Raw genomic sequence first — 144179 nt, forward strand, 5'->3', positions numbered from 1 at the left:
CTATGTGGAGCAAATGTAAAAAAATGTAATATCTAATAAATTTTAATAATATGTCGATGAAATCCTCAGCACGGGAGATCCCACTGAGGATATCATAATAATAAATCTATTTTTTAATAAAAGGAAGATAATAAAACAATTATTATTTATTGTTCATGAATGTGTATCTTTTGATAACTTTCTTAAATTCGACCGCTTGAAATGTTGTGATTTTGACAGTTTTTTCTGTAATATTATTTGGGGAATAAAATTTGAAGAATCACAATACTTTCAGAATTGCATGCGGAAATGTTGACCTTCAGTCAACATGAGTCTCTTGCGTGCATTTTTAATTGCCTTAGAAAAAATCATGTGAATAATCTTTTCTACTGAGAATATCGATTACAAAAATTCAGATGTCATTTTACTATCTGGTAACATTTTTCATGTAAAATAAATAATTCTATTATATGTCACCATTGGATACAACCTAACTCGATCACACTTATCTAGTAGATCTTACAGACGAGGCGGAGCGCGTACCATGTGGTGAGTTAGGTTGTATTCAGTGGCGAAACGTGATAGAACATACCATTTGATAGTTGGATAAATCCAAGGACATCAAATAAATCATGATACTGTTTACATCTGATTACAAAGTTAACCGTTAATGAATTACCGGCCTCTGTGTTTCCTCCCAACATCCCTCCTACAACATGAGACTCTTCAAGACCCAGATTCACTCCTTTCTCCCCTTAAAAGACCCTTCACACAGTATCCTCAAAGATGAAAGAGGCCCTGAGGTAAATTATTTTTTAGGGCCTCCTGTTAAATTAAGTACTTGCCGCAATCAAAAATTAAAGATAACAAAATCATTACCTATCTCACAGGAAATGGCGAATTAAATTGATACAAATATAATTTGGAAATCTCAGCAAGATAAAATCAGTCAGATGAAAGACTTTGTACTAATCAATTAACTATTATTTCAAATTATTATTGCTTAATGTTTAATGTATTGAAAAACATTGCAAAAATATTAAACGTTATAAATCGATAAAACTTGTTAATATATATACTGTATAAATAAAAACATTGGGGCCCTAGCGTAGTAAGTAAAAATAATTGGAGATGATGTGAGATTTTTAGGTTAAGATTTTGGCCCTGATGATGTTGGACACTGTAACTCTGTCTGAAACGAAGGAAGGAAGAAAACGGAGGAAGCCCAACACGGCGTAATAACCCAAAAAAATATCACGATAGCAAAAATATTTGTACAAATTGACAAATTTTGCAAGACAATTCAATCATATCTCAAAATTTAAGTCAGGAAGAGATAGCATTGTTTAATGCTGATACGTATATCAAAATAATGTGCCGTGATTAGACTAATCTCCCATTGATAACATGTGTACATGTGAGTCTAATTAATATAATAAACTATATTTGTTAATTAGACAAAACATTTATAATACAAAGTTGCAATCGCTAGCTTCGGTTGAATTGCTGCCGGCAAAACAAATAACTTTGATTTTGAGTCATAACTTTTAAAATTATAACTTAATTAATTATATTGTAGATAGGTACTAATCAATATTCTTTACCAAGCCTTTTGTTCGGGAACTCCACAACTCGCCATTAAAGTGATATATATATATATATATAAGTCATCCAAGTATGTGTTATTATTTATAGACTGAAAAATGCAATGAACAATTTGTTTGCACTCAAACAAGATTTCAACCTATCTTTAGAATGAAAGTGGATAATTAATTACATTAATCACTAAACTGTGGAGGTTTTCATGATTATTATTGATGATTTGTTATTAGTTGGTTCGAAAGTAAAGATAACAATTTTACAATAAAAGGGTTAATAAAAAAAATTGGGTAGGTACCTACATACTTTCTAGCAAAGTTTTTTCAATATATAATATTTGAATGTGTTCCTTTTTTAGGGTACTACTAAAAAGTTAAGAAGTTTTTGACAGCATTTTAAGCGGGAAAGCTGACAGTGAAAGAGTGGGGTTATGTGCCTACCTTGATAGCTCCATTGCAACTACTCCCCCTTTCCTCAACATAGCTTATTTAAGCGCAGAATGTCCACAATTATGTTAATATGGTGTCTGCGATAACATAAGAACTAGAACAAATAATAATAAATTGTATTTAGTTGCTAGTTACTGACATTATACATCATATTAAATCATAAACATTACCTACAAATAAAGTGTAGTTTTTATCAGTTATAAATTTTAATCGGCTTCAATAATTATTGCAATATTGATTGCCGATCTAGTCAGATCATCTCATCGATCTATCAGAAGCACGAATTCTTTTGCGCAGCAAGTTGTGTTATTATTTCAACTGTTCAAACAATTCTTATATGTATTATGTTCTATTGTGTGCAAAGAACAAGAGAGGGAGATGCTTCCATATCATCATGGCTCCAGATCACCACTCAAAAATAGAATGTGATTCAAAACAAAGTGTGGATCAAAGCAACCAGGTCCTTTGAACATTACTCCCTCCTTCTGTACATTATTATCTATAATGGAGTGTGGTCAATACAAGTCTTTTGTGGTGTAAAATAAATACTGTAGTTTAGAATCTATAAATACTGTAATTGTAGATATCTGGCAATCAAACAAGTCATTTAAGCTGGTCTCATACAAGCTTTATACTCTCATAATATATGTGGGCTTGGCCTATTTTACCATACCACTCGTGTGAGAGTAGCTTGATAATTTTTCAAGATTGCAAGTACATAATGTGAAAAGAAATCCAAAATAAAATAGGTTGTAAGTGCTGAAATGGTTTATTACAATATAATATTATGTAAATTCTCAATACATATTTGAAATCTGTATAGCTAAATAAAGTATGTTACAGATCAATTGATATATACGTCAACTCAGATTTTTATATACACACATGGTTTTAGTTCACTTCGTACATGACATAGGAAAAAACCAACATTTCTTAATTTCAGGGTTCAAATTTCGAAATTAATAAGAAATACATAATAATAAGACTAATGTAAATAATAGATTAATGTAAATAAGTAGAATAAATATAAATATATTCTGTAATATAATATACAATAAGGAAAACAAGAAATAGACGATATGTAAATAATAATATATATAATACAATCATAATAAGTTAGAAGAGAAAATTGTGTAGAATGATTGATGATTCTGTTCAATTAGATAGGAGAGAAATAGCAACAAGAATAAGATATGATATAGGTAAGATAAAAATACTTAATATAAAAAAAGGATAATTAATTAAGCAGGATAATAGAGATAATGTAAGATATAATATATAAATTTAAAAGGTTTGTTTTATCTAGGCAAATAGCAGTCGCCTACTTAATAAATTAAAATCTTTACTATAAACATGACTGAGATCTTATCAAGTCCCAAGCAAAGTCTATAAGTAACATTCTTGAGTCTAATATAACTGATTAGTAAAAATCTATTTTAAAATATCTGAACCTTTAGGTTGTTACACCGAGATGCGGCCTTGTCTGGATAACAACATTATCATAACCGATCTGCACAAAAACTAAACTTGATTTTATAATTTAAACTATGTATATCCGTCAAGGAAGGTTATATGTAAATTAACTTGGCTGTCGCCAACTGCTGAAAAGTGTTCCCATGAAATAACGAGCAAGCTTAAATCTAATATTTCAATTGATCCGTAAAATCAAATTTTCTATTAAAAAATTCTGCACTTAAATGCGACAAGTTTGTATATTTTGCTATGAAACTTTTTCACATAAAATCTGGCACAGACGGTATTTTACAGTAAAAATTTTGAATCTACAATTGTGATGAAATAATACTATTTTTTTTTTTTTTATAAACATTAAAATAAAATAACTTTGGAATGGATCAACGCATTTAATGCGATGATCCTATCTTTGAAACAAATCTATTGAGTTTAAGTTTTACATCTTACAAGATGGCTAAAACAAATGTTCCAAGACAGAAAAAGTTTAGCAAAGAATACATTAAAATTATTTAAGTTACTTGAATATAAAATAATATACTCTCTAGAGAGGTTTCGCAGTCAATGTGACCGCTTTAAAAGAAGAAAAAAAAAGAATTATAAAAACATTTATATCGAGAACAATATAAAAAAATATATTATAATACCTTAAATTAAGAGATGCAAAACGTTGCTACAATATGGAATTCTAGATGATGAAAGAAAATTCAAAGTTTCTTCATCAGAAATAATATGTATTTATTGCGAAACTTTCTATTTCTGCTGAATTTTGAAAACAAAACAGGAAAATAAATGCTTCTCTTGCGCAACGTTCCCCAACTCGCAAATATCTATTCCATTAAAACATAAATAAAATCTATTGTCAAAATTTGGAAAGGTAGATCTATCGATTAATTAATATTAAAAAGTACATGATAGAAATAAGTATGTAGGCACTGAAGCAAAGAAGTAGAGAAACTTAACGTTAAAGGAAATTAGTATTACACGAGCCCGGGTGTGACAAGTGGTATTGGCAGCGGGTAGCAGAAGCAGAATCAAATACATACCCAGCGGTAGCATTCAAGGATAACCTGTTTGGGCCGAGGCCTTGGCGGGCCTAGCTAGGAGGCTTATTATATAAATAAGGAATCACAACTGTCCTCCCTGTACTACGCTGTAAGTACCCACTCTCCACATTCGACAAAAACTGAATTATTTCAGAGATAGATTCAACTTTCTTCGAGTCCTCGTTCACAAACTCTACAGTACAAACTTAATGACATTCTACGCAACGACTTAAATGTAACGATTACACACTGTGGCTCATTCGACGGTCACGGACTTGGCCAGGTTTCTGGGGCAGTCCACGTTGCAGCCGCGGAGCACGGCTAGGTGGTAGGCCAGCAGCTGCATGGGGATCACAGTGAGAACGCCTTGTAGGCAGTCCTCGGTGCGGGGGATGGCCAGGGTCTTGCTGGACATGGAGGCCGTCTCTTCATCACCCTCCTCGCAGATCAGGATGGGGCGGCCCTGTCTGGCCGTCACCTGCTGCAGGGCGTTCATGCACTTGGTATACACGGGATCTCTCATCAGGATCATCATCACGGGCATGGAGTCGTCGATCAGAGCCAGGGGGCCGTGCTTCAGCTCTCCCGCCATGATGCCTTCACTGTGCATGTAGGTCAACTCCTTCACTTTCAGGGCTCCCTCCAGGCAGGTGGCGAAGTTGTAACCTCTTCCCATGATTAGGAATGACTTCTGCTGGTACAGATCTTGCGCGAGAGCCAGGACTTGCTTGTCGAGATCCAACACTTGTCTGATCTGATCAGGCAGGTTTTGCAGACCGAGGATGATGTCCTCACGCCTCTTCTGCTGCGAGATACGATCCTCGCTCATGACCAGGGCGAACATGACCAGAGAGATAAACTGGGATGTGTAGGCCTTGGTGGAGGCCACTCCGATTTCAGGGCCGGCGTTGATATGAACTCCGCAGTTGGACTCGCGGCAGATGGAGCTACCCACAGTGTTGGTGATGCCCACGATGAGGGCTCCGTGCTGCTTGCAGTAGCGCAGGGCCATCAGCGTATCGGCGGTCTCTCCGGACTGGGAAATGAAGAAACAGACGTCGTCCCTGAAGATAGGAGTGTTCCTGTCGAGGAAGTCGGAAGCGAGCTCCACCATGACGGGGAGTTCAGTGAGCTCTTCCAGTAGCTGGCGAGTGGCCACGGCGCTGTGGTAGCTAGTTCCGCAGCCGATGAGCATGAGTCTGCGGCAACGCTTAATCTCAGGAATATAATCCTTGATTCCTCCCAAAGTGACGGTCTTGGTCTGGAAGTTGAGGCGACCGCGCATGGTGTTGACCACCGACTCGGGCTGCTCGAAGATTTCCTTCTGCATGAAGTACTTGTAGTTGCCTTTCATGATCTGCTGGATCTCCATCTTCAGGGTGGTGATCTCGCGAGCGTGCGGGTCATCGTTGCTGCAAGACAGACGGTGGATGGAGAGGACTCCGCCCTTCACTGCGGCCACATCATCATCCTCGAAGTACAGCACCTTGTTGGTGTGCTCGATGACAGCTGCAGCGTCGGAGGCAAAGAAGTATTCCACTTCCTTGTCCTCATCGGGCTCGAACTCGGTGTGTGTGGGGGTGCGGGGCACAGGGGGCAGGAGGGTACGAGCCGCTTTGTTGTTGTTGTAGAGGATGGGGATGTGGTCGGAAGACAGACGACGCTTGGTCTTAATGCCCACCAGCAGCGGGGAGCCGCGCCGGGCTGCTACACACTCATCAGGGAAGTGGCGCGACTTGAAGCACAGAGCGAAGGCTCCCTCCAGTTGCTGGATGGCCTGCTCGATCAACTCCTGGAAGGTGTAGTCGGGATGTTGCTGGTAAAGGTGGTATACCAGCTTCACGATGATCTCCGTATCGGTCTGGGACTCGAAGACGTGTCCCTTCTTCTCTAGGAAGGTCTTCAACTCCTTGTAATTGGTGATGATACCGTTGTGGATGACCACGAAGGAGCTGTTGACATCGGAGCGCTGAGGGTGGGAGTTGACCGCGCTGGGTTCTCCGTGTGTGGCCCAACGGGTGTGAGCGATCCCGCAGTGGGAGTTGAGCACCTGGTCCAAGTCAAGAGAGGGCGCGAGTTCGGCGATCTCATCTTCCAAAGCCTGCACTTTGCCGCTCTTCTTCACGATGATGATTTCCTTGTTCCCGGGAGAGTCCACCGCCACTCCGGCGGAGTCATAGCCGCGGTACTCCTGGCGCTTGAGGCCGGCCACCAAGAACTCGAGGATCTCTCGCCTAGTCTTGGGCTCGAGATGGTTGATGTATGCGAATATACCGCACATTGTAACTAACAGTTGGGTCGGCACTAGGGAAACTTTAAACGCGACTTGTCGAATACGCGGCCCGCTACTAACTGACCGGACTGCTGGCTGGTGAACGATCCTACACTGTCACTGTGACATTACGATAAAACACGGTGGCAATTCAAAATGCCACGATAAAACAGGTTTACTTTCACTTCCCACTTCGCACACGTCACCATATTCTGTTATCTAGTGTCTTACGGCAAACGGGCGGATTATTAGCTAATTATTCATGGAACGAATCAATTAAGATCCCGCCTTATATTTTTGACGTGTAAATAAACTAAATTCCTCGAAACGTACGTGGAAAAACGAGATTCGATTTTGAGACTTGAGTTTTTTGACAGATGGCTTTGGCAGCTAAAAGAAGATTCTGTTTCTCTCTAACGGCACCGAATTGCGCAATTAGAGCGAGATAGCGCCACCCTATACTCTCCTTCCAGATAGCTATGGAATACCGATTAGGGCGGGAAATACAAAACTACAGTACCTATTTAGAGGGGGTACAGTTTTCGTAATCGATGGCTGTCTAAAACATTTATTAATATTAATTACATACTTACTACGAGGTTGGTGCAAAATGACATCCATTAAAACAAATAATGTACCTTCAATTAGAAATGCCCTAAGCAGAACAAAGCAGTTTTACTTGAGTGAGAGGTGTAGCAGGAAGTGTTTTTATGAATCTGTTGGCCTTGAGGAACTAAAGCACGGACTACTGGTAATATCATTGCACTTCAATTTGAATTCCTGCACATATTATTATAAAAATGACCTTAAATTAGATTATTCTGTAGGAAGAAATAAAAGCAGTCACTTTTACTTATCTGGCATGAAGTAATTACAAAAAGTGATATTTCAAGGCAATCTCTAACTTGAGGACACGCAACTTTTAAGAGCTGTATTTTTTTAGTTTCACACCACCCACAAGCCATTTCTGGAGGTCTTGCCTGCTCATAGAAGAACACAATTATTTAAAAAATATATAATAACTTAGAATATGATATGCAATTTGTGAATGTAAATGAACTGAGAGTAGAGTGTTTGGTAAATACTCCGATCATTGAAAATATTCTGTGATCTGAGGGTAAATAATGCTATTTCTCATTAGTTTGGAAGAATAATAAATTACCCCTGTATAAATAATCGAAATTCTTTTTAAATTTTACCTGCAGAAAACAACTCTTGGTAAAAATCTAGAGGCACACATAAATAAACCACTCACTAGGCACAATAAAAATGTAATTGTGATGAATGGTAATAAAGTTGAGTATTTAAGCGATAGATGGCGCTAGTCATAAAGCTTACGCCAGAGTCCGACAGATATCGCTAGAGTGTAACAATTACTAGTGAGATGAGATTGACAGGGAACAAGCTTCTCGAACCAGAGAATTACCAACAATCGGGTAATGAACAAATGAGATCAAAGAAAAAATATTAGTTGTTTTTTGTGGGGATAATCTATTAAATAGTAATATAATACACGAAAATATTACGTTTTTAATTTCGCAACTTTGCTTAGATTTTTTTTAAATTTCTGTTGGTGTTTGGTTTAAAACAATAAATAATATAATTATTTTGGTAATAAATAATTATACTATTCACTGGCAGAAGAAAAGTAGGTACCTTACACCTACAACATGGAACTACCTAACAAAATTTAAAAATAAACAGTAAATGATTCTATTAGTAGACAAAATCAACAGATGGCATTAACATTATTATATTTTATTATTTATAATATTCTAAAATTATTGTGCAATTTTATTTATTATCCTCTTCTAGAAGTGCCTCTATGGGTATATTGAAATGGAATTATGAAATAATTTGTCCATAATTGACCACACTAGACTTAGCCTTACCACTCAGACGCACTCTGAGTTCCAAGGAATCCAAAGATTTAATACAAGACAAATAATCAACATCTATTTTTTCAACACCATTGAGAACTAATCATGAACTAACTTTTCTCTTCAAGTTTTATACTTCACTGTTCTCATTAGCTTGAAGCCTACCACTACAGGTCTGAGAGTTGTACAAAATTAGGAGCACACATGGAAATTAAAAATAAAACAAAATAAAACCTTGATGAACAAAAATTATTTATCAAGAACACCTAGATGAATTAATGGAGAAGATAGCGCCCTTCGTGGCAGCAGGACGCGTCCTACCGCTTCCTCCAACCGCTTTGTGTTTTTTTTAGTATTTTCAAGGGAAATGAGGCAACATCCCTTTGAAATTATTTTAAAAATCAATCAATCAACATTTGAACTTAAGTAAAAATAAACTTAATAATTATTAGAACTTTATAATATGTGATTTGAGTGCAGTGTTTTAAAAGTGAATATTCGGAAATTTGCTCAAAAATATTGGACATTCGAAACAAACGGCGATCGGTAAATGCACTCCAGATGTTTTCAACTAAATTCTCGGAAACTGGGCAAGCTTGGACACTGGCAAGTTTTTTACTAAGCCCAGGGTAATTTATTACCCAACCATCGCTTTTTATTGCGGACAGAATGCACCACTTCAACAATTACCAGGAACAGGATTACATGGAGATAAATGATGGACTTGCTGAACGTCACAGCGGTGCTGCCAAGGTCTGGTATCTGTGAGAGGATAGTGTGTCAGCGCTTTATTAGCAGCAGACACATACCTGGACGGATGACGAACCTCGTGCTGGCGCTGTTGGTGGACGCGGTGGACTCTTTCGCTGCAGCAGCTGGCCCAGTTTCTTCACCACCTAGGATTCTGGCTGCAGAGTCTCCATCTTCTATCTTCGTGTCACCTGTTCCTTTACTTCATTTTACTTAACTTAACTTCACTCTATTTTTGTAATATTTATATTTTCTGTAATACCTGCATCAACTGTAAAGCGCCCCTGAGGTGATATATCACAAAAGCGGCGCTATACAAATTATCCAATAATAAATAAATAAATAAATAGGTTACTGAGACAAGGCGCATGGTTTCACTGAACTAGGCCCAGTGGACATACTTGAGATTTACTGCGTTTAGTATGGCACATAAGTCCGTCGATCATATCGCATATAAGCTGTTACCGGCTGCCACAAAAACGTGACTCTAGGCTCGATAAAAATACCATCCCGTGCTTTTGAGATGTGGACAAATCATTCTCGAGCAAAAACCAATGATGGAGTTTCTTTCCATTTGTTTGTACTCAAAAATCTCTTATTATTTCAATAAATACAATTACTAAAATATAATGCTTTTTGCTACCCGAAAACATTAAACGTCGAATAAAATAAAGTGAGACAGCGAATGCAGAAACATATAAGTGTATGAAGGACAACCTAGCGACAGAACATCGCATTCTATCATTCTGCTCGTTCGTTTGTGCGTCGAGAAGTAGGGGAAAAGGGGCTTAAAGGGGCCCACTAACGGTGAGCAAATCCGCAGCGAGCAATCTGAGCATGATGTCACGCGATTTATCCTGCGGACATCCATACAAAATAGCTCATCGCTCGCCTGTGACGTCATGTTTGCCGTGGATATGCTCGCCTGTCAGTTGGCCTTTTAAGCTCGCAACTGGTGTCGCGAGGCACGCACAGAACGAGGAGCATTCATAATAATATAGCTGTTTCACCCGTACACATATTCTTTGAATGGCTGTCTTTTTCTAATGCGTTCCATTCTATTCGGCTATGAAGGATGTTATTTATAGCCATTTCATTCGTTTACACATATTCATTGTGTCTATTCTTTTCTTATGTGTTTCGTTATTCACTTTCAATCTGGAAACAGGAACGAGCATTATTTTTTGTTCGATTAGTATGAACATAATGCGTTTTTGTATTTATGTCAATGCATGAACATGACATAACTAAATAGTGCAAGCTTCTCGAGTCATTGCCTCGTTAGAGATTGTGAACCCCACTCAAACCAAGCTCCCACGGCCTACTCACGGCCCTGTGCTGCATGAAGAGCCAAGTTCACTGACACATTCCGTACACCTTATACTTGATCACTCCAACACATAGGTGGATGCCTAGGTATGTATTTTTATTTTTGTGTGGCGCCATTTTTATGAAAAATAATCTCAAGGGCGATGTTATAGGACTGTTAGGTGATGGGTATTATCAGCGCCAGATCCGGCCCTGATGAAGAGCTTCGGTAGGTTCGAGTTCTCAGTTTGGCGAGCAACACGTTTGAAGTATATTAGGATAAGTTGCACGCAGACAGTTGATAGCCTCTTTTGGATGCTTAAGGCCGAATTACACCTACCGAGTGCTCGGCCGAGTCACTCGCTTTGTTACTCGGCCATGCAATTTATTGGAGAGTGGAGACGGTCACATGTAGAAGAGACAGTGGGCTAGTCAGTTCATTGAGATTAGTTTGAAGCACTGTTAACACGGAAGAAAAAGAGACGGACTTTCACCGACTGACTCGGCTAATCACACTGACAGAGTAGAGAGCAAGTGAAGCGCCGAGTAGAGTATGAAGACGGAGGGGGTACTTACTCGACCGAGTCATTGAGCCTTGCTTCTATCCACTGTCTTGCCCGAACCGCTCGCCCGCTACTAGGTGGAGTACTGACTGACTCAGCTGATAGCACTGACCGAGTGGCTAGCAAGTGAAGCGCCGAGTTGAGTATGCAGGCGGAGGAGGTACTTACTCGACCGAGTCATTAAGCCTTGCTTCTATCCTCTGCCTCGCCCACCACCAGGCCTAGTACTGATTGTACTGATCACATCAGCCGAGCGCTCGGCCGAATGCAATGTCTCGGCAGACGTAATTCAGGCACAAGCTCAATAAATAAACACATTTTCATAAGTAGCATCTTTATTGATAGTATAATAGGCGGGATGATTGCGTCAAACGCTCCCTCGATACATTAATACCGTAATAATAACTAGAGAGTAATAGGTTTACACATTTAATGAGTATGTTAGGTTACACACAAATAATGTTGAAACGGGAATACAACAAACATTTATTAGCCAGTACAGATTACACTTCACTACATATTGAAAGGATGTACAACATGTTTTACTCAAATTAACTACATAAGATTATGTAGTTATGGATTTATTCATGAAATTTACTTTATTTTTCAACTTAGGCTAATGGTTCATGTAGGTTTTGAAAATGGATAATTTTTAAGAAGCTAATTAAAAAGGGGATTTAATAAATTTTTTATGACGATAAGAGCCAAGAAAAATACATCACTAACTAATCGAGTTTCTACAATTAATTGCATTTAAACTGCGCTTTTTTTAAAAATGTGATTGATTAAATTCAAATTTATAATATATGATGAGATTTTAATTTAATTGAATGATGAAAAATGACGATATAAACTATAAAAAAATACTTATTGATGGTGAGAGTTAAAAATATTAAAAGACCAATGATGCCAAAAGTATAAAAGATTATTTATTTTTGAACTTTCAGCAATCTTTTCTAATCACTCGGGACTATGCTCTCTGTATATATAGAATCAAATTCTATAAACATTTTGGATTATGAAGATTTTATTAAAATGTGAAATAAAGAAAAAGTTTGAATGAAATGCTATATCCAAATTATGAAAACATGACTAGTGTATTAAATATATCGGAGCGTGAATTCTGGTTCCATTTTCACTCCAAATCATGTCTAAGAATAAATAACAAAATTTTCCTTAAAAATATTCAATTAAGTAACTTAAACGTAACATTCACATAGTGTTTATTGCCAGGGTATATTGATATTTATATGATGCTTCTTCTATTCTTTAGAAACGCAATAGTAATTCATAATGAATATAATTAAAAATGAAAATAAAACAATTGCCAAAATGAAGTCATTGAAATAATAACATTGGCGAGAAATACATAAAGCTGTTTAAAATATAAAACAACCCATTAAAACTAAGTTTTTTTTACTGTAATATATCTATTTTAAAATGTCTGTTTGTTCGGATTTGAAACTTCCTACGAAACTCGAAACTTTACCAACCTCATCAAATGCCGATCGGGTAGGACTAACGGTCATTTTGTAATATTATTTGCTATAATGTCGTCCGATTTCAGAGAAATGCGCATATCACCGTGATTGCCACCAAAAGTTGGCAGAATGCATAGTCATCGACAACGAGTCTATTTGCCAAGTTTTAGCTCAAACGGATGTCGGCAAGTGGGTTAAGTTCTGCTTCCAAGATTTGCATTCATTCATTACCGAAAACAAAAGTGAAATTTAAATAGATGTATTTAAAAATGTCTTGAAGTCATTACTTATTTTAAAATGTTACAATTTGTCAAAACCGGATGATATTGTGGCCTCAATATATGGTGCAAAATTTTTTTTTTTATGGTTGTGTAATATTATTATTATTTGTCAATGCAATATAACATAATATGCAAAACAACAATGCAAACAATTAAACTCAAAAACCTTGTTCTATCCGCACAACTCATTTTCAATCACATGCTTTTAGGATAGAGTCACACCTCATCTAAAACACTCGACTCAACGAGTCTATAGTCTATGGACTGCGTAATATCCGCCGAGTAACACGGCATAGCATTATATAATATGAAAAGACAAACATAGATGGATGGAATCTGGCAACAACTACTGGCGATGGTGTATTGTACATAAAGTGTGACACTAGCCCTATAATCTAAAAATGATATCATGAAAACGCGTGTTAGACACGCCATGTTTTTGAAACATCCTAAAAATTAATAATAATTTTTTCTTGTGCACTTTTCCCGTAAAGTTCAAATACGATTAAATGGGACGATACTTTACAAATAAGTTAAACTCTTCTGCCAAAATGATTAATAGTGAACCAAATTTCTATACCACTTCATAAATAAACAAAATTAATCAATATTGTAATACAGTATTGATAAAAATGAACCACCAACAGTTTTAATCTCTCTTTGGCGTCTCAAACAGTTGAACCAATCAGTCAATGATTAATACATACACAAATGCTGCCTGTGTCTTTGAAAATAAACCCAACGAATCAGTCTGGAAAGTTTGATTTTAAACATACTATTTTCTTATTAGTACTTTAGTTCTGATGTCAAGCATTTGCGTGTAAGAACTCAAAACATCGGCATAATAAAGAGGAGGGTTCATCTGGTATAGTCAAAATCACGGATTGCCACCACATTGAAATGATGTCAGGTGCTCATCTGCAATCTGAGAAATTCATAAACTCTATCTAGTGATGACAACACCGGCCCTCTTGCCTCATTGTGTGCTCTGAATTGATTATAACTTGTGACAATACCATTTTGGCACTTGGAGCAACCTTTTTCTCGGTAACCGACCGGTTCTTCCTTTCGTACGCTTCCAACGGAATAAAAAACAATAACACGGGGAAAGTGAACCAAGAAGAAGAGCAAAAGGATTAGGTGAAGAGTGCATTCCAATAAATAATAGTGATGAAGAGAAAGGTGTTGGAAGTTCTCTGTGAGAGGAGATGCTGATACTTGGTCAGCGTGGCTCATACATCTTTTTCTCCGGAACTCTTTATGGTAGAAGAAGGGGTCCATTTGGGAGTGGGCGGTGGGCGGTGGAGAGGGGTAGGGGCTGGGGAAGAGGGGGGCCCGGCTGGGCCTAGTGTCGAGAGCAGAGCTCCCTAGTTATTTCTTCTTCTGCACCTTCTCCGCTGCCTTTGTTACCTTCCCGGCTGTCAGGTCCTTAAATATCACACTCTGGAATACACAAATATTTTAGTATTAATTAAGGAAATACTAGATACTGCTGAGATACTATTACAATTTTATAAGATACATGTGGAAAGATTAAAAATATAAATGCCAATAAATCAAGTGTCCACATTGTCAAAGATATATTGATGTACGGATAAAAACTATGTAAATAAGGTCTTTAACAGGTTAATTAAAGTTATGCTTTTGTATACTTTTGGTAATTCACTCGCTGTCCTAGAAAATGTAAGGTGCGTCCCCTAGTAAGGGCCAGTTGTTTCACAGAAGTTCAAATGTAATACCGTCATGAATTGGCCATTCAGTGCCATTTTGGTTTTTTCAACATTTAAAAGGTTCCCGTTAAATGCCTTGTGCGTTTTGTGATTGAAAACGATTGTGCGTTACAGCTTTCTCTAAAATTGTAATAAGCTAAAACGCTTAACCACATGATAGTCATCCTCATCTGCTGATCATAATTTGTTTAAAAGGTGAAAAAGCCTTGAAATCGGCATTCAACGAGGACCTTACAACTCTCAAAAAAAGAAAATGGCGCTTAATGGAAACAAATCCTAACTGTTGGTTGGTTACCTTGATGACTCCGACGGCGACAGTCTGCCGCATGTCCCTGACAGCGAATCGGCCCAGCGGAGGGAACTCCTGGAAGGACTCCACGCACAGTGGCTTGGTGGGCACCAGGTTCACAATGGCCGCGTCACCAGACTTTATCGCCTTGGGATTCTCCTCTGTCGTTTTACCTAGACAATTAATTTTTAAATTACTATTTACTAATATTACCCTCTTCTGCAGTTCGTCATGAACTTCAATTATCAGTATTATATTATTACTGGCTGTTTGGTATGTACAAATTCTTATAAGAAGACGGGTGGAATAATACAACAAAGTTGTATTAACCCCTCAGCAACGTAAGCAGATATATGCGTTAAAAATACGACAGCAGTCAAGTACAATAAGCGTGTTTACACGTCAACGCGTGTCTCTCCATAGAAATCGTTCTTACTCCGTTATTATTTTAGTTACATCCCTCAAACAAAAACTAAAAGGTCGATTATAGATCAAGCTACACATCACTACCAAGTTGTCTATGGAAATACAAAACAGGAATCTGCTGACAGTCGCATAATTGACACAAAATTTTTATCCGCGCAAAATGTCTGCCGGTAGCGCCGCGCGCTTCACATATTAAATTTTTATAAAATATTTTTATATGAAATGATAAAAAAATGAGGTGATAAAAGTGTTTATTACACATATATACAATAGAATAAATATTTTTGTTTACATAATCTGTGATTTTAGTACCATTTTCACCTAAAAACATGACGTGAGTCATTTTTAACCTATTTTTCATGTTTCCATTCTAAATTTAAATATTTACAAATGTTAATATTTATTTATGATACAACAATTTGAAAGCCTATTTTGTAACCTTTCTAAAACAGTTTTTACTATTCGGCTCCGTTCAGTAATGTTTCATTTATAGAGCTTTGATTGTGAGGCGGTAATAAGACAACGTTTTCGTGAAATTGACATTTCGGTTAAGACATCTTAGCTTCAAGTTCGCGAAATGTCGGAGGGGTTAAATCAAGTGTTAGGAAACTACAGTTACTTGAATGAATGTGAAGTCAAAAAATCAACCCGTAATAAACAAAGTTTTTTTACTATAATACATTTATTTAAAAATTAAAAACAAAAACCTTGTTTGACTGAGGATTGAACCTTTCTACCCAAGAACTGTAGACGACAACTCTATCAACCTCGCCAATGCCGATTGGTTACGACCGACATTTATTTAGTTTATCAACTGCCATAATGTCATACGATTTCAAAGTAATGCATAAATATCCGCATGTGATTGATACCAAAAGTTGATAGAATGCATTGTCATAGACAACGAGTCTTTCTGGCGAGTTTCAGCTCGATCAGATTTTGGCAAATGGTTAATTTTCGCTTCCAAAATTTGCATTCATTCATTACGGAAAACAAAAGTGAAATTCAAATAATTGTACGAGTATTAAAGGTGGACTTTGATATTATATTAACACAATTCGGTCGGGAAAGGTAATGCTACCCGTTCGGTCGATTGATGTTTAACAGGGGAAGGGTTGTTCTACCTTTTGCGTTGGCCTCATTTCAATGACAGAAAAGACAGAATTATTCAATGTTTTTAAGTGTATATTATATACCAATACCTTTGTAAAGGTCCCAACTATATGTACATAATTATCGAATCGTAATGCAAGTCTTTTTTTTATATTTATCTTCGTGCCTTTCGTGTACATCGGTATTTCAACAAAAGGATGGTATATTACTTGTTATTGTAATAATTCAATTCCTGGAATGAGGGTTTTTATGACAGTGAAACCCGTTCGAATTTAAATCTCTGCTTTTTACCTACTCAACTGTCGTGTGCAAGCGAGCGAGAGATGTCGGGCGTATTTAAAGAAAGCAGATATGGGCAAATACCGATAGGCGGACCGTAATAAACATATTACAAGGTGAATTGAGTTGCATTTCAAATAATATTCGATTTTCTTTTGGTACTTTTATAACTTGGGTATGCTGAGTTACTATGTAGAAATTTTTATTAAAATATTTTCGAAGATATAGCGATTTAAAAAAAATTAAAGAAATTCGCACAGGACCTTTATTTTCATTCGGAGACAGCATAACGCCCGCGCAAAAAATACTCGACCGAAATGTGTTAATTACTAAACAACAAAAAAAGTAAAAAGTTTTAAGTAATTGTAGGAGTCACTTGCAAATTAGAAGTCTCACTGAAATCGATTTTGAAAACCAAACTAAGATGCTATTAGTATCATTTTATAAAAAATTGCCAAAAACAATTACCCACAAAAATGTTGCATTATAATATTTATAAGATAATTTTTATCCTTCAATAAAACATAATACCGGTTTATGATTCTTATGTCTCAGCCAAATTACTTCTGTTGGGAGTAAATGCCAGTTAGAAAGTTAGCCACTGAGAACTCCCCTGTAACCTCTCCGTTTGTTACATACGTCTTTTATGAGAAAGAGGGAGAGGTTAATTTGGAGCTACCAGCCAAATCCGAATCAAACAATAAAACATGCAAAAAAATAATGACGTCGCCAATACTACAAAATGAATGGTGCGCGCTGCACGGTAAGGGAAACTCAGAAAGGAAGAAAGAAAATCTCGTTTAAAGTGAGAATGAGAGTTTACCTGTACGGCGATCGCACTTTTCTTTAATCTCAGCAAATTTGCAAGCAATGTGGGCCGTGTGGCAATCCAGTACAGGGGTGTAGCCATTAGAGATCTGGCCGGGATGGTTTAGCACAATTACCTGAAACCAAACCAGCCCCAAACAAATATTTCAATATCTGGGATCAATTATTATGATTGTGATTGCACAAGATCTTATCTGAATTGACCAAGTGAAGTCCATCCTCCAATACGAGGCACCTCGACTGGTAGCAGGTTGTAGAAGCAGCTGTTTGGGGTTGAAGGGGTTACTTGCTCGCTTACCTGTGCTATGAAGTCTTGCGCTCCTCGCGGTGGGTTATTTTTGGAATCACCAGCGACAAAGCCTCTTCGCAACTCTTTCACTGAGACGTTCTGAAATCAATAAACATCACCTTTATATATATATTAAGTGTCCCGGTGTAGCCTTATAGGTTTATTTTTAAACAAATCTACAGTTTTCTTCAGAGATGGATGAAATTTTGCACACTAGACGTTCAAAACAGGAGGAAGGTCACTTTCTACACAAGATGCGTTTAATCTTTGGAATATCAGACCATTTTTGAGGGAAATCAAAAATTAACTGTAAAGTGTTTCATGTGTGAACAATTCTGTTAAAAATTATACACTTTCTCATTAAATCGCATATCAAAAAATTCCAGCTAGGGCAAAATTCTAATGCCAGCAGCGCTTGAATGGTTTGTCGGCGGGAAAAATTTCTTGTATAGAGCACGAACAAGAAAATAGTGATTTTAAAAAAAAGTTCTTAAGGTGTTACAAATGGCTGGTCGGCTCAGATACTAACTGAAGCCGCAGATTTTAAAGGCACAGCCGTCCTTTCCTAAGTCTAGCCTTTTTAGAGAATTACAAAAAGGTGTAATTAAAAGTTGAAAATGCTCGCTCACCTTAACATTGAAGCCGACATTATCTCCAGGAACGGCCTCCTGCAGGGCTTCATGATGCATCTCCACCGACTTGACTTCAGTGGTCAGCGCGGCCGGGGCAAACACCACCAGCATTCCTGCATAAATCCATCACAGGTTATCATCACTTTATTGACTTCTAGTGTAGAATAATTAGCACACAAAACACACGCAGAAGGCAACAAAACGGCGTAAAAGGTCGAACTACCCTTCCCATAGGAAGTAGAAGTTAAGAAATCTATCAATTGTTTTTATTGGCAATATTTCATTGGCACTATTGTTAATTTTATGTCTTTATTAAGACTACCTTTAACCGTTTGAGTGCCAAAAAAATTCATACAGTTGCTTGTAAAATGCCACCAAAAAAACATTATTTTTTATGAAACTATATATTTTTTTAAAACCCCATAAATTCTTTGTTTTTCAAGGATTTCGATGATTTTTTCGGTGTTTTATTAAAGAATATTGGTTTAGAATCACGCGGAGGAGGATCCCGAAGTCCAGGCGTTTCAAAAAAATGAGAATTTTACGTACAGACGTACGCGCGAATCAGAACACGACTGACGCAATCGACGGAAATCGACGATCGGCAATCTTCGTTAAAACACGAATCGACGAAAATCGACGATTGGCACCCAAACGGTTAATCAAGGGGAAAGTATGTAGTATTTCATGCCATACAGCACTAATCCGCACACCTCTATACAAAACAAATGTAGCAGAAAATTCATCCTCTTCATACCTTATAATAATATGTATCTAAACTCAACATTGATATTTTTTGGATTCACTGCCTACATTTAAAAAGGAGCATCAACTTCAATGATATAAACTGTTTAAAGCATACTATTCCTTCACAGATCACCACTTCTCACACATAAAAACACACTCACGCATACACACACTAGTCAATTGTTTAACAGTATTTGAACAATGTATCAAATTTCAAAGATATTTTTCAAGTTCTGTGAAAGTTCAGTTCTATTTTTATATCATTAAGGTCAGTTGGTTCACAAAACTGAAATCGTGACAGAACTTGAATATAACTTCCACAGAACTTGAAAATTAACTGTGAAAAACCTGTCCTAAATGTGCCTACCACAAATAAGACATTACAATGAAACATATCAAAGGTACCCATTATGAAATATTTAATATCTGTAAATTGTGTAACTGTAAAACTGTGATCTGTAATTGTAAACCTGTAACCAGTGTACTGTTTTGCTTCTGTAATATAAATAAATAATGTCGGAGTTACCAGGCTTCAGGATCCCCGTCTCCACTCGGCCAACCGGCACTGTCCCGATGCCACCAATCTTATAGACGTCTTGCAGCGGCAGGCGCAGGGGCTTGTCCGTGGGGCGCGAGGGGGGGAGGATGGCATCCAGGGCCTGTAAATAATACATTTCAGTATTTTATTGTTTGTTACAGCGGCATTAAGGTGTGAATAATGTTGACCAATCGTTATTGAATGCTAATAAAACTTACCTCAATGAGGCACTTGCCCTCCACCTTGCCCTCCTTGCGCTCGACCAACCACCCCTTGAACCAGGGCATCTTCTCTGAGGGCTCCAGCATGTTGTCTCCGTGCCAGCCGGAGATGGGTACAAAGGCCACGGCAGCGGGGTTGTAACCTGACAACGACAACAAAAGAGTGGCTTTTATGAATTACTAGCTGACTTGTACCCAGCGTTGTTTGAGGTATGGAGAAAAGTTTAGAGCTTGTGAATTCAATTGTCCTAGAATGCATGAATCAGAATCAGAATTCCTCATTTATGTATGTTGATATTCTGCCTAGGCAACCAGAGGTACACTCACCAATCTTCTTGATATAGGAGGACACCTCCTTCTTGATCTCCTCGTAGCGCGCCTCGTGGTAGGGCGGCTCAGTGCTGTCCATCTTGTTGACGCCCACCACCAGCTGCTTGACACCCAGCGTGAAGGCCAGCAGTGCGTGTTCGCGTGTCTGCCCGTTCTTGCTGATGCCCGCCTCAAACTCGCCCGTGCCCGCCGCCACGATCAGCACCGCGCAATCAGCCTAGAATTAGGAGATATTCAACTCTAAGCATGAACATATCCTCACAACCATGTCCAACAATCACTCCAACTTGTCCGCTTCCTTATCCCACTCGTGTGGAAACAGGGTTAAATGGTACCGAAGTATCCCCTGTCATTTACGGGTCATTAATGCAGGTCATTGAGTGTTGATATTGGTAAAATTGAAGATTCAAATGATTTTAGCTTTTCGTGGCCAAAAGTATTATGTATTGTGATTAATTTTTGAGTTACATTGATGCGCTTCTTCCTTTACCAACATTTTGGACAGCATTACAGCGTCCATCATGAGCGGACGTGCACTTAATGGACTCCGTGGTCGAGGGGTAAGGCTCTCAACTAGCAAGCTGGAGGTCGTGGGTTCAAATCCCGGCGTGCACAAGTAAATTTTATTTGATTAATTTGTATTAATTCACAATTTATTCATTTAAAATTACATAAACATAGTATATTTGCGGCACGTTCCAAGTTGAAAGATCGAAAGAACTCTCAGTATCGCCCTGGTATAAAACCACCATTCATAATTGAAATCTCCTTCCTCTCTCTACTACCTTCAGCCTCACAATATACCCCGATTGGGGATAGTGTCACTGGCTCCAGATGGTTGGGAGCAGTTGGGACTCTTGTGCGGTATTCATATACATGAGTATATAGATACATGGTGTTGTGTTTGAATTAGTGATGAGTCAATGTTGAGTTGGATTGGCCATGTATGCCGAATCGAGGAGGACAGAGCCGTAAAAACTGCATACATAACCAATCCATCCAGAAGCTATGTAACGGCAGAGTCAAAGTAAGTATTTTTGTAAGAATGATTATTGTGTTTTATATTTACCTGTGATGTTCCTGTGATCATGTTCTTGATGAAATCTCTGTGACCGGGGGCATCAATGATGGTGACATAGTACTTGGCTGTCTCAAACTTCCAGAGGGCAATGTCGATGGTGATACCTCGTTCACGCTCGGCCTTCAACTTGTCCAATACCTGAACAGTATTATCATTATTATGACCATTGCAAAAGCTTTTAACAAATCATTTTGAGGTTTAGGTTGCTCAAAGAGAGGAATTCTTATATTCCCACTAACAAAAAGTGAAAGTGGGTAGTGTAGAGTTCTACTACAACATTAAGAGGAGTGATATCTGTTGACATTTTAGCAATTGAATTTAGTATCATGATCCGGTCAACTATCAATTTCATACATAAATATACAGGGTGTATCGGCACTAACCCGACAAACTTTAACCAGCTATTCCTTAGCACATTTGGAGTAAAAAATGTTATGGGCACTTTGCTGTCCGGTAGCATTTTTTTTTCAATTAAAAACAAAAAAATCTAAAATTTCCGCACTACATCACTGTCATTGGCATTGCGTTTCGTGTTAAACAGCTGTTATAAGCAAGTGTGTCAAAAAGCGTCTTCGCTCTTTCGCACACACTAAATAATAATAGTTAAAAATGAAACGAATGGTGCCGTGCTATTTCGTTGTGACTGTAAACGTGCGCCAATATAGGTACACACGTGCATTATTCAACGGAATTCGAATAAAATATTTGCCAGATGGGTTTTCAAACTTTATCAAAGGATAAAACAGTGGTGACATGTGGTGAAAATATGAATAATAATTTTTTTATTAAAAAAAAACGTTACCGGACAGCAAAGTGCACATAAGATTTTTTACTCCAAATATGCTAAGGAATAGCTGGTTAAAGTTTGTCGGGTACGTGCCGATACACCCTGTATATTGCGGGTTCTCTTACAGCTCAATGCTCTATAGTTTGTGTTCAAAGTAGCAAACAACTAAATAATTGTGTGAAAGTGACATCATTACCAATATATGTATTCTCACCTTTGCAGCCACAATAAAAACCCTCGACTCTTTGCGGTCCGTTTGATAGACTCTCTTATCTTAACAAACGAATTACAATCTTTAGAACACAGGCGTCAGATGGGAATTTCGTCATTGTTCTACCGGTATTTAAATGGAGGATGCTCGGAGGAACTGGTATCATTGATTCCAGCACCGGCGCACAATTGGGAAACATGCCAAACGTGCGCCCAGCATATGTATGAGAATGGGTCATTCTAGAACTCGTCCTTTGTGTTTCCTCCATCTTACAACAAGGGTTTCCTCAAGGCCCACGTTCACTTCTTCTTCTCCTCATAAAAAACATCCACACAGCATCCCTAAAGAACATCGGCCCTGGCGGAAATTATTTTCTTCAAGGCGTCCTGTTAGAGGTAATGTAAAATAAAAAAAGGATAAAAGGCTACCCTCATCGAGGAAGGGTAACTGCCATCCTCTATGAAGGGAGCTCACTATGACTGACATTCCACACAGTTATGATATTGTGTAGATTGCTCTGATGACAGCCAATCTCCGGTAGACGGAGATTGCGTGGTCGAGGGGTAAGACTCTCGAATAGCAATCCTAAGGTTGCGGGTTCAAATCGCGTTGTAAATTTTATTTGATGAATTTGTGTTATTCCACGATTTATTAATTACAAATAATATATAGTATACTTGTGGCACATTCTGGAGTGGAATTCTGAGTATCGCCCTGGTGTAAGACAGATATTTAGAATTGAAATGTTGCTTGAAATGAATTAAGCCGTGTTTAGTTGCCAGATTTGAATAGCCAGGTATCCCTATCCTCCTCTTATCCATCTCCCTCCCCTCCCTAATATATTCAGCCTCACAACATATCCCAATATGGGATGCTATAGTCTCACTTGCTCTAGATGGTTGGGAGCAGTCGAGACTCTTGTGCGGTATTCACATAAAAATAAATATAAAAAAGAGTTTGTCGTAAGGTTAGGTTAGGTTAGGTTAAGGTTAGGTACTCACCCAGGCGTACTTGAAGGAGCCCTTGCCCATCTCCTGCGCTTCCTTCTCGAACTTCTCAATGGTCCTCTTGTCGATGCCGCCGCACTTGTAGATGAGGTGTCCCGTGGTAGTGGACTTGCCAGAGTCCACGTGACCGATCACCACAATGTTAATATGAATCTTTTCCTTGCCCATGTCGGATGATGGATTCTTTTCTTACTGGCGATTAAATGTCTATTTGGTTTCTGCTCGTAGCTGAAACGTAAGAAAAAACTATTTTTTAGAGCTCTCTATTATCATAACCTATGAATTTCCCCCACCCCCCCCCCCCACTACATTGAATAATTCACAGTTCAAAAAAATCTTCATTATACTGACCTGTATTTTGATGTAAATCAAACTTTGATGCAAGCCACTTTCAAGGCTTAAATAAAAAGGTTATTTCTATTCCCATCAGCATAATGCTTCATTTACTTCTACCTTTTTACCTTTAGTTTCCCGTTATTCAATATTATAAACTAGTTATACCCCGCTCGCGTTGCCGTGACTCATTCTGTCTGTGCAGATAGAGAATTTTAGAAAATTTTACTTCCAACAGGTGGCGCTGTTTTAAAAAAAAAGGCGTGTTTGTCCAACAGATAGCGATGTTTTTTTTTAAAAAGCATGTTTTTACCTGTTACAGGTACACAGGTACAATACCCATATTATAAAGATGAATTAATAATCGAATGCAAGTTGTGTCAAAATTTCAAAGCAATCGATGAAAAACTTTTGGAGATTTAAAATTTTGAACAAACGAACATTAACATTTTTATTTATATAGATAGAAATACTACCTAAATATGACGCGAACTTCCGAGTCCAGTCAATTTAAGGGTACCTACTCGATATACTAGGTATAAGGACCTATTTCAATGTCACCAATTCACAAACAAATTATGAAATAACTCGCCAATTCCTCGCCTGCATAGAGTGCATAGTATAGCAAATAAATATACCAATTATATTGACATCTTATGTAACAAACTCGATGTTTAAAAATTATACTTAAACCCTTTTTTTACATCAAGATCAAGATATAATATATCTGATAAATTCAGTTAAAAATAACAAATAAATAAAAAATGTATTATGAAAGAAATATTTTTTTACAACCATTGTTTAATCCTTATTTAAAAAAATGTATGCATATCAATAATATACCAAATGTCCCATGGGAATATAAAAAGAATAAATAATTGATTACTACAGGGTTTTCCAATAAGAGGTGTTATTTTGAATAGCCCGCTACTTCGGTAGATGTTACTTTTGAAGCTGTCATTTTTTGACATTTGATAAGTAGAACTACGTCATTAATAAAAATGGAACGATACACGCTTCAACAACGCATTGAAATTATTAAAATTCACTTGAGTGAATCAAATGCAAATCATCTTGAGTGATGAGGCTCATTTCCACCTCGGTGGCTTCGTCAACAAGCAAAATTGTCGCATCTGGGGCTCGGAAAACCCAAGAGTTATTGTTGAAAAGCCTCTCTATCCTCAAAGTGTGACTGTTTGGTGCGGTTTATGGTCCGGCGGAGTCATTGGACCTTACTTTTTCGAAAAAAATGAGGCTGGAGCAACAGTTACGGTGAATGGATTGCGCTATCGAAAGATAATTAATGTTTTTTTTATGGCCGGAATTGGTTGGTATTGATCTGGACAGCGTTTACTTTCAACAAGACGGCGCTACGTGCCACACAAGCAACGAAACCGTTGATCTTTTACGATTGAATATCAAAATGACACCTCTTATTGGAAAACCCTGTATTAATAATAATTGATTACTATTTTTATTTATACATTGACACCTGCAAAAAGTAACATTATTTTATTTTTCTTAAAGAATCTGGGATGGTTTGAAAAATTGGAAAATTAGTCCATAGATGGTCCACTGTATTGCAACAATGCAATGGAATAATGTATGACGTAAAGTAGAATTACATAAATAAATATGTCTACGTTCGAGAATACGAAAAAACTGTTAGATTCTTACAAGAATTGTGGAAACGAATGCTCGCGAATCTAATATTATGATTTCAACGAATTAGTTTGCAAATGTTCAACAATTTTCTATAGAATCATTTTCGGTTTGCCACGTAATTTCCGCCATGAGCTATGAATCTTTGAATTATCTAGCCAGGAACCGTAGTCGGCCACGCCACCAACCTCGCCAAATGCCGAACGGGTAGGACCGAAATTTACATCGTATAATAACTGCTGTATGTCATTCGATTTCAGAGCAAAAGTTGATAGAATGCATTGTCATCGACATCGAGTCTATCTGCCGAGTTTCAGCTCGAACGGATATAAGGGATTGGGTTAATTTCCGCTGCCAAGATTTACATTAATTCATTCATTACCGAAAACAAAAGTGAAATAGATGTATGAATGTAGACAAGACGCCATATTTGTCAATTTACTATTCGATAAGAAAGAAAGATATTAAAAACCGAAGTGGGGCAGTGGTATTTCATTAAATCGCAATAATGCACATGGGGTCCGATAACTATTGGTGCAAGCGGGAAACCGGTTAATGTAGATGTAAAAAAAGTTTTTTTTTCAATCTGACAATTAATTTTTCAATCTGACAATTATTTTTTTCAATTTGACAATTAATTTTTTCAATCTGATAATTAATTTTTTCAATCTGATAATTATTTTTTTCAATTTGACAATTAATTTTTTCAATCTGACAATTAATTTTTTCAATCTGATAATTATTTTTTTCAATTTGACAATTAATTTTTTCAATCTGACAATTAATTTTTCAATCTGACAATTAGTTTTTCAATCCGAGTTTTTTTTCCTTTTTTCGGCAATTAAATAAAGGGATGATTTTTATCAAATTTGACTTTCAAACATTTTTTGAAAAATCAAACTTCGAACTCGATTTACTCAACCAAACTTCAAATCAAAAAAGTTATACCATTAAATTGACTCCAAATGTGATGTAGATTCACCAGTTTCCCTCTAGTATCGCCACTTTCCAAACACCAAGATATGTATAAATAGAGAGGACACGTTACAAAATATTGACGTGGGCGTGAATGTTGCTTGCATGCCCAAAGGGGAATCCTACGATATTTTTAAAACTTGATTCTAATCCGTATTATTCCGGTGTGGCAGACATAATTTAATATTATTTATGGCCATAATTCCGCCCCACCTCTCTGCCTAACCCCAGACAGACCGCGCAGACAGGTTGACTGGTAATATTCGTCGTAAATTCGGCATGAAAGAAGACTAATCAATACGGTAGTCAGGATTTCTTTATTGATGATACTTTTGGCTATGTGGGTTTTTAGCTTTTATGGAATAAATTGCAAATCACGCAATCCCAATTTAAGAACATTTGAACCATATTTGAACCTTTTAGCGAAAAGTACCTACCTATTGAATTTGTTAATAGTGTTGCCAGCGCACCGGTTTGATAATTTGATCAATATTAATTTTGCATGAACATGAAATACATTACAGACGTACAGCATTACTAAAAAAACGTGGTTTAAATATTACGCGGCGCGTAAGGTCAGAACAGTGAAAAATTTTACTTTTAGCATAACGTTTGTTTGGTTAAAATGGTCTTTGACAAGGCTCACGGCCGGCTTTATCACACCAACGTTTGAACTGGATGGACGAGATGTTTAGTTACTAAATGAAAATTCAACACATCTTTAAAAAGTGATTTAGAGTCATTAAAAGTGATGAAACAAAAACTAGGTTTAATAGTTACCTATGTAACCTATTTAACCTAGTTTTTGTTTCATCACTTTTCATGACTTTATATCACTTTTTTAGGTGTGTTGAACTGTCATTTTGATGACATACCCGGTCACCATTATAAAGATACATCGTTGCAGTTTCGTATTTAAGCTGATATTCCCTATCTAGTCATTTTAGTTATGGAATAACTGTAAACTTAAAATATTGACATTATAACGGTCACAAGCGTTGAAGACTCATCAAAAATACAAAAATGCATAATAAGATGTCTAATGGCGAGTATACATACCCACCTATACCTGTCAGCCGAAATAAAAATCATGGGAAACGAACAAAGGAAAAAAAATTACTACATCTAATTTTGAAATTTAAAAAAATAAAATTAATTGGTCTGACTGTGGATTGAACCTTCTCATCCAGGAACAGGAGTCGACAACCCTACCAACAATTACCAACCTCGCCAAATGTCGATCGGGTGGGACAGACATTTATCTCATATATTAACTGCTGTAATATCATCCGATGTCAGAGAAATATATGTGCGTATATGATTGCCACCAAAATTTGACGGAACGCATTGTCATCGACGACAAATTTGCTGAGTTTCAGCTCGATCGGATGTCGGGAAGTAGGTTAATCTACACTTCCAAGATTTGCATTCATTCATTACGGAAAACAAATTGAAATTTAAATAGAAGAATTTTAAAAACTACCGAATAAATTTTTGCAGAAAAATATAAGAAGTAATTAAATGGTTGGCCATATTAGCAAAACAAAACATCTATTAAATCATTTGGACATCATACTATGTTTTTGTTGGCAGATAAAAAAATATCAGAATCAATACGTGGTTAGGTTAGGTTAGGGGTTGACATTATTAGCTGATCAATCTTGTTCTACTTGCTGACCACAAGTGGCTACCCAACTGGCTATATTTGCCGACAGAAAATATTTTATAGCCGATTAAAACCGCAATATTATGCTAACCATATAAATGGTTGCATTTCAAAATTTCCTGCATTACCAATTTAGTTAGTATGGGATTTATGGATGAATTTTTCATTAGAGATTTAAATAATTCCGCCTACTATACGGGCATTTGAGGTATTTTGTGTCAAGAAAAATTTATTTAAAACATTTCAAAAATCAGACTAGAGTAATAGCACCCAATTGCAAGTGTTATGGATATAATGATGATATACTACTGACACGTAGAGAAAATGATACGAGTATGACCAAGGTGTTATTTTTGTATATCAATCTATCTTTAATTGCATTTTAAGCGCCAACCACGCGACGCTCACTGCTTAGAGCAAACATCCGATCATACAAAAGCGTTTTTAAAATTTATTTAATGTTGTAGGTAAGTACCCATAATATTGTTTAGGTGCCTACCAAACTCCAGTTTTTTTTAAACTTCTGGCAACGTTTTCATAAGCAGCTTTTTTCGAAATTCAAAAAATAGTTCGATGGATAAAAATATACATTTTCTTACCAGGTAAAAAAATGGACGAAAAAGCTGAGCTAATCGTACGTTTATTATTGTAAATACGTAATGACAATTATCTGGGAGATCTCGACGAATGTGAAAATAAATATTATGTGTATAATAATATTATCTTGTATATATTGTAAAAATCTTTAGTTGCGTCAAACTGAGAGAAATAAGTTGAAATGCTGCGACAGATGTGATTGCCGTGATGAAACAATGCCAAAAAAATAAACAAGTCGCAATGTGATGCATCTGAGAAATGTGCAACTCTACGCGAATCTAATTATAGTTGGGTACTTACTTCTTTTGCGTAGGCATTTGAATTGCTAGTTTATTTTTGCTAGACTACACGCCGGCAGCATCCATTTTAAGACGCAATATAAAATTGTGTATTTTATGTAAATTTTAAATGATAAAATGCAATGAATGACTATGAAAAATCGATTTACTAATAAGGGTTGCTCTGATTGTGGCCTTGAAATAGGAACAATAATGAATAAGAGCTGTAGAAAAGAAGCAATAAGTAGGTTTTTAACGTCGAATTAACTCGTCAAAATAAAGCGGGTGGGTATGAGTAATAAAATTGAATTTAATTGTGTTATGACGGAAGAAAATTAATAATTTGAAAACTGACAAATAATGGCGGCATGGCCTTAGATATGCAAGCCGCCAACATTATAATAAAAGAAAATGCTACATTTAAAATTGTGTATACATAATAATAAAGCTTTCCTTATAAAATAAACTATGTAGGTATTGGAACATCGCCGGTTAATTGCGTAATGCAATGTGTACCGGCGAATGTACTGACGAAATGCACTGGAATAAATTACCGCGTAATTAAACGCAAATATTTTTAAAACGCAAGCGAAATGTTGTAAATATACATTAATGGGTAATGAAATAGCGGTAAATCAGACAATATAAATTGAATAACACGGGATAATGTTAAAAGAGAGTGCTCACCCTCGGCAGCAGCTGAAGTCTTAAGTTTTTCCGGGCATGCGCGACAAGCTCATGTCCATCCGGGTGGTACTTCGATCAATACATACAAATAATTATAAAATTTTGCATATATACACTAATTTGTGCACGTCAATAATAACCAAATAATATAATGTTAAATTTGAAACAAAAAAATCGTTTATTTATCGGGATTTTCGGCGATGATAGACCTGTATTTGACAGCGAAAAACAACATCGGAAGTTGGGAAAAAGGGTTCGCTAGCTTCCGCTGGGGGTGGATTTTTTGTTGTTCTTTTAGCGATTCAAATTATTATTTTTAAACGTTATTATTTAAATAGTTCCTACCTGGGTAATTTGTCATACTTTTTACACCTACAGCGTTTTTTAAAATTATCGTATAATTTTAATTAATTTTTGTGTTCACTATATTTTATTCTTTCTAGCACCAAACTTTGGCAACTTTGTTCAAATTTGTTAACCGGAATCTACCCTATTTCTAATAGGAATTCTTATAGGATTATTTTTTTGTGATAATTAATGCTGATACCCTTTTGAAAAGAAAACATTGATGCATTTGCCGAAACGGCGACATACGGATGACTGTGGCTTGGTTCTGAACACAGAGCTTGCAGGTTCGAATTCCGCCCATGCCGGGAAAAGATAGGCCACATCCTCTCTCCAGAGTGGTGGATTCTTTTAGTATCGCCCTGATTTAGAAACGAAAGTTTGCTTGAAGTGACATTAGCTATGTTTGGTGAGCAGATCTGAAAAGCCATTAAATCATATAAAAAGTTATATACCTATAAAGTTATACGCGGTGTCCGGAAACTCGTTGTATAACTGGTGAATTTACATTACATTTGGAGAAATTTACATTAGTTTTCGAGTAAATCAAGTCCGAAGTTGGAATTTTTTTAGATAAAATTTGTAAAAAAAAATGCTAGGGGGGGGGGGAAATATCAGCTGTATGTCTTTTCAAGTGTGTAATATAGACCTGGCTCCTAAAGTTCATTTAACCCTTTAGTTGCCGAAAACAATGGAGAAAGGTTCTCTGTTACTTAGATTCCCCAAGGTTCCACTATAACCCAACACAATGACAATTCAATTCACACTTGAAACACCACAAAAAGTTATATAAAGTCATTAAAAGCGATGAAAAAAGCTAACCTATAAACCTAACCTATTTAACCTAGTTCTTGTTTCATCACTTTTCATGAATTTATATCACTTTTCAAGAGTGTGTTGATTTGTCACTGTGTTGAGTTGTCCGGTTACTGTTCCCAAATATCTCACTTGTGCCACTAGTTTCCAAACACCGTGTACATGCTTTTTCCAAATTAAATATTTTGTAATATGATTTTCACATATTTTTATGAAAGCTAATTGAAATTACCGCTGGTTTTTTCTTTTGAGTTAACTGAGAGTATTATAATAAAAGAAATCTTTGTATTCATTTCATATTTTATTTATTTAAATTAGCAGAATCAAGTTTATCAGAAGCAAAAATACAAATTACACAAAGTAAAAATAAATAACATAATCATTTCTTATACTAACCACACCAAATAAAATAGAATAAATGGAACAAACAATGTATGAAAACAAATAATTCGTGCATAAAATACATATTATAAGTGTTCGAAGAGTGGTGGTGAATTGACAACCCATTTTTATAAAAACATGACAAAAACAGACTATATTGTATTATTTATCCAATCATAACTACAATACTGTGACAAGGTTTGCATTTGTTCCTGAAGTTGAACAGTAGTAGATGAAAAGCTGATAAGAAAATTGAACAACAAAGGTAATATCTTAAGGCAAAAGTAATGTAAAAGATCGACACTGCAGTTGCAGTGCTTCATACCATGCATGATTCTCCAACACTGCAATTGCAGGGGTCTGCCCCTTAGGGGTTAAATATCATCAGATTAGCTAAGATACACCATTCATTGTATGAAAACATGTTCAATTAACGCAAAATGAGTTGCCGAGAATTCACCACTTTATTAAAAGAATTTATTGCACACCAGAAAAAAATATTATTGTCCAGTTACTAAGAGAATTATTTCAGTCTGTGTCATGCTGAAAGGGGAAATTGTTTAATTAAGTCATTAATTAACTCAGGCTAATTTTTTCCATTTTGGGGACAAACAGCTATTTGCCCTTATTGGTCTTAGAAAGAAAAAACACCAATATTCAAATATATAAGTTAACCACAGAATAATGAAAAATGTACACCTCTATAAAACCAAAGGTTCCAGCCGAAATTTGAGAAAAATTTATGAAACTTTGTAAATTTTGAACGACAAAAGTAAAGTGGCAGTTTACAATCAATACATTTATCTAATAAAATTTGTGTTTTTTTAATTTAATTATCAGTAATTTTAGTTCAGAGCTTAGATGAAAAAATGTAAGGTGAGCAATTTTTAAAACTTTTTATATGTTTACTAGCTGTACCCCGCCATACGCTGATGTGGCTCTGTCTGTGCAGATAGAAAAACAATAGAGCGTGTTGTTTTTACATCCAACAGATAGCAGTTTTTCTTTTTAAATGTCACAGGTGATATCTATGTAATAAAAAACACGCATATCCGAATGCAACCTTGTGTCAAAATTTCAAAGCAATTGGTGAAGAAATTTCAGACATTTAAGATTTTGAACAAACAAACATTCATTCATCGCTCTTCAAAAACAGTTTTTAAGTTCAGAAATATTACGTTTATTTGAATTTTATTGAGAAGCGAAAATACACAGATATTCTACGATTGCCATTATACGACTGATGGGTTAATATGGTTAATAGTGACTGGACTGAAATGGTTCTCTCTAGAACTGGAGGCTACACACACATTGTATGATTATTCATATATATTTTTATTAATATCACAGCTCAACAAATGCCATCTCACTATGGAATAATGCTATATAATCAATATTATCCCTAAAGCCATGCAAAAAACTATATCTCCTCCAGTAGAAATCGAAATTTATAAAATGTACATTACAATAGCCATTTTATATTGTAAGGTACATCACAACACTCTTAACAACTGGCAGTGCCCCTATATGCACAACAGAAAATCCATTTCAATAATGTCTTTTATACAACCCACAAACGACATATTATCAAGTGGATAAACCATTTGTCTGGGCAGTCAGAAGGTCTAGCACGGACGATCGATAAAGCCCTTAGGTCAATGCGATATTGATGAAATCGGTCATCTATGGTCAGTTAGATTAGCTCGATATTTGCGAGCATGGTCAGAATATGATGTCGACAGTCGGTAGACAAAAGCCTCTGCGTTTAGCGCGGCCTCCAAGGTGTCAGATAAGCTGTCAGTATGCACAACTTTTTGGATAATGTCATTCGTTATGCAAAATAACTGGCTTATTAATGCATGGAGGTGATCTAACTAAGCTCTTAGAATTGAAAGAAATCTTTTAACCTTTCCTTATCTGTGGTGTGTATTTACTACACATTGCTTCTAATAACTTTAATAACTCTATAAATATAATAAATTCTGGGTTCAGATTTTAGGTATTCCTCCGTTATACATTTATGCACTGAATTAAAAAATAATATTTTACATAGTTTTCAAATTCAATTAAAAATCAGAGATTTTTGTTAAAAATCGGGAACAAATACACCAATACAATCAACCATGTGATACTAATACGCGAAGAGTGCGAGGAAATGACACGCTATTGATGTCCCGCTTTAATTCGCTATGCGGGAACATGAGACATCCACACGTCTGCAGTTGTATTTTGATTTAGACCATCGATACCTACGACCGCACAGCTGTGTTTGTGTCAGCCGCCAGCCGCTAGCCAGTCGCCCGCGAACCGTCGTTAGATGTGGACCCTTCGCACGTTTCTTTAGCATGGTTTTAAATTAAATTACAATTGTTATCACATTTGATATAAAATATAATAAACATAATCGATTAGCTATGAATATTCATATTTTTCCGATATTAAATCGCTTATTTTGAGATGTGTATTGACTACACAGCACCGGAACGCGTGGATTTTTTTACCACAGTAAGGGAAAGGTTAATGTCAAAAATTACATGCAGGCTGCCAATGTTATCAAAGTTAATATTTCAATTTGATACTGTCAATCTATTAGTATTTTTAACTTTTACATAGCCGTTTGACATTTAGGACTGTCAATTCATAGACAGATGCGCCAGTGTTGCCAGCATATATCAATTTGCATTATCAATATTGATCTGGTTATCAACAGAGCGACCATGCTCTGGAAATCGGAATAAAATCATCGGTAGTTGATCGATCCGATATTGTAAAGTTATCGATTTCACTGTGCTAGACTCTCTGGTGTTTTCAGATTAATAATCGAATAAAGAAAAAGTGTTATTTTCAGTTTTATTTATTACTAGCTTTATTTATACCCAGCCACGCGTTGCTGTGATTCAATCTGTCTGTGCAGTTAGAGAAACAATAGCGCATGTTGTTTTATGTCCAAAGTGTTTTTACCGGTCACAGATGACATCTATATAATGTAGGTATATAAAAACACACGCGTATTCGAATGCAACGTTGTGTCAAAATTTAAAAGCAATCGGTGAAGAAATTTCGGAGATTTATGATTTTGAACGAACGAACATTTACATTTGTATTTAGGTATATAGATTTATTAAAAATTCTGCATTTATATTTAGTTCAGTAGTGTTTGATTATAAATGCATCTTTCTATGCGTAGAGTGATGAATATCTTCATCATACTTTTTTCATAGACATAAAATTCAGTAAACAAACTCCACAAAATGATTCATCTCAACCAGTCCAGGAATAAAGACAAGACTAATTAAATTTAATTATGAATGGAAAACTTTATACACCACTGTTTAGTGATTCAATTATCTCATTAGATAAATATTACTGTATAATCGCAGAATGAAGAAGAAAACAAGGAATGAGATGTGGGTGTTTTTCGTGATGCAAAAGTCTGACCATTCTTTGCTTGAATTTCATACACAGAACTGTGTTTCACTATCATTATGAAATTCATAAGGGATGGCGATACATCAATGGCGTTACAGCGAGTGGTAAGATTGAAAAAAATCAACCCGTAATTTTATTTTTATTTTTATTATTAATACTCTATTACATCTATTTTAAAATGTCTTTTAAAACATAAAAAAAAAATATTTAAAAAAAAATATTTTGAATGAGGATTGTACCTTCCTTCCCAGTGACTGGAGTACACCGCGCTAACAACCTCGCCAAATGCCGATCGGGTAGAACCGACATTTATTTTGTATATTAAATGCTGTAATGTCATCTAATTTCAGAGAAATGCATTTATGTATGCGTGTGTGTGCGTGATTGCCACCAAAAGTTGATAGAATGCATTGTCAACGACAGCGAGATATCTGCCGAGTTTCAGCTCGATCGGATGTCGGGAATTACGTTAATTTCCAGATCTAAGATTTGCATTCATTCATTCCCGAAAACAAAAGTGAACTTCAAATAGATGTACAGGGTTTTCCAATAAGGTGAATAGCCCAGTATTTCGGTAGATGTTACTTTTGAAGCTGTCATTTTTTGACATTTGCAAATAGAAACTACGCCATTAATAAAAATGGAACCATACACGCTTCAACAACGCATTGAAATTATTAAAATTCACTTGAGTGAATCAAATGCAAATCATCTTGAGGTATGAGGCCCATTTCCACCTCGGTGGCTTCGACAACAAGCAAAATTGCTGCATCTGGGGCTAGGAAAACCCAAGAGTTATTGTTGAAAAGCCTCTCTATCCTCAATGTGTGACTGTTTGGTGCGGTTTATGGTCCGGCGGAGTCATTGGACCTTACTTTTTCGAAAATGAGGCTGGAGCAACAGTTACGGTGAATGGATTGCGCTATCGAGAGATGATTAATGATTTTCTATGGCCGGAATTGGATGGTATTGATCTGGACAACGTTTACTTTCAACAAGACGGCGCTACGTGCCACACAAGCAACGAAACCATTGATCTTATACGATTGAATATCAAAATAACACCTCTTATTGGAAAACCCTGTATTTAAAATCACAACAACATAACTTTGTATTTTTTCAATCTTATCACCTGAAGAAAGGTCTAGAACCGCCCTGTGATATACGATTTCAGGCAAGTGTAATAGAGACAGAACGCATGCTAAATAGGTTAGAACCAAAAGGTATTAAGTCATTGGCAACATTGATTTCCTTTCAAATCTATACAGAAAGCGTTTCCAGTGTTCTTCTTTATTCTATGTTAATAATAATTAATTTCCCACCAAGTCTACAGTGTAAGATCAATAATTATTGATCAAAAGAGTCTCCTCACAGCATTCCCAAAGACAACACAGTCCCTTAGGGAAATAATTTCCCATAGGCCTCCTAAATAATATAAAAATAAATCAGCATTGCAAAAATTTTTTAAAATTTTAATTTCAATGAAATTAATGGCCACAATTTTATTTGATATCTTTTGAAAGGGCTCATTACTGCATTCTACGTTTATGATCCAAAATTATATTCATAATAAAATATTTCTGACATTGTTATCTAACAAATCATAGACAGAACACCAGTAAATAGACAATTTAAATCTATCTATGCATTTAATATTTAAACATGGCTTAGCAGTCAATTAGTTCTCTCTAAGGTGTGTGGGGTGTGTGGCCGCAAAACTGTCAAGCATTGTCCGCACACATCTTGAAGAATCTCCAGGAATATGAAGGAACATTATCGGACAAGAAAGTAGTTTTTTGTAATGTAATTTTAAAAATCGAATTTATTATTTTGTGGTACCTACATTTAACTAGATTACTTAATTTTATTTGCGCACTAGCCTCTTTCTTCATTTCATATCTTGCATGGATAAGTTGATAAGCCACACACACAATGAAAAAATTATCAGGAACGATGACCACGACTTTATTTCACATTAAAGTGAGTGCACGCCTTCATACATGTATGTAAAGAGTTTTGTTAAAACTTGCCGTTTGATTCAGAGACAGATGTAAGCACTTAAGCCATAGGCCAATTGTGTTACCTCCCATGTTTGACCTTAATCCTTTGATAGTAGAGGTCTAGCACGGACAATCGATAAAGACCTATGTCAATACGATATTGACTAAATTCGTCATCTATGGTCAGTTATATTTTTACCGATATTTGCGAGCGCGGTCAATGATTGATCAGAAATGTTCCGACGGCCGATAGTATCAGATAAGCTTCGGGTAACTGTCAATATACACACCTTTTTTAATAATGTTGTTTGATATGCCAAAATACTGGCTTATTAACGGATGGAGTTGAACTAACGAAGCTCTTAGAATTGAATTTGTTCGGGCCAATGATACTACTACATTGATTCGGTCTTGGAGATACGAAAGTTGTTCACGTTGTGAATAAAGACCTCATTAACTAATTAACTACTTTTTTAGTGTCAAAAATAAAATGCGGACTGCCAATGCATGTTTAGGTTAGTATTTCAATTCAACATTATCAATTTATTAATATTTTTATGTAGCTGTTTTGACGTTTGACTCTTCTGAATGTCATTTCATGGACAATACCTCGAATGTTACCAATGTATGTCAATTTCTTATTCATTGCACTATCAATATCGGTCTAGCTATCGACAGCGCGACCACGCTCGGGTGGCAGTGTCCTGTTAATAGAGCTACTAATTCCCTCAGTGGGTTAATACCCATATTGAGAAGTTGCTTGGCTTGCTTAGGGTTCAGGCTATCTATGAAAATTTTAGATTTTAAGTACGAATATCAAATTGTTACTGGTCCAACACATTCATAAAATTTCACATCTTATTTAGTAAATTAATATCTATGGCAACATTTTCGAATACATAGAATAATATTTTAAGTATGTGATTTTTTAAGTGATTATCATAACTTTCAAAGTTTTTTTTTATAACATAGTATGTAAACGTTTAATACTACTATTGTTATCATTTTTAATAATCATTGGTGTTATGTAGAAAGGTTAAATATTTCTTAGATATAGTTCAACCCTTAGGGACCGACAAGAAACTTCAATAAATAAAAAAAACATTTTTGTTAATGCCAGCACGTAAACAACATCATACTTGATCTTTGTCAATTGAGTGACGTTTTTTTTTGTTTTTGTCTTCAGTCAACATAGTTGAAATAATATCAGAAGGCTACATTAATGTGTAAGGTTGACACTGCAATTGCAGTGCTTCGTACCGTGCGTGGGCACGATTTGTCGACACTGCAAATGCAGGGGTCTGGCCTTTAAGGGTTAAAAAGTTTCTTCTGTAAAATAATCATTTTTAACATTATCGTCAATTCTACAAAACACCAACGACAAAAAAACATGTATGTACATATATACCTTTGTCGATAAACTTCAAATTTTTCCAATAATTTACAAACATCTAAAATTATAATTAATGTAAAAAAAATTATATATAGTTTCAATAATTAGGAAGTTCCGACATTAAATTAATTCTTGTTAGTATTAGATTATATTTGAGGAGTAGTAAGGTAGTATGTATTGGCGCTTTCTCATCTGATCTATCCAATGACACTCTATGGTCAGTTTAATGAACGAAACTTTGATTTTCTATTCCATAGAAAAACCTGTTTTCACGGATCTATTTATGAAATAGATCAAGTGAGATCTGCGCTGATGTAACTATAAAAAAATAAAATAACTATGATCCATTGATATTGCTTTAACCACTAGAGCAATTTTTGGCATATTATGGCCAGTTTGGAAAACGCTTGTGCGATCACTTGCCATAATATGCCAAATTTATAGAGTTAATAAAAATGTGCGATAAACGGTGGAATCTAGGTGGATTCATTGGCTTTAAGCTACAGTATGCAGTTCATATGTTTCCACGTTAATATTTTGAGGAATAATATTAACTAAATCGAAAACCGAACACAAATCGCGCAACCAGTTTGTTTAACCACACAAAGTGGTTAAACAAACTGTGCGTAAAAATAAAATATTTGGCTAGGATATCGTCTAAAAGGGTTTATTTAACCGTTTGGGTGCCAATCGTCGATTTTCGTCAATTCGTGTTTTAACGATGATTGCCGATCGTCGATTTCCGTCGATTGCGTCAGTCGTGTTCTGATTCGCGCGTACGTCTGTACGTAAAATTCTCATTTTTTCGAAACGCCTGGACTTCGGGATCCTCCTCCGCGTGATTCTAAACCAATATTCTTTAATAAAACACCGAAAAAATCATCGAAATCCTTGAAAATTCAAAGAATTTATGGGGTTTTAAAAAAATATATAGTTTCATAAAAAATAATGTTTTTTTGGTGGCATTTTACAAGCAACTGTATGAATTTTTTTAGCACTCAAACGGTTAATCACCAATCAATGATAATGAAAGATTTAAGGCTAAAAAAAACATTTTCAAACCAGTCAAATGTATTTTCTATACTTACACAAAACACAAATCATTTCACAATAAAAATGTGAGTTTTTAAAGGTTAGGAGTGTGTTTACTTTACACTGTACCATATTATCATCCTCAACCAATCTTAAAATATTTCTCAAACCGTTCAGTCTTTCACATATCATTGCTGACGGATTAAAGGATGTGGCAGGACATACTCGACAGAATTTATTTAATCAGCGATTCTGAGCTTATTTCGAGCATTTTTTGGTCTCCGGTAACATCTTTATTCAATAAAAAAACATATATATATATTATTTCACATGTCGCCACTGGCTAGGAAACTAACTAACTGTTCCTAGCAAAGTCCCATTCCACCCTTGTGTTTCGACAGTATTGACGGTATTGGGCTGTCCTAATCTCCTAGCCAGTGTCCAGAAAGTTAATATTAAATTTACAAGCAAATTATTTAAATAACACTTTGTCTTAACTTAATTACTACAAGAAACTATTGTTGAAGAAGAAGATAATACTAATAAATATAAACGAAATATGAAACAGAACAAGACACAGAAAATTTAAAAAAAGGTAATGGTCTATAAATCCAGAATCTCTGTCTTACTGGGACAACGCCTCTAACCACTTGAACATTGGGACCTAATTATATTGTGTCATTTTTGTCAATCTCATATTTCAAATTCATAATTAACATTATTACCCTCAACTGATTTTTCCCATTTTTTGCAGCATCTTTTTGAATGATTACAAAGTTCTAAAAAATTTGTTTGTAACCTACATAGATAGTGTCTCGGATAAACACATCCGATTTTTATTTATATGGGATACCTAAAGTACAAGAAACAATTATTTACAACAGGGGAGATAGTAAAAGATGCATTAAAGATCCATTTTGGTTTTTGCAATCAAAGCTCAAAATTTTCTAAATTTTTATGCCATGTTTTTTTGTGTTAGTAAGATGTGACGTTTGCCAAAAGTTCAACTTCAATTTAAATAAGTACAATTTATTCAAATAACCCAAACTAAGAACCTAATAACTTATTTCATGCATGTTTTTCCATTTCCTCAATGTAAATAGTTGTTTCTTGTACTAATTAAGTTGAAACAAAGTGTTATTTCAATAATAACAAATTTAGGAGTACATAATGGAAATTTTACAAAAAAAAATGTCATCAGAGATCAAAATGTACATTTTTTCACCAAATAAGTTCAGGAATCATTGGTTGGGCACGTCTCGTTACACGTCTCGTTACACCTTGTATACACCCCGTTCGTCTATAATGTGGCAGTGTCGCTTCGCCACAGCAATATTTAATTACATATTATTATTCCAGTGCAATCTTTCCCCCAGGTACACCAGCCATCCCGCACGGGGTAAATGAACAGTGATGCCAACGAAGAGTGCTCACTAATAACGAATGATGACTAACAAAGATAGGATTGTTTAGCAGTAAGGAACGGAAGTTGATATCTTCAACTTTTTCCCGACCACGGGAGGTAGCTGTCCCAGCCACGGCTTGCATTGGGATCAACACCTGCAAAAAAAAAACTCATACTTAGATTATGTTGTAATTCTCGAAATATTCAAATGAAACTCTGGGAATACACAAAAAAAGTATAGACTTTTATTGACGTAAATTATAATGAAACTGGAAGACAAACAGTAGTAGGCCAATGTTCTTATCATATGATGGTAGGAATCTTCCTCTGTGCACTTGACCTTGATGAGCAGTGGTGTTTATGACGATCATGTAGTTCTCTGTAATATCGGTAGCTCCGAAATAATCCTACTAGTGCCATCTGTGTTTAGCACAGATAACTAACATCTATCATATCACAGATTATTATACTAAACTTATATTCTTAGATTTCTGAAGAAAAGGATTTATGCAACAGACTGGTCGGAGTAACAATCAGCGCCCCATCATATTATCATTCCATTGGGAAAATCAGTTGTTAAAATTGCTAAGGAACACTTAACCTACCTTTGGCAACGGCAGTAAGTGTCTGCTTCTCGTCAGGACTCAGGGTAAGTATAGTGTGCAGCACTGGAACTAGACGGCAGCGTTCATCACCAGCTCCCAAGGTAAGGAACTGTAATCAAATCAAGAGTGTTCAGTCACTGACTTTTAGAAAGCTATGTCGGACATGCTGCTATGGATTCGGCCACTGCTGTCTGGCGTAAAGCGAGTCCCAAAACAAACAAGGCGCGGCCGTCCGCGACCGCTGCCCTATGACTAAAGTCGCCTTGCGGTAACTAGTCCCGCTCGGCCCATTGCATCTCGTATTTTCTCTCCTTGTAACTTATCTTAAAAATGTCTAACTGTATCTAATCCTAATAGAATAAAAATGTTTAATGTATCGATTTAATTGAAAGCTGTATATCTAATATGACAATAAATAAAACGTCGGAGTGTGGCTGGAGGCAAGTAGACAGAGAGGTTATAGAGAAACGGCCGTACGCTGTCATCACGTGAAAGGACAACCGGCCATGCGCCGTCATGGCGTGACAGAACGAACGTCGGTCATCACATTTCACGCGGGCACGATTCTGAGAATCTGCCTAAACACAGGGGCAGTGGTAGTGGACGACCCTTTAAAACAGGCACAAGGCCATGATAAAGGCAGATCATCATCAACCTTCATCAGCTCTACAACACTCTCTGCTCTGCCCTCTACCTCGCTCCGACGTCTGCCTCTGCTCGCCTTCTTTCTCTTCTGACCCTCGCGTTATCCTGGACCACGGACTACCTTTTGGACCAGACCCGGAATCATCAACAAGAAAGAACCCTGCAAGAGATTGGACCAGCTTTACGGCGGCTACAGAGACTGCTCGTTCTCCTTCATATTTTTGGCACCAGGACTTTGCTTTAAATACACCAAGACATCAATATTACGTTGACCGCCAAAGATTACAGATTCAAATAACCAGACGCAGAAAAGCAAAGCTCGCTGAAGTAGGGCAACAGTTTGCAGCGCAGTCCACTGTGGGACTTTTCTGCGCAGGATCTGAATGATCATTTTTAAGACCCTAGCGTAGCGGTGCTAAAAATGAGTGAGGTGGGTAAATTTTAACACATTTGTAAAAGTGTCTAATTAAATAGCATAATAAAATATCCATTTTGGGAAACAAGCCTAAACTTTTTTTTACCCAATTTGGGATTTTTAGAAGAGATTTTTATGCAGCCAGCAATTTATGCGCCATTGTAAAAAGGACCAGTTATTCGTATTTTATAGTTATAGTTATCAGATTTTATTTTCGAGGACTAATTAGTGATATTACAATGTGAGTTGCCTGTATACTGTCAGATTGTTCCCCTTTCCCTGATGGGCTGGTCTATCAATTTGGATGTCTATGGCCGCAGCCTTAGGTATATGGAAAATGACTATGTTACAATTGCTAACCTTGATGATGACATTCTTGAGATACTCCTGGTTGTGCTGGTGCTGAGACCTGTCCTGCGCTCTCTGGCACCTTCTGACCTCCTCCTTCAGGACCTCGCCCAGTTGCGCGCGTCGAGCCACCTCCCTCTCCGCTTCGGCCACTATGTCCGTCATGTGCGCCAACCTGGACATTCAAAATAACAATTAACATGATTATTTGTGACGATTCAAAAAGCTAAAATTCATATTCAACTAAACATTAATGACATTTAGTAATGCAAATAAGCAATACTAAAATTGGAATCATGTACCAAGTTCATCAAAAGACGAAAAAAATCCACTTGAGGCAAGAATGTGTCAGGATTGGTGAACGGGTGGGCGACTTGAGAAGAAATGTACAGTAGCATATAAAAATGTGTCAGATTGATCCAGAAAAGAGAAGAGTGGCCAATGTGAGCAGGTTGATCAAGAGCCAGATAGATCAAGAGACGAGAAAAATGGTCAAAGTAAAAGAAGAATTAATAAGATTGAGTTGATGAAGATGAGAGAAGAGTGGCCAATACGAGACAAGAATGTGTATGAACGAGCTGGGTTGATGAAGGTGAGAGAAGAGTGGCCAAAATGAAACAGAAATTAACAAGTTTATCAAGAGAAGACAAAAGTGGCAATTGGGAAAACAATGAACAAGCGTAAATCAGGTTGATCAAGAGAAGAAAAGAGTAATGCACTTATATCAGGGTGGCCACAAAAAACGGATTTCAAAATTCCCTGATAATTCCAGGTTTTCCAGGGCAGTTTCTATATTTTTCCCTGATATGTTTTATTTGGTATAAGGACATATCGTTCAAAATTTTATTTTTGAAACACGATTTTCATCTACGCCAGAAAATTAGAACAGATACATAAATAAAGGGAATTCCGTCATCTAAAGCATTTATTATTTCCTTGCACCACAATGATCTATTCAAAACAAAATACACTTATTACAAATTTATGATATTTCGCCTGAAGACAATTTGTGTACAAATGAAAAGACCAGACAAAAATAGACAAATAAACAAAAGTAAGTAAAGTAGAACCCCGATAATTCAAAAAAACGCGTAATTCGAAATTTTCGCCAAAAAAATTTCCACAGAATAATTTAAAAAAAAATTAATTCGAAATTCGTTAATTCGTAACTTGAAATTTATTTTTGTCCGCGCGAAAAAATTTGATTTTTGCGAAAATAAATCATAATATTTCGTAAATCTGAATCTAAAAGTCAGCCGTGGCGGTAAAACGCCGAAAAATGTATTTTTACGTGGTTATACATCGTCCTAATTAGTATTATTATTTTGTAAATCTGAATCGATTTACACTGGAATGTTGTATTTTTTCAAATTTATTTCGAATATCCGAGTTTGAAGGGCCGAGAAAATACGTTTTACGCGGATATATGTCGTAGTTTTACGAGTTGACACCAAATATCTGTATTTAAAGGGTCGGCCGCGACGAAACTCGGCCGCGAAATTTCGATTTACGCGTAAATGTATCGTATATTTACGAATTTATTTCGAATATTTGAATTTAAATGGCCCGCTGCGACGGAAATCGGACGCAAAATTTCAATTTACGCGGAAATATATCGTATTTTTACTAACTTTACTTCGAATATCCGTATATATATATATAGTTAAAAAATACGGCGCGACGGAAATCGGCCGAAAAATTTCGATTCACGCCGAAATATGACATATTTTTACGAATTTACTTCAAGTATCTGAACTTAAAAGGCCGGCCGCGACGAAAAACTGCCGATAAAATTCGATTTACGCGGAAATATATCATATTTTTACGAATTTACATCAAATATCTTAATTTAAAGGGTCGGCCGCGACGGAAATCGGCCGCGCATTCTCGATTTACACGGAAATATATCGTATTTTTGCGAATTTATTTCGAATATCTGCATTTAAAGAGCCGGCCGCGACGGAATACGGCCGCGAATTCTCGTTTAACGCGGAAATATATCGTATTTTTACGAATTTAAATTTAGATATTTGAAATAAAGGGCCGGCCGCGACGGAAAAATTACCGCGAAATCTCGATTTACGAGGAAATATATCGTATTTTTACGAATATCTCAATTTAAAGAATAGGCTGCGGCCGAAATCGGCAGCGAAATCTCGATTAACGCGTAAATATATAGCATTTTTACGAATTTATTGCGAATATCTGAATTTAAAGGGCCCGCCGCTACGGTAATCGGCCGCGAATATAAAGAAATAATTGGTATTAATACGAATTTACAACTAAAATACCACCCGGATTTGAAGAGGCGGCCGAGAAAATCGATTTTCGGCGTATTTTTTTTTTCATAAAAATTCAAATTACGTGGGAATTCGTTAATTCGAAATTTGATTTTTGATGTCCCGTGGATTTCGAATTAACGAGGTTCTACTGTATTGACACTTTGTAAAAATGTTGATAATGATGATCTTTAAATTTTATTACGACCGTAATGGGTGTCCGACCCTTTTGACACTTTGTTGTAACTTTGCTAGCTTTTTCTTTACAGATTTCGCACCTACATAGTATAGGGGAAAAACCAAGGCGGGTGGTTTACGACATGATTGTGTTGCAAGAGCTATTTACGAAAATAATAATAAAAAAATACCTACTTATTTGGTTTGTCTTTGTCGGCATATCTTTTGTTACACACGCCGCAAGTAAAAGTAATAAAACACAACTTTGGGACTTCACAAATCGTAAATAACGAATTTCGTTTTATTTTTGGAATTCCCTGATATTTTAAGAATATTTTGAAATTCCCTGACATTTCCCTGATAATTCCCGGTTTTCCCGGTTTTCCAGGTCTGTGGCCACCCTGTATATAAGACAATTTTATGATCAATGAAAACCAATAAGTAATACAATTGAATTTAAAATAAAACATAATGAGTAACCTCTTATCCTGCATCTCAATCTGCCTCAAGGCTGCCTCCAGCCTGTGCTCCAGATCCCCCTCCTCCAGTCCGTGCTCCGGGATGTCCTCTCCCAGCAGCTGCTCCAGCGGGACAGGCTCGCGGCGCCCCCGGCCGGAGGGGGCCTTGCCCTGCCCGGAGGTGCGGGAAACGTAAGTTGGGGATGGTGATGGGGTGCTTTCGGAACCCTGAAAAGATAAATATGGACATTACCAACAACCCTTAAACACTGTAGATTTTTATGGTATTTCCTCTCTACTATTTAATCTGGCTTTACCATAGTGTGCACAGTAAATTGAAGATAAATGTACACAATAAAGAAGCATTGCATTACCGTATTTTTAAACTTTAACTAAATGACTTAACCTGCACACTGCTCAACAAATCAATGCTTGATTTTGACATTTTTCGTTCATCATTTCAAATTTAGAAAGCCGAATTACATAAATATAAAAAAGTAGGTATCAACTATACTAGTAGCAACAAAGCTTGCCTTTTTACCCCTTTGGGCCGAACCCCTGCATTTGCAGTGTTGAAGAATCGTGCCCACGCATAGTGCGAAGCACTACAATTGCTATGTCAACCTTATACATTCATTTTGTCTTGGGAGGTTAGTTGAAGACAAAATGAAAATGTCACCTTTTCAAGTATGGTATGGTATACGTCAGAGGTTCCCAAAGTGGTCTATATGGACCCCCAGGGGTCGATATCAACTTGCTGGGGGTCTATGTCAGCGAGAAAAAAATTTGGGGGTCCACGAGATTCAACTGGGGGTACATACGAGCGGACCCCCATTTACCTCAACTCAATATTTAGGAGTTCCGTAAATTACACAATACACCTAAGACAAATAACACAGTTTACGTAATACTAATAATAGGCTGAGAAATTACTTATTTGATATTTGTATGTTTATATATCTTAAAGTTATTTATTGAGGTATATAAATAGAGTCTATGTTCCTTTTCTCATCAGAATTAATATATTGGACCAAAACATTGCACATTGGAAGCCGCTTTTTTCCTAGTTCCCAACTTGCTTTTGAAAAACGTCCATGGTAATAATGACGTTCAACATTTAGATGTACTTCACACAGACTTCAAAACTAAGGACATTTTGACTGTGGAAATGGAATGTTGAATCGGATATCATATGACAAGAAGAACTGATCGGAATAAGCGCTAACAAAGAACTTACGGGGCAGTTCTGTAGGACCAGCTACAGAAAGAAATTCCCGTTGTCTAGGGAAAAAAAAAATATTTGGCAAGTGGTCTACGGGGCAAAAAAGTTTGGTAACCTCTGGTCTACGTGTTGGCTTTAATAAAAATATTAATGGGTTAAAGACTGCTTCATTGATGCTAAATATGTCGATATCCACATTGATTCTATTCAAGATTGCCTTCCCAACAGGCATGAGCATTGTAAGTTAGTCCTGAAGGCCGGGAGATAAACCAGTCTATGCTGTGGGTGACGGAGATAACAATCATGAACATATAAATTAATGCTCTCCACGATGTTATCATTTCATTTATGGCACCGTGGGCTTGTCTTTCCAGATGACACACGTGTGCGTCAGTCATGAGTAAAAAGTTAAATATTCTGATTCAAAACACATAATAATTGATAAATATTCAATTTTGTTTTTAATGATTTGCTGCTTCCTTTTCGAGTCGCATCTTTTTGAGTTTCTTTGCCAGCTCCAAAAGCTGGGGCACAAGTCATTCACGTTAATTATTATATTTTTTTATCACGCTTGAAGAATGTTTTGATTTTCGATTTTTGAAATCGATTTAAATAACCAAACATATATCTATTGTTAAACATAAGCATTCGATACTAATTTTGTATTTTAAGATTTTTTTTTTTTTTTCAACCATTTTCTCATGTCTCTTTTTATACGCCTACTCGAGATAAATACTAATATGTTATTACTTAACCTTTTAAATGCCAGTAGGTAGAAGTGTAGCTGTGCACAACAAGCCAAGAATGCGAGTTAACTCGCTCTTGGCACAGAAGCGGTTAACCACTCAGAACATTAGAACGTCAAAAGACGTAAATATGATAATAGAGGTCAAGACATTAGAACGTCTTTTCACGTAAACGCGCGAGATTTTACAAAAATCGATTTATTTCCATCACTAGTATACGGATTGCCATGATTTAAAAAACAGAGTATCGATAATGAATAACGCTACGCGTCTGTATTCAAGAATATCTATGGAACGTAGAGGTGCATTATCTAAGCCGATTGAATCTGTCATCTTGTTCGTTCATAATTTATTGCGTTTCTAAATAATTTATTAAAAATATTTTAGTTTGGACGGTTAATTTTTTGAGGTGACTAATAGTTTTATAATTATATTTCTAAATTATATTTCTTCAATATATAAAGTGTTATTTCTTTATGATACTCAGAAAAAAGTACATTTTTCACGGCTTTGAAATAATGGTAAGCGATTTTTACATATTTTTGACGTTTTCATAAAATGTATATTTAGAAACGCAAATATTTACGTATAACAACACAATGCGATAGTGGATTTCATAATCTTTCCAAAACATTTTTTAGAATGAGGCTACGTTTCCCAAAACGTGAGTTATGAAGCTTTTAGCAAAACTCGTAAATAACACAAAAATTATCACGTTTTGACAGTTCGCAAAGGAACACATAGTAAATAAAAGTCTTTGTCTGAGAGGTTGAGATAAATATCAATCTGTTATTAATCATTTACTGCTTTTTTTCGAGTAGCATCCTTTTGTGTTCCTTTGCCGGCTCTTAAAGCTGCAGGACACGTCATTCACTCTAAGTATAATATTTTATAATCACTCTTGAAGAATGTTTTGTTTTTCGATTTTTGCAAGCGATTTAAATAACCAAACATACTTATATTGTTAAACATAAACATTTGATACCAATTTTTGTATTTTAAGATATTATTTTTTTCTTTTCACTTATTCTTATAAGTACAAATTTCTATATTTAACTAAAGCTTCTAACAGGAATTCAATCTTAACACTTTTTTCCTTCTATAAAATAATATGTTCTATAATCAAACAATATAAATTGTATTATGATATGAACTAAATTTGTCAATTTGACTGGCCTAAAACCGGATTCATTCCTAGTTGGCTAGTCAAAGTTTTCGCATATGTTTTATTGTATAATTTTATGTGAAATATATTATTATTAACCCCTCCGACTTTTCGCGAACTTGAAGCTAAGATGTCTTTACCGAAATGTCAATTTCACGAAAACGTTGTGTTATTACCGCCTCACAATCAAAGCTCTATAAATGAAACATTACTGAACGGAGCCGAATAGTAAAAACTGTTTTAGAAAGGTTACAAAATAGGCTTTCAAATTGTTGTATCATAAATAAATATTAACATTTGTAAATATTTAAATTTAGAATGGAAACATGAAAAAATTGTAAAAATGACTCACCTGTAATGTTTTATGTAAAAACGATACTAAAATCACGGATAATGTAAAAAAAAAACACTTATTTCATCGTACAAATGTACAATAAACAATTCTGTCACTTCACTTTTTGACCATTTCATACAAAATATATTTTTAAAAAAATAATTAAACTTGCGAGGCGGGTCGGCACGTCAAACGGCTTTCTTGGCGTCGTTTTACGATTTGGCGGGTAAAATTTGCTTATACTGAGTAGGTCTTTTTACGGGTTTTTATGGATAACTTTGAATAGAGATGTGAAGCTTCATTCAATACGAATATTCTACTTTTTGTTTTAGGGATGTCACTAGAAGAATAACGGAGTTATGACGATTTTTGTGGAAACACACGCGTTGACGTGTAAACACGCTTATTGTACTTGACTGCTATCGTTATTTTATCGTGTATATCTGCTTACGTTGCTGACCGGTTAATTAAACTACAAACCTCTCCTTCTTCCCTTTGGGGCAGTGCCGAACTGATCTCCATAGAATCGTGTGAATCGTTGGAGCCGCTATCATTATTCTCTCTGTTGTTATTATTGCTGCTGCCGATAGCCACAAATTGTTGTTGGGCACGTTTCTTCTCCAGAGAAGACGCGTGGCCACCGCTATTTTTGCTGGTTTCCTTGGTCAGGGCTATAGCCTGCTCCAGCGAGGCCTTGGTGTACTCTAGCTCCTTGCGCAGGCTTGATATCTCATCGGAGGTGCGCTCTTCCAAGTCGGAGATTTGTTTCTTGTAGCACTGAGTCAATGTTGTCATCTGAAAGAGAGGCAAAATTAAATATATGTAAATAAATACAAAGGAATCGGGATGATGGAAGACATACTGATTGGAACTGTGAGGAGGCAGAAAGACATAACAAGCATATCCTGAGATTTCTGCATGCGAAAGGAAGAATCATAAAATAGAGTTATCCACATCCTCAAATGAAATATATATTTTTTAAATAAAATATAATGTGTTTGAGTATTTAAATAATGCGGCAATGACAAATGGTTGAGCGTACTAACTTTAAACAAGTTTATTGTGTCGTTTATTTTGACACACCTTTTGGTCCTCTAACACACACATTTTTTATTTACTTTATATATAAATTAATTTGAAAATAAAATATAACCTAAATATACTTCTTCAGTTATTATCACACTAACTTTAAAGAACCCTTGAAATTTATATATGAACATTAAAAAATATACATTGTATAAATGTATTCATAATATTAAGTAAGCATACGCACAAATTAAGAATACTCATTATTTACATTAACTAAAAAGTGTTTAACTAATTTGGCTTTGAATGTGTCAAAATTTAAATGGAAAATATCAGCGACATATATTTGTTCATCGCCCAGTCTATGTATTCTCTCCATAACAGAATTAATTGAACGCAAAGTTATTGTTGTGAAATAATATTTCCAGCTTAATTAGAGTCAGGGCAGTCAAATCTTGAATTAACAATTTTATACAATAAAAGGAGATCAAATATGTTTTGCCTTTCAGATAATTTCGATAACCAGATAATGCCCCACAATAATAAGATTGTGCGTTATTCTGCTTACCTGCAGTTTAATGTTCTTCTGTTCCTGTTGTTCGCGCTGGGTTTGATTGGCCGCCGCCTCGCGCTCGTTCTGCACGGCTGTCTGCAGGTCGGCCCAGCGGGTCGCCAGGCGGGAGCGCTCGGTCGATACCGCTTCTAATTCTTCCCTGAGAATCAAAATTGAAAATCTCTTCATCTCTTGTGGGTATTTTAGAACACAAGCATTGGCAACTCTGGTCCACATTCACATTTGAACCGGTGAAATCATTTTATGCAGGTGCTAACATTATGTTAGTACTGGTAGTGTTCTTTGATGTTAAAAGCGGGTAATCTTACAAATAAAAAACATATATACCAATATTGCAATCCCTCGTTCGCGCTGACACTCTCGTACTAACCGGAGCCAGTGGGACTATGGCATCTCCCAATCGGGGTATGTTGTGAGGCTGATGGAAGTGGGGAGGAGGTTGAAGATGAGGAAGTACTTACTTGGTAGAATTTAGTTCAGGTCGTAGGGCTTCTAGTTCTGCCTTCAGAGCTGCCATTTCTTCTTTCAGGTTCTCCTCCAAACTGAGATCCTTGGTTTGATTCTGTCTCAAGACTGATTGGGCTCTCACCTGAAATTTATTAAATAAAAGTTTCCAACCAAAAAACTATATTTTTTCTTGTTTCCAACCCAATATTATTTTGCGTGGACGACATCATCAGAATTGTCCTGGTTTGAAATCACTACCCAATATAAAATTTTGTGATCAGAATCATTTTAAAGATTTTCTTGCTCGTGTTAACTAGTCCCAGCGAGAGTTTGGATGGACGTCATTGAAGTTTGTCCTGTTCCTCCTCAAATGTCTTGTTTAAAAATGAAAAAGACATTAGATACTAGAACGATAATGTCGCATACAATCTATCGCTGGGACTAGTATATTGAATCGTTGGACTACTGTGGGATAAGAGGGGACTTCGGGCGGATGTTTCAAACTGATTTGAACAGTGTGCACAAATACATGCAAACATGAGTTGTTTAAAACGATTTACATATAGGTGCGTACAAATTTTTTAAATACATACCTTATATCCGGCAAATTCTGTTTTCAAGTCCTCCAATTCGATACTTTTAACTCGCAGTTTCTCTTCCATTTCGCTGCATCTATTTTCGGCCCTCTTTAATTTAGCGGTAAACTCCAGCCTGTCGTGTCCCATAGATAAAGCAGATTTCTCCTTTTCCCCCAGAGCCGACGCCAACTGAATATTGAGATCTTCGCTGTGCAGGTTTGCCTCCTCCAACTTCATTTCTAGTTCGGATATAAACTCAATCTTAGAATTGATGGCGGTTTCTTTATCTTTGAGGTTGTCAGCGGCCATGTTGTACAGGTCTTTAGTCTCTCTTGTTATTCTTTCCTCGGTGGCTAGCTGCTCCTCAAGCATTTTTATCTGTGTTCGAAGAGAGGTCATGGTGGCTTCTTGGGTGTCTATGGTAGATTCCATCTGGAAACAATTATTACAATATTATTTATCAACTAGCTATATCCCGCGACGCGTTGCTGTGGTTCAGTCTGTCTGTGCAGAAAGAGAAACAATAGCGGGTGTTGCTTTACGTCCAACAGATGGTGCTGTTTTTTAAAAAAAAGCATGTGATATCTATATAATATAGGTATATAAAAACACACACGTATTCTAATGCAACTTTGTGTCAAAATTTCAAAACAATCAGTGAAGAACTTTAGGAGATTTAAGATTTTGAACAAACAAACGTTAACAATTTTTATTTATATGGATAGATTACAATCTGGCTTAGTCCCTGTTCATGATGGAAATGACAATGAAAATTGAAAATATATAATTTCATTGTCCTAGATATTCTAGACAGATAAATCTGTGCAAATTTCACAATACCGGATCTCAGTTCCTATCAGCTTTACATAATTTTCTAAAATTGGGGACGCCATAGTCCTTCCGGCTCCAGGCAGTTGTAACTTTTCTGCAGTAAACCAATAAGACAAAAATAATAGTAGCCAGATAAAACAGAACACGATAAAATAATAGGTTAGGTTAGGTTAAGTTACTTTAGGTGTGTTATTAGTTTTAGTTTTTTTTCAATTTTCTTTTATTTAATTTAATTTTTTTTTTTTTTTTTAAAAAGAAAGACAAACATTCCCGGGTTACGAATAACCTGACAATATTTGAAAATCTCCTACTACCACCACAGTAAGCTGAAAATGTTGCTTGTGTTGTGATGGAGGACTTAGCCAGCCGAGGAATTGAACACACTACGCCCGAGTGAGACCCAAGCGCGATGTCAACTCGGCCACCGACCGGTCGTTATGTTCGGTTTTATCACTGTTCTATTCAGTCATGGATCCAAAAATAATACATGCGTAATTACTGCGTACACAGTGAAGTTCCCACTTAGAAAATTTCACGCTTAAGAAGTTTGTGTCTCACGGAGGTCGGAAAATCATTCCATAGCCGAGCTGTTGAACTCAAGAAAGAGTGGTAGAAATGACCCGTTCTGATGTGACTTTGTGTACAAAAAATGTTGGGCATATGTTGCGCCTTTCCCGACTACGCACCGGTGCCGAAGGGATCAATGACGTTAGTTCCTCCATTTTCATCTTCCAGCATCTTCCATTGAATTACCAGTATAACAATATGTGTATACCTGAATGATCTTCTTTTTATTATCCTCCATTTTGGTGGTGAGCTCCTTCATGGACCTCTCATAGTCGTCCATCTCCAAACTTAGCACACTCTTCTTCTTCACGTCCCGCCGTGCCCTCTCCAGCGCCTCCCGGCTCGTCTGGTGACTTGTAACCTCCACGGACAGCTGGGTCTCTTTTGCGGCCAGATCGGCTGGAATAAATAAATGCTAAAATTGATTACTTCAGTTAGACCGCATCAACGGAAGGTGCGAAGAAGCATGTCTCTTGCCAAGCGCAGAAAGAGTCTTACCAGAGTGGAAGATACTCTCAGTAAGACAAGTGCAAGACCAGATCTGAATAGCCAGGTACTTCCCCACCTTCCCCTTCCCCATCTCATTACCCTCAGCCTCACAACATGCCCCAACTGGGGATGCCATAGTTGCACTGGCTCTAGATGGTTGAGAGCAATTGTGACTCATTCTATAATAAATTAATAATAATTCAAATTTAATAATTCAAATTTAATAATTCAAATTTAATAATTCAAATTTATTACAATAAATTAATAATAATTCAAATTTATTACAATAAATTAATAATAATTCAAATTTATTACAATAAAGTAATAATAATTCAAGTTTATTGCAATAAATTTAATATTTTTGTGTCCATTTGAAGTCTTTAACTTGAAAGTGGTGAAGTCACAGATGTTTTTAGTTAGTTATTTAAGGTCGAAACTAGAATTTCGCTTGAAAATTATGCGAATAAAATAATTTTCAAAAAAAAAAACGAGTAAAAAGAACGACTGTTTGAGCTCGTTGCCAAAACGGATTTCAAATTTATTGCAATAAATTAATACTAATTCAAATTTATTACAATAAATTAATAAATAATTCAAATTTATTACAATAAATTAATAATAATTCAAATTTATTACAATAAATAATTCAAATTTATTACAATAAATAATTCAAATTTATTACAATAAATTAATAATAATTCAAATTTATTACAATAAATTAATAAATAATTCAAATTTATTACAATAAATTAATAAATAATTCAAATTTATTACATAAATTAATAAATAATTCAAATTTATTACATAAATTAATAAATATTTCAAATTTATTACAAATTTGAAATGTTTGAAAAAAATTGTTCTAGTCAATTTATTACTTGGAAATTATTTTTGAGGAATATTATTCCTGGAAAATTCCCAGGAGTATTCCCGAAATGGGGAATATTGCGAGTATTTTCATATAAATGGTGAAATCCCCTGACTAAACGAAACGGAATTTCATGTTATTTACAAATGTGTCATATTAGAGTGGGACGACGTGCTTAGTGCTGTTTAGGTCAACTGCGGAACCTATAAAGCAATTGAGTTTACCTTTAAGTTGCAAGATATCCGCATCCTTTCCTTTAAAAGATTCCAAATCTTTATTTAACTTGGCTATTTGCGACTGCAGCTCCTTCACAACCATATCCAAAACCGTCTTCTCCTTCTTAGCGCCATCCAAATCGTTCACCAACTTATTAGCCCTCTCATTACAAGCGGTCAAATCATCATTTAGTTTCTCTATGGTCGACTTAAGATTCTGACAAACTTTATCATTGTTTTTGATATCCGCATCTTTCTGTTCGAGTTTATCTATGACTTTATCGTATTCTGCTTGGATGCTTTGAATGTTTTTGTTGGTACTTCCGGACTGCTCCATTTTTGCTGTCAAATCTTTTTTCTCTTGTTCCAATTTGGACTTTTCTTCCTCGGATGTTTTGAGCTGTATGGTCAGTTCTCCTATCCTCTTTTTGAGTTTGAGCGCCAGCAATCTTAATTTCGCATATCTGAAATCAAAAATTTAACAAATATACTTCACTAAATATCGTAATTTTACACAACTATGATTCCACTCCACAACAAATGTGCACAAAATCACCGATATTTGAAACTTGAGATCACACTCTAAATGAAAGAACTTAAGACGAAGCTTAATGCTAAATCACTATTTTGATTAATCTTTAAAACAAATTGGTGTACATTATGAACACAAAAAAAACATGCTTTAGATAAATTGAAGGTTTTCCTATCGTTTGGCTTGAGTAGAATACAAATAAAAAAATAAATTACTGAATAAAAAACTAAATGTAAACTACTAAAAAAAAAATTCTTCCAATAGAAATGTATGAACGCGTAAATAATACTACTTTAAAAAAATACAGTATTATAGCTAAGATTATCTGTGACAGTTTCACTTGACTAACTTTTTTGCTTACTTATAAAATTATTTACAAAATAAGTAAAAACCAGTTTTGTGCTTGAAATTGAACGTTTCTAGACTACGTTTGTCAAGCGATTTTAATGCCTATTACCTACAATATAAGGTATACCAAGAATATGGACAGTTTTTGGATTGTAGTTTCCTCTTAAGGTATGTACCCATGCTCGTTCATGCTCAATGATTTTACACTCATTCGAACATGTGTCAACATGTTTACCTCTCGCTCCATGTTTTTTAGTTCGACATCGAGCAAACGGCTCGATGTGAATAAGCTTCGAGGGCCGTAATTCTTACTCGATGTTCGACATAACTTTACAATTTGACTGAGCATCTTGGTGATATATCTATGGCGTCTTTTGTCGAGCTGCTCAAGCATGTAGAGGCAACGACGAGCATGGTTTTTTTTTTTCAATTCACCGGTGCACATGCGCGAAACTCGGCGGACACGAGCTGAACACCCGTTCACGGTTGACGTTGGCTTCATGAGAACGGGCCGTTTTTACGACTCGTTTTTGTGTAAGTCGGCTCGTATGTGGAACGAGCTACCGGCATCTGTTTTTCCTCCCTCCTATAATCCGAGCCTCTTCAAGGCCCGCATTAACAAATCCCTTCCTACAGCCCCTACCTTATTCCGCCTCACAACGCCGCCCAACAGGGTGGTGACATAGTTTCCCTGTCTGTACACTGCACAGGCAGGGATGCTCTTGTGAGGTGTCACATAAAAAAAAATTAAAAAATGGTTTCAAGTCAACATGTTCGATCGAGCTAAACCGTCGAGCATTAATATAAGTGTGTACATAGCTATAGATTTTGATGATATTGTTATGGTTTGAGAACAACTTTTGTCTGCCATACTTGTTCACTTTTCAAAGGTCAGTGTGGATGACGTCTTGCACATTATTTCATCAGCTGCTAACTTAAATATTCTCTGAATTATGATTCTTTATTGATTTAAAAGGGAATAATTTTTTATAGACTACGGTTGGAGTAACCACACTCCAAAGTTGTGTACTTCATAACACAACTATAAACCAAAGTAAAATTTTAGATTTTATAGATTTCAACTATTATATGGAATAACAAAAGTAGAGAAAGCCGCCGTTTGTAAAGCCGTTTCATACGGCTACACTTTGTATTTAGTTTTTTTTTCCATAAGTATTGATAGATTTTAAAGTATCAGAAAATTTGACAATACTAAACATATTTTGGGCCGTGTGAAACATTATAAATGCACAATGACGTGATCACACGAGCAGGTGGAACTTTACAAGTGTGTTGGAATAACTGTCAAAGTACATTACTGGGTCATAACTTTGCTCATTTATAGATGTTTTGTTAAACTAATTATTTTATAGCCTTGTTAGACGATTGCAAAGATTTAAGTGGGTCGATATGCTCCTTTCTAGAACTATTACTTAGGCTTTACATGGAATTTTATGTTTATAGAGGCCATAAATCAAACAGCGCATAGCCCCACTCCGTAAGCCGCCGGATTTGATGACGGAATGAAGAAATCGAAGAAATGGCGAAGCGATTGTTGAAATTTTGGTACCGAACGAAGTATTTATTCGATTATTTATAGCAACAGATATCAATGACGATAAAAATATACGGCAATTCCACGGATTTGTGTATTATCTACATATTTTAATGGAAAAATATTGTCAAAAATCATTATTAATGCTATAAACTATAGATCGAAGTTGTAAATGTGGGTTTTATTGTGTACATATCAGTGTTTTATTTATTATGGTCAAATGTCTACATTAATTACAAAAAGAACTCAGCGGAGTGAAAAACAATAGTCCATTATATGGTAATAAAAAATATCAAGTCTGGGAATAGCATACGAAAGTTAGACGTGTTTGATAGCTGTTTTCCATCAAATCACACTTATTTTATTTATTTTTTATTAAAACCCCAAACTAGACAAATGCCCGTATTATGGTGGTAACATAAATAAGAAAATATAAAAACAATAATACAATGTTGTACATATATCGTAATGGTAATACAAAAACAAAAATAATAAATATATATACGATAAGTGAACAGTTCAGTCAGACAATAATTTCATTCAGGAAGCTTTCAGATTTCGTTCTGCCACTTTCTATCAGCCATACAGTCATTTGCTTATGAAGAGGGTCTGTTTTAACTTCACTGCATTGCTGCTTGAACCCATTACACCCCTTAGGAGCCAGGAATACATGGAAACGTTGTGCAAACGATGTATTCATTTTTGGTACTATCATCCTTCGTTCTGATCTTAGTATTGTTGTGTTACTGTGATCTACAGGACTATAAAGCTTGGGATTGTTCGTGTAGTACATTATGAGTGCATGTCTTACGTCTAATAATTTTGTTTCCTTAAATAAGGGTGTCGATGGATACATGCACATTTACTTTCTTTTGTATCTATAAATAAATAAAATATGTAAGGTTTTTTATCCATCACTCTTATTACAGCTTCTTGTGCCTTAATTTTTCAAACGAAGCAATCGCATTGTGACTTGACATTTTAAATAAATGAAATGAAAATACTTGGTTTTAAAGTGACTTAAAACCAAGGATCTAGTATGCCATACCTGATAATTGAATGGCACTAAGCATAGTACACAATTTTAATGGTTTTCTTATCAAAAATGTTGCATATATCTTTCAAGAAAAAAATTAGTTTTCATATTCGTTTGGCCGTATTTTCAATGTGAGCTCTCCAGGTTAAAGAGTCATTTATTAAAATACCCAGATATTTGACTAATTCCACCTTTTCAAGGTCTTGGCATGCGCATGGGTGAGGTATTTGTGTTCCTGGGGTAAACATGTCATTTAAATGGACTTATATTTATGTTACTATTAGGTTAGGATCTTTGGTTCATAGAAAAAAAACATTGAATTTGTTTTTTTGGCATTCAATGTCAAAAGGTTGCTTTCTAGCCATTTTGATACTTTTACTAGACCTGTTTCAGATTTTGATTTTATCTCCTCCCATGTCTCTCCTTTGAAAAGTAAAACTTTATCATCGGCAAATGATATAATTTTCCCATTTATCAAATCTATTTTGCATAGTTCGTTTATACACACAAGAAAAAGTATTGGTCCAAGGGTACTGCCCTGGGGTACTCCAAATAAACTTTTTTCAACGTTACTTAATTTACTAACGTTCTTTACCAATTGAGTTCTTTCCGAGAGGCAGTCATCAAACCATGCGAGTGGGATACCTCTCAGATATTGCTTAACATATTCCCTTAACTGATAGTCTGCGATCTCAACCTACATAATTATAAAACGTAGTATCATTGGGCAAAATCATATTTATGAAAGATAAATACGCATTATTCTAGCCACAGAATACGTTGATTATTTTAACATCTCCGCTGTTATCAAAAGTGTTGGCCATTGTTCCATATTCTGTTATGCATATGTATTAAGGATTCAGCATTGTAATTATGTATGTACATATTAAAACTAATCTCCAGCCTAAAGGAGTGGAAACTGGCATTGTTTCCAAGAAAGGATAGTAAAGATAAGATGCAACATTTAACGTGGGTATTCTTACCTGTCTTCAAACGATTCATCCAAATCCTTCAATCTAGAGGTCTCCTCTACGCGTGATACAGTTGATATCGACATGCTCTCACTTGGTGCATCTGAAAATGCATAAGTCAACATTTAATTAAACAACAATCATAAAAATTCTTGGTTGAACACAATGACGCCACAAAGAATGATAAAATAATATTATTTTACCACACGGAAAAGCAGAGATGATAACAATTTAACCCTCAAAGCCTCAGAAGGACAATACTAGCCACAAACATCACATTCCATTAAAGCCTCTGAAGGACAGATCTGACCGGGCCGTCCATACATTAACCTTTCCCTTACTGTGCTAAAAAAATACACGCGTTACGGTGCTGTGTAGTCAATACACATCTCAAAATAAGCGATTTCATATCGGAAAAATATGAATATTCATAGCTAATCGATTATGTTTGTTATATTTTATATCAAAAGTGATCAAAACCATCGGCAGATGCTAAAGAAACGTGCGAAGGGTCCACATCTAACGACGGTTCGCGGCCAACTGGCTAGCGGCGCGGCTGGCGGCTGGCACAAACACAGCTGTGCGGTCGTAGGTATCGATGGTCTAAATCAAAAACTACAACTGCAGAAGTGTGGATGTCTCATGTTCCCGCATAGCGAATTAAAGTGGGACATCAATAGCGTGTCATTTCCTCGCACACTCTTCGGGTATTTAGTATCACACGGTTGATTGTATTGGTGTATTTGTTCCCGATTTTTAACAAAAAATTCTGATTTTTAATTGAATTTGAAAACTATGTAATATATTATTTTTTAATTCAGTGCATAAATGTATAATGGAGAAATACCTAAAATCTGAACCCAGAATTTATTATATTTATAGAGTTATTAAAGTTATTAGAAGCAATGTGTAGTAAATACACACCACAGATGAGGAAAGGTTAAAAAGTATTTTTATCTTTTTTTCTATAAATAATGTGTAGATATGTAATTTGTTCGTCGTTGAAAAAAGGTAAATAATTATTCTTTTCAGTTAGTCTCACATATTTGATTACATGGATAAAATCCAAGAGAGTGGGGGGATTTTTTTCATTAATAGTTGAGAGTTAAAAAATTATTATAAGCAATAATTATTAGCCTGAAACACCCTTACAAATTGAAAAATTCTTTCGAGATAAAATAAATGCAGCTGATGGGAATTTAACCCGCAGATTGCCAGTCAGCTGGTCTAAAATTTAAAGAATTTAAAGATTGATATTTAGAAAGATAGATAGAAACAATAGCGCGTGTTGCTTTCACGTTCAACAGATGGCGCAGTTATTTTTTTTAAAGCATCTTTTTATCTTTCACGGGTGACATCCATATAATATAGGTACATAAAAACACACGTGAATTCGATTGCAACGTTGTGTCAAAACTTCAAAGCAATTGGTGAAGAACTTTCAGAGATATAAGATTTTGAACAAACGAACATTTACATTTTTATTTATATACATACTGACTATCTCACTTAGCTGAGAACAATCCAGTTATAAAAACACAGTTAAGGCGATGCACTACGTCGTGGAATATTTTGAATCGAGCCGCAATCAATAACACTCCTTAGGTAGATGGCGATAAGGCTTAAATTCCCGCTTAACACCATCCAGCTGTTTTGATTTATGCAAGAAAAAAACATGGCCAAAAAGTGCCTTTTATTTTATTTTGTGGATGTTCAGGCATAAATATTTAAATGTTTTCCGATCATTTTATAAATAACTTAATTTACCACATTATACAATAAAACCATAACCAAAAATGGGTTTGTAAGTAATAAATTTTGAACTTTAAAGCAGTTTTCATAAGCCTTATAAATTATTTTTTTCTGGGCTTATAAAAAGACTTATGTAAAAAATACTCGATTATTTCAAAGGCCAAGATGTATTATACTCGCGGAATTTAATTAAAGCATCTGAAACATTTCTAGGTGACCAAACTTTCAAACCAAAAACACATGATTTTGCATTTTTATTTTTTATTTATTTATCTATCAATATAAAGTTTTTTTATCGTGTATTTATCGACATCTGTCTCACTAGGGTACACCTGTGTCGAGACAGACGTATTCAGATACTTAAAGAATATTAAATGCATAACTAAATCAAAATACAAATTACAAGGTTGTATACACTTTAAACTATGAAGTCAATAGATACACAATAGAAAGAGTAGGTACAGGTACGACAATATTATAAATATATATGAAAAATAAATGCATTTTGTTGGAGGACGTAGTTACAAAGGGGTTTTGATAAAATTATTGATTCTAATATTTTATTTTGTATTTGAATTGTTGTTATTGATTACGTGTAATTTGGTTTACAGATGTTTGCGATAGTGGGGCGCCCCATACTTGTTATCCATTTCTTTATTTCATGTTTGAATTTGGTTATTGACTCTGTTTGTCTAATCGTGGCTGGTAGTGTATTGTATAGATTACAAGCTGTGTATTTAAAATGTCTTTGCCCAAAGGTGGTTCTAGCAAAAGGAGTTTGGAGAAGTTCTTTATTTTTGGCTCGGGTATTGTGTATCATTTGAGTTGGTTTGTATATAGTGTTTTGCTGTTTTGATGAAAATTAATCAAGATGGATCTTGCAAAGAGCTGTTTTATGTCCATAACGTTGATAGTATTGAAGATAGTATCAGTGTTGGTAGAAAGAGGAAGTTTGAGAATTATTTTTATGATTAATTTTTGTGCTTTAATAATGGGGTCGAGGGCATTCGAAGAAGTATTACCCCAAGCTAAAATTCCATATTCTATGTGTGATTGGCATAGTGAGAAATATACTGATTTTAAAAGTTTGAGGTCAAGGAAATTACGTGTTTGTTTGAAAAAGTAAATAGATTTACGAATTTTGTTTGAAATGTTATAGATATGTTGTTTCCAATTTAGGTGTGTGTCAAAGGTTAGTCCTAGATATATGATATTGATATTGTATAAGAAGGTGTTAGCCAACATTCTGTTAGGATAATTATGTCATATTTGATTTTCGTAATATCGAGTTGGATGAGAAATTGGTCAAAGTTTTTGTTTATTGATCTAATATTTTGATGGTAGATTGATAGGTTAGATTTGTTAGATATGTTAGATAATAATAATAATAATAAAAAAAAAATAATAATAATAATAATAATAATAAAAAATTTATATATAAAGATGCAAAAGTCGGTCATTTTGAATACATGTAGGATAACAAAAGATTTTTTAAATATTTATGTTGAGGGATCAGTAGGATTTATAGGCCCTGTTAGAAGTTCTACCGAGCCGAACCCTCTGATATGAAAATATCTGGAGACGGTGAATTTTTTTTTTCCCATTTGATATCTGGTGATTTGACATGTTGTTGTTCTTGTATTGTTTTGTATTTATTTTACTTATATAATGCACTTACATAGTGTTGATTGACTAGCTGATCATTTGTGGAAAAGTGAGTGGAAGGGTTAAGTTTTTCCTTTGGGGAAGACTTAACCCGGACAACTAAATCGGAAGTTTAAAAAAAAAAATTGGATAATTTGTAGAGCGCCGTTTTTGTGAAAAATCACCTCAAGGGCGCTGTACAATTTATTTCCTAGGATCTACATTTGTTATTTAGAAAAGATACCAAAACATACTTACCTGGCAAGTCACTTCCAACAAACACACTTATATTAAAAAGTTTATGCTTATAAAAGATAGAACTGCACGCAGAGGACACTATATCAAAAAACACTGGTCGTCGCATGATCTTAAGTCTGCTATAGTTTTTATTTTAATTTAAATGTATTTTAACTGTCTTAAAAGCCTACAAATTGTTTTTTTTTTTTTAAACTTCCGATTTAGTTGTCCGGGTTAAGTCTTCCCCAAAGGAAAAACTTAACCCTTCCACTCACTTTTCCACAAATGATCAGCTAGTCAATCAACACTATGTAAGTGCATTATATAAGTAAAATAAATACAAAACAATACAAGAACAACAACACGTCAAATCACCAGATATCAAATGGGAAAAAAAAATTCACCGTCTCCAGATATTTTCATATCAGAGGGTTCGGCTCGGTAGAACTTCTAACAGGGCCTATAAATCCTACTGATCCCTCAACATAAATATTTAAAAAATCTTTTGTTATCCTACATGTATTCAAAATGACCGACTTTTGCATCTTTATATATAAATTTTTTGATAGATCTAATACGCCTAAATTTTTAATTAGAGAGCTAGGTATAATGCCAGTAGCCGAAATAACGAATGGTAATATTTTTATAGTCTGAGAATGCCAAATTCTTTTTATTTCATTTCCTAAATCTGTGTATTTTCTTATTTTTTCACTAACAGATTTTTGAATATTACAGGAATTTGGAATAGCAACATCAATGATATAAGTTATTTTTTTAATTTTGTCATGTAAAACTATATCGGGTCTATTATGACTAATCGCTCGGTCTGTTAGTATAGTTGTTATCATTTTTATTTATTTATTTTTAATTATTATTTTTATTTATTCTATTTTATTTTTAGTATTTTTTACATTTTGTTAATTTAAATTTAAATTTAAATTGCCGTCAACTGTGAAAGTGGAGGTTTCTGAAATTATGGATACGACTGTCTGAAAAGGTGCGTTTTAAGTTTAGACCTAAATTCTGTCGAGTCTGCGATCATTCTCAAATCATGTGGCAGTCCATTCCAGGCTTTAGGTCCTGACACGGCAAAAGCACGCTCACCGAACTTAGTATCTGGTGTGCGCTTTGGTTCCTTCAACCTTCCGATAGCTGATGACGTTGCTGACCTAAGGGTTGACTGTCGGGAATTGGAATCTTCTGGAATACACAATTCTGATAAATAAGCCGGAGCCATTCCGTTAAGTGACTTAAATACCATCCAGCATACCTTGAACTGGATTCTTTCAGGACATTTGAGCCAGTGCAGATTTTTGAGATGCTCTGAAATGTGGGAGTATTTAGATACTCCGGTGATAAGCCTTGCCGCGGCGTTGAAAACGGATTGTAATTTGTTGATTTGACATTTAGGGAGACTTTCATATATTCCGTTGCAATAATCTAGACGTGAAACAACATAGGAATTGACTAGCAATTTAGTCGCCTCTGTTGGCAGGTTTCTCCGCACTGCTTTAATTTGCCTTAATTGAAAGAACCCCGTGCTTACAGTTCTGTTCACCTGAGTTTTAAGGGAAAAATTAGCATCCAGATTGACACCCAGTAATTTGATGCACGTTTTTGGAGTGATGTCACTTCCGGAAATAGTTATTGGGGAGTTTTCAATGATATGCTGACGTCTGCTTGTAGCAGTCCACAAAAACTCAGTCTTTGTGGGATTCAGTTTCAATCTATTTGAGGTCATCCAGCGAGTAATTGCTTCTATACACTCAGTTATACGAATTTTTAGACTGTTTATTTCTTCTGGTAAGCAGTAAAAATAAACTTGCTGGTCATCAGCGTAGCAGTGAGATAGAAGGCCGAATGATTCTATTATTTTAGCGACATCATTTGTGAAGAGGATGAAGAGTAGTGGGCCCAGAACGGACCCTTGGGGTACTCCAGATGAAAGGGTTGCATAATTTGATTGGTTTTTTCCTACTTTTACGGCTTGTAAACGGTTGGCCAGGTACGATGTCAGCCAGGTCTTAACATCACAGTTTAAACCAAATGATTCATCTAATCGTTTAATAAGAAAGTCATGGTCAATCGTGTCAAATGCAGCACTCATGTCCAAGACTGAAAGAAGTGCCAGTTTACCCGACTCAATGGCAGTAGTTATGTCCGACAAAACACGTAGTAACCCGGTTTCTGTGGAGTGGAACCGTCTATATGCAGATTGGTATTTAGTTAATAATTCATTTGAATTTAAGTGACATATGACCTGTGAGGCAGCGATTTTTTCTAATATTTTTGATATAAAAGGCAGATTTGAAACGGGTTGGTAATTTGAAAGATCTTCAGCGTCCAGTTGTGGTTTTTTTAATAATGGAGTTACGATAGCTGATTTAAGGGATTTTGGAAAGTCACCCGTGCTAAGTGACTTATTGAAAAGATGAACTAAAAAGGGAGCAATTTTTCAAACACTTTTTCAGTAGCCACGTTGGAATAGGGTCGAGCGAACACTGCTTGTTCGGTGAAGTAAGAATTAATTTCCTTACTTCTTCTAGGGATGTAGGTTTGAAGGCAGAAAGGTTTTCTCTATTGCATTTAATAAAATACGGTGGTGGAGCGTAGGTTGTTAGGGCTCGTATTGACTCAATTTTGTCAAGGAAAAACTTGGAGAAGATTTCCGGAGCTATGTCGATTGTATTTGGTGCATGGACATCAGCAATGACTATATCATATTATTGGTTACAGAGTCCAAGAAAGAGTTAGTTAAGTTAAAAAACTAACAAGAATGGTGATAAAATAAATAGGATAATAAAAACAGTTAGAAAAATAAAAATTGATGGTAAGATAATTAGAATAATTTGAGTGATAAAAATATTTAGAATCATAAATTTTGATGGTAACATAATTAAAATAATTTGGATAGTAAAAACGTCCAGAACAATAAAATCTGATGGAAAAATCATTAAAATTATGTGGGTAATAAAAACATTTAGAACAATAGAATTTGATGGAAGAATAATTCAAATATTTTGGGTAATAAAAAACATTTGGAATAATAAAATTTGATGGTAAAATCATAAAAATAATGTGGATAATAAAAACCTTTAGAACAGTAGAATTTTATGGTAGAATAATTGAAATAATTGGGGCAATAAAAACGCTTAGAACGATAAAATATGATGTTATTACTACGTAGTGCATCGCCTTAATATACAATATATAGATACTACAATTATTAAAACTACTCAGACATAGGATACATTAATTTTCATTTATCTAAAAAAGATTAAAATATAATATAATAATAATACAAATTTATAAAATTATGTGAAAGACAAATAGTAAACAAAAGTAAGACAAAAAGAGAGGGCCGGCTAGTAGCCAATTTCAAAGAAAAACTTTCACAAATTTGGCTTGGCTGAGGATTGAACCTTCCTCCCCAGGGACTGAAGTCAACTATGCCAAATCTCGATTGGGTAGGACCGACATTTATTTTTCGCATATTAATTTCTTCCGATTTCAGAGAAATGCGTACATGTCCGCGTGTATGTGATTGCCACCAAATGTTGATAGAATGCATTGTCATTGACAACGAGTCTTCAGCCCTAGTTTCAGCTCGATCAGATGTCGGAAAGTGAGATAATTTACGCTTCCAAGATTTGCATTAATTCATTCATTTCCGAAAACAAAAGTGAAATTCAAATAGACGTATTTAAGTCTTCACGCCGCAGCCACATTCTGTCAGACGGTCGGAGTATTCCTGCTTTGCAACAAAATCCAAATAATGGAATGTTTCTGTATCCAAAACCAAAAAACTGTTTTGTAAAGGTGATGAAATTGCCTCTCATGTTTTATTATTAGAATATATAAAAACCCGCTTATTTTATTAGACAAATGTATTACTAACGTTATTGTCACCTCACTTTGTCGTTTCGTATAAAAATAATTAGTAAAAAATTCACTTTAGCCTCAGAAGTTTTTTTCAAATTGCAGTCAGTACCTTTGGTTTCAGAAAGGAGAGCATTTGAATTGTTTTATGGTTAGTTTCTATTTGAATATAAAGTGTGGTGTTTTCTAGCATTTCGAGCATTTGATTGACACCGGGCATTACTTTGGATTTGTTCCTGAAGTCCTGGGGAGACCCAAAACTTATAGAGCACGGCTGATTACGGAGGCCATTGAAATTCATAAAAATCCCGTAAACATTAATAGAGACGATGGAGCTAAGCTCAATAGTTCTTGGTATCCGGTAATTGACGGCTACACCAGAGCTAAACGAAGAAAACAACTTTAAATTTTAAAAAAAATGATACGTTAATGTTAGCTCAGAGGGTTGGAGCTGGCAACACGGTATCACAACCTCATACATAAGCCCACATTTCACCACAACCTCCAATAACACATCTGCCCTGATGATGGACACTGCAATGCTGTCCGAAACGTTGGCTAAAGAAGGAGTTAGCGCAACACGGCATAACACCCCAAAAACAAATAACAAAAATGTGGTGTTTTCTCTTTCAACACTGTTTAAATCATATTTCTAACTACAACAGTAAGGAAGACAACGATTTCTGAGAGGCCATATGAGTTGTTCCCAAAAGCGAACAAATAAAGCCTGAAGAGATAAAAATTGGAATAAATGGTAATAAAAAACGAAATTAACTCACCGCTGGTAAAATTGCCTTGGTTCGATTTAAGTCTCTCAATATCTTCGTTAAGGGAAATAATGATTGAATCTCTTTCTTTCAGGAGTGCCTCCAAATCTTCCTTAGCGGCCTTCAGCGCCTTTAACTTCTCTTCACTTCCCGAGTCCACCAGCTTCAATCTGCTCTCCTTTTCGTGAAGACGATCTTGCATCTGTTTTATCTCTTCATCCTTGGAATCTTTCTCCTCTTTAGCTTTCTTAACTTCCTGTTCTAAGATTTTGATTCTGCGATTGAACTCTGATATCTCCATGTCCTGTTTGGAGATTGTCTCACCTCTTTCTTTCAAGACTTGGTTGATCTCTTTCATCTCATTTAACAGTTCTACATTCTCACTCTTGAAGTTGTTAAGTTTGGCTTTTGCCTCGGCTAATTCCTGCTGCTTTGCATCTAAATCCGCAAGCCTCGTCCTGGATTCTTTCATTTCTTGGAGCAAGGAAGAATTCTCCGATTTGTAAGCGCCCATTTTAGCTTCGAGCTTCGAGATGTCCGCTTGCAACATATTGTTGTGTTCAACAACAGAGTACATTTCGGGGTTAGGTTCATTCAGCGAAGTGGTTAGAGAATCCACTTTGTTTTTCAACATATCATTTGCTTCGCGCAAGAGTTCGTTTTGCTCCTCAACCGATACTAAAGAAATCTTCAGACTTGAAAGTTCATTGTTCAGACTCGAAATTAAAGCATCCTCGGTATCGGCTTGATCAGACTTTAAAACGTCCAACTCTTTGGCAATTGTTTGTTTCTCTTCTTCTAAAGAATTGGCACGCTCATTGACAGAACTAAGCTGGGATTTTAATGCAGAAATATTATTATTTAAATCTTCGCAGATATTCTGCAGGCTGGCTATATCAGATTCATTCTTTTGGATCAGATCTCTAGCGGCTTGTTTTTCGTTTATCAATATTAACTTCTCACTTTCTAAAGCTTCCGTTATTTGCAATTGTGCTTCTTTAGCAACCTGATATGCTCTTAAATCGTCTATAAGTTGAACATGTTTGATTTCGACCTCTTTTACCTGCGCGATTGAGCTTTGAAGTTGAGAATTTAACGCATCTCTTTCTGCTTTCAAATTATTAACTTCTTCCTGGTTATTTTCAGCAACCTGACTGTCTAGATTTGCGAGCCTCTCTTTAAGTTGATTATTTTCATTTTCAAGTGTCAACAACTGTTCACTGAGCAACTTAGAAGCATTCAATATGTCCTTTTGCCACTTGGGAACACTTTCTGAATACTCGCTAACAGTTTTTAACAAAATAAACTTGGAGTTTTTCAGTTGTGTGATACTAGAAGAACATTTGATGATCTTTTCTTTGTACAGCTTCAATTTGGCGTTCAGTTTTTCTTTTTTAATTTTGTCCAAATCATACAGTTTCTGCGTTTCTTCTAAGGATTTGGTATTCTCGGTCAACTTGGCGTCAGCATCAGAAAGAGCCTGAGATTTTTCATTTAAGAGCGATTTAATTTTTTCCATCTCTATTTCCACTTCCGAAAACAGTTTGGATTTGTCATCGATCGTAGCTTTCAGTATTTCAATATTATCCGACATCTTTGTATTTTCTTCTGTTAGTTGTTGAACACTTTGCTTGTAAGATTCTAATTCAATAGCCATTTGCTCAGAGTTCACAAGTAATTGAGAAGGATCCTTAGCACCCATTTCAGAACCTATAAAAATATTTAATATTTCAGATATATTCAGAACTAATAATTTGTTTTTGCTTCCATGCAGGGCTAAGAGGTTTTGAATATGTCAAAAAGGTCTGTATATCGTCTACGTGAGTTTTAACAAGTTTTACAGAAAAAACTTCCCATTTTTTTTATTCAAATGTTGAAAAAATGATTCATTGATTTTTTTAGAAATTTTTTGTGTAATTAAACGTTTTGCTGAAATTCGGCACATAATAATATATATTGGCAATTTGGTGAAACTTAGTGTTGATTGTATCATATAAGATGCACTACAAAAACTTAAAATGTCCCACAACCTACAAAATATATTTGTCCCAACTCGTTTTCATTGTACTACATACCACAAAAGGTTTTGTAAATACAAATCTGTCAATCGTACAAGACCGGTCAGTGGCTTGGTGGGCATCGCGTTTAGGTTCCACCCAGGCGTCATGTGTTCAATTCCTCGGCTGGCCAAGTCCTCCATCACAACACAAGCAACATTTTCAGCTAACTGTGGTGGTAGTAGATTTTCAAATATTGTCAGGTTATTCGTAACCCGGCAATGTTTAACATTCTTTTAAAAACTATATATATATTTCGTATTACTACAAATTTGTTGAGGTTTGGTGCATTGGCATTACATTATTACTTTCTGATTAATATTAATTTTAAGCTGTATAATCACAATACATAATCATTAAAATAATCTTTTACGATTATACAAATGAGAAAATGTTTATACACATTCAGTTTGTGTATATTTATAAACATACTGGACATAATCAATATTTGAGGTCAGAAACTGGAAATATTTTTAGAAAAGCCAACATAATACAATAATAACCAATGTAAAGGGAGGTGATTGAATAACTAAATGGAAATGTATAAAGTTATCCAATTATTCATTTTAATCATTAATAATAGTTCTCGGTTATCGCTTAAATATCAGCTCAGTATCAGATCAATACCGCCTCGCTCGATTCACTAGTTGGCCCGAAGCGAGGCAATGCCGTTACGATGAAGATTACTGTGCGTCGTATTAGGGAGTTTCATACAAAGAATTCTGAACAGCTCGAGCTGAGGCGATGGTGATCTGGTGCCGGGGTGATATGTGTGCGAGAACCTTTGATTAACAGACCTTTAGAGTTATGTTCCAATTCCAAAAGTTGACTTCTCTGCTCAAGTCCCAATTTATTTAAAGTTTCAATTTCTTTCTCCAGCTGGTCCAATTGGTTTATAAGACTTTCATTGTCTTTTTCTAACCTAACATTCTGTCGTTTAAGCGATGTAACATCCGTGTCCATATTTGATAAATTACTTTCCAATTTTGATAAGTCCTCCTTCAAGCTTTTCATTTGGTCTTCGTTTGAAGTAATAATGGCGTCCAGTTCATCTTGCTTTTGTTTCAGAATAGTTTTTTGTTGAGAATTAATTTTTTTCAACGAGTCTATTTCAGTGGTGTAGTTTAGTTTTTGTTCCGTCAGTGTGTCGACAAATTCCTGCATTGTTTTTAAGCATTCTTTGTCGGCGAGCTTTTGAGTTTCCAATTGTTGACATCTTTCTTTTACAGTGGCAAATTCAGATGCCAATTCTGAAAAATATATTAAACATTAATACAAGCAGGTAGGATAGACTGCGAGGAAGAGGATTGGAACAGAGCAGGACGGACTGAAGACTGGAGGCAAATCTCAGCTACGATTTGCATAAATTATTAAAATAACACTTTGTTTTTACTTAATTGGTATAAAAACAACTATTTACATTGGGGGAGATGGGAAAACATGCACAAAATAGGTTATTAGGTTCTTAGTTTGGGTTATTTCAATATTTTGTGCATATTCGGATTGATGCAGAACCTTCCGGCAAACATCAAATCATACTAATAAAATTAAAAATCGCGAATGTCATTTGTTTTGTATTGTAAATTTTGAAATTTGATTGAAAACAAAATGGAACTTTAATGCATTTTTACCATCTCTGCCATTAGGCCAAATAGCTCTGTTTGTAAATCAAATCTTTCAGATTAGCTGGACAAGCTTAATATGAATATTTTATTGAAATAATTTAATTACCATAAGACAACTATATATTAATGTCAGGGGAGATGGTAAAAGATGCATTAAACTTACATCTTTCGTTAATCAAAGTTTAATAATTTAATGTGTTTTGACAGTTTCGGTGGTGTTTTTTTTCTTTTTCGACGTATTCATAGAGCTTATCCAGCGATTCTAAAATGTTACCATCGTTTCTTGCTGCAATGAATCTGTGGGCTACATGTAAGTAGGTAACTACTTAGCCTACTAAATACCTACTGGCCATGACTGAATTCAAAATTCAAATTTGAACAGATCAACAAACAATAGTTTAAAAAAAAAAATAACAACGACGACGCACTGAGACACCACCTTTTGGATCTGCACCAATCTATTTATTGAATATAATATATCTTGTTTTATTTGTTATCTAAACCCACAACATTATTACCGATCATAATAAAGACACAGTGAATCAACATCTATTTTATACCAATGACCACAAATAGTGTTATTTAAAGTATTTGTGCGTATTAGGAAGTAACGGAAACTTTACCGAAAAGATTATGAAATTAATAGATACATAATAACATTGTACATACCCGTTTTCGCCTGTTTAGCTTTTTGTGCAATGCCTAATAATCCCTTGCACTTTTTTACAAGTTCCTCCTTTGACAGGTCGGCAAATGGACATTTTTTAGAAGTCTCCTCTGCGGACTACAAACAAAAATTATAAACATTTCAATATATAAAACCAACACATAGTTTATTACGATCCTTTTCCGCTTATTCGAGATAAAAATCTCCGATAAAATAATAATTAAACACACCCGATTTTTGTAAACAAATCATGCAAATCTATAGACAAGAAAAATCGGCTTACTTTATCCATTTGTGGATTTGGAGGCTCCATACTTGTTTCAGTAAATTATTTTAATTCGTTTAACTTTATGTTTGGCTTGTTTGGCATTACCTCATTCATATAAATAAATCCTACATAACCTTCCACACTACGTCTCGGGGACAAAAATTGACAACTAGTCAAGAAGTCAAGTGACAGACACGTAATTTTGTCTATTGGACAACGTTTACGAAAGGCTTGACAACTCTACGGTAAATAATTTGGTTAAAATGGACAAAATTTTCAAACATAGTTTTGTTCGATCTTTTATTACTAGCTAACACAAGATCCTCGACTACAACGAAACAGCTATGTGTCCACGTCACGGGTTCGAATCCCGGTGTGCACAAATAAATTTAATTTTGTAAATAAAATCCGTTTTAAATACTTTCAAAATCACCCTAGTGAGAGACCGCTGTTCAAAATCAAAATGTTGTTTGAAAAAAGGATCTCTTGTATCGTTTTGATTATTTTATCAATTGTAACTTTCTATACATGTATTTACCTCCAAAATGAAACAAAATTCTATAAATTCATGCTTTAAAAATAGACTTTTTTGAAAATGAAAACGAAAACGAAGTAAAGTGTGTTCTTACAATTATTTTAAATATTATTTTTCAATATGGTTGGATAGTCAAGAAATTAATGAATCACAAAAGAAAATTGAAAATCTCACAAATTCCCTGCAATCCGGGGAATTCTCCACGAATTGGCAACCTTGATGTGGTTATTATAGACCATAGATATATAACTCATGTAGACTGGTTGTGATGAATCAGCATTTCAGTAGTACCAGTCAAACGTTTGTTTAATTCGTTTTTAAATGATGACTTATAAATTCTGCGTATTCACTGATTCTAAATAATAAAACTTATTTTATATTTATTCAAAATCAGTAATCTGTATGAAATGCCATAATATTTCCCACCAAAGTTTTTTTATTGCATCTGCCGTTTTTGGTGACCATACCTGAATAGCCAGGTACTTAAACCACCGCTTTTAGAAAATGAACAACGTCTGAGGCAGGGAACATTGCGAACGAGCCGTGATTTGTACGAGATTTAGAAGTAACTGAAAAACTGTGCCTCAACAAAATATATCGAGCCTAATCTGGGAAGTTCTCGTATTTTTGATTATATGCTGGGAGTTTCTATTTTTTGATCTGGTAACACTGCCGCTGAGAAAAAAGTGAAAAATGTCCAGAAATTTTGACGGCTGGGAATAGTGGGAATGATTTTGTTGTTTATATTTTACTATCGCGCAAATAATTTCAATGTTCAGCAAAAAGGAGAAATTATTGAAAAGAACCCCTAAAAATGGTGTTGACAGAAAGCAATTTATAAATCTATTGGTCGAAGAGTTCCTTCACACCAAGTCTTTCGGTTTGTAAACGATCTATATTATTTATTATGACTGTCGTGAAGGTTAGGAGATGCAGTATTTCACAATAATGCCTTTAAATTTATCAAATCACCCATTTATTTACCTCAAAATGACACACTTATATTTGGTTTACCATTAAAATTCTTATTCGTAAAGATTCTGTACAAAATTCGTAATTTTCAGTCCTATTTTTCGTTTCTTTTAAGTGGGTGTGATCAGTCACAAAGTGTAAAAGAATTTATATATCAAAAGTAAACGAAACTACGTAAAGGCTTGACTAAATGAGAGCAATGAATTATTTTTTAATTGTCAAAGGAAATGTACACATGTAGATTCATTTTTAATTGGGTCTATTTTACCCACTAACTCTTTTAGCCTCAGATATTTTTCTTTTAAATGATTCAACAAAGTTTGCACCGATGCATCGGTGTTTTGGGGCTTTGTACCAATTCTGTTTAAGATTTTACTACTTATTATTTTCTCTTACTATTGATTAGAAAATTGTGCCTTTCTGGAGTTTTAATATCCTGCGTCTGAATGACTATAAAAGGTTTTTCAATGATATCATAGTTTCTGTCTTTTTGTTGCTTTTTCTAATTGTGTTGGGTAATATTAATGTCAATATTGTACTCTCAGTAATCCGCCACTTGATTATCTGAAAACTAGTATAATTCACCATTATTTTTACTAGTTGAAAGCACAAAATCAAATGCCATAATTCATCCAATTTAGTAGTCCGCAGCGAGGACAAATAACATATATTTATTTTCTTGGTGAGAGACAACTATTCAGAATTGAAACATTATTCAAAATAGTTAAAAAATTAATGAAAAAAGTTTTTTTTACTCTCATTTTCACTATTAATTATTTCCAGATGCCAAGCAGCAGGTCCTCGCCAACCTGGTCAACTTTGCGTATGATCCCCTCAACTACGAGTTCCTCAGAGAATCCTGTGCCATCGACCTCTTCCTGAATGAACTGGCCAAACCGACGCACCCCACTCTCACCCACTTTGCCTGCAGTGGCATTGTCAATCTGTGTTTGGGTAACTACCTAATTAAATTTTTATTTTATGCGGTGAAATCTTAATTGATCGTTCCTCGAATGATCGTTTTCCCGCATTTATCGTTTATTTCTTCCACTCCCGAATTTACGTCATACAAAACTTACCAAATTATTGTTTAAATCACGCAGTTTTTAACAACACATTTTAATCGATCGATCGTTATAAAAACATCAATGTACATTTTAAATTATTTACTACAGCTATTTTAAATTATCCATACCCATTGACGAAATTAATTATGTTAAATTAGTGAATTTAACTGTCTTATCTTGCAGAAGAACCATGAGCAATTTCGTATTTTTATTCAAATTAGTTAATGGCTTAATGGATGCACCTGACTTAACTAAGCTAATAATGTTCAGAGTACCAAATTGTAACATGAGACTTCCTGAGTTGTTCTTTGTTCATCCATCTAAAACCAACTATTTTAATTATTCCCCAGTCCAAAGGCTACATAGGCATGGAAATAAATTCAGTTTTGTTGATATTTTCATTTATTCCATACTAAATTTTAAATCAGATATTTCGCTAACATTTCAGTAACTTTTTTATGTAAATATTTAACATATATTTTAAAAAAAAAACATATTTCGTAGCTAAACGCTTGGTTTTTACTAACACTATCGTAAAAAATGAGCGAAACATTTGAAAAAGAAAGAAACAACGATTTATTTGCCTCTACCGGCGGCGGTCGCTCCTGGCACTAAGCGCAGAATTCACACTTAGATTTGCTCAGCAGATGGACTCGCCGAGCCTGTCTGGCGCAGAAATACAACGGAAACTAAACTACAGTCTAAATAAAGTCTAAACGTTTAAACATTCAAACACAGCCGAGCGGTAGTGCGCTAATATAGGTTATATTTTTACTTATCTAGATTTCGAGCTTTTCAAAATGAACCATCAGGTGAAAAAAGTGCGCACTCTTCAATATAAAGGATTTTCCAATAAGAGGTGTTATTTTGAATAGCCCGCTATTTCGGTAGATGTTACTTTTGAAGCTGTCATTTTTTGACATTTGACAAGTAGAAACTACGCCATTAATAAAAATGGAACGATACACGTTCAACAACGCATTGAAATTATTAAAATTCGCTATAAAAATGGTAAAAATTTGGCAGAAACGGTTCTTAAAACTCGAACATTTTTGGGTCGTCGTGAAGCACCTTGTCGGACCGCAATACAGAAATTGGTGGAAAAATTCGAGCTGTTGGGACAATTTAGTGATGTGAAGAATAAAACCCGTGCACGTCGCTTAAGAACAGCCAAGAATATTGCTGCTGTAGCCGAAAGTGTTGAAGAAAACCCAGGTTTGTCCATTCCTCGTCGTTCTTTGGAATTAGGCATTCCACAAACATCATTACATCGTATTTTGCATAAAGATGTGTGTCTTAAGGCTTATAAAGTTGGGTTAACACAAGAACTCAAGGCGGCCGATCATCAACAACGTCGTGTCTTTGCTGATTGGGTCCTTGAAATGCGTGAAAATGATCCGGAATTCCATCGAAAAATCATCTTGAGTGATGAGGCCCATTTCCACCTCGGTGGCTTCGTCAACAAGCAAAATTGTCGCATCTGGGGCTTGGAAAACCCAAGAGTTATTGTTGAAAAGCCTCTCTATCCTCAACGTGTGACTGTTTGGTGCGGTTTATAGTCCGGCGGAGTCATCGGACCTTACTTTTTTGAAAATGAGGCTGGAGCATCAGTTACGGTGAATGGATTGTGCTATCGAGAGATGATTAATGATTTTTTATGGCCGGAATTAGATGGTATTGATCTGGACAATGTTTACTTTCAACAAGACGGAGCTACGTACCACCCAAGCAACGAAACCATTGATCTTTTACGGGAAAAATATCAAAATAACACCTCTATTGGAAAACCATGTATGTACTCTATAATATTATATGTACAGCAATAAGGTTGCAATTAGGGAATGCAATCCCGGTATACCGGGATCCCGAAATACCGAGATCCCGCAGACATTTAGCGGGACTAATCTCGGTCGAAAATTTTGTGGGATCCCGCTGGACTGGCGGGATTACAGAGAATTACCTTCAATTCACTTACAATGCGCTAATGACTATTGTGCCAACCAGCGTGGAAGCTGAACGAGCTTTTTCAGCCGCTGGCTACCTTGTGTCCAATATCAGAAGCCGTTTATCAGATGACTCAATTAATACTTTAACTCTTTTACGAAGCTATTTCCAAAATAATGTTTAATTAAACTTATGATGCTCATTGTACAAGAATATTGTGTGAACGTTATTATTTAAATTTAAGTTTCAGTTCAGTTTCAGTTTCAGTGCCGGCAATCCGGGCGTTTATTTTATTTTCATTTGTGTACATAGATTTCTTTTACCCACCTCACTAGACAAAGTCTGTTCCGAGGCGGGTATGTTATGTAAATTTATGTCTTATCTTATTCTCCAATTTATCCAATATATGACTTACCTATGTTTAACTAAAAGTATACCTATTAATAAATCATTTAAAATGTCCCAAAGAACTTGTTTTATTATAGGTATAAATTTAAAAGTCTAAAAACAAGGTTGGTAGATCGAGGTCTTTATTATACGATTGATTAGATATCTAAGTCCACTCTGCTGGATCCCGCAAATACCTGGATCCAGCGGGACTAAGATTGTTCAGTCCCGCAAATACCTGGATTGACATTTTCTTGCGGGATTGCATTCCCTAGTTGCAATCTAAGTATAGTACATATTTGAAATTTCTGATTAAACATTACAAATTACAAAATTTAATAATTACGATTCACATATTTCGAATATAAAATATTTTTAAATAAACCCATTCAGTGATATGCGAAATACTAATCCTTTTTTAGAATATTAACCATTTTAGCTTGTATGTAGCGTTTTTTCCATTTCCTACATCTATTATTTTACCGCATTCATAGTTCTTTCAAAACTGTTTCTGTGTTTGGGATTGCCTTTTTTAAAATTAATTTTGCACGAGCAACACTTAATCGAAAATCCTCGGAATATACTTGATTGCCAGACGCAAATACGCGAAGCTGTGCGAAAATTACTTTGACGCGTTTTGTTAAAAAATCTTTCTTTTTTTTTTTTCAATTGTCTTCTGTTTACCAGATAATATATCTTAGTATTAAAATATAGTGCCGATATTATTTCTACGTAAACCTGAATACATACTGTTCAGCTCCAAGAGTTGTAGCGCCGATATTATTCTGCAAACTTAAAAGAAAAAGATTATTAATAATTTGTGCTTTACGGAATAATATACAAATGTGTGCTTGTTTTACAAATAACAGATCACGTCTAGTACGTATTTCAAATTATGGCACATAATTTCATATCTTAAATGATTTTAATGTGCTGACCAAACAAATGGATGTTTGAATTAAACGTGTTAAATGAGTTATACACAAAGAAACACGAGTGCAGCAATTCTTACTTCAGATTATGTATACATAAATTAATGCAAACACATAAATATGAAAGTCCAAACTCTAAAATATCAGTAAAGTATATATTATATAATAGTAAATAGTATAAATCAAAGTCACTATACGAGTCTGTCAGTTTGTGCGCTTAGTTCTTCTAAACTGTGCAACGGAATTTGATAGGGTATTCTGATTCACTATCATTTAGAGAATATTATAAAACGAAGTTGCTATCCGTGTCTGTCTGTTTGTGCGCTTAGTTCTTCTAAACTACGCAATGGATTTTGATAGGGGGCCGTTCAAGTATTATGTAAGCACTATAGGGGGGCAGAGGGGTCTTTGCTTTGCTTATTTTTGATGACATGGGGGGGTGGGGGGGGGGGGGGGGGGGTCGAAATAGTGATTACGTCAGCACTGCTCAGCAGTAGTTATTTTTTTTTTTTACACATTGACAACCCACACATTGTCTATGTTTGAAACCGAATACATATTCTGGGATTCCCACAAATAATTAATACGTTTAGGTACTCGCTTAGAAGCGAATGGGGGAATTACCGCGCGCTACTCACTTGTCAAAATTTCTTCCATCAATCTATTGTTTCGTTTCAGTACGGTTGACGATTTGACGTGTTGTAAGCAAATCAAAGCAAGTTATTATTTGTGTCACTGTTGATCCTCTTTCGCCAAAGTTTAATTGTTTATAAAACAGAATAGGGGGGGGGAATGAAATGCATTTGGATTTCCTGTAAGTCAAGAAAATGCAATGTTTAGTAATCAAGTCGTAAAAAAAAAATTTCGCCCTCTTCTATTTCCTAATGCTGGCTAAACCTTATGAGTACTTCGAAATAGTACATCTTAACCTTCCAGCGGGCGCGTTGAGAAATTTCCCTTGAGCGGGAGCTTGTCGTAAATTTTACGTTTTCAAGTTTTCTCCATGTAAGTGGTGTTTTCTTTATACAAATGTTAGGGAATTTTTTCAAGGATATGAAAAATGATAATAGGCAGTACCTACTTAAAAAAAAATTGACTTTCTTAAAAAAAACGAAGCAACACTCTAAACATTTTAATATTTCAAAACAAAATTTGTTATCGACCTATTTAGTCAGAATCAATATTCCCATCCTTACAATTGTTACAAACCACCTCAACTGAAGAATGGTTCTTGCATGTAAAGGACTGGCAACGGCAATACTTCATTGATGCTGAGGATCTTTTCTTATCCAGTGCACATAACCGACAAACACCGCATTTTGGAAAGTTTATGTTTTCTTCTTCTGTCATCGGTTCAACTGCCCTACCGTAACTCACTTTGAGAAAAACATTTATATCTTGCGGTAAATGTTTGACATTTGATTTGACTCTAGCATAGCTCGAAGCTCGATGCTTACAACTAAGTGGAAAGAGTGGGGGAAGCTATAATGCGCGTCTGTCGTAAATTTTACGACAGTGTGCCCGCTGGAAGGTTAAAAAGGCCTACAGAAAAGTCTCTGATGGCGTAGTCTATCTCCTAAGGATAACCCCCAGCAACGCCAGGTACCCATCAACTAGTTTTATATATAATTAAGTTATTAAAGGGTAGGTTCATTTTAAATATAAAATATGTTTGAATCAAAAACATTCCAACAGTGCGCTCTGGGGGCTTGAGATTTACACACCTTTTTTTATCTGGAATTTCTATGTCGAAGCATCTATCTTAAACTTTCAGCGTAATTATCATCATGAGTTACGCAGCTTAGAAATACCCAACTATCTTTTTTATTTTAGTGACAATAAAACCATTGTACATTACATATTATAGTGAATTTATGTATAGTATTTGTATTTCTTAGTCCTCCTCACTTAGTCTCGTGCTGAGTCGGACTATAGTTATTTAGTTCTATTTTTTATGTCTCCTATCTCGTTTTTAATGTTTTTTTATTAACCCCTTTCAGCCTGATTTTTATTTCTGATTTGTACTCATTAAACTTTTATATCTGGTGAAAGGATGTTGTGGAGTTTTGTTGCAAAATAAATGTAGTTTCTTTCTCCGAATGTAACTTGGAATGTTTTTTATGTCATTTCCAATATCGATTCAATATTGTTTGATGAACACGCGGTCTAGTAGAGGATTCCGTATTTTTTAATAGTTTCAATAGTGTATATTTGGCATATATTTGTTGTGTATTTAGTACATTCTACATAATACAATTTCAATTGATGTCGTTCTTATGGGTCCTTTCAGTATGGTCTTTACGATTCCTTTTTTAATTGTATTCAAGATCTGTATGTATGTACTTAAATATAGCAGACCCCCATTATATAATTCCATATTCGATCCGAGAATGACACAACGCTTTCCTTTTTATTAGCACATTTCTTAGATTTTTAAAGAAATATGTCTTGTGAGTTTTTCCGCAGTACCTTTGATGTGTAGGTTCCATCTAAGATTTTCATCAATTACTTCTCCAAAATATTTGATGCCTTGTGATTTTTCTATAACCGGGCAGTGATATTGAACATTATTTCTATGGCATTTATGTAATTTTAGTTCTAGTGATTTTACTGGCTGGCCCCTTCATTGAAAATGTAACATAGTTTTGCTTATACATACATATTAAAGGGTAAGCTAGATAATTTTCAGCCAATTTTAATGCAAGATGTCATGTGTTTCCATTTTTTCAATTGTTCAATAAGGTAAAAGATGTGTTAGGTAGCAACTACTATGTAGTAAATTAAAAATTACTTCGTAAATGGATTCCGTTATTATTGTGTAAATTTTTTTACTGTTTGTATGATAAATGCTAATAGGACATTAATCATGAACCGTTTTGCTTTTAATATTGTCCTCATGTCATATTGTGTCTGTAATATTAATAATAAATTGTATTTCTTTTGCAGATCCATTAAATGCAGACTACATAATAAAATACAACGGATTTAACTTGCTGGTCAATCTGCTGAAATCTGAGAATCCAGAGACGGTACTGGAAGCGATCGTCAGTTTGATTTACCTATCCGAACGAGCGCCCAAGGAAACTGCGCACAAACCTGAGCTATTGGAGTTATTGGAGAATTACAAGAGTAATTATTCATCGGATAATCGGCTGAAAAACCTCGCTACCATTTATCTCGAAGGAGTTTACGGTGTAGTTCGTCCTAGTGATAATAGTGAATTGAAAAGTGAGGGACAAATCTTAAACAATTTAAAGTGATGAAATAATTAATTTGCGACGGCGTTTATTCGTGCTTGAATAAACACAAAATAAACAATTTTCAAAATGCTGTCGAACCGCTTCCCGTATTTTGTTGTAAACAACAAAAACTATCAAAAGATATGCAAAATTCACACGACGTCGTTTACAAACACGCCGTTCAGAGCCGGAGACAAAATACGCATCCAAAAAACATTAACGCAAAAAGATTTGGATGCGTTTTCGAATTTGACGAATGATCATAATTCATTGCACAAGTTGAGCAATGGAAGCAAGCGTCCCATTGTGCACGGGGCTCTGCTGAACGGGTTGGTGGCGGGGCTCATTGGGACGCATCTGCCCGGGCCCGGGACGGTGGTGATCTCCCAGACAATGAAGTTTCCTAATAAGTGTTTCGTTGGAGAGAAACTGACCATCAGCGTCGAGCTGGTGGATGTTCGGAAGATAATGCGAGTGAAGTTCTACTGCGAAGTGGAAGAAGAGAAAAAGATTGTGTTTGAAGGTGAAGCCAAGCTTATGTTTACCAAGAGCGATTAGTGCTTGGAAACGGAAAAAATTCATAAAATGTTTGTAGTTTTTTTTGTGTAATGATTGTGACACCATGAATTTTGGTAAATATATATGGCAATGTGAATTGTGGAAGGAAAGAGTATTGGTCGGAAGGACCTGAATATTTAGATTTCGTAACTCCTTTGGAGTGATCTATTCTTTAGTATCCAAGAATTGATGGCCAAACTTTATTGTTATTATTTTTTTTAAAGAGACAAACATTACCTGCTATAGATTACTTTGCGATTGTTTGAATTCCTCCTGCTCTGATCATTTTAAATAACCTGTACAATGATAGGGGACTTCGCAGAGGATTGAACCCGAGCTTTTGACTATCAGACAAAACTTATCAGCGCTACTTCAAAACAGCTCCTCCACATCTTAAATATCCATCCAATGACAATTCTTCAGCCTTCCACTCCTGCTTTCATCCCACTTTTAATATGTATCTGATTACATTCAGTCATTTTAAACAACATTTCATTTTTGAACCTCGGCTTTTCACCAGAAAAAAGAAAAAACAAATGGTATCTTTGATATTATAATTTGCATTTATTAATTTTATGATGCTTATAAGTGTTGCGATAATGTGATCACCTTATCAAAGCCCAGAGTTCTACGAATGCTGCCTAACCTCAGCGGTCACTTGCCAAGTGTTGTTGCAAGTTACTGGATCGCTACACTTGCCACTAATTGATTCATATATAGAGTTCTGAACTGCGGTGCCTCTAAGGCCCTCCTTCCACAGGGATACGCAAGTATTCAATACTCGACGATTCAAGTATCTTGGCGACTACCGTCATCCATCTGCACGCAGGTGTAGCATCACTTGTGTCAGACATTTTTTTAATAATTCTACCAACAACAATGTCAAAAAAGAATTACAGGATGTAAAAATTACATCTGCTAGTTTTGACATTACGAGAATTCAACAATGATTGTACTAACTGTGCGCAACATGAGTATTAATACTAGCAAATCGCTGTGGATAAAGGGTCTAAGTTCGTCTCAGATCTTAAAGTTATGAAAAACAGTTGTGTTGTATTTTATTTGATATAAGTTTTAAAACTTATTAAGTTTGTTGTGATAAAGTTTAATTTATTTTGCGAAGAGTGAGCCAATTAATTTTAAGTAATTGTGTAAAGAAGGTATTTCTGTTTTTATTTATGAAATTATTGTTACTGCGCACTTTAATTTATTTTAAATTAAGGATGTTTCTCTCTGGTAATAAATTACGCTATTCAGACATTGAATTGGAATACCTAGATGGACCGCCCTGATTGAAACGGAATACACTAGGTTAGCTCTTTAGCAAGAAATCGAATCCAATTGTGCCCAATTTTAAAAATTTATCTGTATAGTTTTTTGACACTTGTAAATGCATTTTGCGTCTGGAGCCAGTGAGACTAAGGAATAACCGATCGGGGTATTTTTTTTAATTTTTTTTTTATAGTGAATACCTCACAAGAGTCCCAACTGCTCCCGTCTGGAGCCAGTGAGACTATGGCATCCCCAATTGGGGGATGTTGTGAGGCTGAAGGTAAGTGGGGAAGGGAAAGAGGAAGGTGGGGAAGTACCTGGCTATTCAGATCTAGTCACTAAACACAGCTAAAGCCATTTGGAGCAACGTTTCAATTCTGAATGGTGGTCTTACACCAGGGCGATACTGGTAGTATCTTCCACTCTGGAACGTGCCGCAAATATACTATATATTATTTTAATTAATTAATTGTGAAATAACACAAATCAATCAAATAAAATTTATTTGCGCACGCCGGGTTCGAACCCGCGACCTTCGGAATGGCAGTCCAATGCGTTACCACTGGACTATGCCGGCCGTCTGCTATGAGGCTGAAGATAGTGGAGAGGGGAGGGTGATGGAGAAGAGTAAGGTAGGGAAGTACCTAGCTATTCAGATCCGTTCACCAAACACGCCAAAAGCCATTTCAAGCATGGTTTTAATTCTGAATGGTGGTCTTACACCAGGGCGATACTGAGAGTATCTTTCACTCTGGATTGTGTTGCAAATGAACTATATATTATTTTATATGATTAAATTATGTTGTAACACAAATTAATCAAATAAAATTTACTTGCGCATGCCGAGATATGAACCTGCGACTTCGCAATCTTTATCCTATCAGATACACGTTTAAACCAATCATCAGTTGATTCTTTCCTTTTATAACCCCATTCTTTTCACTTTAATTCATAAGAATTTCGTTCCTCTGGTGGATATTCTTGACTGATGTTTTATTTTTTGTACTATAAAAATAAATCTAGCGTATTTTGATTCAATGGTGACATTGTTTAAAGCGAAAAATACAGTACAAAATTGTCAGACTAGTTTAACAATGTGAATTTCTCTTCTATTATTATAAATATTAAAGAATATTAATTATTGCATTCTATACCAGTTATAATGATTATCGAATCAGCCTAAGGAAAGGCTCATTAGTATAACAATTTAATATTATTGTTTCTCATTAATAATAATGATAAAATAATTACTCCACTATATATAGTAAAGTCTCATCGAAATGATTATTAAATACTTTGTAGTGATTTTAATATTACATCTAATGCAGCTCAACTAGGGAGCTATTTTTGAAACTTTTGACTTATTGACTAGCTATGATAAGACATTATAAATTATTTGATTGTAATATATTATTATCGTAATGATATTCTGACATGTAAGAAATTGCTTTATATAATATTTTATTCTTTTAGTCGATACTTTTGTAAAGATATTTTCTCAAGGTGTTAAAAATATGAATATTTTTCAATGAGATGTCAAAAAGTAATAAGTTGTTAAAAATAACATAGCCACTCGAACGGTCGTGTTGATAATTGAAATACTAGTCCAGCGACCGGGATTTCGTTCGATTTGGAAATTTCCCGCTCTCTTTAAAAAAAAATCATACCTCCGAATTTAATACCGAAACATAGAAATTGATTGTAATGCTATATAGCCAATGAATTCACCCATGTTTTACCATTTATCCCATATTTTTAGGAATTATAAACAAATTATTAAAAAATCGTAAACTTTATGAACTCGCGAATTTTGCATGTTAGTTCCTTTTACGTGGTACTTATTCGGGTCAACATTGAATGTTTTCTATTTCTGTATGTTGTCTATGGCCTATTTGATAATCACAGATACAAATATATAGTAGAAAACTCAATGTTTAATCATGAACAGCTATTTGAAAGTTTTGTGTGAAAAATATTTTCTATAATTTGTGTTTGCAAACTGTCACAATTGAGTGCTCTAAATTAGGATATTTAATATGTTTACCGCCAAATGGGAAATTATTATCTTAGCTTTCTACTAATGCAAACTGCAGATTGGGGGAAGGTTTGAAAAAATGCAAGCGATTGCTCAACACGTTTTGCAATCGTTCGAGTGGCTAAAATCACAGTCAAAATTTTGGATATTTTACCAAAAGATAAACAAAAATATGGATGGAACTTCATAAGTTTTTAAAAATATTGACATTTTTCAATAAGGGGTTAATATTTTGAATATGAAATGTCCAAAACACAAGATATTTCTTAATAAAAGAATTTTGAATATTTTACAACAAGATATCTAATTATGTACATGTTTCATAAGAAAATACGAAGCTGAATACATAAATGTTTTACATTAAAATTTCTTAAATCTGGTTAAGGTACACAATATTTATATTTATTACGTACTGGGTGTATAAAAAAATATGGCACACTTTTAAAAACAATTTTTTTTATTGACAAATCTTATTATTGTTTTGCATATTTTATTACTAAATAACATGAATTCAAAGAAAAGTAAGTATAGGGTGGTGAAATGGACCCTTTAATATTGTTTCAATAAACATTTAAGCTGTAGTCTGTAATTTTGAAAAAGTGCAAAACGATTGGTACAAATGACGTACAACTTGACAGCCTTGCCCAAACGGTTTTACAATTTTAATTAATTATATTTATTTCTTAAGTTAACCCTTAGTGTGCCAGCTAAAATGCCAAGCGGCCCGCCATTTGCGGACGACACTATTTTCGTAATGACATACATACGTAATGTTTTTTTTTGCAAAAAAAACTTTTTTTTCAGATAATGTGTTTATACAGGGTGTATCGGCACGTACCCGACAAATTTTAACCAGCGATTCCTGAGCATATATGGAGTAAAAAATGTTAAAGCCACTTTGCTGTTCGGTAACGTTGTTTTTAATAAAAAAAATATTAGTCACATTTTCACCACATGTCACCACTGTTTTATCCTTTGTCAAAGTTTGAAAACCCATCTGGCAATATTTTATTCGAATTCCGTTGAATAATGTACGTGTGTACCTATATTGGCGCGCTTTTACAATCACAACGAAATGGCACGGCACCATTCGTCTCATTTCTAACTATTATTATTTAGTGTGTGCGAAAGAGCGAAGACGCTTTTCGACATACTTGCTTATAACAGCTGTTGAACACGAAAAGCAATGCCAATGACAGTGATGTAGTGTGGAAATTTTTAATTTTTTTGTTTTTAATTGAAAAAAAAATGTTACCGGACAGCAAAGTGCTCATAACATTTTTTACTCCAAATGTGCTAAGGAATAGCTGGTTAAAGTTTGTCGGGTTAGTGCCGATACACCCAGTATATTTAAAAAAAAAATACGTTTATGTATCTATCCTGTATAGTTTCCCCAGAATATATTCTAAGAGATATTTTTTATCTCTCTATTGTTAAAAAAAATTGATGAAATAATGAAGAAATAAGTAAATATTTTTTAGTTTTACTATATTTTCCAGCTAAATAAACACTCTTCACAATAAAATTAAGTCATGTGAAACTTTGCCGTTACACTACTACTAATGACATTTGAGTCATTTTCACAGATAAAAATCAATGTTTGCAAGTGACAAAATGACAAGCTGTAATAAATATTAAGATATATTATTTCCTTGCCAAGCGAATAAAATTTATTTTTGTATGCTAGGCGCATTTTTTAAGGTTCAAAATACCATAAAATCAAGGCAATTGCGGTGAGTTCCTAGCATATTCGCTATGGATTTGCTGGCATCCCAAGGGATAAAACATGTGTATATATTTTCAAATTACTGTATTTTCCTTAAAATAAATAACTAGGGCAACTACAACAGTCTTCAATAGCATTTAATTAAATAAATAATATATAAAATGCGACTTAATATATTATTATACTAAATTACGTTAAATAACTGTAATACTAGTTTTTTTACTTTGTGAGATTAACCTATGCATTTCTGATGGGCTTCTCAGATTGCCAAAATTTACTAAATTTGTGTGTATGTTCTTGTATAGAGACTAATTAATGTAAAACTTTGAATTAAATTTAATGTTCCATGATGTTGAGTTATCATGTAACCAAATATGGTGACAATTCAACACACCTTCAACGAGTGATATAAAGTTATTATAAGTGATGGAAAAAAACTAACCTAGGTAACCTATTTAATCTAGTTTTTATTTCATCACTTTTCATGACTTTATATCACTTTTAAAAAGTGTGTTGAATTGTCATTGTGTTGAGTTATCATGTAACCAAATATGGTGACAATTTAACACACCTTTAACGAGTGATATAAAGTTTTTATAAGTGATGGAAAAAAAACTAACCTAGGTAACCTATTTAATCTAGTTTTTATTTCATCACTTTTCATGACTTTATATCACTTTTTAAAAGTGTGTTGAATTGTCATTTTGTTGAGTTATCCGGTCACCATATTTGGTTACATGATAACTCAACACAATGACAATTCAAAACACCTTTAACGAGTGATGTAAAGTCATTAAAAGTGATGGAAAAAAAACTAACCTATTTAATAACTTTTCATGACTTTATATCACTTTTTAAAGGTGTCAAGAATTGTAATTTCGATTAGTCACCAAATTTAATATGGTGAATTTATGCGCCATTATTTATTAATGTCCTTCAGAACAATGATCAGATAATCCCCTAGAAGTGTGATTTATACCGATTTGAAATAAAACACTTGTTGCCAATTTACTTAAGACTTTTTGGCCCCTAAGACCTCAGACAGGCCAATCAAATCTATCCGTTCAAGAAATCAATTTCACCAAAAGTGAGGAAAAATTAAGCTTACTTTTGGCACATGGACTTGTCCACAACACACTTTATCGGTTTATCTCTTCTGTGCCCATAAACAATTGAAAAAATCCATGTAAATAAAATATTAAATCGATCCACAAATTTGTAATGAAATTTGGCCCAAAATACCCCTCCGAATTTAGTATATAAAATGTAGTATTTAATTTATTTTTATTTGATACCACACAGGAGTCCTGTCCGAAGCCTGTGTCACTATGGCATCCTCAATCTGGGAAGGTTGCGAATCTGGCTATTTGGATGTGGTCACTAAATATAATTAGCCATTACAAGCAATGTTTCAATCCTCAGTGTTGTTCTTTCACCACTGTGATACTAAGAGTATCAACTCCATATTTAGGCCATTCTTCCATAGGGATACGCAAGTATTCGATAATCGACGATTTAAGTATGTTGGGGACTGCCGCAATAATTCTCTGTGGAGGTGCTTACACAAGCACACTTGCCGTCATATTGTAAACTCGTCAGCGACGCCAGCCGTGCGCGGTCTTCTTTTTCCATTTGCATTGTCAAGACTTTAAACATAGCGTCACTTGTGTGAGACATTTTGTAATGTCAATCAATGCTAGGAACAAAACAGTCAACAAGGAATGATAAATGATAGTGAAAAATGACAGTTTCAGCAACTGTTTGCTTGTGAGTTAGGTCATGAAAGCATTCTAGTTTTGACGTTTCGAAAATTCGCAACGCTTGTCTTTTGATTTTAGTAGCGATGTGTATGTATTTGTTTATTAATTTTATTTTAACCATTTGTACATCCAAGTTTACAAATGTCTAATTTATTATAACCTACATATAAGGTTTTCCAATAAGAGGTGTTATTTTGAATAGCCCGCTATTTCGGTAGATGTTACTTTTGAAGTTGTCATTTTTTGACATTTGACAAGTAGAAACTACGCCATTAATAAAAATGGAACGATACACGCTTCAACAACGCATTGAAATTATTAAAATTTACTTGAGTGAATCAAATGCAAATCATCTTGAGTGATGAGGCCCATTTCCACCTCGGTGGCTTCGTCAACAAGCAAAATTTTCGCATGTGGGGCTCGGAAAACGCAAGAGTTATTGTTAAAAAGCCTCTCCATCTTCAACGTGTGACTGTTTGGTGCGGTTTATGGTCCGGCGGAGTCATTGGACCTTACTTTTTCGAAAATGAGGCTGGAGCAACAGTTACGGTGAATGGATTGCGCTATCGAGAAATGATTAATGATTTTTTATGGCCGGAATTGGATGGTATTGATCTGGACAACGTTTACTTTCAACGAGACGGCGCTACGTGCCACACAAGCAACGAAACGATTGATCTTTTACGGGAAAAGTTTCTTTGATTATCAAAATAACACCTCTTATTGGAAAACCCTGTACATCATTACTTTTTCTTTTGATTAATATGGCTCCTACAATCCAGCTTAAATCTATCAATTGGTGCAGACTTTATAGTTTCCCGCAATATAATATTATTGTAGACTCTTGTATATTGGCTTTGTCCTTTTTTGGTAGCCTAATTTCATTACACATTCTTGTGTTATATCTCTGAAAGTCATTGTTATACATAATTTTGGCAACTGGTTATTTATTATTGCATGTATAAATATCAATAAGCGTTCAAGGTTAGCGTCTATTTCACTGTTAGCCAATTTAGTTCCTTTAACATTTTAGTTTTCTTTTGAAAGTTTAGTTCGCCTAGGTATTATTGTCATCGCTCTATATTGGAGATTTTGCAATTTATTTTGTTTTCTGTCATTACATAAGAAAAGAATCATTGAAATTGTTGTATAGACTGTTTGCAACTTGAGTACACTACATGAGTATCTGATACTTGGCTATCCCTGTGAAAGAAGGACTTTATTTAACATTTTCACAATCCCAGTAAAACTAACCACTAACTAACCTATTAGAATATGTAATTTTTCATTTGACTGTGTGATTATTCTATTCTAAGCTATATTTAAAGTAGGAGCGTAATGCATAAATTGAAGTACATATTTATTTGTAATCCTGCCTTTAATCTGAACTACCTGTTGAATATTGTGTGCGACCCGCAATAAACATAGAATCTACCTAATATAAACTACGAATGTAATCAAAATATATTTAGACATAAGAAATGAAAGAGTCCATAAATATTATGCTTAAAATTTCATATTAAAATAGTTAAAAAATTGCCAACACTTTCTTTCATAAACATCAAAATGAATTAATAAGGAACTCCAGTCCTTTTTTGCTATCAATTTTCAATGTTTAAATTTTTTGAATCCTCCAAAACCGCACCAAATCTGTGAACGTGACGTGTGACATCACCAGTAACCAGTCTCACAAAGCCAAATTTATTTTTTTCAACCTCCGCTGTATTTTGTATGTGAGTTGAGACGTTTTTTATTGTAACCGGTCTTAAAATTGAAGAAAACTATGTAAAATGTTAGCATCTCGTCACTAAATTTATTGTATTAATAGTCCAGTCAGTGGGGAGTTTTACCTTGCAAAAGGTTAGGTAGTAGCGATTTTGATATATGTTGTTAAGATTGGGACTCTAAGGAAAAAAAAAAGTTTTCGACCTTGGGAGGGTCGAGCTCGACCCGCCATCTTGGATTGAAGGTGCCAAAATTTGTTTTTTTCAAAATAATTGTGAAGTGGTCGTTTTTACAACCAAATTGTTAAAGGAAAACTTAAAGAACTAAATTACCTACATTTTTTGTAGAAAGTTTTTTTTTGTAAGTCTAATAGGTAACGAGTTACAGTGGCGAAAATGTTAATATTTTTCTAAAAAATGATGAAATTCACAACTTTGTAATTTTTTCGGGTTATTCGTTACATAATTATAATAATTTTGCTTACTCATTACTGTGGTATCCCCAGTAGATCTACTCCACAGATATACCAGCGATGGTAGATTTCGAAATTATGTTACATTACTATGAATTATGTTACTATAAATTATGTTACTTAATAATAGTCTTCGTCATCAATGTCATCATCTAACTCATTGCCTGTGATACTGAGATTCTGGGCTTCCATTGACAAAATCTCTTCTTCTTCGTCATCGACATCGATGTGAACCTCTGGCGAATTTCGGCATGTTTGACCATTACAGCACCCACATACAATAGAACACTTCAATCCAGCTTTCCTGCAGCTACATGCGACGCCGCATCCTTTTTTACAATTGCATGAAAAAAATAAGTCTCGGGTGCTGGTTTCTTTGTCATTCTTACTGAAACAAGCCCGTTGGTTTCACGTTTCCAGCCCCAGTTTTCTGGATTTTTTTGGATTCCATACCATTTTTGGACTTGATGGTACGTTCTAAATGCATGGTACCATGCAGCGTCGTTCATTGGTGGCAAAGAGGCAAGATTGATTTTGTTTTTTGCTGTCGACTTTGCGAAACGTTTGTAGCGGACTTCTTCCAAGGTTTCCTTATCCATGACACCCCCGTACAAAGCAACAAGAAAACGTGTTCCTGCAACTGCTATGTCTTCTGGTGTTGCATCATGTTGTTTGAAGATTCCTATCATGGCATTGAGTCTTGTGTCGTTTTGCACAAGCGAACAAAATTTTGTTTTTCCTTGGTTGAAGAAGGACGATGTTGTATCGCAGCCGCTAAAGGCATGAAGAAACAGAATATTCTCAGCAGCCTCTTTGTATTTCACACTATTCGCGGAATACAGTCTTTCAAAAGTTTTGCCTCTCCCGGGTTTGCGAAGATATATACTACTTTTGGGTGGTGATAATGCTGTCAGCAGAACTAGGAGATCAACGTCTTCGCCAATCATGAAAACAGCGTCATATGATGAACACAAGGAAATCGCAGTATTGACAATCAACTCATCAGCATCTTCTTCAGCCTGCTTAGCTGTAAAATCATCCTGTATAAATTGCTTTGTAAGAATCGAAATCAGACGGACTTTGTTATTTTCATTGGCTAAAAATCGTTCTTGTGAAACTTGAACTGGCATTGTTCCATCGAAAAGAACATCTGCAGACATGTGCTTCTTCGATCGGCGAAGTCTTTCTGCGGTTTTCGTATTTTTTTCACCATCATCAAGCGGATATCCATCGAAAACAATGACTGCATGTGATAGTGATTTCTTACATAGTGAACGTACTTCTCGCAAATTGACCCAAAATAATCATTCCGATTCCATACAACTTTATATAAAAGATGTCCTCCATCCACAACATTAATTTTGCTACCTTCAAGTTGCACGCCTTCTGGAAGTTGTTCGAAAACACCATAAAATGATGATTTCGTACCTTTGCGCATTCCTTCTTCAGTGAAAAGCGACAAAGGAAATGGGACGAGTTCGAATTTAAGGAAATCCTTCAATTCTTCGTCGGATTTCTTCACAATACACATTCTCTGTAACAACATTAGCGGGTTGATGGAAATAGTTGTTTCGCCGACCTTTGCTGCTGTTGACTGCTATTAATGGAATAACTTTGTCCTTACGTTTAAATTTTATAGATTCAAAATTTTCAGACGTGGTAACCATGTTCGACATCCTCTCGGTACCTATTTCTCTGGATAAATGACAATTAATCTTTTCATCCCCGACAATTCCAGTACTGATAGAAAGAAGTGAATTGATTTCGGGGAAGGGACAATGCTGAGAAAACCAATCCAACAGCTTTTTATCAACAAAATTTATCAAGAAAATTGGAGTTTTACAATTTTTTGTCAAAATTTTCTTCTTTCAACCGCCGTAACTCGTTACCTATTAGACTTACAAAAAAAAACTTTCAGCAAAAAATGTAGGTAATTTAGTTGTCTTTAAGTTTGCCCTGAACAATTTGGTTGTAAAAACGACCACTTCATAATTATTTTGAAAAAAAACAAATTTTGGCACCTTCAATCCAAGATGGCGGGTCGAGCTCGACCCCCCCAAGGTCGAAAACTTTTTTTTTTCTTTAGAGTCCCAATCTTAACAACATATGTGAAAATCGCTACTACCTAACCTTTTGCAAGGTGGAGCCCTTTTTTATCCCCCACTGACTGGACTATAAACCAAAGTGCAAAAATAGATCCATGACCGCATCCAATAAACAATTTACCGGTGTTCAAAAATCTGCATTAACTACGAAAGAAAAAATGTTGTATACCATAGGTATATTACTCATGTAGACTGGGTGTCATGTATGATGTCAGAATCAGTGTGTTTTATAAATTCTATGTATAATAATAAATAATAAAACTTATATATTCAGAATCAGCGTTTATTGATCTATGTGCATATATTTCATTTATGCCATAATATTTTTTGCTGGAGTTCTTTATATTATACATTTATACACATTATATCAACTGCTCCAAGCAAAAAGAACACGGTGAATTTATTTTGTTTAAAGAAGTGAGATTTAGGTGGTATTTCACTATGTCGGGCTAAATATCTGACTAGCTATCCGTTGGCTGGCTTTAAAGATCAGAATAACTTCGTTATTCAACGGCGACCGTTTCACCATTGTTGCCGAGCTTCCGGATAGATAACACTCGACATAGTCTGGCAACATCGCAAAATTTTTGCAGTTACTCCATCTACTGCCACGGCTGTCATGCGTCACAGTCCGCACACCGCAAAGTGTGCATTTGTTTAGTTATGTTATGTTGATTATCAGGTCACTTTAGATAGATTCGTGTCGAATTAATACATTGTTTCTTATTTTGAACACAATCAAATAATTCAGGATGGATCATACAAGCATTCAAATTCATTCAACAAAATTCGACTCACTTCTCCGCTGTCAAACTCGGAATGTTTTGACGCCATCTTTGATTCGAGGAATAGCGCCTAACGTGAGGTTCGAGCACTGATTAGTCAAATCGAACTTTAACCCGAGCGTTAGCGTTATTCAGATATAGTGAAAACGAAAAAATTACTAATCCGCGGATTAGTGCTTAGTCAGAACATAATCAGAGATAGTGAAATACCCCCTTATAGTGATTTGAAAATGTTTAATTCATTTTAACCAAAGTAAGGAAAAATGGAGCTTACTTTGAGCAGATGCCCACAACTCACTTTGACGAAAAAATTATCTTCTACTGGTTTATATCTTCTGTGGCTTAAGCCATTTTGACCTGTAAATATAATTTTTTAATACTGAAGTCACCATTTGAATTATTAAAATTATATCGGAGAAGAATACTATATACTAATAAATCTAAACGATACGTGAAATACACGAAAACAAGACACGGAATAATAAAAAGATTACAGCCGCTACTGGGAATCAAACCCAGGATCTCTATCTTACGAGGACAACGTCTTTAACCACTCGACCATTGAAACCCAATTATTTTTGTCGATCATATTTCAAATTCAGAATTAACAATATTATTTTGCAACTAATTTTTATGATTACAAAGTTCTAAAATATTGGTTTGTAACCAACATAGTGTCTCGGATAAACATATCCAATTTTTATAATTAGGTTATATTATTATTGGTCGATTGGTTAAAGACATTGTCCCTGTAAGTCCTTATTCTGTTTAATGTTTCAACTAAATTTATTAGTGTTACCTTCAAAAGGTGTTGCTTATTTCTCTAACACCAACAACAATGTATGTATTTCCATTCGAATACACCACTGTCGATATTGGTAAAATATTTATTTATTTTATATATTTCTTAATTAAGATAATATTTATCTGCACATTAATGTGCTTTTTGGACTTGTTTAATAATAATAATGTAATAGTTATAAAAGCCTTTTTTGATAATATTTATAAACATTAGAATGATTAGTAAACTCTAGATTTTCATTAGAGTATAAACTTGCCAATGTAACAATACACTTTGTTCCGTAGAATTGTTTTTAGGTAATTGAGTCCATTTTAATCAATGACCTAAAAATTAGATTGTTGCTTTTGTAGGTTACTATTATTTTTTCAAACTTAAGTTATGTTTTAACGTTTTTGAATTGTTTCTATCGTTCGTACCTCATTATTTGACATCAAAATTAATTGATTGTAATCTTGGAAATTGTTTAAAATTCTCTAACCATTGACAATCTCATCCTATCACAGTGGTGCGGCTAGCACTTAACTTACGTATTTCGTATTGCCCTGTTACATCACCCTTCTATTATTTTCGCCTTATTATTACAATACTCTCTCAGTAATCTCAGATTATGGTGCATTCATACAGAAAATGCAAATAATTTAAACAGGATTTCGTAAAAACAAATACCGCCATCAATCTTTTTGTAAATTTTACAGTTTTTGGTATAATGTTAACTCCTCGGGCCTCTGGCATATTGTATATCCGCTTTGCAATAAAATCCAAATAAATGGAATAATTCTGAACGTCTCTGAAAACTAAACTACTGTTTTTAAAAGGTGATGAAATGTACTTTCAAATAGTATTATTAGAAATAAACATAATTTTAATTATTAAATTTTGAATTCAAACATATAAAATGGCTCACCTTATGTTTTTTCGTCTAAACACTGAACTAAAATTACAGATAACAAAAAAAATAAACATTTTATTAGAGAAATGTATTTTAAAAATTACTGCCACCTTACTTTTTTGTCATTTCATATAAAAATAATTAATAAAAATTCACAAAGTTTCATATTTTTTTCTCAAATTGCGGTCGAGCCGTAGGTTTCATAGAGGTGTTCATTTAATTTCTTTTGTGGTTAACTTTTAGATTTGAATAAAAAGCTTGATTTTTTTCAACATCATATTTCTCACCATGAGAGTAAGGGAGATGCAACAATTTCTATGAGACCATATGAGCTATTCTAAAAACCGAACAAATTACCCGAGGGTTAAATTTAATTTGTCATGTTCACGCTTGCGAGAAGACTCCATTTTGTAAACTTATTCGAACAAAAAACGTGCAGAAGGAAACGAGCAAAAACACAATGACTAACCAAGTTGTTCTAAAACAACAATTAACAATGAACCTAGTAAAATTCTCAGCTCTAGCAAGCTAGACAGCGGTATAGTAACTGAGTTTGTACAAGTAATATAACCCAACCTATCGGTCTACAAAGCTTGGCGTTCTAGGCAGGCACGCGATAGACTACTGAATTTGGCATACGAATACCAGCCAATTATAGAGCTTGATTTTGTGCTTTCAACTAGTAAAAATAACGGCCGATTATAGTAGTTGTCGGATAACCGAGCGGCATATTACTGGGGAGAGTACTGTATTTTACTTTATTCCTTTTTATCTTCTGATAAGGAATTTTTATGAAGTTTGACTGTGGTAATACTAGATTGGGGTGTTTCACAGAAATTCATATGTAAAATTGTCATCAAATGGCCAATCAGTGCCATTTTGGTTTTTTTTTTTGCATTTGATTGGTCCCTGTTAATCGCAGTTTCTAGTTCCTTTTCAGATCCTGTCAAATTGTAATCAACTCAAATTCTACTGAACACAATTTTTTCAATAGCTGAAATGGACTAGAATCGGCGTGATATGACGTTCAACTTGTACTGAATACTTGTTATGTTTTTTCAACTTATTGTACTGATCACTTATTATGTTTTTTTTCAACTTATTGTACTGATCACTTATAATATTTTTTCAACTTATTATACTGATCACTTATTATATTTTTTTCAACTTATTGTACTGATCAATTATTATGTTTTTTCAACCTATTCAACTTATTGTACTGATCACTTATATGTTTTTTTAAACTTACTGTACTGGTCACTTATTTTCAACAATAATAGTTGGTTAATTAAGTTTCTTATTATGTTTCTTTGATTGAGTTTTGTTCGTTGGTTTAGTTTTGATGTGATATTTTGTATTTTATGAGATTTGATAGATCTTTATAGAGAAACTATTATTACAAAGCCACTCATGTATAATACAATATGATTGATTCGTCAATTTGTATTAGTAATATATTTTGTCTTGTCCTGTATATACAATTTGTGTGTGATAAACAAAATAAACTTCATTATATGAAAATGTTGTGTTCTCAATTACGTTGTATAAGTAGGCAGAGAGGATAAAACACCAAACAACTCTGTCTTACTTTTGACCCAACATAAGTGTTTAATTCACTTGATCATGTAATGTACAGGGTTTTCCAATAAGAGGTGTTATTTTGATATTCAAAGAAAAATGCCATTTTTTAATATATATGATCGAATGTTTATTTCATTATAAAGAGGAAGGTATGCCGTTAATAGTGAAAAATACCATATCCTTTTCATGAAATTTTCCATAACTCCTGTCCTCGATAGCCTCACGAATTCCATCTTTGAGGTCTTGAATCGACGCTGGGCTGTTGGCGTAGACCTTCTCTTTCACGTGGCCCCAAAGGAAGAAGTCGCAAGGTGTTAAATCACAAGATCTCGGTGGCCAATTGTGATCACCTCTTCGAGAGATAACCCTTTCCGGAAACTTTTCCCGTAAAACATCAATGGTTTCGTTGCTTGTGTGGCACGTAGCGCCGTCTTGTTGAAAGTAAACGTTGTCCAGATCAATACCATCGAATTCTGGCCATAAAAAATCATTAATTCCTTAATTAATATTTAAAATAACACCTCTTATTGGAAAACCCTGTATCTACCCTTGGTTGCAGAATTGCAGATACCCTCAGTATCACCCAGGTAAGAATTTTTTTTTATATGTGAAATTGCAGAAGACTCCCAACCGTTGGGAGCCAGTGAGACTATGGCCCATTGGGGTATGTTGTGAGGCTGAAGGTAGTGGGGAGGGGAAATGCCTGGCTATTCAGATCTGGTCACCAAACACGGCCAAAGCCATTTCAAGCAACGCTTCAATTCTGATTGGTGGTCTTACATCAGGACGATACTGAGAGTATCTTACACTCAGGAACATGCTGCATACCCCGCTTCACCACCTGCATTGAGAGGAATGGCGACTATGTCGAAAAATAGCTTACATATGTACTACGGTAACCATGTAATTTTTTTGTTTCAATAAAAAAATTTTGTAACCTACAAAAATTCAGTACACTTACTTTCTGGATACGCCTCCTATACATTATTTTAAATGAGAAATTTGTGAAATAACACAAATTAATCAAATAAAATTTACTTGCGCACTACGGGATTTGAATCCAGTTTGCTAGTCGAGAGCCTCACTACTCGACCATGGAGGCCGTCAAAAGATAACGATTCAATGAAAGTTTAATAAACCAGATCTAGATATCCACATTCTTCCTACCTTCCTCTATCTCATCTCCTTCCTTTCTCACTCCTTTGAAACTCTAAACAGTGGAACACCCTAACTGGCGGTGCTAGAGTCCCACTTTGGTATTTTTTCGCGGTGCCACATAAACTAAAATATACCTAATACTTACATGAATATATCAATCACAATCTATTATTTAATAAATTGTTGCTGAAGGAATTCAAGGCCAAGAAATCACCACTTCAAAATTTTAGACAACTCTCCAAGAGGCAATTACGACAATACCTAAAACGAAATGACTAGACTTTTTTTCACTTAACACTATCAATTTCGATAAATTGTTGTGATAATCAAAAAATCCAACTCAACAATATTATACAACGAGTTCAGCACAATTTTATTAGATACATAAATTTTATGCTTAAAATTCCAATTGAATACATTATGTCAGTTTGATGAGACAATTTCATTTAATAATGCTGTCTGACAGGAGAGTTATATCAGACCTGGTTGTATTACACACTTAATTGACACCCCTGCCCCCGTCGCCACTATTAAATTCCAGTGTACCGACTAGGAACACAAGACAAAATGTAACATTCTTCTGCAATACATACACAACCAACTATCAGACACACTCACTAACCATTAAGATTTTATATAGGTACTCAATTGACTGCCCTGCCACGTCGTCACCATTAAATTCCATGTACGGATTAGGAACACAAGAAAAAATGTAACATTCTTCTGCAATACATACACGACCAACTATCAGACACACTCACTAACCAATACGATGCATGATCTGGGCAACATCTTTGGTGGTATGTACTATCAATATATTTACTGACTTAAGCGTAATCTATACCAGCGCTTTGTTGAATCCTTCTATTTATATGTAGTAGCGTTGGTAATGTAGTTTTAGTGATTTGTATTATGTGTAGTATTTTTTTTAGTTTCTATGTTATTTTATGTTACTGTTACATGTTTTACTAATATTTTTTCGTATTCAGTTTATCACTTTAATGTTATGTCATCCTTGAAAAACTTTGTGTATAATTTTCTATAGTTCTCTATTTTATTTATTTATTCTTGGCTAATTTATATAACGCCGCTTTTGTGAGAGATCACCTCAGGGGCGCTTATGTAAATTCTTTTCTTATAATTTATTTATTGAACGCCCGTAGGGATTTTATAGACATAATACAGTTAAAATAACGCAGAAATTTAATACTTAAGTACATAAAATAAATATCATTTGATCATTAGATACAATAAACCTGCTTGAATCTGTGCAAAGGAGAGCGATCCGTCTGATTGACAATCCGTTGTTAACAGACTGATTGCCTTCTCTAATGCATAGACGCAATGTAGGCATGCTGTGTCTGTTCTACATGTATTTCAATGGAGCCTGCTCCAAGGAGCTAGCAGCATTGATTCCTGATGCACTGGTGCACGTGCGCGAAACTCGACAGACACGAACTGAACACCCGTTCACGGTTGACTTTGGCTTCATGAGAACGGGCCGTTTTTACGACTGGTTTTTGTGTAAGTCGGCTCGTATGTGGAACGAGCTACCGGCATCTGTTTTTCCTCCCTCCTATAATCTGAGCCTCTTCAAGGCCTGCATTAACAAATCCCTTCCTACAGCCCCTACCTCATTCCGCCTCACAACGCCGCCCAACCGGGTGGTGACATAGTTCCCCTGTCTGTACACTGCACAGGCAGGGACGCTCTTGTGAGGTGTCACATAAAAAAATAAAAATAAATAAATCGATCAACTACATTTTAGTACATCCAGAGTCTTAACTCTACTTGGTCTATAATGGTTTACATTTCACCAAATGAAACAGTTCTATTTGAAGTTATAAAATGTATTAAAGCAAACTTATGTTGGAATATTGTTGAGCTAAATATATCTACAACATAGGAGTATATGTTTCCAAATTTGGATTCGTCAAAAATCCATCTAAAAGCCCTGCTGGGCGTAAAACCAAATAAAATTAAATAAATTTTTGGATGATTTGTATGTTTGTGTATCGCCATTTTATGAAAGATAATCTCAAGGGTGGTGTGTTAGATGTTAGGTATTGTCAACACCTTGAAACTTTGGCGCCTGGAGCCACTCCAATTTATATTTATATCTCCATAGGGCCGACCCTGAAAAAATATATCACTCAAATTTAAAATATTGTAGCACAGTAAGCAATTATATTTTACTAAATTTCTATCTAATAGACGCTACTTTTTCAGAAATTTGTTTATGTAAACAATAAATTGATTGTTTATGTTTGAAGTCACGTTAGGCATAAGGAAATTGTTTGATAGGAAAGATCTCATAAATAATTAATTTAAGCACATATTATTCCATGTATAAAACACGTAATGAAACCATTTAGAACCAGCATATTTTATTTCTAATTCAGCGACCTGTCCAAGAAGTTGTCTTCAAAATGTGTGCTTTTTCATTTGTAAAGTTTTATTTGTCAGTTGTAATGGTACTTTTATTGTTTAAATCTGTTTTCTCCGACTATGATGACAAATTGTTGAACTTGATACCAAGATTAAAAGGCGGTGGGCTATTAAAGAATGCTTTGGTGAATTTTAAACAGCAAAGGGTATGCCTTTTTTATTATATTTTTATCTGTAACTAGCTGACGTGTACCTGGTGTTGCTCGAGAACTTATGAATGGTTTTTGGTAAAGTTTTGAGGTTATAAATTCTATTATAGAGTACCTGACAAATGGGTGCCTTTTAAAAGTGGAAATACTATTATTGTATTGTAATAAGTATTTGTTTCACTTGATCGTGCCATGACTTCCTCAGGCGTTCTCTACTTTTTCAACCATTCACCTCCAAGTCGTACATTCTACCATACACATATATAATACAATTATACCACAATTCACTTTACAATAATATCATGAAATCCACACTTTTACTTTTAAAAAACTACATTACATTGACTATAATTCAACGCCATATCTCATTCCAGTGCAGAAATAAGAGTTAAGTCTTCCTCGGGCGTCCTTGACTTTTTTTACCATTCACAACTGTATACTTTAAAAAATTTACATTATATGGACTTTGATTCAACTCCTTATCTTATTCCCATGCAGAGATAATGTTTAAGACGAAGCTTAATGCTAAATCACTATTTTGATTAATCTTTATAACGAATTGGTGTACATTATGAATACCAAAAAATATTCTTTAGATAAATTGAAGATTTTCCTATAGTTTCGCTTGAGTAGAATACAAATAAAAAAATAAATTACTCAATAAAAAATATAAATGTAAACTACTAAAAAAAAAAATTCTCTATAGAAATGTATGAACACGTAAAGGAAAAGTAAGATTATCTGTTACAGTTTCACTTGATTAACTTTTTTGCTTTCTTATAAAATTTTTTACAAAATAAATAAAAACCAGTTTTGTGCTTGAAATCGAATATTTCTAGACTCCGTTTGTCAAATGATTTTAATGCCTATTACCTACCAATATTATTAAGGTATACCAAGAATACACACATTTTTGGCTTGTATCTTCCTATTAAAGTCTTCCTTGGACGTCCTAAATACTCCTTGTACTAATGAGAACAAACTTTGAAATTTTCAACAACATCAGTTCAGTAGTTTTGTAGTCTATAGAGTACAAACCAACAAAAAATCATTTTTATATGAATAGATAATAATAAAAAGTATTTTATTATCTACCTTTTTCGTAAAAAAAATATATATTGATAGCCACACTGAGATCTCCCGTGCTGAGAATTTAATTTACATATTATTAAAATTCACTAGTATGGATAATATGAAGTTATTATAAATATATTGAGTAGTGTTTTTTCTGAAATAATTATAATACATGGTGGTTTTTTGATGAGTTGGGTGGTTTCGGTTTCAGTCTGTATTTGGTGTCAGTATATTTTCTATTTCTTATCTCCCTATGTTTAGCATCCAGCTTTTTATTTAAGATTTAAATGTTATATGTAATATTGTTGTGAGTTTTGAATGAGAGTGAGATTTTGTTGTAGAGTTTAGTACCATAGTATAGGAAGCTTTTTTGGCCCAAATGCTGTATTTGTAGTTGCTTGTTGTATTTTTTTTTGACCCTGAGATCTAATGTTTCTAATATACATATTAGTAATTATTCATAGTAGTTATATTATCTTTTCTTCCATATATTTAGACTTATTTATCTAAAATTGATGATCTTTTAATGTGTTTGTATCTATGTCTTGTCCATACTTTGTTGATTAAGAAGGATTAATTTTATAAAAGAAACTACTCACATCATTCTTCTTCTTTTGCTTTGGAAATAGGTCTCTATACACGGTGTCCGGAAGTTCGTAGTACAAGCGGAGAACTGCTAAATCTACATCGCACTTGTAGTCGATTTTGCGGTATAAATTTTTTTGATTTTCAGGTAAATTGTGTCTGAAAATGGAATTTTTAATTACAATTTGAAAAAAATCTGTCTCTAGGGGGTTAATATCAGCTGTTTAATGTTTTTTTTCAATGTGTTGAAGTGTAATCCCAGCTCCAAAAGCTTTTTTTTACCATTAAGTAGCTGAAAAACTTGAAAAATATAAAGCGAAAAAAAATATTTAAGTTTCTCTGTGAGATGTAGATTCACCAGATTCCTGCTTATAGTACGAGTTTCCTGACACCGTGTATAATATCTTTAGTTTTACTGATGCATTCATTTGACGAACCTCATGCGTTAGGGAACAAAGACTCCATATCATTGCAGGTTAGTGATAATAATGTATTTTTAATCACTTATTTATCGATTTTTTTAATAATTTCAGAGCACTCCGTGTACTTGTGGAGTGTTCCTCGATGGCCAGTTGGCCAGTGACAACAGAATCCCCCCCGGAGGGAATCCAGCATTCGCTAAAGCGATGGACTATCCCATTTACCCGTGCGGCCCACAGGCTAATAAGTTGTGTATGGAGAGGTGCCTAGATCTGGTAAGAAAACTAACAAGTCTCTGTGTTTCCTCCCTCCTAGAAAAATTCATGTGTGTTATATGTTATATCTGCCTTACTTTGCAGATTTTGGTACTAGGAACTCTTTGTAAAAAGTAAAAGGTTCTACTTATAATTGTGTTTATTTACGTTACAATAAATAGGTCTGGATTTAGCTACACTGTTCATTACCCGAGGGTTGGTAATTCTCTGGTTCGAGAAGCTTGTTCCCTGCCAATATCATCTCACAAGTACTTGTTACACTCTAGCGACATCTGACGGACTCTGGAGTAAGCTTTATGACTAGCGCCATCTATTGCTTAAATACTCAACCTTATTACCATACATCACAATGTGCAACGCCACTTCAAAACGCAGGTTCACTCCTTCCTTTCCTCAAGTGGAATATGTTTATGCTGTGTTTAAAAGGTAACATAGATCACTGTAGAAATGTATTATAAGTTTGTACAGCGCCCTTGAGGTGATTTTGAACAAAAACGGTGCTATACAAGTCATCCAATTATTATTATTATTATTGACAATAAGTCATATTCACATCAAACATTCAACCGATCTGAATTTTTTAAAGCAATATCGTAAGAAGAATTTAAAGCCATTTATGAAAATGGTGTCTGGCAGACAAGGTACAACCGCAAGCTGTAAAAGTGTCTTTTTATCACATCACAAGTATTTGCATAGCCTATGTGCGCTTGTTTACACTCTCTAAGAGTTTTAAGGTTTAGGTAATTCATTATTCTATCTTTGAATTGAACAGGTAATCCATCACATGCCGTCAGCCGCCCCTTTGATCTGTTCTTCCATTAACCGAGACTGCTTCCGCGAGAAGGCCACTGTCTTCATCAAGAACTGCGACAGCTCTTGGAAGCCCACTGGATTCAAGTCAGGCAAAGAGTTTTGCTGCACCGGCGGGGTTGAGGTTATGTGTCCAAAGAGCATTCCTTTCAAACATCACCAACAATCTAAAAGCTTCCTCGGTGGTAAGTATCCATGTTTTACTGCCTATTTAAACATTTCTGGTGAATAGGTACGTTTATGATTGAACAAAGATATTAATTATTTGAGAACAATCAAATTTTCCATCAATCTCTCTTCAGTAATTTCAATTTATGTCAATAGATGTCACCACTGGTCAGATTTTATAAATGAGATGAGTTTTGATCAAAGATTTAAAAGATAATTTAATGTTTTGATGAAAGTAGAAGCTTATTCATTAAAATAATTATTCTATCTACTGATTATTAATATGGCTGACGTTTTTCCAGATTTATTGGGATCAGCGTCAACAAATCGGCGGTCTATCCCCGAGCTTCTACTAGATATAGCAGATTCTGCAGCCGATCTGGCAACTGATGTGTTGGGGTCCTAAAAATCAAGAACTTCGTAATTAGTTTTTGTTTCATTCTAAATATGTTTTGTTGATAAAAATAGAATAATAAACCTATTATATTTTGAAAATTTTAAACGTTTTTTTTTGCGAGGTAATGAAAAATCATGTGTTATTTAAATTTATTAATCTCTTTAAAATACCCATAAAAGCTTTAATTAAAATCTGCAAGTAGAATATATCCTTAGCCTTTGCTATTATGGAGATTTTTTTTGATAAGTCCTTTTATAAGTCTAAAAAAAAATATATGACATGCAAAATCTCCTACTTATGATCCCCTTTTCGGATATGTTTTTATTGTATAGTGTGACAAATTAAGTTATTTAGATTATGATCGGAAAACATTTGAATATTTGTACCCGAACTTTCCAAAATAAAATAAAACATGCATTTTAGCGATGTTTTTTTTGCATAGGCGATTTCGCACGATTCGAACATTACACGTTGAAGTGGTTCGCCACTGTTTAACAAAAAAAATGACGGATACATACCTTTTTAATTTATCTATCCTAAAAAGATATTTAAATTGGTACATTTTATAAATAATATTATCAAAAAAGGTTAGCGACCACTCCAAATAATCTCCGCGCTAGCAAAGGGGGGAAACTATCTCATACAGTGGCAACACTGAGAATGTGCGCCACCTGACCCCGTTTCCCGCGCTCTTCGCTGTCACAGCAAATCTATGGCTGACTGTCACAGATTATCAAATGCAATATGGCGGCACCGAGGCGAAAAATACAACAAACACCATAGATAAAATTATGGTGAAGTGTATATATTAGGTTTTTTTTATGAGTGGGTTGTTTTTTTATTTGATTTTTTGTGCGTTGGGGATTGGAGCTAGCTCACAGGGTTAACAACCCTGCTGTAAGACTAAGCAGGCATGCGCCGCTTTCTAATTTTAAAAACACGCATCCTTGGACACGCCATGAGAAAGAAATGCCTTTCTTATTATTATTATTCGTGGAGATTATTCCACTCTCCTGTGCCGGAAGACTTTCATTGTTACGGCTTGTTGATTGTTGACGCGCCGCGGCCAAACATCGCTGGAAATATCCTGCATTGTTCCTTGTTCGTTAGTTGTAGTTCCCGCCACGAATAGTTTCCCATTTTAAATCTAGGATTTGAATTTGAAATCCCACGCGGCCAGTTACCGCTTGTCCAGTCGTAAATTATTCTGTATTTGATTTATGTATTGTTCCCTACCCCTTTCATATATTTGATGCCTACCTCTTAATAAAATTAATTTCATTTGAACCCAGTGGTCGTGAATAAAAATACAAATAATTTTATCGTAAGTAACAGATTTTTTCACAAAATGAAATTAGTAATAGCAGGAATGGTGCCCTGGAGAGATGCCACCATGATGTAACATTTTTTGTTAAGTTGGTATTTATGAATAGTTATTTATCTCTACACAGGAGGTTGTACTACCATGAGCCTTTTCCATATTTGAGGCTGCTGTGCAGAGGGTATTTTCAAGAAGAGGGTGAAGTTAACTTAGATCACGAAAAAAACAATTTTTAGGAGGGATGAAACACAAAACTGGACAGATCACTCTACACTCTACGCAGTTGAAATTCCCGTATATTTTATTTTGTGAAGTTCTGTATGTCTAGCACGGTCGATCGAAAAAGGTTTTATCGATACTATCGGTAAGTTGTCATCGTTTCCAAGCCCGATTGCAGATCGCTAACGAACAAAAAACGCTACACGACGAAGTGTTCGTAATTTATTCGACGTGAACTGTTGTTTGCACGTTAGCGATCTGCAGTCGTGCTCGGGAACGATGACAAGTTGGCACAAATATTAAAATGATCGTAATTTAAAGAACTTTATTTGCCACACTATACAATTAAAGGAGTTTGTAGGTATGAGATTTTGCACCTTAAAGCATTTAGGCTATCAACACGTGTTCTAGTCGCAGTAGATATTTAATAAAAGCATCTATATTTCTAGGCCATCAAATTTTCAAAACGAAAACACATGATTTTGTATTACATCGTCGGTAAAGAAGACAAATCGTACAGGATTTATATTTGACTCCTAAAAATCTCAAAGCACGTCGTAAATTCTTGAAATGGAAAGTCACAACTAAGGTATATTGTTATTATTTATTATACAGTAAAGAATAGGTCTGAAAAAGTACCCACGTAATCTTTTTATTCAATAGAGAGAAAGTGATTTGTCAAGTCCCCTCGTCCGTGTAGAGACCCCTTTACAGTCCCGCGGCGGTAGGTACCTTGTCTCACATTACGTTGGTTTATTTTGAAACGCAAACCTAAATAACTTTTCGCTTTTCCACTTCCGCGCTTGATTCGGTAAAAACTACAAAATATTTTCACGAATAAATAATACCAATTATTAGTATCCATTATAATTATTATCGCAGTGGAACTTTCTTAAAAAATAAACAAAATAAAGCAATTATAAAACTTTCCTACCCTTTTTATGTAAGTATTTTAAGTGCTTCGTAGCAAAAGGGTAAAAAAATAGTTAGGTTAACTGAGTAGGTACTTGAAACTTGGTTCATGGCGGCCTTTTATTGAGTGTGAATAGCCACGGAATGAAAAAAAAATCACGATGGATAGCGGACCTACGATAGTGGGCGGACAGGAGCGGATTGGAAATTCGTACTAGTATTTTTATGATATCTAACACCGGTCAGTGGCTGACTTGGTATCGTGTCTGGTTCCAATCCAGGCGTCGTGTAGTTGTGTACTTTTGGTGGCAATCACACTACAGCAGTATACGAAATAAATTTCGGTCCTACTTGATGGGGATTTGGCGCAGTTGTTAGCGTAGTTACGTCCAGTCCCTCGGGAGTAAGGTTCAATCTTCAGTCAAACAATAAAAAAATTATGTTTTGAAAGACATTGTAAAAGTTGACAGCAGTTGAAGAGCCTGTCCGTGGGGCGGACTTAATCGTTAATATACGAAATAAATGTCGATTCTACTCAATGGAGATTTGGCGCATTTGTTAGCGTGGTTACCTCCAATCCCTCGGGAGTAAGGTTAAATCCTCAGCAAACAATAAAAAATAGTAAAAAATGTTTTGAAAGACCATTTAAAAGTTAACAGCAGCTGAAGAGCCAGTCCGTGGGGAGGAAGGTTAAATCCTAAGTCTCCACTTCTCTCAGCCGAGTGGAGGGTCTTTTCAAGTAAAAGGAAAATTATTAATATCATTCGCTCGTTTTATTTTACACGTTGATAATATGAAATTATATATATTATGGTAGGTAGGTAGAAATGGCTTTAGCCGTGTTTGGTGACCAGATCTGAATAGTTAACCTTCCTCTTGCCCATCATCTTCCTTTCGCTTCAGCCTTACATTAGGAGATGCCACTCTAGCGCTGTATTAACTTTTGATATCGTAATATTTCAGTCTGATATTCTCTCCCCAAACAGAGTTAAAGCAATTTCATGGGTTTGTTCACATTCAAATATTTACGGCAATCTACTAAGAAAGCACCTAACTACCTTTGATTTTATTATTAAAGGGCTGTTAGAGTTTTTCCTCGATTCTCCTCTGTCATAATCGGCGAACCATGAAAATAGCTGTAAAGTTACGAGTTAATTCAAAGTACTTCCTATAAGGATGTAGAGTGTTGCTGTTAAAGAGAAAATAGGCGGATATTTAAAAAAAAAACGTACTCTCTTTACTTGAAATCCAGACGCTGAAATTATGACTGAGACATTTCTGGAAAACAATTAAAAGCTATTATAAACCGGAGGTTCTATAGCGAAGCTAGTAGTCCACAACTTTGTTCGTCACTTTGGGAGACATATGGCAGAGGCGTTGGTTATTCAATTAATGGTTCCTGGGATGGCGTTACCCATTGCTTGTTCTGAAATGGATATAAGAGGTATCCCATGCATAAAGATATCGCAAATCATCAGTCAATTGACCAACACAACCTACACCTTTCCTGCATACAAACTACAAGCATCTTTGCGTGGTTTATTGATTGTTGATGGATTAAAAAAGGAATTCTCATCACATTCTCCTAATCGAGTGTTGCCATGCCCCACCTACGCACAAAACATAAAATAACACACATCTAACCCCTTACAAAATAGGCAGTAAGTAGGTAGGTAGGTACCTAATCATAAAGGCACAATAATGTAATGTGCTCTGGTGAGTGTTGCAATCCACTCCCACGGGCCCCGAGTGAACTGGGTGGGTAGGCACTCCTAGATTAGGCAGTATTCTATATCTATGGTATGTTATGTATATGGCTGTTACCTACCTTGTCTATGGTAGGCCTATGAATGCACGGGGTACTTGTGAGAAATTAATTAATGAACACGAGTCATTTATTTTATAACCTAGGACTGTAGTTATTTTTTTAATTAGTTTCCACTGCAAAGTTAGTACATGATGTAAGTATAAAGTATAATGTCATAGTTTTCACAATCCTCCTCACTAGAGTTTCCTGTTATGAGGTGGGTAGTTTAAAAAAAAAAAATTGTATCATTACGGTCTTATCAATTAGATTCTTACATGCCTGTAAAACTGGCCTTTAACCGGCCTTTAAGACACTTTTAATCAAACAAACGCCACAATATTTACACCGCGTTTATAAGTAAGGAGTTAGCCTTTAGTTTTCTTTATTTTGTCTTCATAATGTTTGCAAGTTGATTATCCCCCAATTATATCAGTCGTGTTTTTACTTTATAATAAAATATCTAAATTTCTGTTACTTTGTGTTTGATTTTGTAGGGATATTGTAGTTTTGCACCATGAAATATAATATGTCTCTGTGCAAAAGGTGAATGAAAATTGTAAATGATTGTTGCTCTCGAGCAAGGTAGAGTTGTTACCCGGGACCTCGTGTGTAGTGGAGATTTTCGAAAATAATAAAACCTTTTCACAAATTTACCGACACACTTTTAAGAGTTTTTCCTTCACAGGGCTCTCAACATTCTGAAAATGCACAACTGAAAAAAATCCACAGCAAGAACGCGAACATATTATAAAGCCCCGGTATGTCGGTCGGTTCGAATCCATCTTACATCCTCACTCAAATTTAAGCGGGCTAAATCGGCCATTCAAGCCGTCAGCCGTAGAATAGTTCCCTTTTTTAACGCTGATGCGCTAGCAGCAACAAATATCAAATATAATGTTTTCGCGAGAATTGCCTACTTTCATCTCACTGAAATTTAAAGAGGGATGTTAATGCAATTAATTAATAATCAATCTAAAATAGATAAATAGCCTGGTGAGGAAGATAAGAGGGATTTTTCAACGTTCTGGCAGCGGTTTGTTATTCAACGTTCTGACAGCGGTTTGTTAATCATATTTTCATAAATAGTGCATTGAATCCAGCAAAACAATGGTCTTAATAAAAAACGTGGTGAAAATTTTATTCAATTGATAAACGACCGTGTATGTGGAAACCTTACTAATTGAAACTTAAAATAGAAACTGACGAAAAATAGTTAATTAAAAGATTCATAAGATATACCTACACATTGCTTATCCAGTCACAGGGGTAGTTTATCTGTTGTGTAAACTTCAAATTAATAATAATAATTTCTCATCGAATTTCCAAGGTATATGAAATGTTTTATATATTTCTTCATTTTGAAGATGTAGTAAAAACGAATTTTAGAAAATAGATAAAATAATGAACTATTAGATTTTGTGTTCGAAATATAATGTCAAACACGAAAAAAGTTTACCACAAACATTTTTTTCAAAACGTCGCAAAATTTAGGAGAAATCAACGCATTCGTTTTATTTATGGTGTTTGCAAGAAAACTGTAACCTCGCTATTCATCTTGTTCATAGAAAAAATATATAAATATTATATTAATTTCCTGAAAACAACATAAAAACGGAAATTTTTAACGCATTGCTTGCACATTTTAAAACATTTATGTCTTCGGTAAATTGAAAATTTTATGAACAAAACACAATTTGTGAAGATATTTTAATAATATATAGGGGGAGTACGGATATTATCGGACAACGTATATTATCGTCCAAGTGTTATTTCTCTTCCTGGAGAATAGATAGGGCGATGCAAGTTAGTTCATAATATTGCTGCACTAATTCCTCGTGTCCAGTGTTTGCATGGCTCTCGCCAAGACCGGTTGTGTCGTGTTGTGCCCAGAAAACGAACTTTGACTCCCGGATATTGTGTCCTCAGCTTTATTCGAAGACAAATAAAAGGTACGATATTAATTTAATTACTTTTGTGTATATAAGGCGGTACACTACATTTCAGTGGCAATCAAATGACGATCTATTGTTTTAAAATTTGTGTCCCATACCAGGTAGACGGTTATTTTTTTAACTCCATGTCGTATGGATAATATCGGACATGGCTGTTACGGATGATATCGGACACACGAATTAATTCTTATTTTTTATTTATTTATTTAAATTAATATACCAACACCAAATGAAGTGTTTCACATATATATTGTGAAAGTATGTTGTACCATGAAAACTATGTACAAAGGGTTTGCTATTGTTGATTTTGAAAAAATATTTTCAAAAATTCATTCTGTTTTTCTTCCATTTCTCTAGATAATGCCGAGATTCAAAAAAAAAATTGGAGCAGGGGCTCGGTGTGAATGGAAGGATTCCAATATGAAATCGGCAGTGGAATATGTTCACGAAAAGAAGATGACGATTCGAGAAGCTGCCTTATTTTTTGATGTCCCTAAAAGTACACTTAATGACAGGTTGTTGAAATTGAAGAATGGATTCCCAATTGAGCTGCACGTCGGTGTGGGTGGTTATATACCCACATTTTCAAAAGTTTTTGAAGACTGTTTAATCGATCATGTAAAGGATTTGGATAACCGCTTGATTCCGTTAACAAAAGATGAGTTCTTAGAACTTGTATTTAAATTGGCTGAATCCCAGAAAATTCCTCATCGGTTCAATATGGAAAAGAAAAAGGCTGGCAATGAATTCTACTATTCATTTCTGAAGAGACATCCAGAATTGTCGTTACGCACCCCAAAATCTACTAGTATTGCGAGGGCCGTTGGATTTAATAAGCCGCTCATAAATACAATGCTGATGAGACGGGAATAAGTTGCGTGCATAAGAACACATTTATAGTTCTAAGCACGAAGGGTAAAAGGCAAATGACTTCCGCAGAAAGAGGCAAGACGATAACACTTCTTTTCTGCATCAACGCGGCTGGTGACCATTTCATCCCTCCACACTTCATTTTTCCCCGCGTGAAGATTGCTGAACGTTTGAAAATGGGTGCACCGGCAGGAAGCACGTTCCATGAGCAACCCAGTGGATGGATGAATGGGGGTATATTTTTGAGTTGGTTCAAAGCATTCGTGCAAATAGTGAAACCAACAGCACAAGATCCAGTGCTATTGATAATAGACGGTCACGGAAGTCATAGGGAATATGACGTTATAATTTTTGCCCGTGAAAACCATGTTCATATGTTAAACATTCCAAATCACACGTCAAATAGGTTACAACCATTAGACCGCACCTTCATGAAGCCTTTCAAAAACATGTTTGATGTGGCTTGTACTAATATCTGAATATGACATAGCTTCTCTAGTCAACTTTGCATTCGCCAAAACATGTCGAATGTAAATATCGATAAATGGTTTCGCAGTTTCGGGTATTGAACCATTTAATCCTGATATTTTTACAGACATAGACTATCTGCCATCGGAAGGTTTAGATATTTCTGACGTTGATTATGAAACAAATCAGTTACAAAAGAGTTTTTTACAGAGTGAAATAAATCAGCTACAGAAGATGTGGTCATGGTGGCGAGGAAGAAGCGCTGGTCAAAAACTGGAACCAGGGCGCTTGTAATCCGAGTAGCGCTTGCCAGGGACGGCGATCTTGGCAAATTGATTACTGACTGACTGACTCGCTGCGTCGGGCTTATTTATACTACACGGCCGATGGCAACAGAAGGTAGTTAAATGGCAACTAAATCGAGGCCACTCGCTCCATCTGGACCTTTCGCGAACTTTCGGCGTCGCGGCAATTATGCCTAGGCGGTAGACTCGAACCTTCTGGCGAGTTCTCGTAATGTGAAAGACGGATTTGCGATAGTATTGTCGCCAATAGACAAGTAGGTGCTTGAAGTACGTAGGTTGCTCTATTTTGATTTCGACTGCGAGTACGTACCTAAGTAGCAAGTAGCAAGTACGTACCTAAGTAGCGTCGAGCTGCTTATTATTAATGAATTAGTCTGGATTCTTCTGCTACAAATTCCAGAAAAAGGCGTTACACAAATTCAGAAATTTTGACATCGAGCCCCTATAAAAGGGATCTTGAAAATAAACGCGATGAATCTAAGGCGAAGGAATTAGCCAAAGAGCGAAAAATTGAAGAACGGAAAAAGAAGAGCGATGCCAAAAAACTCAGATTAGACTTAAGTATAAAAGTAGGGCAGGAGAAAAAAACTGGAGATAAAACCAAAATAAAAAGAAGTTCCGTAAAACCGTTGAATTTAAGTGCACTTCCAAAGAATTCCAAAATTGTAAAGAATGAAGCGAAAATACAAGTACCGGGTCTCCCCATCAAAACAATACAAGAAAAGCTATCAGGAAACAGTAAACGCCAAAACGATTTTCAAATCGGTAAATCAAAAAAGAATCCGCCCAAACACAACAAAGAAAATAATGTTAACAGCATCAATTTTAAGAAAGCAGATAAACTAAAACTACATAAGGATTACAACAAAAATGAAGTTTGCATAATCTGTGGAGAAAGCTTCGAAGAGGACTGGATTCAATGCCAAGGTTGTCACGGATGGGCCCATGAAAATTGTACAGGTCTCGAATCTTACCAGCATTTTTACAAATGTGAATTGTGCCAGAAATAATTATTATTTTCAGTATATCATAACGTGTTGTGAAAATTTTTAACACGGTTTTACCACTTTTTTAAAATCCTTTTTTTAATTAAAAAAAGAATATTTTTTGTTTACTTTCGTGTCCGATACCACCTTTGATGTCCGATAATAGACAATTCTTTCAAATACTTTGTTACCCTTTTTCTTGTATTTCTCTTAATTGTATTTTTTTTAAATAAAGATATTGTGTTGATATATGTGAAGTCTTTTAAATGTAATGTTTAGAAACCGTTTTATTATAAAATAAAATAAAATACAGTGTTAAACCAGGGAGCTAGTTTGTCCGATAACACCCGTCGAATTCCGATAATAAACGAAAATTTCGTAATTTTAAAATCTATATTTTGGGGAACAATGACGGTTATTGATTTTTAAAATTAGCATATCATGTAGATCTGTCCTTTCCACTAATGATTGATTCATAAATCGTGTATATTGAAGCAATAACAACTAAATACAAATGAAAAACGCTATGCGTCCGATAATATCCGTACTCCCCCTAAGACATAAAACAGCTGTCAACCGCGGCTTTGGCGCTTCAATAATAGTTTAATGCGCATGCATGAAGTAAGCTTTACATTATTTACATGAAATCCTCAGCACGGGAGATCCCAGTAAGGATATCATTATATCTATTTGTTACAAAAAAAAATATAATAAAACACTTATTATTATAAATTTTATGCTTCCGATTTTGTTGTCCGGGTTAAATCTTCCCCATAGGAAAAACTAAACCCTTCCACACACTTTTCCACAAATGATTATCTAGTCAATCAACATTATGCAAGTGTATTATTTAAGTAAAATAAATACAAAACAATACAAAAACAACAACACGTCAAATCACCAGAGATCAAATGGGAAAAAAAATCACCAAAATTTTTAAAAATTATTATTATTATTTGCGGATCTCCACATTTTTCACACGATCATTTACCACACATATGCCTCAGGGATCTCATTTCTACGGCATTCAGTCTACTTTCATTCTTCCTCTGCCAGTTCCATGCCTCACCGTATGAATAGCTAGCTTCGCTTCTTTGGAATTTTTTTTTTCATTGGCGCTAAACGCGTTGATTCCTCCATAAATAGAGTTACCTTCATTTACCCTTCTTTCAATATTTCTGTCAGCCTTCCCATCTCTCGTAAACATACTTCTCAAATACAGAAACTCATCCATCTGCTCCAAGTACCTATTCATAATTCACAACTATATTGCACACTATTTTGGTACTCTCTCTCTCTCAAACACCATTACTTTAGACTTACTTACATTCATCATTAACTCAGTATTAGTATTACATATTGTAGATGTTTCGTACTGTTAGAAATCAGCACCATGTCATCAGTGCTACGTGTATACATATGTACGTTTCATCTGTAATACAGATCTTCAATAATAAGTATCAAGTGCAACTCCCTGTTTTAATCAATGTATTGTGTACCATAATTAGTGTTTTTTTTTTACAAAAAATATTGACATTCACGAAGTTCTCATTATGACGCTCACTAGTTAAAGTCACACAATGCTTCTATCTCTTCATTCGATGTCCATCCCACCTCCTTCATCAGATATTACGTAGACCAAACTTTGTAAAGCAGAGCATATGGTCTTGTAGTTAGACTGCTTATAAGTCCTACGCAACAGTTAACAAGGACGCGTTGAAGACTCACCCCGCCTTAACCTTATAGGGTAACGAGGGGCTTATCGAGTCCATTCTGAAACGTGGCATCAAAAATACGATACTTAATCATTGAATACAATATAAGCGACTGTCAAACCAAAATTTGAAACGCAAAAAGATTCGGTCACATCTGGGAATTGAACCCAGAGCCTCTGCCTTGTCGGGGCTTTGTTCTACCACTAAGCTAATTCAACCCTAACCCCTTAATAATTTAACTGTATCATACTTCGACTAAGAACTACCAACATTGTTTCGGCTGCTGTCTTTATGTATGATTCCAAGATTTTTCCCTAACTAAATGCATTCTAGTTAGTGTTTTAGATAAATATATCAATTTTTATTTTAATGTGCGACATCTATTGACTTATCTACAAGTCTATGATGAATTTTTGGAATAACTTAATAAGTAAAACCTCTAATTGTAATATTTAATCATTGAAGACAATATTAAAGACCAAAGTCACATCTAGGAATAGAGCTCAGGTCCTCAGCCTTGCCGGGGCTTTGCTTTACCACTAAGCTAATTCGAACCTATTCCTTTCGGTCATATTTAACTGTATCATACTCATTTTAAATATATAAATATATTATAAAGATCACAAGACAAAAACAACAGCTTTTCAGGAGAGCGATTTCTAATTTTTAAACTGTGATTACTTCTGTTGGGTGATTGAGTAACCAATGCTTATTTTAATTGAAATATATTTTTGACGATTCGAGTTTTTCTCTATGCCATCTTTGGGGATGCGGCGTGGAGGATATTTTTAAGAAGGAAGGAGAGAACCCATGTCGTTAGAGGGAGGAAACAGTAAAAAAAAGTGCAATAATAAATTATTTTCACACGGAGAAAAAAGGACTTATAAGAACACGTGTTCGAACATCGTGATAAAAGATTAATATTTGATTAAAGTTTATCAGGATACCTATCAATTCATTCGTTAGTGGCATACAATCCCGTTTTTAACACGAAAACGAATCATTTAATAAGATTTTAAAAATATTAGCATTATTTTATCTGAAAGTTTTCTCCGTACAAATCAATGATAGAATACGGATTATATATAGAGATACCTATGCCGAAAGGATTAACGAAAATGGTTCTTCGGAGCACCTTCCATTAAAATATCGGTATAACAAACACAGCTTTCCGACATGTATAAAATATTCCTAGACACTAGAAGAAAATGCAATATGATTCTGACTAATTGGAGACCATATTGTTTAGTACCAGGTTAGTAGGTAGTTAGTTAGTTACCTACCTACCGTTTTTTGTATTTTAATTAATAAGACATTCATGACAATGTTGCCATTTTTTTATAAACCATGTTATATAACGTTATTCCGTTTTTATACGAAAATAACTATCACCAGTAGTACAAAATTTTAAAATAATGTCGCAATGCGATAAGCAATTAAATTTGGTTTCGGTGCCGAACGTAAAAAAGATGATAAAAATCTCACCGGGTCGACAAACTCTGTAACTTTACTGTAAAAGGCCAAAAGGGGTACTCGCTTAGTACCTGTCCTGCTTGAATAGTACGATAGTACTGAGGTAATCAAATGGAATAGGTGCAAGCAGGTAGATTTGGGCAAAGCTTTATAGGAACATTAAAGAAAAGTGTACAAGACCTAAAAAATATAATACATGTATAAGGTAATATTAAACAATCAAGAAAACATTACCAATCAATGTGGGGAAAATAGATTTCAAATTACCCCACAGAATAGATAATCTATTTTCACAGTAAATCCGTTTAACCGGTAATAAATCATTTTAGACATCATAAAAATTGAAATTAGGCGGGGTAATTAGAATCATGTAATTAGTCGTCTCAACGTGGCCTAACCACAGTTTGAAAATGGCGTAGAACGTTTTGAACAGCTGTCACAATAAAAAAAAACTAGAATGCTTTACGAACTTTAGTAACATTATTAAATTCGATTTATATTAAATTTAAAAATAAGTACATGGAGTTCTTCGAATTAAAGACAAAAACAATTTAAAGAAAGGTGCGCTTTTTGCTTAGTAAGTTTTATTTAGCTTTCTTTTCATAAGATGACCTAATGTTAAATACAGGGTTTTCCAATAACAGGTGTTATTTTGAATAGCCCGCTATTTCAGTAGATGTTACTATTGAAGCTGTCATTTTTTTACATTTGACAAGTAGAAACTACGCCATTAATAAAAATGGAATGATACACGCTTCAACAACGCATTGAAATTATTAAAATGCACTTGAGTGAATCAAATGCAAATCATCTTGAGTAATGAGGCCCATTTCCACCTCGGTGGCTTCGTCAACAAGCAATATTATCGCATCTGGGGCTCGGGAAACCCAAGAGTTATTGTTGAAAAACCTCTCTATCCTCAACGTGTGACTGTTTGGTCCGGCAAAGTCATTGGACCTTACTTTTTCTAAAATGAGGCTGGAGCAACAGTTACGGTGAATGGATTGCGCTATCGAGAGATGATTAATGATTTTTTATGGCCGGAATTGGATGGTATTGATCTGGACAACGTTTACTTTCAACAAGACGGCGCTACGTGCTACACAAGCAACGAAACCATGAATCTTTTACGATTGAATATCAAAATAACACCTCTTATTGGAAAACCATGTATAACTAATTTTTGTTTCTGATAGTTTTCTTACTATTTAAGTAACGGCTGAAAAGTAAAAATGAATCGAACAACTCATGGAAATAATTGTATTTTCTTTTGGTGATCCTGTGTTTAATTATAAATAATTAAAGAGTAATTCTGAGCCTAATTAAGAAAAAATATACATGTCATGTCATGGGAGGAAGGAAGCTCTAAAACTGAGCTAAATTAATCCATAAAAATATTGAGAGCAAGAGCATAGCATTCCCACCTGATGTTCTGTAATTCACTAATGAAGTAATCTATCAATTATTGCCAGAGTTAAGTATTCCAGATAAGAGCTGGCTACCAAACATAGCAGCAGGGGACACTTACGATTTGTTCAGAGTTAGTAGGTGTTGTGCAATATTATAATTTTTGGGAGTTATGACAATACAGTGAGACTAACTTAACTTTGGTTTCGACCGAGGGGCGATTCAGGGACTACTTAAGAATAAGGAATTGTCATTAACCTTATTAACGAGCTTTTGGACAATTAGAAGAAGACAGAAGCGAAGTTAGCAGTCCACAATGGAGTGCTGGTACCTACCCTGATGTATGGAAGTGAGGCATGGAACTGGCAAAGAAAGGATGAAAGAAGATTGAATGCTGTTGAAATGAGATCCCTGAGGCGTATGTGTGGTAAAACCACGTATGATCGTGTGAGGAATATGGAGATCCGCAAAGAGTGCAAGGCTGATGTAAGCGTAATGAGTAAGATCAAGAAAGGGAAGCTTAGATGGTTTGATCATGTAGAGCGAATGAGCGATGAAAGAAGTGTAAGGAGAATATACGATGCAAATGTGAATGGTAGCAGAAGTCGGGGAGGCCCGAGGAAGACATGGCACGACCAAGTGAATCAGATACTTGAGTCGGGCCATGTCAAGAGTCGATGTATGAATGTGAATGAGGCAAGGAGTGTGTGCGAAGACCGAGTTGTTTGGCGGTCCGTCCTCTCCGCCTACTCCTGCGGGGAAACGGCGTGATGTTTAGTTAGTTATTTAGTTAACGAGTTTTTCGTTAACTATGGGCGATTCCGGGACTACTTAAGAATAAGGAATTGTCATTAACCTTAAAACGAACGACTTTTCGTTAACTGCGATTCCAGTTCTATCGGGTGACCGTGAAAAAGTAGTTAATTATGGCTAAGGACAGTGATTAAAAACTAACAAAACACCAATCATGTCAATGGAAAGCTTGGAAAGATTGCTACCATCGAAGGAGACTTCTGGACACCCTAAACTAGTTGAATTACACCATTTCCAATTACAGGAATGTTTGCATCTACCACTTCGGTCTTAGTTCATTATTTGTACCATAAGAGGTTTAAGCCTAGCATATCTCTTCAGCTGTAATATCAATAACTTTGTTTATTTTAATTCATCAATTGCACCTCCCCGCGGTACCTACGAGTAATCAAGTGACCAGGTTCAAGAGGTACTCTCTAAAATATGTAATAAAACTCTAAACGGAGTGGGTGGATCCCAATCTAACGGTGGTAGAAACGGACTTACGAAATATCCAACGGTAATGAGAAAGAATAAAGTGCCCCACCTGGGGATCAACTCTGTTGCCCATGTGCAGAATGCAGTGGACACTTGCAGGCCAGCATTAGGAAGATGAACATTGAAATATTCCGACTATGATCGTGTTTTGTTGTCGCCGACGGACTGCAAAGATTTTTATCTAAAGCTTTCAAATATTTTATATAACTGCCAACCTACACAGAGAAAAATGAGTACTGCCGATTTATTAAATTCTTGTTAAAAATGTGATGGCACGCCATTTCCCAACGTCAGTAAATTCAATTATTTTTATAAGCAATAATTATTAGCCTGAAAGACTCATCCACATTGAAAAATCTTCTGATAAAAGATACATGACGCCAACAGGACATGAACCCGTGTCCTTTCGATTTGCCGGTCGACAGCTCTGACCACTGAGCTATGGCGGCTTATCTCTTATCCGCGAAATAATTCAATATATACTAGTGTTTCATTCAACAATTACTGCTTATTGAATTTTTTCACCTGAAAACAACCAACTTTATTTTATATAAGAAAGGCATTGTAAGTGCTAACTCTCTCACTAGATGGCGTCGAGACAAATTATCTATATTTTTATAGACATTTTTATATTACATATTATAATAATTAATAATTATTGCCTATAAAAATAATTGTTACCCTTTGTGCTATGCATAAAAAATCTTGTCTTAAACATTAGTTTACCAAAAAAATAATAATCAGTAAATTCAGAATATATATTATTCAGTAAGTTAATAATAAATATAATGATGAAGTACGAAAACATCCTCATAAAACATTCGTGTTTCACTGATAGTTTTTTTAGGAAATCTGTCAATTTATTCGTTAAAGGCCTGCAGTCCCGTTTTCAACAGGAATATGAAAAATTTTACCAGATTTTCAATAACTTTCGACAAGGTTCCCACTGACATTTTTTTCAAAAAATACGTTTTAATTTTTAATCCAAAACCGTTTCTTTTATGCTCATTTCTAGCCAAAACAATTTTCAAAGTAATCTGTGTTTTATTTCCATAGAGACTCGCATGGTGAAGATCTAACTTCAAGCTTTTAAAGCTTCCGCTTATTTTTCAAGGTTCTGACATCACTTTGAACCTTTTGCAATTAGCATTTTGTTTGTATCTGACAGCTGGGGATTGTTTTTACGAGAAGCAGTATAGTTCGTCACTTCGGTTAAATAGGGTTCTAATTTCACCTTACCATGTTGTGTGGTGTCTAAGTTTGCAAAGAGGAATTCTCATAATCCATTTAACAATTTCTGATTGAATTGAACAAGTTCAAACTTGCGTAAAGTATTTTAGTTTAACATATTTTAAACGAAAATAGTTAAATGGGACGTTGCCCAATCTTGGAATTGCATTATTGACCGTTCATTGACCGGTCGGTGGCCGAGTTGACATCGCGTTTGGGTCCCACCCAGGCGAAGTGTGTTCAATTCCTCGGCTGGCTAAATCCTCCATCACAACACAGGCAACATTTTCAGCTTACTGTGGTGGTAGTAGACGATTTTCAAATATTGTCAGGTTACTCGTAACTCGGGAATGTTTGTCTTTCTTTTTAAAAAAAAATAAAAAATTGTGGAACCTTATGAAATGTATTATTATGCCCTAGATTAAGGCTGCCCAACCCCAGGCCCGCGGGCCACAATGTGGCCCGCGAACGAATTATAAGTGGCCCGCGTGAACCATTTTCAAAAAACCCGCCAATCCGCCAATTTGAAAAAGTGTCGCGGGCCCGCGGTAAAACAAACAATGCAGCTTGCGCGCGGTCACCAGTGTTGCCAACGAAGGCGATGTATCGCTATTTAGGCTACTCAGAACGAGAATCAGCGACGAAAAAATGTAACCTGTTGAACTTACTTTTTAAACAAAAATACACCGGTTTTTGATATAATATTTTTTTGCGTCCGAAATGGAATCTTGCAGCCACCCCCCCCCCCCCCCCCCTCCCATGGAATTCGAAAAATTGTTGTGGGGAATCACATATGATGTTTTTGGGTGCGCGGAATTTTTTTTTCTCAGCGAAGTTCCGTAACAACCCCCCCCTCCCATGGATTTCAAATATTTCGTGGGGAGCACTCATTTTGAATTTTTGTTGTGGGGAATTATGTTTTATAGAAATATTCTCTAACAACCCCCCCCCCTCCCATGGAAATAGGAACCGTCAGGTATTCAGTGGCCCGCCAGTGATTCAAAATCGTCAATTTCGCCCAACTGTTAAAAAGGTTGGGCAGCCTTGCCCTAGATGGTTGCATATGGTTCTATCTGTACGTTTAGATATGCCAGTGTACGTCCTATTTAAAAATTTTCTTTTAAAATATGTCAAATTAATATGCTTGACACAAGATTCAACCTATACATCCGAGATTTGTAAATACGTAGGTAAAATGGAGTTGTATTTGTAAGCTTTGACACCTCATATCTCAGAATAAGGAAAAGTGAAGATAGAACCCTGTTCAACCAAAGTGACTAATCTGTCCACAATGTACAATAATGGATTGGAGTTCGTAACATAAAGGCGTAAAGCTCTTGTCATACAAAAGAAAACCGTAGGTTTTCTAGTGATATGTTAAACCTAGATAGACAACGTTCGTCAAACCGACAAACATCAAAATACAAATTTACGCATGTTGTGCTTCTACTGCGAGTATAGCCTTCAAGTTCGTGCGCTTAGAGGTTGCGTTATTCGGTATGTTATTTTTTTTTGAGATACTTATCGACTACTCGTCATTTTCTCGAATGGTTATTTCAATGGCCTCGGTAGTTCTAATGGTTTTGTCCAACATTTGCCAAAAAAATACAAGAAATTCTATTGTTATCCTTGATTCAGATATATCTTATTTTCTCTCCATAATGTAAAAGAAAAAAGGCATTTTTTTCCCAATTATAATTCTTCTTCGAGTTTGAAAGGTGAAATTAAGATGAAAGGTTTATTTAAAAAAAGCATAAAAAATAATAATAAAATAGGGCTTCGAAAAGGGTTCGTCAAAAAATGTTCGTCAAAAAGACGAATGGTTAGATTATTGAAATAATAATACAACAGCGTTAGCTATCTACGGTTAATACTATAATATTGTTTCATTGAACATTTTCGTCTTGAACTGTTCAATTTGAGATTTGTAAGTTACACAATTTTTCAAGTGTACGTTGGAACACAGTCAGAACATTGGCAGACAATTATGAATATATATATTTAGGTACATTTGGAATAATTTAATGAGTAGAACCTCAAATAAAAATAAAAATGTAAATATTTTATATGCAATTGGCAAAGCACAGATTTTAATCGCCAAACATGTACATTTTTTTTACTTTCCTACTACTCCAACTGCCTCACGAAGCAAGACTCCGGTTCCAAAATTTCTCACAATTTATCCATTCGTAATAATAAGTTGAGAAAGACGATATTTTCACTTCGCAGGATGTGGTCAAAATATGCATTTTATCTTATCTAGATTAACAAGAGATTTCCCTGAATAAGCGTGGACAAAATTGCAATGCCGATTCAGGTAGGTACTAGGTAGTTAGGTACCCCTTCGTACCGTGAAACTTTACCGCATTACGTGCGGTGTTTTTTGCGTTTTAGGATCATTGCCCCGTCCCGCCCTGGCTGACCGACCATCTCTTCCCTCTACTTCTTTCACTGCATCTCACAAAGGAAGCATCACTTCTTGGCGTGCCTCCTTCAGCCTCCCCCCCTCAGCTCCCAGTGGGTAATGTGGCTGGTAACAGTAACAGTTAGGTACCCGTTAACCAAAAAGCTAATAAAAAAGTAAGTTTGATGGCGGAGATGGTTGCACAACACTATCCGCGCGCCACTTCTCATAGGACGCTCGGGCTGGCTCACAAGAGGAGTCTATAGATGAAGATTCCAACCTTATTTTTGTCAAAAAATAAAAATAATTACCAAATTTTATACAAACATTTAGAACTAACCGATATAGTGGAATATTCTCCCAGTACAGAAATTACTTTAGCCGTGTTTGGTGACCCGATCTGAATAATTAGATATTTCCCCAGCTTCCTTTTCCCCATCTCCTTCCCCTCCCCACTAACTTCAGTCTCACATCATACCCCAATTGGAAACGCTATGGTCTCGCTGGCTCCATGGTTCACATGAAAAATAAAAACTGGTGTGGGAAATTTCCTTTGAGTTTTTCCTGAAATTTCCTGGATTCGTTTATATGGTTTCCACCTATTGAATATTTATTGTGAGATGCTCAAAAAAACCGCGCGCTGTAAAAAATCTGTACATTCCAAAGTGAAAAGCTCCGCATGTGACCTGGCCTTCCATTTCCCACCATAGATAAAGCGTATAAGATATGCGAGGCCTTGCGCAATGATCTGTGGTACTCTCCCCACTAGAGGTGGGTAGGTACTGGGTAGTGGGTATGACGGGGTACCTACTCATAACATCATTTAAATTTGGATGCCTTTCCAAATAGGCACTATCTCTACGTCTCTACCCCACCTCTATGGGATGTTGCCCCTGGCGTCAAATACCCGAAACAATACGGAATAAGGCACTTATGTCGTATTATATAATCAGATTATGATTTTAGCCTTTGTTTTTATTATTAAATAGCTGACGTGTACCCGGGCTCGGGGTTATGAATGGTTTTAAGTAAAGTTTGGAGGTTATGAATTCTAGTATACCTGAAAACTGGGTTTATTTTTAAGGTATTAACAAATCGTAACTAGTTGTCAATACATCATCTAGTTTTTAATACATCGTAACCAGTTATCAATGCATTGTGACCAGTTATCAATGCATTGTGACCAGTTATCAATGCATCATCTAGTTATTAATAAATCGTAACTAGTTATCAATACATCATCTGGTTTTTAATATATCGTAACCACTTATCAATGCATCACCTAGTTAGCAATGCATCGTCTAGTTTTTAACACATCACAACCAGTTATCAATCCATCACCTAGTTATTAATACGTCGTAACTAGTTATCAACACATCACCTAGTTTTTAATGCATCGTAACTAGTTATTAGTACATCGTAACTAGTTATCAATGCATCATCTAGTTAGCAATGCATCGTCTAGTTTTTAACACATCACAATCAATGCATCACCTAGTTATTAATACATCGTAACTAGTTATCAGTACATTATCTAGTCTTTAATACATCGTAACCAGTTTTCTTTGCATCATCTAGTTATTAGTACATCATAACTAGTTATCATTGCATTATCTAGTTTTTAAAACATCGTAACTAGTTATGATGTATTGTACCTTGTAATATTTTAAAATCCCTTTATATTATCTAAATAAGTACAAAGGTATTTTATCCGTTGTGGTCATATTTTATGCATTTATGCAAAAACAAAAATTTTATGACGTAGGTATTTTTGCTAAATATAGCACGTTGTTTTTATCCTTTCACGTCAAGTTACGTCGAAGTTGTTACTTGTTACTGTTCCCGAGTCTCGTTCATTAAAAATGTCACGTTTTCCGGCGTTTCCGCAACATTTTGTAGAAAAAAACAACAACAAAAAAGACCGACAGAATAAAATGCACAATGGACGCAGAATTTGGGGCGTGATTTGGTTAAAGATAGAAATTTGTGAACCATTTCAATAGAATTAACATTTTCTGGTGCCTATTTCTTGTTACATCGTCTTTCGTTTGCGGATCGATACACTAAGGACCGGTTGTTTCGGAGAATCTGAACAATTCATCAAATTTCAACGTTCATTTTCGGGTTCTGTGAAAGACTTATTCAAGTTCTGTTTTTATATCATTGTAGGCTAGTTGCTTGAAAAAACTGAAATAAAAACAGAACTTGAAAAAATCTTTCACAGAACTTGAAAATGAACGTTGAAATTTGATGAACTGTTCAGATTCTCCGAAACAACCCGTCCTTAACTCAGCAGTTAGTTGAATTAGTTCATCTTTTATGGTACGTATACATTTGCGAACGAAGTGACTGTAAGCGGCGTTTCACGCATTTGTGGTTGTTTGTTCCATTCCCATAAGCTGAAGTTCGGCTCGGCAGTTCGGCTCGCGTATGCATACGCAGCATCAGACGCCGCCAAAGTTGAGTAGGTATTTTATTTCCTGTATCTGCTACTGTTCTCTTGATTGGCATAATAATAGTGTGTATTTTTATATACGTATATAATAATAGTGTGTATTTTTATATACGTATATAATAATAGTGTGTATTTTTATATACGTATATAATAATAGTGTGTATTTTTATATACGTATATAATAATAGTGTGTATTTTTATATACGTATATAATAATAGTGTGTATTTTTATATATTTCACGCAAGGCGTGAAAACATTAAAATCCCTCATCGCTCGATGAGAATATAATAGTCCGTACTGATAAAATTAGGCGAAGTGTGTAAATTTCGGTGAGATAGAATTACGTAATTACTCACGTAAACGTCATATTTAACATTTGTTACTGCTAGCGCCTCGGCGTCTAAAACAAACTATTCTGCGGCTTACCAAGGTCTAAGCGGCCGATTTAGCCCGCTTAAATTGAGAGGAATGTTACGCTTAGCGAGGATACGGACCGACTGATATACGCCAATATTATTACGCCAATGAAGAGAACTAGCATTAAAAACAAAATAAAAAATTAGATTAGCTCCACACAGGAGGCCCCGAGGAAAATAATTTCCCTCAGGGCCTATGTCATCTTGTCATCCTATGTCATCTTTGGGGATGCTGTGTGGGGGGGTTTTTTTTAGGAAAAGGTAGGAGAGGTGTGTAGGAAGCTGGGAGTCAATGTGTACAGGAGTGACGGACCATCGCGTTGCGAAACCAGTCCAAAACTGGAGAGGTCAAAAGGTTTCCCTTAACCAGTCTCTCCTGATCCGGCCCGCCACACAGAATGTGGGCAAATGCATCCGCCTCCAGGACCTAGACAAACCTCACCCCGTGAACCCGGGTATCCCTGCTAAGTCACCAAACGTAGCGAACCACTTGGGGAGACCTATAACAGGGGTGTTGGTTATCCAATAAATGGTTCCCGGTGAGGCAGTACCCATACCGCCTCCCAAATTGTAAGTTATCTTGAGATAAGAAAACAAAAAATTATTTTTATTGTGGCTTAACTATTGTAATGTAAGTAATTAAATATATTGTAACTATTGTTTAATTGCAGGTTTAACCATTGTAATGTAAGTCAATAAATATGTTGTTCAATTGTAGGTTAACCATTGTAATGTAAGTAATTATATAAACTGTATCTTTGGTTTAATTGTAGGTTGATCATGGTAATAATAATATTTGGCTAATTTATATAGCGTCGTTTTCGTGAAAAATCACCCCAAGGGCGCTGTAATGTAAGTAATTAAATATATTGGAACTATTGTCTACACAATTTTGTAACCATTGTAACCAATTTTAAAAAAATGTAAGGAGTGATTGAAAAGGGTTTCGGTAGGACTTTAAGACTATAGGAAATGGATAAGTACCTACGTTTCGTTGCTGTAACGAATTTATAATAAGAATGATAACTTTTGATGGTGCAATAGTGTTGTTTTGTTCGATTTTCATTTGCATAGGGATGTCTTTCAGATGAGGTGGTATCGTCCGTTGAATGTGACTGAAAAAAGTGAACACATAACTTAAAAGTTAGTATTTATTCGCGTGAAATCTATTTTTATGATAACCAACGGTTTTGACAATGTTTTCTTCATTGTAAATTACTATACCTTGCACTTCTTTAAAACGTTGACTTTTAATATCTTCTTAATAAATAAAAATTCGTTTGCGCTCGCAAAGCTCGAAAAGTAGCCTGCCGATATCGCTGAAATTTTCAAAGTTTGTTTTCATCAGTACCAGGAGTGTTTCGAGAGTAGGTTGAATGGTGGAAGAAGTCGGAGACGCCCGAGGAAGACATTAGCAATAGCGAAGCATTGCTGGGTTTAGTTGTATTACATAATAATGCTTTACGTACAAACAAGTTATATTGTAAAACCGTAAGAACGATGCAAACATTAATCAAACTGGACTCTAGATGGAAAATTGATGTTATTAATTGATAATCAATCTAAAATAGACAAATAGTTTGGTAAGGTAATATAAGAGGGATTTCACAACATCACGACAGTATTTTAAACGGTTTGTTCGGCATAATTTCATGAATAATGCATTGACTCCAGCAAAATAAATACTATTAAAAATTAATATCCTCACATATAACACCATTATACTGATTGAAATGGGGAAATTTATCAAAAAATCAACTCTTAAATTCAGCCCGCCAAAAATATGACATTTTGAAAGCTTTAAATCTCCCGACGACAGTAAAGAGCATAGATATAACACTCACATAGAGAGTAATTTGATTTTACATTTTTTTTTTTAAAGAAACACATTTCTCTTATTAAAACCATAGTAACGTGTAATATTGCTGATGTCTACAAATTATGTTACAAGCCGCGCTAAGCTAGACATTCCAACAAAGCCGAGCTTAAAATCAACTGAAATATCGGGCCATAGTGAGATAATTTTAGCTTATTTCTCACGAACGATGTGTGTATTAGAAATAGACGTTAAAACTTACAACGAAACTCTTAGCGGTAGAGCTTGGGTAGGTACCCCCGCCCTTATACGATAAAGGGACTTAATTGCAGTTGTTTATTTTTTCATTGAATCCGTAGCCCCCAACGTTGGCTATCTTTGTAGCCAGCTTCAGGCCGGTCGGAGAGAATTATTATTATTACAGTGGGTGCGTTGACTTCTTATCCCCTCTCTACCACCTACCCTCCACCCTCTACCCCTATTGCCGAGGTATTTATTCCCTTGCACCTTTATAGGGGTGACAAAAACATCAAATCACTCGGAAAAAAATCATTTTACAGATCGACTGCATGGTGTATAATTGCAGGTAAATCATTTTACAGAGACTCTAGCTTGAGTGGTGTACTGGAGTGCTCAAAAAATAATTTATATTAGTAAAAAAGCCAAAATTTTGGCCCATTTTTGTAGTCCAATGAGAAAAGTTTTTTGGCAGCCAATGAGAACACTAATTTGTTTTTAAACAATTTTTAGAACTTTTTAATCATCCAAAAAGATATATTGTAAATTCTGAATTTTAAATATGGGATCGACAAAATGATACAATAATTAGGTCCCAATGGAAGAATGGTTAAAGACGTTGTCCCGTTAAACAGAGATCCTGGGTTCGATTCCCAGTTGAGACCGTTATCTTTGAATTTTTTGTATCTTGTTCTGTTTCATATTTCGTTTTCTTCTTCAATGAAATTGACCGATCGACTGATTTCGCGTAAATGTTGATCGTACAACTTAATGGAATGGAATGGACAACGTAATGGAATATAAATGATTTACAAAGTACAAATAGGCATGGAGCATAATGCAATGTAATTTTAGATATAATATATCTGTAAATGCTTCAAAACCTGAGATTAAGCAGTAAATTAGCTGAAATTTTTACTGACAGTTGACGGTAACTAACCTAGGCCCAATATGAAGTAAGATTCGTCATAACTTGGTTTCACCAATTCACGGTCGTCTTGACAATGCATTACGTTTTAGCAATTTTCAAATAAATGTTCTCAATTCCCATTGCTTAAGACGCCATAGCATATTCACCTAAATACATTTTAAAACATTGTCGCCTGTTTTAGCCTGTGACCTAAATGTGTCGATTATACAGTAAAGCACTTCATACGGGCGAAAACGAGGGTCCCTTAGAGAAAATAGATTTTGTTTTAAACAGATCTTTAAAAATAATAAATGATTTTAATGATTTTTTTACATAGTACTCGTATTTTCTGATATTAAAGCTTACTTGTGCTGGGTCATTTAGTGATGTTTATTACATTACAATTTGTTTTAATCATTACTTACAAGAAACTTCCGCATCTCCAGTGCGATAAGTGTAAGGATGTACCCGTTCCGCTGGTTTAAATGTAGTTTCTTTTTGATAAAATATTCTTCCACACAAAAGATAAGATTTTGAAGATGGAGAAGACTTGGTTCACATTTTTAGAACATATACATATAAAAATTATTTATTTTTGGAGTTAGCCAATGTTTCAGACATCATTAGATTGTAAAATTGGCTAAAGAAGGTAGGTAGGTAGCGCAATACAGAATAATAATACCCCAAAAAATAATCATTATAATACTTTTGGCAGTGAAAATATCAAATCATATCTGACATCAACATATAGTTGGAACCCTTACAAAGAGATTGATATAAAATTTTCGGATAGCAATGCCTTTTCTGCCAATCAAGTAGAACTACCCTTCCCACCGGAAGTGTAATAAGATAGAGTGTGCTGAAGTAGACATTTTCATCGATAATTTATACGGATTTAGAAAAAAATGTCCTGCTAAACAATATCTCACCTCTCTTCCTATCATTTTTCATGTGAGTGAGTTTTTATATAATTTGATAATCTGTGTGCTGTTATCAAATATTGTAACGATATAATTAATAAACAGTTTAAAAAGTATTGGACCTAAATGCGTCCCTTGAGGTACACCGCTTATAACTATGAATTTGTATGATGGGTTAAAACAATTTGTTACATGAAGAATTCTATTAGTTAGGTAGTTTTTTATGTTTATCAACTGAAATCTTTTATGACTGCATTGTTTGCAGGTGAGTGAAAACAACTGTAAGAACTCAGTGTAAATAAATAGTGCGTATTGTCTGTTATATATAGTGCTGTAGTACAGAGTGCTGGTGGCACACCCCTGCCGCAGTAAACATTTAGTATGGTTCAGTAAGGACGGCGGAGGGTGCAATGCCCTCCCGCGTCCCTTCCCTCCAGCGAATGCGTCGGCCCGGGGACTGAACCCGGACCGGGACCGATATAGCCGACCGAACAACCCAATACAACCCAACACAACCCAACCCAGCCATACCCATCAGCTACTCGACGCTAGTCGCTAGTCTCTAAACGCTACCCCCAGCGCAGAAGCATGATTCTACACAAGTATGAGATAATCCCATTCTCTGTTTATATGTATTTAGATGTAGTTGACTGAGCAATCCGGTGTCCTGTTTCAACTTGATAATTTGGCATATCATCAGTCTGTATTTTTTTTGTTACGTTCCGGTTACGATTCAAGATGGTGGCCTTGTTGGATACTACCTTTTATCCCGCCAGAGTTAGCATGATCGTGGTTCCCAAAATATGAATAATCAATATTATTTTAAAAATAAAAAAAATAAGATAGGTTTATCTAAAAAGACGCTGTCTGGATTGCATTTAGTTCGGGTTGAATCTTGCGATCATACATAAAGATAGTTGCCAATAAAAATGTGCGGTGAAAAAATGAAGACCATGTTAGTAGTTCTTATTCGAAGTATGATACAGTTAAAAGTGACCGAGGGGAATAGGGTCCCATTAGCTCAGTTGGTAGAGCACTGTCCCGGAAAGACAAGGGTCCTGGGTTCGAGTCCTAGATGTGACCGTTTCCTTTTCTGATTTTTCTGTTTCAGATTTTCGTTTAGAAATCACTAATATTGTCTTCAATATTTAAATATTACAATTTGAGGTTTTACTCAATAAAGTTACATATTCCGAAAAATAAATATTATAGTACCTTACCGGCTTGACGAAAGTTTGAAAAAATAATTGTTACTGAGATGGTGATACTTCTTTGGACAACCTGTATTATTCCTTATATGATTTTTTTTTACGAAAAATATTTATAGTTTATGAATAAATAGGTGGGTATTTAAGTCACATTTACAAATCTTATGTGATACTAGCAGTAAAAAAGGAGTAGTTAGTTGTAATAATGTAAGTAATTAACATTTTTTAATGCGACTGTAAATGGTCGTAGCCAGTGGGACTATGGCATCCCAAATTGGGTATGTTATGAGGTTGGAAAAATATGGGTTGGGAATTATATGCCTTTTCAGATCTGGTCACTAAACACGGCTAAAGTCATTTCAAGCGGTGGCTTTCGTGGTTGAGTGGTTACGATACCTGGCTACGAAATCGGAGGTCGTGGATTCAAATCCATTGAAATAATATAATGGATATTTGCACTGATGAAAGACTACCATTCAAAACCGAAACGTTTCTTGAAATTGTTTTCGCCGTATTTGGTGACCAGATCTGAATAGGCACTCCTAAACCTATCTTTTCCCCCTCCCCACTATGTTCAGCCTCACAACGTACCCCAATTAGGAATGCCATAGTCTCCGTGGCTACAGACGGTTGGGAGCAGTTGGGGCTCTTAAGCGGTACTGACATAAAAAAGCAACGTTTTGGTTCTGAATGAACGTCATTAATCATGGAATATAGAGAGTCACATCAGTCGTTAGCAGTGATTTTGGTACCGCCACCCCGTTAACCATTTATTGGATAACCGAAACCCCTGCCATGGGTCACGCCAAATGCTTCGCTACGTTTGGTGACTTAGAAGGGGTGCCCGGGTTCATGGGGTGAGGTTTGTCTAGGTCTTGGCAGCGAATGGCTTTGCCTACTATGGGAGGGAGACCTTTTGATCTCTCAAACAGAACTCTCTCGACCCATCACTTTGCACCACAGTGGGAGGAATGGATGCATACGTTTGTCATTCCTAAACGCATTTACGCCCAGATTCCCACCGTCCCCTCACACCTCTTTTCCTACCCACCACCTCCACTTTTCCTTTCCCTAAATATACCCTCCACACAGCATCCCCAAAGATGACAAAGGCCATGATAGATTTTTTTCCTCAGGGCCTCCTGTGTGGAGCTAATGTAAAAAAAACGAAAAAAGTATTGTAGAATTATTCAAAAAGATTTAATGTACCTACCCACAGGTAATATTTAAATTTGTGTGTTTCCAACATTAATAATAATATTTGGTTAATTTATATAGCGTGGTTCTCGTGAGAAATCACCTCAAGGGCGCTGCACAAATATATTTCTGAAATAATTAATACTAGTAATGATTATTTCTAATAATGTTTCGTTTAAAGTTTTAATTTGCAACATTAATGACAAGTTTTTAATTTTTTTGTCAACATTTTTTACGACATTCGCATTGTCTTCAGTATACATAACTGCTACCGTGATGCATATTTTAAACAATTTATAACACAATGTTAGTGTATCAAGCACAAAATCAATTAGCTGGATTTATAATGATGCATCCTACTTCGTTATAAGCGTTCAAAAAGAAGGTTACTGTTACTAAGATGGTTTGAAAAGGAAATATGTAGATAGAATAAACGCGCTAATATTAAAAATTACAATAAATACGCGTAAGTGACTGTTTGAAAATATAAAATAAAACACTACTTATTTTAAATGCAGCTAAAAAAACCTCTCGGCATCTGAGTTAAGTAGCATTACAATTTTTTTTATACCTCTAACACGTACAAAAGACGTTTTTAAATAAATCTGTTTGATTTTTATAGAAGCTAGTTTTTTTAACTTTTGAAAAAAATTTTTTTAAGATAATATTGTTTATTCTGAATTTGAAATATGAGATCGAAAAATATGACGTTTAATAACTAGGTCCCAGTGGTCGAGTGGTTCAGACGCCTGTCTTGGTAGGACAGGAGATTGTGGGTTCGATTCCTAGTTGTGAGCGTTTTCTTTTTTATTTTCTGTGTCTTGTTCTGTTTCATGTTTAGTTTAGTTTTTTTTAGTTATATATCCCCAATTTGGGTATCTTGTGAGGCTGTAAGTAGTAGAGAGGGGAAGGAGATGTGGTAGAGGAAGGTGGGAAAGTACCTGGCTATTCAGATCTGGTCACCAAACACGGACAAAGCCATTTCAAGCAACATTTCAATTATGAATGGTGGTCTTACATCAGAGCGATACTGGTAGTATCTTCCACTCTGGAACATGCCACAATTATACTATATATTATTTTAAATGGATTATTTGTGAAATATATTAATATATGTAATAAATAAAAAATTACAGCACAAATGTCGGTATCAACCAATTAGAATTTGACGGTGTTGGCGTTGTTGACTCCGATATCTGGGGTGGAAGATTCAATCCTCAGTCAAACTAAAATAAAATAATATAAATATAATAAATAAAACTATTATTTATTCATATTTATATTGCCTATGTACGCGAGCAAACAGCTTTAGTTGCATTTAAAGATAAACTGTGGATTTTTTCATGCCTAATAAATTTAAGGCGATGCCATACGTAGTATTGCAAAATCATGTGTTTTTTGTTTGAAAATTTGGTCTCCTAGAAATGTTTCAGATGCTTTAATTAAATACTGCTAGTAGAATACATCTTGGCCTTTGAAATAATCGAGTATTTTTTTTGATAAGTTTTTTATAAGCCCAGAAAAAAATAATGTACAAGCCCTATGAAAACTGCTTTAAAGTTCAAAATCTCCTACTTACGAACCTATTTTCGGTTATGAATTTATTGTATAATGTGGCAAATTAAGTTATCTATAAAATGATCGGAAAAAAAATAAATATTTATGCCTGAACATCAAAATAAAATAAAAAGCACTTTTTGGCCATGTTTTTTTCTTGCATAAATCAAAACAGGCGGATGGTGTTAAGCGGGAATTTAAACCTTATCGCCATCTACGTAAGGGTTTTTATTGATAGCGGCTCAATTTAACATATTGCACCGCGTAGTCCATCGCCATAATGTTATTATTTCATATCCTATTGCAATTTGAATGACATGCTATTGGAATGTTTCATTCTTACATTATTTATAAACGAAGCGAAGTACGTCTGAATTTTGTACCTTCCACTGGCAGTAAACTAGGTACCTGTCCGCCAAACTAACGGGTCCCTTTGAATTACTATTCCCCACGTGTCAGCGGAAAATGGAAATAAACGACACGACATACCTTACACACCTGTGCCTTGACTTTATTTTCATGAATGTATTGTTTTTTTATAAAAAATAATAAAACACTCGTGACAAAATGTCACTTACAAGCAAATCATTTTAAAGAGGAAACGTTTAAAAGAAAGCTACAAGCCAAAAATGTGTATATTCTTGGTATACCTTATATTATAGGTAATAGGCATTAAAATCGCATGACAAATGGAGTCTAGAAACGTTCGATTTCAAGCAAAAAACTGTTTTTTATTTATTTTATAAATAATTTTATAAGAAAGCAAAAAAGTTAATTAAGTGAAACTGTCACAGATAATCTTAGCTATACTAATGTATTTTTTTAAGTTGTTTCCTTTATGCGTTCATACATTTCTATTAAAAAAATTTTTTTTAGTAGTTTTCATATATATTTTTTATTTAGTAATTTATTTTTTTATTTGTATTCTACTCAAGCGAAACGATAGGAAAACCTTCAATTTATCTAAAGCATATTTTTTGGTATTCATAATGTTCACCAATTCGTTATAAAGATTAATCAAAATATTTATTTGGCATTAAGCTTCGCCTTATTTAATTGTGCACACCGATCGCATCAAAAGTTTTTCGGACTAGTTCGGAACATCCAACAACAGTCCTCTCTTGCCCTACAAATGCACAAAGATACTGGGTATAATAATTTAGGGTAAATATACAGAAAATTGGAACACGCTTCATACTCAATTTTTAGTAACTATTTCAATTTCTGAATTAAAAATGATAGATTTTTTATAGTCATTTCGTTAAAAATAAAATTGGTTGCTTACTTGGCGGTCATTGTTATTTGATCTGTCTCAGAACCTCTCTGATTTAACCCTAGATAACTAAACTGTTTTCATTGTTTCATTGTAACTACACTTTCGTCGAGTGGACTACGCAATAAAACACTAGAAATAAATCTAAAATATTTAATTAAGATACATGGCACAAACGTAAGGTGTATAATGAACAAATTAATATCAAAATATCAGTCTACACAGTGACCACACATGTCAACATTATGTGGACCACAAATAGCCTCTCTACATCTGGTGCAACGGTGTTTGGTCATCCTCCGGGCTTTGGATGGACACAGGTAGCAAATTTTACGCACTTTTGACGTAGATGGAACCGGAGCTTCTATTGTAGAAGATTCGCCAACATTAACAATAAATATAAGAATATATGAATGTACGTACCTTAAAAATAATTTTTTTGTTATAACTAAAGTTTCGTCCAGCGGAAGACGAGATGGTCATAGGGCGCGTTACTCTAAGGGCGCGTCCTAGTATGCGTGTGGCCGCAATCGCGTCACGTGCTGCACTGTTTACTCAAATTAGGAATTTTGAATTTCGCCGAGTAGCGCGTCGTCGCCTCGACGAGCGATTAGTTATCTAGGGTTAATAAAACTCCGGCTTCAACAAAGCACTTGGACTTTTATCGTGATAGATTGACAATGCCCCTGATGTCCTCATTAGGAGGCGGTTGGAATAATCTGGACCCCGACCTTGATGTTGTCACCTTATTTATTATCCTATCATTCTCTACAGCTAACGTCATCTATAGGTAGGCTATAAGCCTAATAGACTAATCTAGTACCATCAATTTGAGAGGCGGTTTTGGGTACCGCCGCATTTATTAGATACCCTACACCTCTGATATAGGTCACCCCAAGTAGTTCCCTTGGTTTGGTGATTTAGCAGGGGTGCCCGGGTTCACCGGGTGAGGTGTGTTAAGAATGCGACTGCCCACCAGCTGCGTGGGGTGTCAGATCTGGAAAGGCTGGTTTGGGGAGACCTTTTGACCTCTCCCACTGGCCTATCGACCCATCGCCTTGCGTCGCAGTGAGAGGGATATATTCATATGTCCGTCACTCCTGGACCCACTGATCGCTAGATTCCCAACCCAACCCTCATACATTTTATCTTCCCAGAACTTTCTCTCCTGGCTTTCCTTAAAAAGGACCAGTGTTGCCAACTCAACTACTTCAAAATATGCTAGAGTGATGGGAAAAATATGCCAGAAAAATGCTAAATTACTTTAAAAAATGCCAAAAAAAGCTAACATAAATTAAACTTAGAAATAAAATCAGTGAAATAAAATATCAATATCTTCATCTTCATCTTCTTCTTCTTCATTAACAGCAGCTGATGTGGAAGGCTGAGAGACGGAGTCGTAACTTTCTGTGGTCCCAATGCAGCGTAGTACTTCGTCAGGAACAGTGTAAGAATAACAGCACTTTCCTGCTCTCTTTAGGCCAAATCTCACGTACAAAATGGCATTCAGGGTTCTCACCGCCAAACGATTTCTGAGTTTTGTTTTGACCAGACTCATTTGGCTAAATACACGTTCGGAAACGACATTGCAAACTGACATAAATCACCGAAGGGGTTATTATTAGCTGTATCTTTATATTGCATGACTTCATTCCAAAAGCCTACAGTGGAAGTCAAGGATTCCCATTTAATGTGAACTATGTTTCTCCATTGAGACACCAGTTTTTCAATCGTAGGTTCATTTAGTCGGAACTCTTGGGCTATTTTTACAATGGATGGTTTTACTACTTTTAAAGTATCTTGGACTGAAAACATGGATATCATCTGAAGGGTTTCCAAATTAAGTGGTAATCTCGAACGTAGTTCTGTCACAAGTTTCAGTGTGAAGTTAGTAGAACGTTGACGTAAATGGCTTACTACATCAGGCTCAAGATCATACTCTTGTATTTTATTCTCAAAAGCATATCCCATGTATGGTTACCGACAAAGTTATCGATATCATTTTTGTTAGTTAAAAAATTGGTTTTTATTATTTTCATGTTTCCGTAAAAATAAGCCAAATAAATATGCTATATGCTAAAAGCATAATAGTTATGCTAAACATGGAGTAATTATGCTAAATTTAGCATATAATATGCTAACTTGGCAACACTGAAAGGACCCTCAACACAGCATCTCAAAAGATGACATAGGCCCTGAGGGAAAATTTATTTATTTATATTCCTAAGGGCCTCCTGCGTGAGGTCATTGTAAAAAAAATCTATTTAATTTATTTTGACTAAAATATGAACCTTATGATAGCCTGCGATAAGCGAGCCCTAAGGGTCTGAGACAGAGGTGTGAAATCGTCGGATCACGACAATAGAAAGAATGTATTGGAGCCAGGAAGGAGTCTGAAAGGGTCGAGAGGATGCACTAGGTGGCATGAAAGGCTGGGAGGTGACTGGAGAGACTAAGGTAAACTAGGATGAGGTGATTTTGCACAGCGGTGCTGCCAAGGTCTGTTATCTATGTGAGGATATTGTGTCGGCGCTCTTTATTGGCAGCAGACACATGTCAGCGCTATATTAGCGGCGGACACATGCCTGAACGGATGACGAGCCTCGTGCTGGCACAGTTGGTGGACGGGGTAGTCTCTCTCCCTGCAGCAGCTGGTACAGTTCCTTCGCTACCTAGGACTCTTGCAGCAGAGTCTCCATCTTCTGTCTTCGTCGAGCGTCACAGCGGTGCTGCCAAGGTTTGTTGTCTATGTGAGGATGTTGTGTCAGCGCTCTTTATTGGCAGCAGATACATGTCAGCGCTATATTGGCGGCAGACACATGCCTGAACGGATGACGAACCTCGTGCTGGCACAGTTGGTCTAAATAACAAATGTAGATCCTAGGAAATAAATTGTACAGCGCCCTTGAGGTGATTTTTCACAAAAACGGCGCTATAAAAATTATCCAATTATTATTATTATTATTATTATTATGATCCTAAAATAGGTTCTTACTCTGAAGCCTTTTCTCCCTTTTATCTTCCTATAAATGTACATGACATCAATTGCGTTAAATTTTCCTATTTGTAGTTTGTATTAGTTATTGTTGGCTGTCATTACTTTCCCATTGTGTGTCGTCAAGCATAATAGTGCCTACCTTGCATTCCCGGAGGTACCCGGTTAGCAGTACCTAGTCAGAAGGGGATGTTAGCTGGTTGGGCCTCGAACCCGAGTACACAATAAGGGGGCAATGACCATGGTCCGCCTGACTACGGTCAGACCAAGCAGTCAGCAACAGGCAACAATACTCGTATTGTCCTTCGTCCTACCTATAATAACATCCTTAAGGGGTGAGTGTTTGAAGGACGCAGTAATATAACAATACTAGCGCAGACCCCTGAAAAATCACTAGGTATTATAATAGTATACATGTGAAGCTGAAAGTAGATATTTAATAAAAATATATTTTCTTTAAACGTGAAAATTACATCTGTCAAAAAATTTAACAAAAGAAATACACATTTCAAATACGTGTTTTTTCATGTAAATACCTGACAAGAGTCCCAACTGCTCCAGTCTGGAGTCAGTGAGACTATGGCATCCCCAATTGGGGTATATTGCGAGGCTGAAGGCAGTGGGGATGGAGAGTAGTTGGGCAAATCTGGTCACAAATATGACTAAAGCTATTCAAGCGATGTTTCAATTCTGAATGGTGGTCGCCATTATAAGCAATAATTAGTCGCTTGAAAGATTCATTCAAAACTGAAAATATCTCCCGGGTAAAAATAAATGTGTTTATCATTAAAAAATAATAATATTTGACAAATCAAAATGTTTCACCATCAAATGTAGATATAATATGTCTCGACGCCATCTAGTGGGAAATTTAGCACTAACAAAGCCTTTCCTACAAAATAAAGTTGGTTGTTTACAGGTGAAAAAATATATAGTAAGCAGTAATTGTCGATTGGAGTACTAGTGCATATTGGATTATTTGGCGTGTTGAAAATAAGCCGACGTAGCTCAGTGGTCCAGAGCACCTGACCGGACATCAGCAGGCGCGGGTTCAATTCCCGTCGGTGGCATTTATTTTTACTTGGGAGATATATTCAATTTTTATGAATATTTCAAGCGAATAATTATGAGTAAAATTTGGTATACATTTTATTTCAGAACATAACTTCGTCCTTCTAGGAGTACAAGGGTTGACAAAAGTAGTTTGTTTGTTAATTCTATTCGTTCGATCAAAAGGATAAAAAGGGGCTGCTCGAAGGACTAATGTGTGATTTATTTGTTTTATTTTACAGGTTAGTAGTACCTGTTGCTCCCCTAGCGTATTAAGGGTTGTTTTTAAAAACCTTTTATCGTTTTTATGACCATCGACCACCCAGGCAGTTAACTGTCGAAAATTCTATTCACTTTAATTACATACATACAGTATAATCATTTGAATAGATTCTTGCTTGTGTAGTGGTGTAGTTAGCGTAGGACTAATGTGGGGTAAGAGGGAACTGCAGTCGGATATTCCAAACAAATTCGAACCAGTTTGAAGTTTGCTAGATTATTAAAATTTGCCTATAACTTGCTCCGTACGAGTTCATTGTAATAATAAGTTTAGCAAAATTTTTAGAAATTCGGCAAATTGTATCAATATACCCATTAGTGTGAATCGTTAGTTTATTCAAAAGGCCATTGAATTATGTTAAATAGGTTACATGGGTTAGGTTCGGTTAGGTTAGATTTAATAGGTTACATGGGTTAGGATAGGTTAGGTTAAGTTAAATATGTTACATAGGTTAGGTTAGGTTATGTTAAATAGGGTACATTGGTTAGGTTAGGTTTAATAGGTTACATGGGTTTTTATTTTTTTATTTTGGTACAATGTTTTTTACATTTCAGAGTTATCCAGTAATGTTGGCCTCACTGGGTGGCTTACCCGTGCTGAGGCCTTCATTTTAGGTTATGTTGGGTTTGGTTAGGTTAAATAGGTTACGTTGGTTAGGTTAGGTTGGGTTAAATAGGTTACGTGGGTTAGGTAAGGTTAGGTTTGGTTAAATGGGTTACATGGGTTAGGTTGGGTTAGGTTAGGTTAAATAGGTTACATGGATTAGGTTAGGTTAGGTTAAATAGGCAACGTGGGTTAGGTTAGGTAAGGGTAGGTTAAATAGGCAACATGAGTTAGGTTAGGTTAGGTTAGGTTAAATAGGCAACATGGGTTAGGTTGGGTTAGGTTAGGTTAAATAGGCATCATGGGTTAGGTTAGGTTAGGTTAAATAGGCAACATGGGTTAGGTTTATAGGATAGGTTTAATTTCATCGCTACAAACAACTATTGCTAATTTATTAAGAATATCATCAAACTATTGATAATTATAATTACTGTTAAAACGGGATTTCAGGCCTTACGAATGAATTAACACGATTCCAGATAAACTTTTAAAAACCCTAATATATATATTAGTCGTGTTAATTTATCATGGAATCAAAAAAATAAGACCATACGCCTTATTGTTTGATTATGACGTGGGGTGTGACAGAGAACTGTGTGTTGTTCAAATCTTATAAAGAAAATAACAAAAAAATGTAAGTGTAAAGAGTCAAACATTTTCTCACTTGGTGTTCCATAAAATGATGAGGTCAATGACCCTTCTCGCGTTCCGCTGGGGGCGTTGCACCACCCCTTTGTGCGTAGGTACCTACCTACCAGCAGGGTCTGGGTAGGTACTGGATACTGGGTACAAGCGCTGCAGGACGAAGAGTGACGATGAAATCAAAGATGGCGAAATGCTCTTGTGATGGCAACACTGGATTGGGTCCCATTTACAAACGATGGAGCCAATTCGTGATGTCATGTCATTAGTCATTCAGAATATATCTAGAATACGTGTTCTTTTCCTAATAAGTATCATGAGGGAATGCGAATATATCAGTATGCCAATATCAAATATTTGTGTTCCGCTGTCCTCATAAAACATTCGCTTTTAACTGAAACTTTGTTAGGAACTCTGTAAAATGCCTGCAGTCCCGATTTTAACAGGAAAACGAATAACAAGGAATCTTTCCTCCGTGGTATGGCGTTTCCAAGTGGACTTCGTTCTGGATGTTATAGAAAAATATATACTAATTTTATTTTATCAATTTTAATTTATTTATTAAAAAAAAATTTTAACATTTCAAATTATAACAGAATGCAAAATTAATTATTTATTTACATACAAAAGAAAATACTGCCTAAAAGGCGATGTGAAAACAACTTGTTGCTACAAATTTAAGGACGGGTTGTAAAGAAAATACTGCCTAAAAGGCGATGTGAAAACAACTTGTTGCTACAAATTTAAGGACGGGTTGTTAAACAATTCTTCAATTTTCAAAGTCGATTTTCAAGTTTTGTGAAACTTCTTTTAAAGTTCTGTTATTATTTCAGTTCTGTAGAATAACTGGTCTATAATGATATAATAACAGAACTTGAATAGTACATTTACAGAACTCGCAAATGAACGTTGAAATTTGATGAATTGTTCAAATCCTAATTACATCCCAACTCAACATACAAATTAGCATAATTCAATATTCAAATACTTCAAACGTAATTCAATATACAAAATTTTAAAGTAATTAAAAAAATATATCACAATAGACGAAGTTTAAAAAAAAATTCAGCTAGATAATAAAGTAAAAGTAAAAGTAGTAATCAAATTTCATGGTGTTACTTTTAAACTTTACTTAATTTAAAACTAACCTTTGTTATATATTTGTAAAAAACTATTTTATTTACTTGTATTATTTTTTTTAATTCTCAATTTTAAATAAAATTTATTTTTTGAATATTCGTAAAAAAACTTTTATATCTACCAAAATTATTTTTTAAAGTATGTACTTTTTTGTGCATTGGCTTTCTCCTTTTTTGGTAGCTTAATTTCTTTGTACTTTCTTGCGTTGTCTGTGAATGTTCTTATTAGATATAATTCTATTTTAAAAATATTTTGGCAATAGGTGGTTTATTATTTTATATGTATAAATATAATCGCGCTTGAGGTCAATATCTGTTTCACTGTTAGTCAATTTATTTCCGTTAACATTTTAGTTACTCTTAAAAATTACATTGTCATTGCTTTATTGATTAATATTAGTAACATTTCCAATAATTTCACCATTATAGATTTGTATTCGTTCATCATTTGCATTCGTTCCTCATAATATGAATATACACTGGAGTTTACACACATTAGTTTCAAACCATTAAAGTAGCCCCGACAATATCCTATACTTATTCTATCACTGTTGATGTTATGTATGTAGGTACTTACTTGAATATACGAGTGTTGCAAGTATGTAAGAGGGCAACCCTCCCTCCCTCTCGAGTCCTCTTCATTATCCCTCCCCCACCTCGTGAGAGACTTCATTACACTGGCAACACCGAGGGTTCGTAGCCACTTGTTGCTTTGTTTGGTTTTGTTGTGTTTTATTGGAGGCAACTTCTAGCGCACCCTTTGTGAGGCAAGCGTCTGATACGAGCCTAAAGGTTGCTATATAGAATCTGAAATAAAATCAAACGCCGTAGTGTAAAATAACTAGAAAGTATTAATTTAGAGGTTAGGGTAGGTAGGTACCTACTTAAATTGTTTCAATTAAATTTGTAAATTTGTATTTCTCTTCAAATTATTGGTAATCTGGTTAAAAATGGGACTGCAGGCCGCTTTCTGGCAAACTTTTAGTAAATTCCTAATATTTTACCTGCGTTTGTCTTAATAATGAGTAATTTTAGGATTTTTCCGAACACATGTTCCGACATCGTGACAATTAATTTTATATTTTACTAAAAGTTTATCAGGAAACCTATCAGTTCATTCGTTAAGGGTGTGCAATTCCCTTTTTAACCGGATAACGAATAATTTGAAAAAATTCTTAAGAGGAAGCTACAAGCCAAAAATGTGCATATTCTTGGTATACCTTATATTGTAGGTAATAGGCATTAAAATTGCTTGAAAAACGGAGTCTAGAAACTTTCGATTTTAAGGTTAAACGCAACGCTCGTTGTATTCTACGTGTTCACAGATGGCGTTAATTAATTAATTTTGTTTAAATACGCTTTTGCAAGGTATTGCTTTACAATATTAAGACAAATCATTTGTTTGCGCCCGTATATACGCAATATGAATATGAATCAATAGTTTTGTTCGTTTAAAGACTTAATTCTTTCGAGAAAGGCACACAAATACAATATTTTACCGATGATTCAATCCAATATTGTATTTGTATGCCTTTCTCGATAGAATTGAGTTTTTATATGGACAAAACTATTTATTCATATTCATATTGCGTATATGAGGGCGCAAACAAATAATTTGTCTTAATACTGTAAAGCAATACCTTTCAAAAGCGTATTTAAACAAAATTAATTAATTAACGCCATCTGTGAACACGTAGAATACAACGAGCGTTGCGTTTAACCTTAAGCACAAAATTGGTTTTATTTATTTTGTAAATAATTTTATAAGAAAGCAAAAAAGTTAATCAAGTGAAACTGTCACAGATAATCTTAGCTATAATACTGTATTTTTTAAAGTTGTTTCCTTGATGAGTTCATACATTTCTATTGCAAAGATATTAATATTTTCTATTGGGTTAATTGTATTCTACTCAAGCGAAACGATAGGAAAACCTTCAATTTATCTTAAGAATATTTTAACTGCTGCCGCAGATTGAAAACTTCGTCGGTTCTTTTTGCAAATAACAGAGGGCGACACTTCCATTTACAACAATCCAAAACTGTACAGTCATTAAGATCAATAATAATCAGGTAGCGTGATTTGTCAGCATATTTTTTTTATTATTTCTCATTATTACTCATATCTTTGGTTTCCTGAGCAAACTTTCTTAGATGCATAATACAGCATAAATCTCTCTCCCACAGCACGAATTTACAAAAATAAAGTTTTCATTCCCACGTAAATAATTAATTCTGATTATTCCACCCTGATTCCCCTTTGGTATATTATTTTAATGGGGCTCGAATGCAACGAGTGGGTGCGTCCTACTTGGGTGGGTACCTACCCACTAAAACAGGTAACTGAGTAAGTACTATCAATGGGGTTACTTTGTAAGTGGATAAAAAAAACACTGAACAAAAATTCCATGCAGCAAGAAAACCGCTTTAGCCATTAGGGAACCTTCAGTTTATTTAAAAAAAAATCAATAATCACCTAACTAACTAACTAACCATCACGCCGTTTCTCCGCAGGGGCGGGCAGAGTGGACAGACCGCCAAACAACTCAGTCTTGGCGAACACTTCTTGCCTCATTCACATTCATACATCGTCTCAAACATACTCTCCTATTATTCTGACTCTTGACATGGCCCGACTCAAGTATCTGATTCACTTGATCGTGCCATGTCTTCCTCGGGCGTCCTCGACTTCTGCTACCTTTCGCATTTGCATTATATATCCTCCTTACACTCCTTTCTTCGCTCTTTCACTCTACATGCCCAAACCATCAAAGGGTCCCTTTCTTGATCTTACTCATTACGCTTACATCGTGACTGTTTGGTGCGGTTTATGGTCCGGCGGAGTCATTGGATCTTACTTTTTCGAAAATGAGGCTGGAGCAACAGTTACGGTCAATGGATTGCGCTATCGAGAGATGGTTAATGATTTTTATGGCCGGAAT

At 35.2% G+C, this 144179-nt stretch overlaps 5 protein-coding genes across 5 annotated transcripts; 2 read left to right on the forward strand and 3 right to left on the reverse strand.

The window, feature by feature from the left end:
- Nucleotides 1–4363: 4363 nt before the first annotated feature.
- Nucleotides 4364–7206, reverse strand: LOC149410982 (glutamine--fructose-6-phosphate aminotransferase [isomerizing] 1-like). Its single transcript, XM_089647546.1, has one exon. The coding sequence runs from the start codon at nucleotides 6822–6824 to the stop codon at nucleotides 4800–4802; it is 2025 nt and encodes a 674-aa protein (XP_089503672.1). The 5' UTR covers nucleotides 6825–7206; the 3' UTR covers nucleotides 4364–4799.
- A 5990-nt stretch (nucleotides 7207–13196) lies between these two features.
- Nucleotides 13197–29922, reverse strand: eEF1alpha2 (eukaryotic translation elongation factor 1 alpha 2). The gene is made up of 11 exons (XM_089647508.1): nucleotides 29785–29922; nucleotides 23581–23814; nucleotides 21570–21719; nucleotides 20498–20717; nucleotides 20168–20313; nucleotides 19938–20070; nucleotides 18662–18777; nucleotides 18042–18131; nucleotides 17739–17859; nucleotides 15104–15270; nucleotides 13197–14521 (listed from the first exon to the last, which is right to left on the reverse strand). Exons 2-11 carry the CDS (start codon nucleotides 23752–23754, stop codon nucleotides 14450–14452), a joined length of 1389 nt encoding a protein of 462 aa, XP_089503634.1. The 5' UTR covers nucleotides 23755–23814; nucleotides 29785–29922; the 3' UTR covers nucleotides 13197–14449.
- Nucleotides 29923–31234: 1312 nt separating this feature from the next.
- GCC185 (GRIP and coiled-coil domain containing 185 kDa) lies at nucleotides 31235–72070 on the reverse strand. The gene is made up of 15 exons (XM_089647455.1): nucleotides 71928–72070; nucleotides 71647–71761; nucleotides 70150–70602; nucleotides 67308–69005; nucleotides 59029–59119; nucleotides 54584–55038; nucleotides 53211–53401; nucleotides 51620–52036; nucleotides 51041–51168; nucleotides 50574–50718; nucleotides 49460–49774; nucleotides 45535–45740; nucleotides 42611–42773; nucleotides 41191–41299; nucleotides 31235–40740 (listed from the first exon to the last, which is right to left on the reverse strand). The coding sequence occupies exons 1-15, from the start codon at nucleotides 71955–71957 to the stop codon at nucleotides 40679–40681; spliced, it is 4578 nt and encodes a 1525-aa protein (XP_089503581.1). The 5' UTR covers nucleotides 71958–72070; the 3' UTR covers nucleotides 31235–40678.
- Nucleotides 72071–73134: 1064 nt separating this feature from the next.
- On the forward strand, nucleotides 73135–81559 carry LOC149410985 (uncharacterized). The gene is made up of 4 exons (XM_089647612.1): nucleotides 73135–73327; nucleotides 74203–74373; nucleotides 80696–80977; nucleotides 81068–81559. The coding sequence occupies exons 1-4, from the start codon at nucleotides 73219–73221 to the stop codon at nucleotides 81544–81546; spliced, it is 1041 nt and encodes a 346-aa protein (XP_089503738.1). The 5' UTR covers nucleotides 73135–73218; the 3' UTR covers nucleotides 81547–81559.
- An 18880-nt stretch (nucleotides 81560–100439) lies between these two features.
- On the forward strand, nucleotides 100440–104202 carry Fcp3C (Follicle cell protein 3C). Its single transcript, XM_089647349.1, has 4 exons — nucleotides 100440–100450; nucleotides 102646–102807; nucleotides 103580–103802; nucleotides 104088–104202. The coding sequence occupies exons 2-4, from the start codon at nucleotides 102739–102741 to the stop codon at nucleotides 104189–104191; spliced, it is 396 nt and encodes a 131-aa protein (XP_089503475.1). The 5' UTR covers nucleotides 100440–100450; nucleotides 102646–102738; the 3' UTR covers nucleotides 104192–104202.
- The last annotated feature ends 39977 nt before the right edge of the window (nucleotides 104203–144179 follow it).

The sequence above is a fragment of the Hesperophylax consimilis genome, chromosome 26 (genome assembly GCF_061612785.1).
Source record: "Hesperophylax consimilis isolate HC1 chromosome 26, BYU_Hcon_1.0, whole genome shotgun sequence".
In the NCBI taxonomy this organism is placed as follows: Eukaryota; Metazoa; Arthropoda; class Insecta; order Trichoptera; family Limnephilidae; genus Hesperophylax; species Hesperophylax consimilis.

Coding starts and splice junctions, on each gene's coding strand:
- LOC149410982 (XM_089647546.1), bottom strand. CDS start 6,824: ATGTGCGGTATATTCGCATACATCAACCATCTCGAGCCCAAGACTAGG.
- eEF1alpha2 (XM_089647508.1), bottom strand. CDS start 23,754: ATGGGCAAGGAAAAGATTCATATTAACATTGTGGTGATCGGTCACGTG. Junction 20,071..20,167: donor AGGGCAAGTGCCTCATTGAG/GTAAGTTTTATT, acceptor TATTATTTACAG/GCCCTGGATGCCATCCTCCC. Junction 14,522..15,103: donor TCGCCGTCGGAGTCATCAAG/GTAACCAACCAA, acceptor TGTGTATTCCAG/AGTGTGATATTTAAGGACCT.
- GCC185 (XM_089647455.1), bottom strand. CDS start 71,957: ATGGAGCCTCCAAATCCACAAATGGATAAA. Junction 71,762..71,927: donor CAAATCCACAAATGGATAAA/GTAAGCCGATTT, acceptor TTTTGTTTGTAG/TCCGCAGAGGAGACTTCTAA. Junction 70,603..71,646: donor AGCTAAACAGGCGAAAACGG/GTATGTACAATG, acceptor TATATTTTTCAG/AATTGGCATCTGAATTTGCC.
- LOC149410985 (XM_089647612.1), top strand. CDS start 73,219: ATGTTCAGCAAAAAGGAGAAATTATTGAAAAGAACCCCTAAAAATGGT. Junction 73,328..74,202: donor CCTTCACACCAAGTCTTTCG/GTTTGTAAACGA, acceptor AATTATTTCCAG/ATGCCAAGCAGCAGGTCCTC. Junction 80,978..81,067: donor TGATAATAGTGAATTGAAAA/GTGAGGGACAAA, acceptor CAAAATAAACAA/TTTTCAAAATGCTGTCGAAC.
- Fcp3C (XM_089647349.1), top strand. CDS start 102,739: ATGGACTATCCCATTTACCCGTGCGGCCCACAGGCTAATAAGTTGTGT. Junction 102,808..103,579: donor TGGAGAGGTGCCTAGATCTG/GTAAGAAAACTA, acceptor TGAATTGAACAG/GTAATCCATCACATGCCGTC. Junction 103,803..104,087: donor ATCTAAAAGCTTCCTCGGTG/GTAAGTATCCAT, acceptor ACGTTTTTCCAG/ATTTATTGGGATCAGCGTCA.